This window comes from Mauremys reevesii, linkage group 2 (genome assembly GCF_016161935.1).
Source record: "Mauremys reevesii isolate NIE-2019 linkage group 2, ASM1616193v1, whole genome shotgun sequence".
NCBI classification, from domain to species: domain Eukaryota; kingdom Metazoa; phylum Chordata; order Testudines; family Geoemydidae; genus Mauremys; species Mauremys reevesii.
Window position 1 is genome coordinate 268,422,556 of NC_052624.1, and position 144,179 is coordinate 268,566,734.

The 144,179-nt window shown below is 45.2% G+C and overlaps 1 long non-coding RNA gene across 5 annotated transcripts; it reads left to right on the top strand.

Moving 5' to 3' along the window:
• Positions 1-7,455: 7,455 nt before the first annotated feature.
• Positions 7,456-68,822, top strand: LOC120396486. 5 transcript variants are annotated; one of them, XR_005593174.1, is made up of 4 exons: positions 7,456-7,645; positions 24,856-24,980; positions 64,929-65,113; positions 67,370-68,822. It is a non-coding gene; the product is annotated as an uncharacterized LOC120396486 (long non-coding RNA). The 5 variants fall into 5 exon arrangements; XR_005593173.1 differs by lacking the exon at positions 24,856-24,980; XR_005593176.1 differs by lacking the exon at positions 24,856-24,980 and having other exon boundaries at positions 64,929-65,070.
• The last annotated feature ends 75,357 nt before the right edge of the window (positions 68,823-144,179 follow it).

The window sequence follows — 144,179 nt, forward strand, 5'->3', positions numbered from 1 at the left end:
GCGAGGAAAATGATCTTTGCAGCAGCATTCTGAATTGATCCTTTATTACTTAAATCTGCAACTGGTACAATTATTTTTGCAATGTATTTGTCAGTGGCAGGCCCCTTCTTTCTAAACAGAGTGGTTTAAATATGCACCCACTCAACATGATAGGCCAAGTCACGGTCCACCTTGCATTGCCACCCAAAGAAGTGAGGTGGTATAAGGCTCTTGCCTGTGGGCAACCCATCTCATGGGTAGTTGAGCCAGGAGGAGAGCAACTTCCTCAGAGCTGCTGTGTCCCCACTTGAGGTGTGGGAGAGGGAAGGGGCAAGGAGTGGGCAGCACATTGGCTCCGCCCCCAATGTGTTGGCCAGCATAGTTGCACCTGTGTCCTGGGGACCTTTGGTGCAGGATGCGTAGACTTGGTGCAGGGTATTACCCCACCTACCACCCCCGGAACAAAGCAGAAAGCAGGAGACAAAATTGTGAGAGTTACTATCTACCTCCCACTCTGATACTGGGCCAGCACCACAAGAACCTGCCTTTGCTCGAGGCTTGTGACAAAGCCATGCATTAGCTCAATATCCGCAAACTGTGATGGCAGTTCTAAAGCATATGATATGGTCCCTTGGGATGCATCAGGCAAGGAATTTCCAGTAGAGATAAGGAGGTGTTAGTACCGTAATACAAGGCACTGGTGAGACCTCATCTGGAATAGTATGTGCAGTTCTGGTCTCCCATGTTTAAGAAGGATGAATTCAAACTGGAACAGGTAGAGAAAAGGGCTACTAGGATGATCCAAGGAATGGAAAACCTGTCTTACGAAAGGAGACTCAAAGAGGTTGGCTTGTTTAGCCTAACCAAAAGAAGGCTGAGGGGAGATATGATTGCTGTCTATAAATATATCAGAGGAATAAATATCAGGGAGGGAGAGGAATTATTTAAGCTCAGTACCAATGTGGACACAAGAACAAATGAATATAAACTGGACACTAGGAAGTTTAGACTTGACATTAGATGAAGGTTTCTAACCATCAGAGGAGTGAAGTTCTGGAACAGCCTTCCAAGGAGAGTAGTGGAGGCAAAAGACATATCTGGCTTCAAGACTAAGCTTGATAAGCTTATGGAAGGGATGGTATAATGACAGTGCTAGGAGTCTCGAGCTGACCCAGCTCTCTGGTCACTAACATACTAACTATTCCCCTTCTGGAGTGGACTTAATTGGGAAATGGGTGCTCAATGGCTTAATTAGGCAGTAGGCTGATGAGCTAATGAGAACAATCAGCCCCTCAGCTGGGAGCAGTTAAGGGACTGCTGGGAGAAAGCTGGCAGGGGTTGGGGGATACAGGCTCTCAGGGTGAGGAGATCTTCCCCTTCCTGGAACGTGGGCTAAGGGGGAAGTTTATGTCAATTTGTATGTTGCTGCACAAGGCTGAAGCAGGGGAGGAGACTAACACACTGGTGCTTATAAAGCTGGAAAGCATCCAACCTCCTTGAGGAAGTTCAAGAGAGCCCTGTTACACCCTTCCCTTGAACTGCACCGTGCAACTCTGTCTCTTCATCTCAGTGGTTCCCCTGCCCTGTCTGGCTAATATAATGCTGCTAAAGTTGTCTCCTCACTTAGATAATTTCTTCACTGGCTTCCCATCCTTTGCTATGCCATAGTCAAGCTCTTTATCCTCTTCTTCGAGGCTCTGCATCACTTTGAAGGGGATAGGGCACACCTCCCAGAGCAATTGGGTCAGGCTCTCTGCAGACTCAGGCGGGCACCACTGCAGTGGGGCATGTTTTCAATCTTAACTTCACAAATATGAGGGCTCTATTTTTTCACATGAAGCTGAGATTTTGAAGAATAGCCAATCACAGCTGCTGCAGGAGGCAGGGGCACTCTTTCCCCCTCTCCCCTGAGGAACAGAGGGAGTTTCTGAGCGAGAGCAAGAGGACAGTATTTTCTTAAGAGGAGACGGGAGCAGCAAGAGCCCAGCAGCTCAGGGCCTCTCTGCTCCTCCTTCTCCATCTGTGAAAAATGAATTGTCTCCTCTCTAATGCTGGAACTCAGGCTTGGGAAGGAGGAGACTCAAGCTCCCTTACAGCTGCCCTCTCCCTAGGCTGGGTTGGGGGGCATATGGAGAACCTCTGGAGCTGCTCTCATCCTAAGCCTGGGAGAAATGTGATGATCCCCTGCAGCTGACCTGCTTCTAGGCCTGGGTGTGGGTGAAGAATCTACACAGCTGCAGGCGCAGAGGTGAGCTGTGGGAGGTAAGGGGTGTAGCACTGTTGTGCAGCAGGGTGGGCAGAGTTGATGTGGGGCAGGGGATTGGAGCACAACACATTGGGGATGGGGGTTAAAAGGTCATAAGACAACTCAGAAACATTCCTTTTTTTTTTTTTAACTTGTCATTTCTGGGCCACTCTCATGACTTTTGTGGTTGGCCTGATCTAACGCTGACTCTTACATCTACTTACACATGCTTAGCGATGTTTAATTAACACCATCCTACCCTATTGGTTTCAGTGGAGTTACAGGATTTCATGGAAGTCACTCTGGGAATGAGTCAGTGATTTTGGAGATGATTTTCCCCAATGTCAAATGAGAGCTACTTTCCACAGTGCCTTGCCCCCAAAACACAGGCAAGCCGCAGGGTCTCTCCTGTTAATTGTGTTCTTGATGCCAGCTCAGTGGTTTGAGCATTAGCCTGCTAGATCTGGGGTTATGAGTTCAATCCTTGAGGTAGGCCATTTGAGGCTTGGTCCTGATTTGAGCTGTGGGGGTAGACTAGGTTGACCTCCAGCGGTCTCTTCCAACCCTAATATCCAATGATCTTAGGCAACTCACATATTTAGATATGTGTGCCTCCCCACGTCTCCAGCACTGGGTTTCAGGCTGTTCACTTTTACAAGTCGGTAGCGCTGTGAAAAATTACATTATTTTGGGCTAATGTTTGATGCAGGCTTTTTTTTTTTTTTGTCACAGGGTATTTTTTGCTTCCTCTAAAATGTGGTAAGAAATTAGTAGAGAGAGGGAGGCTATTGAGAGGGAAGGTACTAAAATCCTTTTTTCACTGCATGTTGAGACGTTAGGAACCCAGAGTCTGTTTTTTACTCCAGTTGCCAGGAGTTACAAAGCCAGCCTAACCCACACATGGGGACTCCTCAGGTAGCGCAGAGCTGGTATAATGGTTTTATTCCCTCCCTCTCCAAGCCCATGGATTAGAGACGTTTTTGGGGAAAGGCCTGTGGTTTATTTTCTTTGGCTGCCCAAATGGCCCTTTGGAGTAAAGTTCTGATCAAAGCCCTTTGAATTCAATGGGAGCCTTTCTACGGACTTCAGTAGGGTTTGAATAAGGCCCTAAGGCCATTTACCAGTGAACTGTAATGGATTTAAAATCTTCAAGTCTCCAGCCAGCACCAGAATCTGGGTTCATAGCTACCTCTCCCTCACTCCACCATCCCCAATCCTCTGACAAGTGCAGCTTGGCCGGATCTGAGAATCTCATCCTAGACCTTTAGATCTTCTTGAGCAGGAAAATAAAGGCGCTGACACATCCAGCTGTGAAAGCAGTGCCAAACCCTAGTGAAGCTGCAGTAGCCCAGATCTGACACTTTGGAAAAAAAAATAGATGTAAAGAGAGAGTTAGTTTTAGTTTAGTTTGACAGGTTTACAAATCCTAGCCATGTAAATATCAGAGACAATACAACAACCATTAAAATCAGCTTTTTGTTTAGGGAAATATTATACAGTAAGATAATGATCAGATCTCTCTATTTAATATGGTGTTACCACATTACAGAGTGAGCATCTTTACATTGCCCAGGACATGCCATTTCTACCAATTTTATTAAATTGAGTGAAATCTCTGATTACACATATGCAACAAACCAGTGTCAACGGACACTTTGATCTTTCCAGATGCAGCCAAATTTCATACCATAGCATTGAATTTTTGCAGTAGAACTGATCTAGCACATGCAGATAATCACACAATAGGTGATTTTGGCACATCAGTTCTTGACTGAGATGTTAAAGCAGTCTAGGGGACTTGGACACACACCTTCCATTATTTTAAACAAATTTTAATGGAAGACTGATGTCTAAATCTCCAAGACTGCTTTGAAGAACTCAGTGCACTGGATACTGATTCAGAAGGATGGCTACATTTGCTGTCTATCTAGAAGGTAACACTTTGCAGAGCTAAATGAAAAAAATGGATGAGATCTTGCAAGATCCAGGTCCATATCTGGATTCTTCAATTGTTCATGTGCAAAGATGTATCCGAGACCAGATTTTCATAGTGGGCTCGGGGCAGCTACATTTGGTCTCCATTTATGCTGTAGAAATTAGAGGTGTTTGGTCACAATTTTTCTGGATCCAGCGAGACCCACATAGCAAGTATTTGTTTTTTTCATTGCTCTTTCCAGAGGTGGTTTGGGGGGTAGGTATCAAGTTTTGGATTCTTCTGGTCAAGTAGGAGTGACAATATGGCTTGTCTATATTGAAAGTACAAATTGAGGTTTGAGACCAAAAAATAGTGGAATCCAGCAAGCTCCAGGTGTAGGACATATGTCTTCACAATGCTTTTGAGCCAAAATGCATTGGGATCAAGATTTTCATAGTGGAGCTGGAACAGCTCCACTTCTCCTCTAGTTAGATGGTAGAATTTTGCGGTTGGCATAATAAAACTAGTTGGGATCCAAGTTCTGGATAGATGTTTTTGCTGCGTTGCGGCATCAGTTAGCAGCATGCTCTGAATTTTTGGTGTGCTAATGGCCTACTACGTTACTTTCTCTACTTAGACAGTAGGATTTGGGGTAGGGTGACCAGACAGCAAGTGCGAAAAATCAGGACAGGTAGTGGGGGTTATAGGTGCCTACATAAGACAAAGCCCTGAATATGTTATTGGGAATGTCCCTATAAAATCGGGCATCTGACCACCCTAATTGTGGGCTGGGGTTAGAAATTTCTGATTGGCCGTCTTTGTAATGTAATTGCAAGTCTTGCTATATTATTTTTCATTCAGCGCCAGCTTTTAGGTTCCTGAGACTCTTAACTTTCACTTTAAAAAAAAGAAGAAAGGCTTGTAAATGTGACCTAAATCGGCTCTTAAGAATCAAAAACCATAAGGCAAATAAAAAGCATACACTTGTTTTTAATTCAATGATTTTTAAGCCAATTTTGTGATTTTCGGGGGGGGGACTCATGATTTTTGAATGTGTGGGGTTTTCAATGCTGAAATTGACAGGATTCTGCAGGATGTAGGTACTTTTTTCAGAGGCAGTGGAACCGAGAGGGCTGGGGGTGCTAGTGCCCTTGCAATGGAAATATTGTGGGCGAATCCCTATGGGCAGGGGTGGGGAGGTAAGTGCAGAACCCAGAGGGGTGGAATGGGCCTGGGAACAAGTAGAAACCTGCAGGACTCTCCTTCCTTGCTCCCCCCACTGAGTCTTAGTATGTCTCCTCACTCCCCTTTTTCTCCCCTTCACAAGGAACTTATACCCTTATCTGTTTTGTTTCCCCCTCCCCCCCAGTGCTATGTATGTCAGGATGCCCCAAAATCCAGATTATACCATGAAAGTAAGAGTGGCTACACTTCTTTTCTATTTCCACATTTGCGGGAATAAACTAAACTTTTATAACCACTTTATACTGGTACAAGTACATCCACATATGGGGAGGGGGGATTAACAACTGGTTTCTAAACCAATATATCAGAGGGGTAGCCGTGTTAGTCTGGATCTGCAAAAGCAGCAAAGAGTCTTGTAGCACCTTATAGACTAACAGACGTTTTGGAGCATGAGCTTTCGTGGGTGAATACCCACTTCGTTGGATGCACCCATGAAAGCTCATGCTCCAAAACGTCTGTTAGTCTATAAGGTGCCACAAGACTCTTTGCTGCTTAAACCAATATAGTTGGTACAAAAACTGAATCTAAGAGCTGATCTACAATTTGGGGCCCAAAATTATTAAGATCCAGATACAGGATTTGGGTTTTTGCAACATTTGAGCACAAGGGTACATCAGGGACCAGGATTTTTTGCTGCAGTAAGAAGAAGACCTAAACTTGTTCTCTGTTCATGCCAGGGGATTTGGGACGTGAAGGTCCAAAACTGGAGGGATGTATCAGACTCCAAATGCAGGGTCTGTTACTATGGTGCTCATGCCCAGCGGTGTCAGGGTGCAGAGTTTTGCTGGTGTAGTAAGAGGGTCCCTGGCTAGCGTCCAACCCAGGCCAGGACTGCAGCAGCTGAATGGGCATAGTGTGTGCAGCTATGAAGAGTTTCATGGGGGAGTGGAGTGCACTTGTTCAGGAAGGCCATGCACAGTTTCTCAGAACAGCTGGGCGATGGGATGTAGAGCTGCTTTATGGGGAAAGGGTGGGAGTCCTCCAGGGGTGACTCCTGTTCTGCCATTTAATGTGCACAGGAAAGACCTCTGGCTGCTAGTTCTGTGGCTGACTGGTTCATTCTAAAATGACATTATCTCTGCTGAGTTTCTTGCCAACACTGTAAGGGGACTATCAGCTTGTGTCCAGCAAAAACACAGATTTCCTTTCAATCCAGGGCCGGTGCAAGGATGTTTCGCATCCTAGGCGAAACTTCCACCTTGTGCCCTCCCCCTTCCCGCACCTCCGCCCTGAGGCGCCCCCCTTGCAGCAGCTCCCCCATTCCGCCCTGAGGCGCCCCCCTTGTGGCAGCTCCCCACCTCCCACCCTCCGCCCTGAGGCACCCCCCCGCCCCAGCTCAACCCCCTGCTCTGCGCACGAGCACCCCGAGCACGCCGTGGCTGCTTCACTTCTCCCGCCTCCCACGCTTGCGGCGCCAATCAGCTTAGGCGCCGCAAGCCTGGGAGGTAGGAGAAGTGAATCAGCCACGGCGTGCTCAGGGAGGAGGCAGGGCAGGGGTGAGCTGGGGCGGGGAGTTCCCCTGCGTGCCACCCCCCCTCCCTTACTTGCTGCAGGCGGCCCTCCCCGCACTCCCTTGCCCCAGCTCCCGCCGCCTAAATGCTGGTGGCGACCGGGGGGCCGAAGATCTGGCTGCCGCAGTCATTGCCGAAGAAAATGGCGCCCCCCCAAATGCCAGTGCCCTAGGCGACAGCCTAGGTTGCCTAAATGGTTGCACTAGCCCTGTTTAAATCTCATACTTTCGCATATTTTTAATGTGTCAATAAAACTCCCATTTTGAAGAAGAAAAAGAACAGCTAGATCTACTGACTATTCAGGCATTAGACTTTGGGAATCTGGGGCCAAAATGTGGGTTTTCCTGGCACTCCTGCTCTGGGATGCTCCAGGATGCAGTGAGAGCAGCTGGGTCTGTTCTCTGCTTTCACAGTACAGCTTTGGGGTCCCGAATTGGCAGGATCCGCCAGCTCCAGCGATGGCCTTTCCCTCCTGTTCCTTTGCACGTCCCCGGTGCTGGAGGCGGAGGCAGTAATCAGTCCGCTCCGCCTAAGGCTGCAGCCTGCGGAGCAGGATCAGCTGCGGGGGGCAGTGACGTCACAGAGCCTCTTGCCAGCGCAACGTTCTATTGAGGCGAGCGCGGAGCGCGTGCTCCTGCGAGCACATGGACAGCAGGCTGAGCTTCTTGCTGCAAAGCGGCCGCGTTCAGAAGCCCCTTTTTGCACCGGTCTGGAATGGATTTTATGGGGGGAAACAGCCTGAAATTGCCAGTAAGTTTGCACTAGTTAAGATTTCGTTGGAACTCCTTCTCGCAATCCAGGGAGAGATGCGCAGTGAGTTGCTAAGGTTGAAATAAATGGGGGGAGGGGAGGATGTTTGTTTTGTTTTGAATATATACCTAAACTAATCGCACTTCTAAGTTGCCAGGGTGTTTGCAGGTTTCGTGGGGTCATCGCATTCTTTGTGCCAAGAGATAATTTCTAGGTTTTAAAGCGCTTGGTGAAAGATGGACTAAAATAGAAATTTGGAAACAGAAAGTGCAGATGCAGCAAGAAACGATCAGGATTGTTTTAAAACATACAAAATTGCCATAATATGATCGGTAATGTTTGGGGTGTAGATTGCATTGAAATGACAAGGCTTGATTTGCCCATCCCCCATCTCCCTGCCCCCCCCCCCGCGCCGTGTTCAGATTACAGTATTTTCCAAATACATGATAGCTAGAGAGAGAAATCAATGCACGCAAACTCCCTCTTTTTCTTTTGTAGCTGTGCAACTTTTACATTTTGTTTTACATTTGAGTCAGGGGAGTGGTGTGTCTGAGTTTAAAGTGTGCATGTTTTAGTAGATTGTTGATTTGCTTTCTCCATCAGTTACATTTATGCAGGCTGTCGTTCGGTCAAAGTGCAGATTTGTATTAGGAGCGATTTTAGTATTGCTTCTATACGTTTTATATTAAGTATTCAGATTCTAGCCTGTAGATCTGGAATGTTGGTGCTCATACCATCTTTAATATGAGCAACTGATTTTTGCTGGATGGTGCTTTTTCAAGGCCCCGTAACTAAATGGACAGGGAAAATACTTTATAGCCTGTTAAAGGACATTTTTCAAAGGTGCTCATTTCTCTAGGGCCATGGCAATGCATGTTTTTATAAGGCCGCCTATTAAATGTGTGTGCATGCATATTTAGAGATCTTTGTAGATATGACATATAAAGTGTTTAAACTATTGTGTAATTGGTAAATTAAATAACATCTTAGAAGAGCAGCATGGTGAAGAATCACAGAATGAGATTTGAGAGTCTTAGTAAAGCCTTTTTTTTTAAAAAATTATTTTAATCATGCTCATATCAACAAGTTCAGACATGTTCACTTGTTCACATCCCCATTTTAAAATTTTTTTTAAAAGCCATAGCTCATTTGAATTATATGTCTTTTGGGGGTATATATTACAGTAAATTAGCCACCACTATCTGTATGTTTAATGTAATATGCAAAATGTGCATATCCTATGGTTTCTAGTATGTGAGGATATTGTTTTCCTCCTATAATGTCCCGTCTAGCTGACATCACCATGCACTGCATTTCTGCTTGGTGATGAAAGTTACAAATATTTTGTAATATTTTATATATTTTTAGAAAAGCCTCGCTTAAAAATATTTGTGACCTGTAGAAATTGATGCAGTCGATGTTTATTATTCAGGGTACTGTTATAAAGCATCATGTGCAGTGTTGTTTTCTCCCGTGCATGGTTTATATTATTTTATTAAACATTTAAATGAGGCCAAGCATGTATATACAGTGCTTAGCACAATGTGGCCTTAACATCTAGTAGATGATTGCTCCTGCCCCAAAGAGCTTCAGAGGATTTTGTTTTGCATTTGTCCTTATACCACAATAGTACTCCAGCACATACGGCGCACAGTCATTGAAACAAAAGCAATGTGCATAATTTAAAACAAAATGTTCTGTTTGTATTTATTTCTCAGCCCTTTTCTGTATTTCTCCCGTGGGCGTGTCCCCCCCTGCTCCCCCAGTGTTTGCAAGTGTAAAACCAGTGTAGAGACCAGGCCATATACTGGTATAATATCAGTTATGGATGCAGTTTTTTATTTTTTTATTTTATTACTAATAAAGTTGTAAAAGTACAACCCGGAGCCTATATGTGTGCTTATAGTGGTATGGCGTGATTCCTTTGCCGGAATAAAATGTGCTGAGACATGTCTGTAGTAGAGTGGCTGTATTTCTTTGACTAGGACAGGATAGTTAAAGTGGTACAACGTTTTGGTGTGTTAGACCAGGCTTAAATTGTTTGCCATAACTCTGTCAAATCCACATGCTGATGTCTTTATGATGCCTGGGGAAACAGTAGCAGAGAAACTCGGTTCTCCTCCTGTTGAAGTCAATGGCCAACCTCCTTTGATTTCAGTGACATAGGCTCCTGAATCCGCTCCTACTTAACGGAAGCAGTTTCTACTTTAAAATAAAAGACTACTTTTGTAAGAACTTGTCTTACTTGCATATGTGTTAACCGCTTTATAAAATGGCTGTGGATGGTGTCTCCTACGATGCAGTTGAATCATGGGGTTCTGTTATAATTCAGTCTCTTTCTTTTTGTAACCTAGGCATAGCCCTCAGTCAAATTTAGGCCCTGAGATTGCACATTTAAACACATTTAAATCTTTCCAGGATTAGGGTCATATCTCTTTGGAAGGGCACTCCCTTCACACCCATCGTAGAGGTGCTGTGTACACAGGTCTGGGTGGTGTATTGCAGTAATTTTATTGGTGGAATTCCTAGAAGGAAGGCCACAAACAACGTGAACCAAGGTTAGCAATATTCTCTGCGTTTCTAAAGCACCGTCCAGACAAATATGTCAGATGGTTTACACCACTATTTGTTTACAATGACCTTTTTCTTAAAACTTCTCAAGTTGTTCTAGCACCAGTGTAGCTTCACTGGAAAGAGCAAGAGTGGGAGTTGTCGTGTAGCTGAATTGCGGTATCCGCCAGGGTTTTTACCACTGGATGTGTAGATCTTCTCTGAATAGAATTAGACAACACAGTAGTAAACATGCTGGCTTGCTTTCATGGGATGCCGTGTCTGGAACCTGGAGCAATTCTGGGAGTTTGACTTCTGCTCCCACAATCCCTCTGGGTGCGTGGGAGTCATCCTAGAGGATTATTCAATCACCCACAATACACCACAGTTTGGAGTGGTGCCAGGAATTCTGGGATTCGTTACCATAGGTCGCTGTTGCTAATGTGATTGAATGCAGCACTAGTGTGGATGAGATGCTGAACAGCAAGTCCACTAAACACAAATAGGAATACCACATGAAGATGAACTGAATCGTGTTTGCATGAGTTGATTCAAGTAACACAAGTTATATATAATTGAATTAAGTGTAGGATAGATATACCTCTTATTCCAGTAGTGTTCCCACTGTTAGCACTGTGGGACTGTGTGGGTAGTCGTGCATCAGTGAGAAATATTGAGAAAGCACAGTGAAGATCTTGATGTTTTTTGCACTGGGTAAGGGATAATAGCATGTTACAAGATTATTCTTTGTGAAATAAGCAGAGCACAATATAAAATAGAAGCGAGGAAAATGCATTTCCTGATTGGGAAGCTATTGAACACTTAGAGCAACGGGCTAGAGATTTGATTTTGGAGCGGAAGTGTTTGTTCCAGTCCCTGGAAGAAAAATGGAGCAGGTCCTCAAGGAATCAATTCTGATGCACTTAGAGGAGAGGAAAGTGATCAGGAACAGTCAGCATGGATTCACCAAGGGCAAGTCATGCCTGGTTGACCTAATTGCCTTCTATTATGAGATAACTGGTTCTGTGGATGAGGAGAAAGCAGTGGACGTGTTATTCCTTGACTTTAGCAAAGATTTTGATACGGTCTCCCACAGTATTCTTACCGGCAAGTTAAATAAATGTGGATTGGATGAATGGCCTATAAGGTGGATAGAAAGCTGGCTAGATTGTAGGGCTCAATGGATAGTGATCAATGGCTCCATGTCTAGTTGGCAGCCGGTATCAAGCGGAGTGCCCCAAGGGTCGGTCCTTCGGCCGGTTTTGTTCAGTATCTTCATTAATGATCTGAGGATGGCATGGATTGCACCCTCAGCAAGTTTGGAGATTACCACTCCTCCCAGTTTAGTGTTGATGCGCTGGAGGGTAGAGACAGGATACAGAGGGACCTAGACAAATTAGAGGATTGGGCCAAAAGAAATCTGATGAGGTTCAACAAAGACAAGTGCAGAGTCCTGCACTTAGGATGGAAGAATCCCATGCACTGCTACAGAGTAAGGACCGAATGGCTAGGCAGCAGTTCTGCAGAAAAGGACCTGGGGGTTACAGTGGATGAGAAACTGGATATGAGTCAACAGTCTGCCCTTGTTACCAAGAAGGCTAATGGCATTTTGGGCTGTATAAGTAGGGACATTGCCAGCAGATGGAGGGATGTGATCATTCCCTTCTATTCGGCATTGGTGAGGCCTCATCTGGAGTACTGTGTCCAGTTTTGGGCCCAACACTACAAGAAGGATGTGGAAAAATTGAAGAGTGTCTAGCGGAGGGCAACAAAAATGATTAGGGGGCTGGAGCACATGACTTATGAGGAGAGGCTGAGGGAACTGGGATTATTTAGTCTGCGGAAGAGAAGAATGAGGGGGGGATTTGATAGCTGCTTTCAACTACCTGAAAGGAGGTTCCATAGAGGATGGATCGACTGTTCTCAGTGGTAGCAGATGACAGAACAAGGAATAATGGTCTCAAGTTGCAGTGGGGGAGGTTTAGGTTGGATAGTAGGAAAATCTTTTTCACTAGGAGGGTGGTGAAGCACTGGAATGGGTTACCTAGGGAGGTGGTGGAATCTCCTTCCTTAGAGGTTTTTAAGGTCAGGCTTGACAAAGCCCTGGCTGTGATGATTTAGTTGGGATTGGTCCTGCTTTGAGCAGGGGGTTGGACTAGGTGACCTCCTGAGGTCTCTTCGAACCCTGAGATTCTGTGATTCTATGATTTTATTGTGTCTCCTCCCTTGCCTCCTCCATGCCTTACAAAGAAATAACTGTTGTCGTTTAGCGACAAAGAGTCCTGTGGCACCTTATAGACTAACAAACGTATTGGAGCATAAGCTTTCGTGGGTGAATACCCACTTCATCAGATGTCAAACTAACTGTTGTAGTTAGTTTGTGTACTTATGTATAGAACTGTATTAGTGCAGTGCCTACGGATATGGTTTTAGATGTGCAGCTATACTTGATTGATTTCTGCATGCAGCTCAAGTGCCTGCAATGTACTTGTTGTTTACCCAGTTCAGTGGAGAAAATGATTTTTTTGGCTTTATCACTACTGTAAGGTCAATGCAGCCTTCTTGGGGAAATCTTAAATTCTTTCGCTTTGCAAATGCTGGTAGTCAATTAGGAGAGAACTTGCTGGGATCTGATTTTTTTTCCTCCATTGTTGACAAGGTAACAGATGGAAAGAAAGCAGTTGAGTTGTTACATGCCGTATGGCATCTCTGAGGTGGAGGATTTTCTGATGGTGCAAAGATTTGCAGAGTGGTAAATAACAATGAAGCGAGGGCAGTCATACAGAGTAATCTGAAGCATTTGGCAAGCTGGGCCCATTTGAGGAAAAAATGCATTTTAATACAGCCAAATGCAAGGTCTTACATCTAGGAACAGAGATTGCAGACAGTACCTACAGAATTAGGAGACTGTATCCTGGAAAGCAGTGACTCTGGAAAGGATTCAGGAGTCATAGGGACAAGCAGCTCAACATGTGCTCCTAGTGCAATGTGGCAAAAAGGGGTGGTGGTAGGGCTGCCTATGGCCTCATGCTCCAGCTGCTGGGACCCTGCGAGTCCCTGCTTGCATGGATGCCTCCCCGTGTTGGCAGCCTGTAGGCATAAGATAATTTGGCGTGGGGAGCAGCTCCATACTTAACTGCTGCCTCCTGGATTGCAAATCTGTGAGGATGTGGCAACACCTCCCAGCTCCACCCGGCACCACTACAAGGGGTAGCACACTGCCTGTGTGGATGGAATGTGCAACAGTGCTGAGCACAGCTCAGCAGTGCTGCCAGTGTGGACTGGCCCCAGTTGTGCCCGCTGCAGAGAGCTACGTGTGTACAGCCTCCACATAGGGGAAGTGGTCTGGATGCACCTAGCTTTGCCACGCGTTGCTCAGAGAACCCAGCAGTTCAGGCTCAGAGATGAAGGCTGCAAGGTGTTGAATATGCATGAAACGGTGCTGAGCTCCTGTTGAAGTCAGTGGGAGTGGAGTGAGTTCAGGGCTAATCTTATGTCCTCTAAATGAGCCTGCATATATTTAAGCTTTTGTAAATTGGCTATAGCACAGCTGGTGTGTATTATTGCTTCCCCACTAAAGGTTCAATCAGTATGAACGAGGCTCTTACCGACCAGTTCTTGGTTGCTCTCCAGAAAACCTGCAACATCTTTAATGTAGTCCTTAAAAAAACACAACAAAACAACCTAGGTCTTTGGAGCTTTTCCTGTGCACAAAGCCTGCTTTGTCTGTTATGGAAGTTCTGTAGTGAGAGGGAAGGAGGTGTGCAGGGTCTGGCTGGAATGGGTCAGTGCTGGAGTGAGTCAGCTGCTTCACACATCTTATTTATTTACATTATCATAGTGCCTGGCCATCCAGTTCCATTCCAGGACCGGGGCTTCATTGTGCTAGGCACGGTACAAACAGAGAACAGAAGATGGTCCCAGCCCCAAAGATCTTAGTCTGACAGCGGAGAGAGTCTGACATGGGCATATGATGGATAGGGGTGAGATCCTCATAATCAAAAGAGTAGGGGTGAGATCCTCAGCCCTGCTCTGGCTCCTTTATGACAGGTAATGGGCAGAGCAGCTAAAAGGCGCCTGAAAGCCCCATATCTGGTTGGGAGGGGATTTTCCTAGCACAGGCATTGTGGACAATTGCCTTCCAAGGACTCCTGTCACAAACCTCTGCCTGGAGGCCTGGGGGTGGGAAGGGTGTGGCCACATCAGCACCGTGCTGATTCCAGGCAGTGCTGTGGCTGTAGGCAGGCTGTCATGATTAGGCCCCCAGGACTATCTAACTTATGCTGGGTGACGCCAGGATTGAGAGGGTGCAAAGGTGTCTCAAAGCTACCATAGCCGCCTTTTCCCTATGGGCTGCAGGTTTGAGACCCAGAACTTGTAAATTTCAATTGCTTCCGAGTTCTGGCACATAAAATTATACCCACTGTCCAAGTGCTACAGTCAAACACGTTTAACCTGGTAGGTTCATCCCCATAGCTCCCTTCCACCTAATCCTGCCCTACAGGAATACAGTCAGCTTTATGCTTGGTCAACCGTCGTTGATAAGGGGTAATGAACCCCCTCCCCCCCCACATGGTTACTCTAAGTCAGAGGTGGGCAAACTACGGGCCACATCCGGCCCGTGGGACCGTCATGCCCGGCCCGTGAACTCTCGGCCGGGGAGCTGTCCCCTGGCCTCTCCCCTGCTATTCCCCCTCCCCTGCAGTCATGCTGCCGCGTGGGCAGCGCTCTGGGTGGTGGGGTTGCGCACTCCTGCCGAGCAGAGTGGCAGCGTGTCTAGCTCCATTCGGGCGATGCGGCTGCCAGACATGCTGTTCTGCCCGGCATGGTAAGGGGGCCGGGGGGTTGGATAAGGGGTGAGAGGGTCCGGGAGGCAGTCAAGGGACAGGGAGCATGGGGCGGAGGTTCTGGGGTGTGGGGGTGGGGATTGGATAAGTGGGGGAGTCCCGGGGGGCCTGTCAGGGGCTGGGGGTATGGATGGGGTATGGGGATGGGGAACGGGGGGGTTGGATAGGCGTGGGGTCCCGGGGGGGCCTGTCAAGGGGCAGGGGTGTGGATAGGGGTCAGAGCAGACAGGGGACTTGGAGCAGGGGGGTTGGATAGGGGACGGAGTCCCGGGGGTGGTTAGGGGACAAGGAGCAGGGGAGTGTTGGATGGGTCGGGGGTTCTGAGGAGGGCAGTCGGGGTGGGAAGTGGGAGGGGTTGGATGGGGGCAGGGGCCAGGCTGTTTGGGGAGGCACAGCCTTCCCTACCTGGCCCTCCATACAGTTTTGCAACCCCAGTGTGGCCATCCAGCCAAAAAGTTTGCCCGCCCCTGCTTTAGGTAAAGCCCTAGTATAGAGGCAGTTATACCGGTATCGCTTATGCTGGTTGGGGGAACCAGTATAAGCTGTACTGTAGTAAGCACTTTGATACCAATGTAACTGCTTCCACGCTAGAAGGCTCTGGTGGGATAACTGTATCTGTATAGGTTTCAGAGTTGCTGTACTGGCAAACCCTTTCTAGCATCGAGAGAACCTCAGTCTGTGAGAGGGGGGGAAACCCCTTCCCTTCCCATCCTCTCTGTGGGTGTGCGCCTGGGAAACATGAGTGTCTCTGGGCTGAAGTAACCCTGCTGCTTCTGCCTGGAATGAGGGCAGCATCCTGCTGTCCTTCACTGTCTTCCCACCCGGTTACCGTGATTGGCTACTTGGATTTCCCACAAAGGGTATTTTGGGAGATGAAGGTCTGAAGAGAGGTTTTTCCACGCTTCGAACGACTCTGGTTTATGATGCCGATGCACTCTTCAGGCCTGGTAGCCATAAGTACTTGGGATCAAGGCCTTCTTGGATCCTAATTCTGTAGTCGAAGTGTGGGCCAGCCATAGTGTTGCTAACTAAGTTTTATCAGGGTCCCTATTTGGTGTCTTTCTGGAAGCCCCTAGATGCTGGGATCAGGAGATAACTGAAAGCTGAGATTCTGAAGCTTTTAAAAACAAAGTTTCTAGGCCTCATTTTTGTGAAGAAAAGCTTGAAAAGAGTGAGTGCTCGTTAGAGGCTCAGAAACCAGAAAGCAAAAATGAAAACAAAACACAAAACCACACCAATCAAAACCCACCAAACCCTACGTTGATTTTTTTTTTAACATGTCAGGATTTTAAAAAAATCTTATGATTTTTTTGGGGCCTGACTCATTCTTTTAATGCTTAGAAGGGGCAATGCTGCAGCTGACTCTCTGGAAGCAACAACAACAAAACACTATTGTGCACACACAGTTCTCCCTCAGGGAGAGAGAATGGACCAGGTGTGACATGTCACTTAATGCAGAAGGCCCTCAGATACTACAGTGATGAGAGGAATATAAGAACTTCTATAGAATAGAACAGACTGTCTCTCCAGGCATTTAGACGCTTCTGAGTGGCTGCTATGAACGTCTCACAATCTGTACCTGCTGCTGTTGAACTTCCAGGTTCCTTAGGGTTTGCTTCAAACTTTAAACTCCAGAGGGATCCACACTTACATTTTGGTGGTTCATAGATTCATTGTTTAGAATACATTAACTCTTGTATTAATCAACAGTTCCTAATCTTAATTGTATTGTAATCTTAATATTTACTACATAAATAACCATACTGTAGCAAAATCCTGGGTAATTCATAGACAAATCTTTGAGTTAGAGTTGCTGTTGTAAATAGCCAATATTTTACTTGATTAAAAACATTCGTCATGTAAAAAAAAACAAAAAAAAACAAACTCTCTGTAAATGTCACAGGAAAGAGCTAAGTTTCCAACACCAGCTTCCACTTGTGGGGAATAAGAGTTTCTAGCCCTCACAGTTATGGTGAAAAGCTTGAAAACATGAACCCTAATGGCTCAAAAACCAGGAAGCACATAAAGAGAACCTAAAATACATTATTATTATTTATTATCCATTGAAGTCTTGTGGTTTTTAAACCAGTCTCATAATTTTTGGGAGGGCTCGGCCCATGAATTTTCAACGCTTTGGGTAGATCTACTGGCAGTATTAAGTAAATAACAAAAAGGCTTCTAAAGTGAGAGATGTGTTGAGGGGAAGAACATTTATCACTTTATATGAATAAACATCCTGGCCTTGTCTTCGCTAGGACAAACGTTGCATTTTTAACACATTAACTAATCTGTTTAAAACCCTAGTGTAGGCAAGCTGCCTTGTTTACACTAGGAGTGAAATCTTGGCTCCACTGAAGTACAAAACTCCCATTGACATCAGTGGGGCAGGATTTTAACATGTTAGTTAACCTGCTAATACATGGCCTGTAACACAGGTTGGCTTTAACGCACTCCGTGGGTATTGTCGTTAACTCTGTTTGTACAGCGCTGATGGTACTTTGCACTTGTATTGTATTTTCCAAACCTGGCTGTCAAAGTACTCTACTAATTCTAATTAATTAAGCTTCTCTGTACTTCTGTGTGATAGACCGACATTATTATCCCTAATTTACAGTCAAGAAAGCTGAAGAATTGATCAATTACAGACAATTTTTTCAGATGTTCTGTGTCTTGGGTACCCAGCTTGAGACAACAAATATCTGCCTTTCAGAAGCAGGTGTGAGGGGGCAGTATGGTTAAGTGGGTAGGGCACTAAGATGGGAATTGGGAGACTTCGGGCTTATTCCTGGCTCTGCTACTGACCTAGTGTGTGACCTTGGGCAAGTCACTTCACCTGTTTGTGCCTCTTTTTCGCATGTTGGTTGTTTTGTGTATTAAGACTGTAAACACTTCATGGAAGGAACCATCTCCTGCTGTATATTTGTACAGTGCCTAGCATACTGGAGCCTCCAGGCACCACTAGAATACAGACAATTACAGTAAAAAGTGTTGAGTGCCTGTAACTCCGGATGAAGTCAGAGTGCTGAGTTAGCACCGCTGAACATAGAGTTGTAGGTGTCTCAAGTTGAACACCCAGTAACTGACATGTCAGGAATTAGCGGATGCTTTTGGAAGTTTTTTGATCCAAAAGTGACCAGCCAATATCAAACCAGTCTGTAAAAAACCCAGAAATAAAATGTTGTCCTCAGTTCCTGTCCTCTGTTCAAGTGGAACTTCCTCTAGATTTATGCTAAAGATTTGGATTTGATTTGTGTCCTCCATAGCACGAGGTACTAACTCTCCCCATAAAGGTAATATTAGTTTTTTGGGTGAGGTGGGGTTGAGAGGTAGGTTTGCTTGAATTTTTTACCTTTTTCGTTACAGAGACAAATTTATTCAGTAAAACTCATTGATTTGTTTACGCTGAACATAGGTTATGAACCGCTCTGAAAAAATGGCTATCGTACATTAGCATGTCAGAGCATAGTACTGTAGATTTAGTCTGGGATTTTCAATAAGTTGGGTGCCTAACTCCCTTGGTGGTCTTTGGCAATCCCACCCTGAATAGCTTAAGGGTTTGTGTTTGGGGACTTTATTTTGCCCTCAAGTTACCTGGGATAAATATTTCCTCCGATGAATCTGGAAGCAGGATAATAATACATAGGTAGCACTTCATATCCAATTACGCCTCAACACTACCTTGCGAGGTAAGCAGGTATTATCTCCATTTTTACAGAAGGGGGAGGGGAGTAAAGTGCAGCCCTACCATGTAACCTGTCAAAGGTCCCGCAGGCTATATCTGTGCTGAGCTCTGTCTTTAAAATTCTCCCTGCTACAGCTCCCCTGATGGGAGCCACTTTAGGAGCCCTAGTGTAGACAAGACGCTGACATTTTTACTTGTCCCTGCTCAGACAGCAACTCTAGGCAACATGCAGGGCGACATGCCCCCGCTACGCTTGTGCTCCCACTATTGCGACAGTGGGGGAATGTTAAGAAAAAGTAGAGACGGTTAATACGAGATCGCATTAGAGACAAGTTTAGAATCCAGAAATTCTGTCTCCCAGGGCTATGATCCATCCATTATTCCATACTTTGCATGGTACAAGGTCTAGACTAGGTCTATTTTAGGCATCTCTAAGGTGTGACAAAGCATGAAAGCCCGTGCAGAGCTCCTCTTACCACTAATGTCTTCAAATAGAATTTTAGAGGATTCTGGTGCCCATAAATATTTGACATGCTTCAGGGATGAACTCATGCAGCTGCTCTATTATTGAAGAACTTGAGAGGCTGAGCAGGCCAACACAGAGACAGTTCCTGACCACTCTCTGCTGCAGCAGGACTGTTCCCTAGTTTACTGATAACCAGCTATTTGCTGGGCATGGCAAAAAATGCCAGAATTTTAGTTGAAGGAGGAAGGGAAGTCACGACCCACACACTATCTTTGTGAATTGCTTGTCCTGGGGAATTAAGAGGAGTTAAGTCTTTATTTAAAAATAAAAATGGTTTTAAACCTTTGAACAACAATAGTCTCAAATAATGTAAACCTTGTCCTCCGTTGCGCTGGACTTACAGGCCAAGATTTTCAAAAATGATGAGTGCTCTTGGGGTTCCTAGTTTGAGACCCCTGACAGGGGAACTGATTTTCGGAAAGTGCTGAGCCCCTGAGCTCGGAAACCCGGGTCCCTTTAGGGTATCTCCAGTTGAGCACCCAAAGTTGGTAGCCACTTTTGAAAATCTCAGCCTGAGGGATTGGGTCTTGTGCCATTGAAGTTAGCGGCGTACAGCTCTTGTCTCGACTAAGGTAAGAGGTGTAATTTAAAAAATGTGTTAGCTAAGGCAGGTTGGATCCTAACACATTAGCTGGTTTAGGTGAGCCCTAATGGGGAGCTCATCTCAGCCAGCTAATGTGTTAAAAGCTCAACTTGCCTAATCTGTTCTACAGCTATAAACATGTTATATCTTCTCCTCCTGGGGACAAGCCAGCGGATCCAAATGTGTAACAATTCATGTCATATTCTTCAGTCTCTAGCTCAGGGGTGGCCAACCTGTGGCTCCGGAGCCACATGCGGCTGCTTGTATAGGCACCGACTCCGGGGCTGGAGCTACAGGCACCAACTTTCCAATGTGCCGGGGGTGCTCACTGCTCAACCCTTGGCTCTGCCACAGGCCCTGCTGCCACTCCAACCCATCCCGTCCCCTCCCCTGAACCTGCCATGCCCTCTCTCCTCTTCCCTCCCACCCCCCAACAGCCTCTTGCATGCCATGAAACAGCTGATCAGGAGGTGTAGGGAAGGAGGGGGGGCGCTGAGCAGTGGGGCTGCCGGAGGGTGGGAGGTGCGTGGTGGGGGGGAGAGCTGATTGGGGGCTACTGATGTATTACTGTGGCTCTTTGGCAATGTACATTGGTAAATTTTGGCTCCTTCTCAGGCTCAGGCTCACCCCTGATCTAGCTGGTCTGGGTGTTAAGGAGAAAGATATGCTATAAAAAAATAAAACTGAAGTCAAGACTGTGGTGAAGATAATAGCCTGGCTAGTTAAGGGTTGTTTGGGGGAGCCGGCATGTGTGTGGTGCTTCTGATGTGGGTTACTGCTTATTTTTTGTTATTTCAGAAACAAATCTTTATACCATCCCATCAAAGCAGGAAAGCTGAGAATAGGGAATTTGTGGGTCTTGTGTCTGTGTTGGGCAGATCACTCCCTTCCCTTTGAAGCCAGGTTTTAAGAGGTGGCCCACAGGGTGGATTTGATTTAAATAACTAGTCAGGAAGACTCGATTTAATCATGAATTTCTACATAAAAGTGCATTCTTGTTGGTTGGTATAACCTTAATACATATTCTTCACAACTCAGAGATAGATGCAGGTTTCATTTTTAGAAGGTACGCACTATACATTTTTAAAGTGATTTGTTTTGAAAACTTTTCAGATTAGTTTTACAGCTATATCAGAAAATGAATGATTGGTTGGTTATTTCATTTACCAAAGGTAATTGAGGCAGATATTTATGAAGTCATTGGGAGGTGAACTATCTCCAATTCAACAGGCTAATCATTAATATTTGGAGGATTTTCTTGCCATGCTGTATTAGGAGGAGAACATCACCAGACAGACATTTACATTGTTTTATTTAACTAAAACAACAACATTATGTATTCTGGATTTTTTTCTTCAACAGCAAACGTATAATATTTTAACAAAAAAAGCATATGAATTTTTAATTTACTTATAAACATTCAAGTTTTTTAAATTCAGGCTTGTTTTTTGTTAATTGTTTTTAACTAAAATAGTTAAATGAAATATTAAAAGAACAAACAAATTACATTGACTGTGTCAGCTAGGTCAACATGAGAAACCTAAAATATTGTCTTCTGCAGCTAAATCAGTCGTCTTCATCTTAATTTTCCTGATTGTTCGTAATCTGGAAAATAAAAACAAGCTTTCCTGCTTTTTCAAGTCCCAAATGATTTTTCAGTTTGGAATGAATTAGTCCAAAGGAAGAAAATATTCTTTCTACTCCGGCAGAAGAAGCTATTGCTGTTAAAAATGAGATTATCACTTCAACAGTCTCTGAATCCAAGTGCTTAAGTGATTTCCACCAGTTCACTGGTGTGACTTTTTTTTAAAACATCATCAGCAAACATATATTTCTTGAATAGTTCACCCTTAGCTCTGAAGTTTATAGTTGGCATTATGGAGGGATGATTGCTGGATGTCCATGTCATAGCCAACTCCTCTTCTTCAGCAGTTAAGGTTTGACCCTGGTACTGAGTATGGAGAATATTTGCAAGAAAATGAGCTGGAGATAGTGCTTGTCCCACTTTTTTTTTTTTTTTTAATGCTTGTAGTTTAACTTTGCCATTGCATATTTCTCTTTTTAAGATCTCACTCAGTTGCTTCCAAATTTCAGCAGCATCAGCAATAAAATAACTATTTCCCTGCAGTTTGTTCAAGGCTACAGAAATAGGCTTCAGGGTACTCAGCATGTGTCCAACATTTCTCTTAAGCCCAATGTTGAGAACTTCGGCTGTGCCATCTGTTTTTTTTTACAGTTTTGTTCACAAACTGTCATCAGATTAGGCCAGTTCTTCATACAGTGCTCAAAACAGTCCACTGCTGAGTTCCATCACACGTCTTGTGCCAGAGTTAGCTTGGTTCCTCCCACTTTTTTTCAGAGTAGCTGCTGCAAAGTGGTTATTATGGAAGTATTTTGCAATTTCAACATTAGCCTTTATTTGTGGAACACTGAAGTCTTTGGCTAGGACAGGGGTCGGCAGCCTTTCAGAAGTGGTGTGCCGAGTCTTCATTTGTTCACTTTGATTTAAGGTTTTGGGTGTCAGTAATACATTAACGTTTTTAGAAGGTCTCTTTCTATAAGTCTATAATATATAACTAAACTGTTGTTGTATGTAAAGTAAATAAGGTTTTAAAAATGTTTAAGAGGCTTCATTTAAAATGAAATTAAAATGCAGAGCTTCCCGGACCAGTAGCCAGGACCCAGGCAGTGTGAGTGTCGCTGAAAATCAGGTTGCGTGCCGAAGGCAGCACGCGTGCCATAGGTTGCCTACCCCGTACTATGGTAACAATAATAATTCTTAGTATTATCATCAATAACAATCTCCCTGGATCACAAAGACAGCATAGCCCTCTGGCTAAGTCCTCACAGAGCCACACACCATCTCCACCCTTTCAGGGCAGTAGTTCTTCTGCATTTGTGTAGGGCCAGGAGAGGAGGACTTGCTCCTGCCTTGCTGGAAATCCCAGCCTGGACTCCAGAATGAGTGCCAGGTCCCTTCTGCATTCCGCCGCACTGTCCTGTCCATGCTAGGGATGGAAAATGTGAACCAGTTAACCAATAAGTATTAGTCTTGCCATTGATATGTTGTAGTTAACGTTAAAAATCGATTGGTAAAATAATTTAGTGACATTGTAATACCTAATGTGCACATTTAAAAATGCCTCAGCAATACCGGGGGAGGGAGGGAGGGAGGGAGGGAGTGCTGGAGCTTGCAGCGCTCTCGCAGCTCGGGGCACCATTTTCCCCCCCCCACCCCCGCTCTGCTTTTCTTGCAGCTGGCTGCAGGGGTGGGTCCGTCAGGGAACTAGCCAAACTAGCTGCACTGGGTAGTGCCTAATAACTGGGAGAGCGAAGGGTGGGGGTGGGGGGGGAGATCAGAGCAAGATGTGCAGCTCCACCAGCCATACACAGGCAAATGATCCCCCAGCCCACTGTACTCCACCTCTAAGGAGAGACAGCCGGGTGTCATTTCCCCCCCCCCCCCCCCCAAGCCAGGGGTAGACTGTGAACTTGTTAACGATTAAATGGTTAACTGATATCATTTGAACGGGTACTTCTTACAACGATCTTTACACCCCTAGTCCATGCTGTCTTGCTGGCAGTATTTCTCCATCCTGTCCCTTTGGCTGACCCAGGCCTTTACTGGCTCTGTTTCACCAGCCTGGATGGCTGTTTTCCAGGCCTGCTACTGTGGAGAGACCAACCCTTGGTCATATCTCCATTCCACTTCTCTCACCAAGCCATAGGTCCCTTCCTTTGCTAAGCAAATTCAGTCACATGCCCCCAACAAATCCCTCCTGAATACAACATTGACTGGGGTTCCCCACTGTTAAAAGCCAACCCCTCAGAGGCCTAGGCTCACAGCACTCACTTAAAGGGCCCTGCACAACCCCTTTTGGTATTTTTTAGTAGTATTTGTACTACAGTAACACCACAGAGCCAACTGAAATTGTGGCTGCATTGTGCTAGGAGCTGTACCTACACATTATAAGAGATGGTCCCTGACCAGAAGAGTTTAGTCTCTCCAGAGAGTAGAAATATCATCTCTGTTTTGCAGAGGGGGGAAACTGAGGCATGGAGAGACTAAGCAACTGCCTAGTATTGCATAGGAAGCCTTTGGCAAAGTTGGGAACTGAACTCAGGGTCTCTTGTGTCCCAGGCTAGCACCTTAACCACAAAGCCATCCTTCCTAACTTTTTTTAAACTAAAAAGCCAGTCTTTGCACTATGACAAAGGGAGGAAACAAATGAGTGCTATTTCCCCCCTGGTCTCTTCTATTCCTTCTTCCTTACTATGTATCTTCTTTTTCCATGCATCCAAATAAAGTCGGGAAGGTCCTTGTGCCCAACAGTCCTACACTGATTCAGCACCTGTTCATGCAGGCAAGTCCCAGATCACTTTAGAAACTGATACACAAAGCGTGGGGATTACCTAACTGGCATGCAGCTTTCTCTGGGGTGGAATGTGGTGGTAGTTTAATAGGGAACAGCGTTGCTGCACAAGTCTGTAGTAGAGGAAATTAAGTAATGTTGGAACCTATTTAAACTATAGCAGGGAGAATTTATGCAGGCAGAATGTAATGTTTGCATTGATTTAACTACATAAGTTTTTTTTTTTTTTTTTTTTTTTTTTTTTTTTTGTAGGGGGAATGTAGTTGAGTCAGTGCAACCTTCCCAATGCGAACACTCTCTGCTGCATGGTCCCATTCACCTGCTGCATATTAGAGCTCACCCTGGTTGAGTGGGTTTTGCAAGCTCTGATTATCAGAGTTGAAATGTGGTCCAGGAGGCCAGGGTTAATAGCATAGTGTTTATATGCCAAGCCATGAGCTCTTTGGGGTTAGTAAATGGGGTAGGCCCTTATTTCAGATACCTCCTCTACTCCCAGGTGGCTTTTCCTGTAGCCTGTGCTCCAAGGATATGTTCCTGCAGCACAGGGTCTCGGCCATCAGCTTTTCTGCAGCTGGCTTTGATGGCAGTGCAGGTTGGCGAAAGCCTGTGTCTTCTGGCTCAGTTTTGAGGCTGATTCTCATTTCCAAAGGGGTTTGGCTGTGGCATTGGTGCCCATGTGAGACTGAGCAGAACTCAATCATTCCAGCATGGCGTGGATTTCGACTGTGCTTAGCAAGTGATTTCGGAGGGGAATTTTTCACGCTTGTTTATTTGGTAAGTAAACCAGTTCCTTTGTGTTTTAATAACAGTCAGAACCATGTGAGCAATTGCAATACCTGTAAGAATGAGCCCTGGGTACTGCAAATAGTTAGTTAGTTCTGGCACTGCTCTTCCCGTCTGTTCCTGGCTGTGTCAGGCTTGGGAGAGTGAGTGAGCCTCTTGGACGGCTTCGTCTGAGCAACCTTTTTCCAAGAACCCCCAGTGCAGCAGTTTCCATTCCAGGCCCCTGTTCGCAGACTAGGCAGCTGTTTCCAGAATGTTTGCCGTGTGCAAGTCCCAGCGCTGCTGCCTCAGTCCACGGATTTCAGAGGTCATTTAAGTTGAGCTCTGAACAAATGCAGATGCATCCGCACAGTGTGAATTTTCATTTTGGATAGTAATTTCTTCTTGGCTGGTGTATTCTGGTCACTATTTAAAGAGATACCATCAAAGTAAAAAACACTTCCCTGTGCTACTAGGAATATGTGAAATTCCTTGCAGGGAAATTAAATATTAGGGTTGCTGGAAACAAATTTGTATGGGGGGGGGGTGCTGAAGTGTAAACCCTGTGTCTAATGGAAACCACTTCAAGCCAGTGGGTACGGCAGCACCCCTAGTTCCACCACCTCTGAATGTAAGCATCCAATATGCTTTTCACCCACTGTTCTGTTTCTGAGCGTTACAAGCATTCCTCACATTGGCCACTTTCTGGGCAGTGTTCTGTGAAGGGGATTTTTTGATCTCCAGGGCTGTTCAGTCTTTGGTTTTTGTATTGCCTCTGTCATTAGCTGTTAGTGCCAATTGCTTTGGGAGTTTTCTGTTTCCTCAGAGGAAAGTGAAACTCCCCAGAATCTTTACTAATCTGACCCAGGGAGGGGGAGGGATTTATTTCCTGACCCCAAATATGGTGATCAGTTAGACCCTGTGCATGTGGGTGAAACCCACCAAGCCAGACATCTGGGAAATAATTCTGTAGTAACTTGGAGCCCTCCCCAACTAGGGTCCCATCCCCAGCCATTGGAGATGTTTGCCATTAGCAATTGCAGATCGGCCACATGCCATTGCAGGCAGTTTCCTCATAAACTTAGCAAGCTCAGTCTTGAAACAAGTTAGGTGTTTTGTCCCCACTGCTCCCCTGGGAAGGCTATTCCAGAACTTCACTCCTCTGATGGTTAGAACCCTCCACCTAATTTCAAGCCTAAACTTGTCCATGGCTAGTTTATTTCCATTTGTTCTTGTGTCTACATTGCCACTTAGCTTAAATAAATCCTCTCCCTCCCTGGTATTTATTCATCTGATGTATTTATAGAGAGTAATCGTATCTCCCCATAGCCTTCTTTTGGTTAGGCTAAACAAGCCAAGCTCTTTGAGTCTCTTCTCTTTTTATTCCTCGGATCATCCTAGAAGCCCGTTTCTGCTCCTATTCTGGTTTGAATTCGTCTTAGTTAAACATGGGAGACCAGAATTGCACACAGTATTCCAGATGGGGTCTCACCAGTGCCTTGTACAATGGTGTTAACGCTTTCCTATCTCTGCTGGAAATACCTCGCCTGATGCCTGCTAGGACTGCATTAGCCTTTTTCATGGCCATGTCACATTGGCGACTTATAGTCATCCTGTGATCAACCAATACACCCAGGTCTATCTCCTCCTCTGTCATTACAAACTGATCAGTCACTGTAAGAATTGTCAGACTGGATCACACCCTTGGTCCATCTTGTCCAGTATCCTGTCTTTGACAGTGGCCAGAACCGGATGCTTCAGGGGAAGATGCAGGAAACCCTGAAGTCAATAGTTAAAGAATAACCTGTTCATAGAGTCATTTTCTTGTGGACCACCTCAGTCAGAGGTGGGCTTTTGGCCTGAAGCCCAGCTGCGGAGATTGAGATCTGCTGCCTACTGTTTCTAAACACTCAATTAACTTAAAGCTTTTTTTAAATTGTATTTATTTTTGCCATATCTAAATGTGTGACCTGAACTAAGGGTGTCCCCTTTAAGCAGCAAAATAGTTTTAAGTTAAATTTGTTTTTATGTTACAGTTGAGTGATAAATATAACTCTAAGCGGGTGAGTTGAAAGAAGGGCACAGTATGCCTTTTGTTGCCTTGTTCAACTTTTTTTCTTTTTGTGGTGATTTTGTTCTAGCATAAAATGGAAAATCTAGCAAGAGATGTTTTTTTCCCCCCTCTGTTAAAAGTAATTACACGCTAGAATGCCATTCACTGGCTTATGCCACAACCAGTAAAGGATTTGGTTTTCTTCATCTCTTGCCTAGCACACTGTGCTTGGAAGGGAGATTCCTTTGCAGCTGAGCCAAGTATAATAATAATAATTCAGGTCGAGAAGCACAGAGCACCCTGTGATTAGCAGAATTAATTATTGCATAGTGCATCAGTTGAGAGAGATGTTTTGAGATAGCAACAGAAATGTACATTGCTGCTGCCTTTTAGAGAGGCAGTCAGCTAATGTCCCTCTGAGGTGTCTGTTTAAAACTTGGCGCAGGAACCAGTGGTTGGTTTAAAATCACATTTTGCCCCTAGCAGTCACTTCTGCGCTTTCTAGTATTGGCCACTGACCTAAGAGCAGCCAGAGGACCTGCATGCAAGAGCTCAGTGTCCACTTTGCTCAAAATTTGCTCCCTTTGAACTAGGTCGGTGTGCAGGCTGTCGCCTAATTAGGAGAATAAACATGGCGAGGGTGCTGATGGCTCAGGTATTGGTAATAGGAGAACAGAACCTCCACAGCCTCTTGCTTTGAGGGGCTGCCAACTCAGCTCCAGCCCAGGTTGAGAGTGACAGGCTCTCAGACACCAGTGACTTCTATGTGAAATGAGTGCGCAGAATGATAGCTTAAGGCTGCACTATGATCATTTCATCCACCCCCCTGTATACCACAGGCCATGGAACTTCAACCAGGGATTTCTGCCGTGTTTCATTAGCAACAAACGAGGCAGCAGGCAGAATAGTAGGAAAGAGATTTTTATTCAGCTGGGAGGCCCGTGTTTACATGCTGAGTTTGTGCAGTAGCAGCCTGGCCCTTGGCCTGTTCCTGAGCCCCTGGTGTTGAACCAAATTAAGTTCCTTCTTGGAGCTGAAGCCCTCTCCATGAGCCAGGTACAACTTGAGGCAGTGGCAGTGCAAGCTGCCCTACCCCTGCACCTCAACCGTAACCTCCTGGGACCAGCACTGCAGATGAGAGGACACTTCGGTGTCCATGGCTCCTAGGTTCCTGCCCTCTGCAGACAACCCTAAGAAAAGGGTGCTCATGGTGTCACCCTGAATGGGACTGAACCAGCTGTACATTTGAGAGCCGTCCCACTTGAGTCTGTAAGGCAGCCCCAGTGTGGATGCAAGGACAAATCTTTCAATGACTGAAGCTGGCTAGTGAAGATGTGCCTGATCATTTGTGCACCACTTGATTGTTTTGCACTGATTAGAGCAGAAACGATTTGAGTACCCTAGCGTAGATGAGGCCTCGCATGGGGATGTTATTGGATACTGGCAGAAGCTTAGCATGAGTCTTGGGTTTAATAGCACCTAGTTATTTGTATACTCTTTATTTAGAAAACATTAAACATATTCTTTAAAGAGGCGGTGTTGTCCAGTGGATGGGACTCCGGAGACCTGGGCTCTCTTCCTGCTTGTGCCACTGACCCCTTGAGTGACCTTGGGTGTGCCACTTCACTTCCGTTGTCTTGTTTTCTTTCCCATTGTTTGTCTGTCTTTCCTACCAGAGAAAATTGTACCAATATAATTAAATTGATTTTTGAAATGTATAAGGAATTGACTTAAACTAAATCAACAGAAAGCACTCTTAATCCAAAATAAGTGTTTTACAAAGGGATTGTACCCATTTTAACTAAGTTGCAATTTTCTCATGGAGACAATGTTTGAGACACTTAATCCTTTCAGGAAGGGGATGTCTCGCTATGTGTTTTGGACAGAGTCTAGCATGATGGGGCTGTAATTCCTCAAAAGGGACCTCAGGCGCTACGATGATAGAAAAATAATAATAAAGATCCCCTTAATTTGGTTTGTTTCACTGAAATCCTTTGCTATTTCTTTTTATTGTGCTCCAAGCAAGCAATAGAATTTTTGTTATTTATAAATGAGTTATCCCTGATTGTCTGCATGCCACTAATGAGTTGTCAGATTTATACCACCCCTTATGAAGTACAGGAAAGAAAAATGAACATGTATCTAATAAGAGGATATTCTGGTCCTCTAGATAATCAACCCCCCATTGTGAAGTCATTTTGAGTCACAGTTTTAAATCTTTGTTCCAGTGGAAAAGTTTTTATAGGCATGCCAAACAAACATGAAATCCTGTTTTTTAACATGGAGTTGCTTAAAATAGCACAAGATTCTGGAATTGAATTGTAAGAGAGTCTCCAAAGGGAAGGAGAAATGTTGAAACAATACAATTTACGGGATTTGGTGGCACAAACCTTTTGTCCCAACCCACCCCAAGCCCTGATAGAAATTTGGCTTATGCAGAGGGCTGGATTTCCTTGCAGTGAAACATTGCAGGCTTTAGTTTTCTCGGTGGGCTTGGAGTTGAATCTTCCAGGCCAGTGGTCAGTTGTGTGGTGTATTATTATTATTATTTTTTTAAAAAGCGTCCAGTCAATTAGTTTAAAAAAACAACAGAGACCATACAAGTTTTTCGCTGCCCATTTCTTTTCTTGTTTGTCGAGAAAGTGCTACTTGAAAATATGATCACCTTTTGGAAATTTAATGTCTCATTTAGGATTGTGACCTTTCTCCCTCTCCCTTCCCCCACACTCCGTAGACAATTCTAGCTTGCTTCACGTTGGCTCTGCAGCTCTTCAGAGAAATCCCACACAATTTGTCATTTGTACTTACTCCTTCTGTTACAGTAGGATCTGACTGGGGATTAGGGCTCCGTTGTGGTAGGAGAGAATACAAAGATAGTCCCCATCTGCGAGAGCTTGTGATCTGTACATAGGATAAGACAACAGGTGGATAAAACAAATCAGTGTGTGGGAGAAAGGTAAACAGGGAAGCAGTCCAGATTTATTCAGTGAGCAGAAGTGACAGCACACCTGCTACCCTAGCCTTTATTGAGTGATTTTTATAGGCGTCATTGCAGAGGTGAGTCTTAAGCATCTTTAAGGCCATTTACCAATCTCGCTGTCTGACAAATCCAGTGCACAGAATGCTGAATAGATCATTTTTTTTAATGCTGCTCCCAGCACTAAAACTGCAGCTCTGATCCTATCTGTATCCTCCTTACCTTGTCCACATTTTAAGTCCCTCTTAAAACCCCATTTCTGCTGTGCTGCCTGTAATGAATCAAGCTGACTTGTAAATAAATTGCCTGTTGTGTAATTCCCCATCCCCTGACCCTGGTCCTTAGATTGGGACCTCCTTGGAGCAAACATCCTCCTGCTTAAGTATTTGGAAAGCACCCACCTCAAATAAATAATAAAGATTGGCCTGCCCTAGAGCATTCTGACATGTAGTTGTCAGTACCATCAGTCCATACTTAATTTATTCTCATACCTCCTGTCATTCCTTTCCCCATCCAGTACATGAATAGTGAGCTAAGTGTAAGCTTCATGTTTCAGTACTGCATTTATCCTCTTGTGCTCTCTTTGCTCGCTTTCCACTTAATTGCTTATAGGAGAATGAGCAATAAAAGGATTGGATGCATCGGTTTGCGTTTTGCCGAATATCCTCTAAGGGCTGGTATACATGTAAGCTACACCAATATAATTATGCCAGTTAGGGGTGTGAGGATTTTTATTTTTTTTTAAGCCAATATGGTTATACTGGTACAATCCCATATAGGTACACAGTTATACTGGTAAAAAGGTGACTTATACTGGCATAGTTGTTCCCCTTCCTGAAAGTGAAAAGCTATTCTGGCCTAAAGTACCTTTTTATAGCAGTATAACTGTAGTAATAAAGGCATTTCACTACTTGAATCATAGTGGTAGAGCTAGAGATACTACTTTCTAGTGTAGACCAGGCCTAACTTTTAAGCTCTGTGCATGGATTTTCTCTTAAATCTAGGCTAAGGAAAAAGTCTCTGGTTTGGCTTGGTTCCCCCTCCTCCCTCCATTACCTTAAAAAATAAATCCTATTCCTAAAGTCAAACTCCATCCTCACCAGCCTGAATCCATAGAAATCTCCCTTCCCCTTGACAGCACGTGAGGGTGACATGCTTCCGTTACAAGACATGCATGCTGATTTCAGTGGCAGCTAATGAAGCATGCAATGTCCTTTCTAGGTCTCTAGGTCTTCTAGGTCTCTGTCTGTCCAGTCCTCATCACTGTAGTATCTCAGTACCTCTCATAAATTAAAAAGTTGGCAGTGTTTTCTCCTTTCCTTTCCTTTCCTTAAAATGATCCTGGAGTACGAGAAGCAATGGCGATGCTAGTTTATGGGCGAGAGGATGTATTATTGATGGTGCCTTTCAGTGATTAATTTTTTTTCTGTATTATTTAAGGAAATTACAACATTCATAATTAATGGAGAGATGCCTGTCTAGACTCAAGTAATCCTTAATTTATGCTCATAAATAGCCCTGAAATGGTGAAAGGAGAGAGAAGCTATCCTTCTCCTCTCCTAATCCTTATGGAGTTAGTGTTTGATCCCTCTGTATTCATCTTCCACTACTTCTCATATTAATATAGTTTACTCTGGTATGGCAGGAGAGAAAACAATTTTTCTGAATTAATCTGCAGCATTATTAGCATGTGTACAAGGGAGATGCTTAAATCTGGGCGGGTGGAGGGGGATACGTTTAGAAAATCTTTCTTCCGAGACTTGGAGCCCTCTTCAGCCAACACTATTAGGTGTCGTGGTTAGCTGTATCAGTCATGGGGTCAGTGGGACTGCTGCTATTAGCAAGCACTACCCTGGCAGTAGGTATATCTGCCCTGCACTGGAGGTGCAGTTCTTAATGTGGGTAGATGTACATGTCATGCGCTAGCTCCGTTTGCGCTAAGGGCCTGCTAAAAATAGAAGTCTGGCCACGGTGGTGGCCTGGGCTAGCTGCCAAGTACACTCCTGCCTGGACCACCGGATATGTATCTGGTGTAGCTAGCTCGACTTGCCATGTGTGCTGCTACAGCCATGCTGCTCTTTCTAGTGCGCTGGCTTGAGCAGAGTTAGCGTGTGTGTGTCTACCTGAGCTGGACATCACACCTTACAGCTGCAGTGTTGACATACTGTGTGTTGATAGGCTTGGGATCTTGGGTTCCATCATTTTACTTCAGGGTGTTTGGGAGTGGATGTGTATGGCTAATAGCTGAGGCGATGGGGATTTGCAGTCCTGTCCTTCAACAGGGAAAAAAGGCTTTTCCAGTCCCCAAAATAGCTTCCTGAAGTGACGTTAACTTTAGCATCTAGAATGGAAATGTTTTGTCCAGCCTTTGCTTTGATCTAGGAAGAGCGAGAACAGTTGGCATGTTAGGGGGTTCGTGATGTTATGGAACTGGGTCAAAATCTCACTTCCCATTTGGGCAATAAAGAAGTTAATTTAAATAGCAACAGACCATGTGGTCGGAGATGGTATAATTTTCTCCCCTTCTCATATTGTTTCCTCCCTCAAACAGGATTTCTGTATAGATTTGGGCAATACTTGTGGCAAAAAGGAGCAGAAAATCAAAGTGGATAACTTTTGTTTTGCTTGGTATCATGAGTTGTCGTATCATAGTTCAGTCCCTTTTCTGGATGTTATAGTGATGGGCTTGAACCACAGCTAGCTTGGAATTCTTCCTCATGTGACTCAGATTTTTTTTTTGCTACAGGCTCTCAAAACCTGCTGGAAGGAGGTAAACATGCTCGAGGGTTGTCTCTGCCAAAAGGACAAAGGTGTTTTCTTAGGCTAATAGATTGGAGGCAATTATCATCTCCCATTGAGCAGAGGTCTCAGGATGTAGTAGCTGTGAATGAATTCTCTTCTGTTTCACCAACCTGCCCTAACCCGTTGTGCCTGAGTTGAGCCAAATGTTTGTCTGTGGGAGTTAGGCTGGGGTCTTCCCTGTAGGTTGGGTGAGTGTGAACTTGGAATCAGAATGCTCAAAGGGTGAAAACTGCACTTGGATGATTAATTTTCTGTAGGTTCCTGATACCTGCACAGTGGGAACATTCTCAAGCCACAGAAAACAATATAGGTAACATTCTTCTCCTCCTGACCCCTTCGAATCACAGACGCCAACTTTCTTCTCCACCCCTGCTCAGCCTGGGTCCCTGCCCCCACTCTGCCCTGTTCCCCCAATGCCACACCCCGTTCCACCCCCTTGTGAGGCCACGCCCCACCTGTTCCCGCCCCATCCCTGAGTGCCCCACCCTTGCTAGGCCTCTTCCTGCCAGCACTCCATCCCCCCCGCCCCCCCCCCCCCCTCCAGTGCTGCCTCCTCCCTGCTGCTGAACAACTGATTGGCAGGTGGCTGCTGGGCACCCACTATTTTTTGTTTTTTTCCAGTGAGTGCTTCCAGCCTTTCCCAGCTTCCTTAAGGTGGAAAATCATCTGACATCTCTGAATTAAAATCTCTGGTAGAAGCTGAGCGAGAGGCTTACTCCTTGTAGCCAGCCGGGCCACCTTTTTTTACACTGTTCTCTCTTTACAGCAGACTGATTGTTCATGTACCTCGTACCTGAAGTCTCTTGATTCCCCTTGGAGCTCAGAGCTATCCCTTCTTTCCTTCCCCAGTCCTCATTCTTTAATCCTCCCCCTTTTCTGAAAGCCCCATAGCGACCCTCCTGTTAAAGAGGTGGCTGGATAGAGGTGCTTCCTCAGGTCTGTTCAACTTGCCGCTTGCATGTGCATGGCCTTACCAGGGGCTTTTGCAAAACGCTGAAGGCAGCTGGAAAAGCATAACCTTGACTCTCCTGCTAACATCCTAAATCGCTTCCCTTCCACTGCTGAACTGCAGGGCTTGAAGGCATTTGTAACATTTCCTGTCAACTTGCACTTACTCCCAGCTTTCCTCCTCCTTCTGCCTGCTCCTTACAAACCATGAAATAGTTTGCACCCCTCCCTCGTGTTATTAATAATCTGCCTTCTAATGTGATCTCATTCACTGCAGGGCTTTGACTTTGTTCTGTGCTTGAGTTTATGAAGGAGCTGTGAAAGGTCAGTCACATGGATCCCACGAGTTTTCTAATAGTTTGTGGACGACTGACGTCTGATGGGCACATGACCATGAACCAGTTCAGATCTGCGTGCAGTGTACCCCAGCTACCTGATGGAGAGGGGAAAGAGCTTAATTCTTAATAGTTGACTTAAAGGAGGAAGAACTTGTGTAATGGCAGAATGCGCTTCTGTTTCTATTTCTGGAGAGAACGTGAAAAGATTAGGATGTATTCTGAATCAGTACCGTGGCTGCTTCAGCTTCTAAGCCTGTCCTACAGTAGATCACGGGGAAAAAAGTCTGAGTCATAATCCTTGATAGTATAGAACGTTTGTTTGCTCCTTTATGCTCCCTGCTGAGTCATGCTGACTGAAGAGGAAGCTCTTTGTGCTGTTTCATCAATGAAAAATGTAACTTTCTCTCTCCCTTTCTCCCTTGCCATCCTATAACTTGAGTGAGGCATCATCAGAGAGTAGAGTTACCCACCTACAGAGTGCATTTGACTGAATCTGATCCTCCCACTGCAAATCCTTTTGGTCAGAAGGGATCTTTCTCTCTTTAAACAAGTGCAAAGGAGCCAAAATACTTACATGCAATGAGACCCCTACTGGTCCCTTGCCAAGAGCCGGAGAGCCACAAGTCCTTGGTATGTGCGTTCCATAGCTTTAAAGCTAACTATACATGGCCATAATGCTTGCTTGCAATTTACATGCATCCTCCTCGGCAGATTAATGTAAATTGTTGGAGATGGAGTTTACGTACTGCAGAAAACCCTTGCCTGTACCTGTTCGGCTTTGTCCTCACCGTGCAGCTATGGGGATACATGATAATAGTACAAAGTTTGTGTTTTCATAGCACTTTTTTTTCGGTGAGCTCTCAAAATGCTTTACAAAGGAAGGTGAGCATTATTAGGCCTATGTTGCAGATGATGAAACCAAGGGCCAGATCATCAACTGGTGTAAATCAGCATTGCTCCGTTGACTTCAGTCAAGCCAAGCCGGTGTACACCATCTAAGAGGCTCTCAGTTTGGGCACTCAAAGGAGGCGGCACCCACAGCCAGTGCCTGTTTAAACAAAGCAAAACTGCCCATAGTTTTGTCCACAGGTACACCAGGGTGGCGGGTAGAATCCAGGTCTCCTGATTCCCAGCTACTGTGCTGAAGCTGCTGGACCCCAAGCATCCCCAGAAGCTGCAGTTCTAAGACTCAGCTGCTTGCCTTTTGTCACGCAGAGGTATCACTTTGGGTAAGGTTGGAGCTACTAGAGGGTTAAACCTGCTGTAGCGTGTGGCAGAGCTGATTTGTTTGGAAATGCCACTTTCTCTCTTTGGAGTCAAGTTTTGACTATTCTGGTTTGGGTTTTTTAAGCTGTTTTGGATTAATTTCTTGAGCAATGTAACCCAGTGACATTGATTATCTTATGGTACCAATCTGAGCTGCTGTTGGAGGGACTGTATGTAAAATCTTTTTCTTCCAGGGCATTTCTGTTGCTTAAAGGAGATTATAAAACACTAAAAATGTATACATTTAGCTCACACACGCATCTTGACATGTGCTTGAGAGGAAATCCGATGCTGGTCACTTAAATGTCACTGAAAGAGTTATGTCAAAATATTCAGATGTTCTTAATGCCTTGTCATGTCCTTAATTCGTTTTTACTATTGTAGATATTTGTGGTTGAATAAGAACGTTCTCCCCAGAGAGAGAGCACATATGGTCTAAATACAGAGCTGGGAACCAGGAACTCCTGAGGGTTTTTTTATTCCTAGCTTTTCAGCTAATGACACTGGCCAACTTTTCTGTGTCTTCCCCGCCTGTGAGATAGTTACAGTCCCCCCGCCCCCACGAATGTAGGTAAGGATTGGTTAATATTTGTAAATCACTGTGTATTATTACAACCAGGCGATTTAAAGATGGGAGTGGAAGCCAGTTTAAACTAGTGCAAATCCCCGTGTGAATTTTCTTCTTTTGATTTGAGTGGTTTATTTCAGTGTTAGCATAAACCAGTGGACTTAATTTGGTTTAGTTTAAGTCACTCTTAAATCATCATAAAGGCTCATCTACACTGGGAAGTCAATGTATATTTGGGTAAGGTGTGAATTTAAAACCCAATAGCTGTTCCTGAGCAACTCCATGTATGGGTGCTCCTACTCTGGAACAAGAATGTCTTCATCCTGTTTAGGGTCACCCTTAGTGGCTTATGCTACCCTGGAACAAAGCACTCTATCTCTTGAATAAGTGTGTCCACACATGGAGTTGCCCAGAGACAGCTGATCAGGAAGAAATCCGTGTAAAGTGACCATATTTCCGAAAGGGAAAACGGTACCTCGCGTGAGGCTAGCCTGAGGGCCCTTGCCCCCTGCCTGAGCCTTGCTTGCCCCCTATCTGAGCCCTGTCTCACCCCCTACCCTGCACGTTCCTCTGCACCCCACTTCTTTGATTAAAAGTGGGCATTTGTCCTGTTTGCTCTTGCCAACTGATCAAGAGCAAGCGGGACAAATGCCCACTTTTGCCAAAAAAGTCAGGATGGCTGGGACAGGGCCTGAAAAAGGAACTGTCCTGGCCAAAATGGGACATAGTGTGCACACAGTCTCATGCGCTGGTTTTACTAAATCAACTTAAAAGCAGATTCACATTAAACTGGTGCAAATCCTGTGTCTAGACAAGATCTTACAGTAGTTTAACAAAGTCAGTGATGCGATTTTGGCAGCTCTATTGGAGACCTGCAATCTCAGGGCTGGTCTACACTGAAAAGTTACATCAGCATAGCATAGCTACATCTCTCAGGGGTGTGAAAAATCCACACTCTGTAGGCACGTCTACACGTACAGCGCTGCAGCGGCACAGCTATACCAGTGCAGCTGCGGTACTACAGTGTGTCTGGCGAAGACGCTCTATGCTGATGGGAGAGAGCTCTCCCGTTGGTATCATAAAACCACCGCCACAAACAACAGAAGCTACGTCGGCAGGAGAAGCTCTCCCGCTGACATAGCACTATGCAAACCGGCACTTACGTTGGTGTAACTTACGTCACTCGGGGGTGGTTTATTTACACCCTGGAGTGACATAAATTATGCCAACATAAACTGTAGTGTAAATATAGCCTAGTTAATCTGACCTAATCCCCGGCGTAGACAAGAATTCTTCTGTCAGTCTAGTCGCTACCTCTCATGCTGGTAGCTAGATTAACCCTGATTACCTATGGTGAAGTGCTGCAGCATTGCAGCCGTAGCATTTTAAGCGTAGATGTAGCCTCACTACGAGCGCATGCAAAATTTTGCTTAGAGTGAAAATAAACTTCTGCCAGCATTGCATAAGGTCCCAGCACTTTCTGTACTCGCCATTATTTGTATAATACTTAGCACTTGCATAGTGCTCTTCATTTCAAAGAGTTGTTCAAACATTAACTAACTAAAAGGTCAAAAAAGGTAACCGTATTCACCAGACTGGTTAGCCAAAGTTCGGAGTCTTGCAGGTCGTTTCCCTTAGGAGGAGAAATTGATGCAACCCTCTTTATTTACAAAGAACATACAAAGTTCTGTTCCTCTGAAGACAGGAGGAATCGAACATCAAGAGAGAGTTTCTTTGCTTACCAGTTGCAAGCCCCTTTCATCAGCACCTGGCCTGGAATCTTGCTTTCTAGGCTTTTCTGATGGCCATGCTCTCTGTGCTTGTTCACTCCTGCTTCTGGCTTGCTGCTCCGTTTTTATGGTGGTTCTCCCGCTTCTCTGTCTCATCCGGTACGTCTGCACCGCAGCTGGAGGTATAGTGGCCGGCTCAGGTAGATGTACACACGCTAGCTTTGCTTGAGATAGTGTGCTTAAAAAATAGCACGGTGACCGTGAGGGCAGGAGCGGTTGCTTGGACTATCCGTCCGAGTGCGATCCTGTCCGAGATCCTTGGTATGTACGTGCTCAGTGAGCCCAGCCTGCTGGTTGTGCTGCTTTGGCTGTGTTTAGCTTGCCAGCTCAATCAAAGCTAGCTCATGTACCTCTGCCGGAGCTGGAAACAGCACCTTCAGCTGTAGTGTAGACATACCCCTTCCCCCCACATCTCTACTAAAACAATACGTAGGCAAGCCCATCCCCCGCCTAGTTCAGATTTCTGAGTGGCCTTGTGTGCCCTTTTGTAACTATGACACGTGCCTGTGTCTGGAGTGGAGGCTGCTACTGTTTCTTACAGCCAGGAGTGGCAGAAGCTCCCTGAAAATGTGTGGGGGGCCACTGGCGCCTGAACCATGGCTCCTTCCCACGAGGCCCTGCGCCCTAGCCACCTTTCCCCCCCAGACCCTGCCCACTGCTTGCTGCTCCCCCCCCAATCGCTCACCCTTACAGCCGGTAAAAAGTGGGAGGGTGGGTACCAAAAAACAGACTGACCATTTATGAAGATACACATTCAAAGCTATTTTAGGTCACATTAGTTTGTCTTATTTAACTGCATTGTTTGGCAGGCCAAGGGTCTGATACGTACATTTACTATGATGATCTATAACTTGCTGATATTGGCGATGTATTTTATAGTTGCGCTCTCTCTAACCGCCGGGATCTTCTTGCCAGTGACATGGTTTTGCTGTGTGTAGGAGTGGAATTTACTCTTCTGATTTACTGCAGGCCCGCAGATTCTTCGTTCATGTTTGCTAAAGTCTTTCCATCCGTTTTGATGGGAATAACAGAAGTTCAGGAGAGAATTTAATGGAAACGCTGATACTCTTTAGACAGCAGCATTGTTCACCTGGATTGCAGGTGGCTGCTGCGGATTTGTCCTAACTCCAGCCATCTGTGTCAGTGGTCCCTAGCCTTTTTGTGGCCAGTAGCACATTGATGTTTTCAGAAGTGTGGCGGGTGCCAACAATTTTGGAGATGGATGGCAGGAGAAAGATCACTTGATCATTGCCTGTTAGGTTCACTCCCTCTGGGGCACCTGGCATTGGCCACTGTCGGTAGACAGGATACTGGGCTAGATGGACCTTTGGTCTGACCCGGTACAGCCGTTCTTATGTTCTTAAACAGTTTTCATCTTATTTATTTTAAAAAAGTAAAACATTGTTGAACTGCTGGTCCAAATATATTTATTATTCTTACTTTAACATACAATGAAGCCTGCAGACCCAGAGTTCTCTTTCCCTGGCAGGCGCGGGGCCGCGGCTTCTCTCCGGCTTTAGTCCCGGCCCCACACTTGCCGGGGACCGAGAACACCAGCGCCTGCAGCCCCAGAGTTCTCTGTCCCCGGCGCCCGCAGCCTGCAGCCCTGGAGAAGCCAGAGAGAAACCACAGCCCCGTGCCTGCCAGGGACAGAGAACGCTGGCGCCTGCAGCCCTGGAGAAGCTGGAGGAAAGCCGCAGAGAACACCGGCGTCCGCAGCCTGCAGCCCCGGAGTTCTCTGTCCCCGGCATGCGTGGGACCGTGGCTTCTCTCCGGCTTAAACCGCAGCCCCGCGCCTGCCGGGGACCGAGAACACCGGCGCCCGCAGCCTGCAGCCCCAGAGAAGCCGGAGAGAAGCTGCAGCCCTGCGCCTGCCGGGGACAGAGAACAGCAGCACCCGCAGCTGGGCACTAGGCGGGTGCACATAAATGCCCCGGCGGGCGCCATGGCGCCCGCAGGCACCGCATTGGGACCACTGATCTATGTCATGGAACCAATGGAAACCCGTAGTGTAGGCAGACAAAGATGCTGGGCTTGTCTACGCTACCGAGGTTTTGACACAGCCTTGTCACTAAAAGCGAGTGGGAACGCTCTTTTGCGGTATTTTGTTGGCACTTTTGCTGACAAAATACTTGCAGCCCCGCAAGTGGCATAAGCTTTGTCGGCAGGAGAGTGCTCCTGCCGACAAAGCTGCGTTCACACTGCTGCTTGCATCGGCAAAACTTTTTTGTCTTTTGTGGGGGGCTTTTTTAAGTACCCGCGAAAGACAAAAGTTTTGGCAACAACTGCACACTGTAGACATATTGTAAGGTGTTACTCCTGCTTGAAAGACGGCTGAACTCCATTGATGTAAATAGTAGCTTTGCCTGTTCACACTGTTGGGCTGTAATGGGGGTAGATCCCCAGGGTGAGACAAGGCCTTAGAAAAGCAAAATACATTCAGAATAGTCACAGAGAAGTATTTCTTTCCTCTCTCCAAATTTGAAGAATAAACCGTGGCAAGGCCAGTGAGGTGAGGGTACTAAGTAAAATCGCTTCTGTGGCTATTTTAAATAATAAATACAGTAACAAAGGTTCAGTTCAGTTCTGCAGGATGTGAAAAGATGAGTGTTCATTACTCCCCATAAAAAGCTCATCTCAAATAGCAGCTTTTATTCTTTGCCACACCTAGCAAATGACAAAGACCATTGTCAAGACGTAGTACCTTGCTAAGGGTCACGTGACTGTGACTTGAAAAACTCTCTGTAGGCTATTGGAGCCAGAAGCGTGTTTCTGTTAACAAGGATGCAGAATCCTTTTGGCTCGGCACAGAAGTCTGAAAGTTCCCCCTGAGAAAAGCATTTGTTGACAAAATCCCAGGGTGCTGTGGGAAATAGTTTTGAGGAGTGGCGTTCTTCCCTTTTGAATTTGTTGTAGACCTTGTGCCCCCGGCACAGTGCTAAGGCACACTCTGCTGTTGGTGGTGCTGATTGCTGGGTGAGTTGTAAAGCCAGGATCCTTGCAGCTAGTGAGCTGTATTGTCTGTTTTGAGCTCTTTCTTAGATTTTCCTGCCACTTCCTTGCCACAGTATCATCTCATGCTGCTCAGAGCAGCAAATCTGAGTGTTGCAATAGTACGAACGTAATTGCTGTTAGTAACTTGCCTGTATGTTGGACCTGCAAAGACTGAAGGAACAACCGTGACATTTTGAGAAAATGGCCCTGTCTAAATGGAGCATTAACAGATCCTTTAGTGTTCTTAGCAACTGTTGGGCTTTTGACCTCCGTGTCCTAGCCAAATTTCAGTCTGTTATTACAGTTTGCCCCTCCTGAAATAACAAGGTTATTTTTTGTGGTGGTGGTAGCACAGAGAGGCTGCTGCGCTCCAGCCATAGGTGGCCAAATGACCTGTAGTATATACCTGGCCTTCACCATTGTAGTATCTGAGAGCCTCACAATCATTGATGGAGTCCATCCTCTTGACATATCTTTGGGGTAGGCGAGTGTTATCCTCACTTTACACGTGGGACTCCAAGGCCCAGGGTGAATTAAGTGACTTGCCCAGGATCACAGAACCAGGTGTAGAAGCAATGTCCTCTCCACTAGACTAGTTCAAGTCCAGTGTCCTCTCATTAAACTGCAGATCATAATGTGGGGCAGGAAAGACAGAGCCCTTTTTATTTTTAATTAACAAAATATTTTCCCCCAACGAACTGGTCACCTTGGGGAAAACGGCCCAAACTTCTTTTTCTTTTCTTAAGACTCATCTGCAAAGATTATGCATGGGCCTTTGGCCCTCTCCTTTCTTGTTACAGGCAGTAAAACTTTTCAGTATTCTGTATGCTCCCAGGTGTAGTAATTTTTCTTGTCTGAAGAGGTAGAGATGATGTTTTTATGAGAATCTGTGGCAGTCTTTGAGTCTCAGCATCTTTATAAAAACTCAGATAGGCAGTGGGAAAAATCAGCTTCCTACTGGGGATAGGATTACTTTGTAATTCTCTTCACTGCAGCTGCTCTTGTTAGATTAATCATGCTAATATATTAATCAGGAGTCAAACGGGGGGGTGGGGGGCGAGGGAGAGAAGGAAGGTGGTGGTACTCTTCCAGGCTCTCCCCACAGAATAAGCTCCATTCGCGCAAATCATCAAAATGAGATGCTACTCAGTAGATGGTGCAGGTGTTCAAAGCATAAACATGCAGCTCTCTGAGCTCTGCTTAGCTCCTTCTTGGTGTAGCTGGAGTATGCCCATGGGTTCTGCTTGGCTCCTTCTCCACTGGGGGTATTGCTCAGATGCCACCTATTTGTGATACCAAAACGAAACCTCGCTGTAAATTGTGCAGCTTTCTTACGTGAGCCATGAAATAATTAACAGTGTTGACGTTGTCACCCTCAGTGATGATGATTTCAATGAGGGTAGAAGAATGTAAGAATATGGCGATAGTGGGTCAGACCGATGGTCCATCTAGCCCAGTATCCTGTTTCTAACAGAACCGGGCAATTTTGAGTGATCCATCTCCTGTCTTCTAGTCCCAACGTTTGGCATTGGGAGGTTTAGGGACACCTGGTGCATGGGGTATGTCGGCACTGCAGCTGTGCTGCTGTCGCTTCCTACGTTGACAGAAGGGGGTTTTCCATCAGTGTAGTTAATCCACTCCTCCAAGAGGCAGTAGAGAAATCGATGGAAGAATCCTAAATTGTTGGTGTAGACCAGCCTGAAATGAAGGATGCAGTTCACACCTCCCAGAGCTATTGTAGGCTGTCTGTGGACTACCACAGACCTCTTGGCATCAGTTAAACTCATTTCACATTTTTGAGGTGTTCTTCACAACCATATCAAATAGAAACTGACTTTTGTTTTAATTTCAGCAGAGGTTCTAGAAAATAAGATAGCAGTATCAGAAAGGTGCTGATACAACGTACCACCGGATACTGGCTGATTCTGAGACTTGTTGTTCATTGTACAAATGTAAGGTCTGTATTGGAGCATGTTGAAACAGGGAAAGATAGTTAACTCCTTACATTCCTGTATTCACCTTCCAGCTGGCTATGGGCTGCTCCACAGGTCACTGGGTGGCTCTGTTCCTGCTGGACTTTGAGCATGTATCAGTACAAGACAGTCCTGCAACTCACAGGAGCTAATCCAAGAAGTAGCAATACCCGAGCCAGTAAGTAATAATGACCACGGTATAATTAGGTTCCACATCATAGGGGGAAATAGGGTATCGCAAAGTGGCATTTATACTGGCACTGAACATGTAGTTGGGCCATGGAATTTGGCAAGATCCAAAAAGGGTTGTTCTCTCATACATATTCCTTCTCTCTGCCTCTCTGATACATATCAAGACTATACAGAGTTGTTATAGTTAATAACAGTGTTTGGAAGGGATATTAATCCCCATACTTCAGGGCTTAAGTCGATGTTTTGATATTAGAGACCGGGATGAGGCCTTATATGGATTGCACAGATTATCCCATGTCTGCCTACTGCCAGATCTTACGCATTCTTCTGAAGCATCAGAGACAGGATATTGGGCTAGAATGGGCCTCAGGTCTGATACAGTATGGCAATTCCTGCGTTATGATGTTTAGAAACAGTCCCACTGTTCTTTCATTGGAGACTCATCACATGTTCTCTGGAGGGTTTGAATTCTACAGAGTTAGTCCTGGTTACTTCAGATATGCCAGGCTCTGATTATTAGATACTACTCTCTAATGTGCCTCAAGACATCCTATGAATAGGACTTCATTAATATAGCTGAACAAATGACAGTAGCATACAGGAAACTTATTCCAGGCTTCTGAAGTCTGTGTTGTCATGGGATGCTTCAGGATCTGGATTTGGAGGACTATTTCACCCTCGAGGAGGAACGGTTTCTGTAGAGGCATAATGAGCAATATAGTGGCAGGAAATCATGATTTTAAGATAATTAAGGATCACAAGATTTCTAATTCTGTAATGTACCACAGACAGCACAGTGTGACATCTGTGCAGCCATGTTCTATTGCATTACCTCTGTAAATCATAATGGAGTCCTCTGTGTTCCACTGAGTGCATATTACAGAAGCATGTACTGAGTGGCAGGAATGCTAGCTCCTTCACTTTATTGAATGATGGGTAAAAAGGAATAAGGAGAATAAACTATACCAGGATAAGGCATCTTTCTACTGTTGTAACTGCATCCACATTAGGGGTTGTACCAGTATTACTATTTTGGGGGAGGGAATTACACCCCTAACGGACAGCTACTCTGGGGGCGGAAAAATGGTGTGTAGGCCAGGCCAGAGTTACTCTTGCAAAATATGGATGTAGGTGAACAGAGAAATTAAATATGCATTTGCAGGGGGAAAGGAATTTGCATGCCCAGATGACAGGTGTTGTAAGTACTCATGTGACGGTACCAGGAAATTACAGGCACCCATACTTGAATAGTCAGCACTGGTAAGTAAGGCAACAATATGTGAACCTGTAGCCCTGGGGCCAAATTTTGTTTGTAGGCATGCATGCTCAACTCCCATCCATTTCAGCTAGAATAATATCAAGCAGCAGGATTGGGCTGTATATGCCCAAGGTCAGAAACCCCTTTGTATGTGGAAAGGGCAGGCTGGCTTTGGTATGACTGGATATAGCAAGTGCGTTACATATTCTAGGTATTGGGAAAGACAACATCTGCTATAGATTGAATACCTTTTTTCTTGGAAAGGGACCCACTGGAAAATTGTCTGTTGGCAAGTCTACAATAAATGTGACTTTTTCCAGGAGGCTGAAGATGTCCCTGAAGTTTCGTGGATTTTTTTTTTATTTTTTTTATTGGGGATAGGGTAGTGGGGAAACCTGGACCTACAGGATATTTAATGTGTAAACCTTGACACAGTCCCTTTAACTGATGTTTAGTAGGTTCAAGGTGTAATGCATCTTAAAAATACATTTTAAAAAACAATTTTCTTCTTGATCTTGAAATATCTCAGCCCCTCCTCAAACCCAAGGCATAGAGTGTTAGCCATCCCCAAGGCTTTCCATTGACTTCCTCCATATGCACTATTTTTGCAAGCCAGAAGGGAGGGATAGCTCAGTGGTTTGAGCATTGGCCTGCTAAACCAAGCGTTGTGAGTTCAATCTTTGAGGGAGCCACTTAGGGATCTGGTGCAAAATCAGTACTTGGTCCTGCTAGTGAAAGCTAGTGGACTCAATGACCTTTCAGGGTCCCTTCCAGTTCTGTGAGATAGATAGGTGTTGACATATGCAAGGATCCAGCTCTCTTCCAAGCTGTATGTTCTAGGGAGCTGGAGTCAGGGTTCCTGGATTCTGATTCTGAGCCTGCCACTGCTTTTGAGGTGTGATCTCTTCTCTTCTGTACATCAATGTGCCCATCTGGGAAAACAAAACAAAAAAACCAAAATCCTGACGCCTGTCTGTCTTTCAGGAGGATTGTGAGGCTTAATTGGTTACAGAGCACTTAACCTTCAGAGAAAGGTGCCTGCATAAGAAAAGGTAGTATTTGGATGATGTGATATGTATGTTGGACATCTCTGTGCCTTGCTGTTGGTGGGTCTTCCAGTGTAGAAGTTGGCATTATAGTAATGATGCCGGCTTAAGTTTATAAGAGCAGGGAGGCAGCAGCCCAGCAAAGGCGGTGGCACCGCTAGTGGGGAGCAGCTGCACCCCCCCATCCCTCCTGCCCGGCAGTGGCCTGGCGCCCCCCTCCCCCCTGCGGGGCTCCTGCAAGCTGCAGCAGATGCATGCGGGCGCTGGCCCCCCATGTGCCCTCCGGCTGCCCCCTCGCTGCACTCGGGCTCTGCGGCTCCCGGGAGCATGAGCCACCACCGCTGCTGCCCCTCCCAGAGCAGGCTCAGGGCCCTGCGCCCCGGTGGCTCACGTGCCCGGAAGCCGCAAAGCCCAAGCATGGCGAGGTGGGAGCCGGGGGTCGCACGGAGGCCGCTGACCGCATGCATCTGCAGGAGCTGCCCCCCGGGGGGGGTGCATACTAGGCTGCAGGAGGGGCAGGGGGCGTGGCTGCTCCCTGCTAGTGGTGCCACCGCCTTTGCAGGGCTGCTGCCCTCCTGTGCCACGCCGGCTCCTCCGTGGCTGGGGCTCGCTGACCCTGCAAGCCGACGCTCTGGCTCTCTGGTGCCTCCGGAAGGCAGCTCCTCCCTGCCGAGCCAGGGCACCGCTTTTTTTTAGGGTTTACCATATTTAAACAATCAAAAACGAGGATGGGGGGAGAGCCCCACCTGAGCCCCGCCCCATCCACTCCCTCCCACTTTCCACCCCCCTCAGAACTCCCAACCTCCCCTGCTCCTTGTCCCGTGACTGCCCCCTCCTGAGACTCCCCACACCCTAACTGCCCCCCTAGGGAACAGGTAGGGGGTAAGGTCCTGACTGCCCCAACCCTTATCCACTCCCACGCCCCATCCAACCACTCCCGCCCGGCAGCTGCCCCGAACTCCCAACCCATCCAACCCTCCTCCTGCTCCCTGACTGCCCCGTGGGACTCCCCTTACCACCACGCCACTCCAGCCACTAGCTCCATGTGGAGCCAACCAGACAAGCTGCCGAGCACACAGTCCCTCCCCCGCAGAGTGCTGCGACGTGATGCTGAGGCAGGGGGCGGGACTCTGCCTGCTGGAGGCCAATGGGAGCAGCTAAATCAGGCCCAGGCAGCCAATCAGCTGCGCTGCACTCTGTGTGAGTGGGAGGGAGGAAAAATCCCGGACGGTTGCACCGGCCCTGGGCGAACCAGACAGCCCCACCCCGCCGCTTGCCTGTGGGCCGCACAGTGAGCCCATGTGGGCCGCATGTTGTGCAGGCCTGTGATAGATGGTCCCTTACACCAAAAATCCCAAAGGACCAGTCACTTACCCCAGGTCAGTTGAACCTTAGATCTCACACCAAAGACAGCTCTTGTAGCCAATCCTATAATACTCTATATACATGTTTATTAAAAGGGAAATTAGTTATTTACAAGGTTAAAGCAGGTAAATGTACAAACACAAATGTTACAATCTTAAGTTTAAAAAGGTAATAGAAGCTTCTTTAATAAGAAAGCTCTAAATGTCCTTTGCAGCTAACCCAGGCTAAGTGGCTGGGGATCCCTTGCTTATGCTTCGGAAACCTTTCCCCCAAAGTCCATGCAGCACAGGTATACAATTTCTTCTTGTTAGGAGTATTTATTCCCTTCCCCCCACCATCTGCAAACTCAGCTGATGGGAGGAATCCACTTGCATGACTCATCTTCATGAGAGGTGGCGGGGGGGAGAGCGGAACAACAAACTTATTTTGTTCTCTTTAGTGTTCCACAATAGACCGTCTGGTGTCAGTGGACCTCCCCTGTTGTTCAGGACATAGCACCTTCTGTTGGAGGCCAACACTTCACGCTAGTTAATGTCTCTCTCCTGCCTGGTGATTTACACAGTCACAGAGGCTTGCAATACAAATGTTTTAAATATTACCTTGCAGTAGGGGATACAGATGCTATAGGTGAGATGAATGCATGGCAACTCACAAGCATTCAATAAAGACTAAACACATTCTTATATAATCCTATTTTAACAACAGTAACACACAGGTTAGCCAGACTGGATCCAGCTCTGTATTTCTGTGCTCAGTTGAGACATGGGACCTTGGCATGAACTGGCACCTGGTCTGCCAGCATCACAAACATGTACAGTTTGTACTGAGCGCTTTGACTGGCCAGCTTGAGGTTAGCAAATAAGCAATTAAAATCACGCTGCTTCTTAGGTCCCCTCAAGGCTTGCTGCCTGCCTCCAGCCCTGTGATGCCTCACAATGCATCGTTCTGTGCTGGCACAGCTAAAAATGAGCAAATCAGCTGAGCTTAAAAGGGAAAGATTTGCATATCTAACCATGAAGAAGGGCCTGTGCTACCCATGGTGGCACAGAATGGTGCACTCTGTCAGTGCTGGGGCTGGACAGGATGGGCCTTGTGGGAGACTAAAAGGAGAAATAAGTTGGTAATGGTGGTTTGTTTTGTGCTAAGGGCTTGATCCGGTGCTCACTCAAGTCCATGAGAGTGTCTCCATTGAATGGGCATTAGATCAGGCTCTAAAACCCTTCTTAAGCCTGGCGGGGAGCATTTGACACACACTGCAGGAGTTTATGTAACTTTCCTATTTCCACTGCAATTCATCTGTCAAATCTTTCAAAACTGTTGCTTACTTTCAAGCTTTGCCTGTTGGAACTCCTGCCTTTTCTTTAATACACTCACTGCCAGGGCTGCTGGGAAGAGAATTGTGTCTCAAAGCGCCAGCCCGTGAGGCTGTCCATATGCCAGTCAGTGAGGCTCTGAAATGTCCCTAACTGCCACAGTCCATGTGCTGTTTCTCATGATGGCTGGCTGAGGGTTCGTGCACCAGTTTGCCACGTTCATTTCATAGCATGGTAATAACGTAGCTCTCTGAGGCAGCCGTCCCTTTGGCACCTGGGCCTTTTACGTAAATTTTGATGAGTCCAGTTCCCAGTTCTCCCATTACTCTCTCCCACAGGTTAAAGCCTCTTATTTAATGGGAATCGCATCTGTTTTTTTGCCCCTTGAGCACCCACTAATGTTGATTTGCAATAAGTCTTGGAGCACTGTGGAAGTTTCAGGAGACTGGAAGAAAGCCAATGTGCCAATTATTAAAAAGGGTAGAGGGTAATCCAGGTAATCAAAGGCCTATCCGCTTGAAATCGATCCCAGGCAAGATAATGAAGCAGCTGATACAAGACCTGATTAATGAAGAATTAAAGGAGGGTAATAGAATTACTGCAAATCAACCATGGGGTTATGGAAAATAGATCCTGTCAAACTAACTTGATATCTTTTTTGTGATGAGATTACAAGTTTTTTGAAGATAAAGGTAATAGTGGTGACATAAAATACTTAGACTTCTGTAGGTTTGACTTAGTACTGCATGACTTTTTGATTTTAAAAAAAATCTAGAATGATATAAAATTAACATGGTGGACTCTGGGAAGCTCAGTTGCTCAGGCTTCAGCCCCCGGGTGGCGGGGCTTGGGGCCCTGGGCTTCAGCCCCATGCAGGGGGTTTTGGCTTTCTGCCTTGGGCCCCAGCAAGTCTAATGCCAGCCCTGCTTGGAGAACTTCCTGAAACCTGCTCACGGCACCCCCAGGGGGCCCTGGAACACTGCTGTAGTGGACAGTCAACTGAACATGAACTCCCAGTGTCATGCAATGGCCAAAATAACTAATGTGACCCTGGGATGCAGAACAGGGGAATCTTTAGTTGGCGTAGAGAGGTTATTTTACCTCTGTTTGACACTGCTGCTGGAATACTGAATCCGATTCTGGTGCCCTCAATTAAAAAAGGAGGTTGATAAATTGGAGAGGTTCAGGGGAAGACCCAGGAAAACGATTTAAAGTACAAGAAAACATGCTTTACAGTAATTGAGCTCTTCCAGTCTGTCTACTTAGTTTAACAAAGAGAAGGCTAAGGGGTGTCTTGATTATAATCTAAAAGTATCTACACGGAGAACAAATATTTAAGAATGGGTTCTTCGGTCTAGCAGAGAAAGGTATAACATGATCCACTGGCTGGAAGTTGAAGGTAGACAAGACTGGAAATAAGGTATAAATTTTTGATAGTGAGGGTAGTGCCTGCTAACCACATTCAGTGATGGCTGTGAGAGCTGCACTTGGACACTAAGAATGCCATTGCTTGGCTTGGCAAATATGCAGGCGCTAAGTAAAATAAATAAATTACCTGCTGGAACTATTTACCAAAAGGGTGTGGTGGATTCTCCATCAATGACAATTTTGAAATCCAGATTGGATGCTTTTCTAAAAAATCTGCACTAGGGGTTATTTTGGGGAAGGGCTGTGGCCTGTGTTATACAGGTGGTCAGACTAGATAATTACAGTGGTGCTTCTTGACCTTGTCATCTGTGAACCAAACGAAGGGCTATTTTGAAATTTATTTCTGGAGAGGAGGCATGCTGAAGTGATGAGGTTTTTGCATTGCATCATACGGCCTTGCCTGTGCTATATCTTTTTCTTCAAATTTCCCACCATTCCTATGACTGATGCAGCTCCACTAGTGGCAGCTACAGTGGTGTGTAGACAAGCTGCCAGTGCTTGCCTCTGTGTTAACTGCTGTAGCAATGAGATGACTCTGTGGTTGAAACACTGGGGCTGCACACACTAGTACAGAAATTCTGTTGGGGGCTACAGCAGTGATGGGGGTTGGAGTGGGAAAGCATGTAACGTATGAACAGCCTGCAAGTGGCAAAATGGTCTAAGCTTGATCTCTAGCAGGACTGAATCGCATCATCGAGAACACACTGACTGCGTGAGCAACCCCCGCCCTTTGGCTCAGGCAAGTTCAAACCTTAGCCTCTCCATCAAATGCAGTTGCCATAGTAGAAGGTGGAGTCTCAGTGCTGTGATTCTTTGATTCCTGCTGCTCATCCCCTGCCATCATGGGCTGGGGGGAAATGGGATATCCTGCATTTTGCCTTCAATATGCTCATCATAGTTGCAGGGTGACTATAAGAAGTAATGACTGTAACATTATCAAATCTCATGCTTCCGGGCTTCAGCTGGTCACCTCTAGAGATCAGGAAGGGATTTTCGTCCCGCAATGCACAATTGGCTAGATGAGTTCTGTTGTGGGTTTGAGGTTTTTTTGTTTTGTTTTGATGTTTCACTTTCCTCTGAAGCATCAGATTTCACTACAGCTGGAGATGGGACACAAGAAAGAACAGACCAGTGCTCTGAGGTGGTTCAGAGCATCCTCTTTCTTGGATGCTTAGCTGGTGGGTCATGCTCTTGTGCCAAGGGTCAAACTGATCATCAGATTTGGAGTCACAAAGGAATTTCTCTCTCAGGTCAGATAGGCTGGGACCTTCGGGTTTTTTCGCCTTCCTCTAGTATGAGTCTCCTGATGGGATCATCTGGGCATATCTCACATAATTCCCTGCCATTGTAGGGGCCTCGGCATTGGTGGTGCCCTTGGCACCCAGCTTAGTCAGCTGACAACTGAATTGCTTTTTAGCTAATTAAAGGTCTTTAGGCTTAATATAGGACTTAATATAGTCCGGGTGAAGGTTAATGTCTGGCGATATACGGGAGATCAGACTAGATGATCTAATTATTTCTTCTGGCGTGAAACAATGAAAGGCCATGGAAGCAGGAGAAACTTGTCCAGAGGAGAAGCACTTCCTCCTGGCAACCTGTTCTGATCATGCTTGGCCCAGGCAAGGTGCGTGCAGTGTGGTGCCCCACATTGCCTTGGTCTTCATTTAGCTTGTTCTGCACTGTGCTGGCACGTTCTGGGCCCCAGAAGCAAGCCTGGGCTGCTGTGACAGAGCTTGTTTTTCCAGTTGTTTTTTTTTTATTGGTAGATGTAGGTGAAAGGTTGGTGCTGTGTCCCAGGTTAGTGAGCGCAGTCTGGCGCAGCAGCTCCTGCCTCCCTTTTCCCCACATGTGCTGCATGCTCTGTTCTTTTAATAGGGCTGCTTCATCATTCAGGCAGCTGCCATCAGTCTCTCTAGGGCCAGTGAGGAGGACTGGCCATTCTAGCCCTCTGAATGGCATGAATTCAGAAATCTGTTTTATACCCACCATGGCTCTCTGGAAGAATGATACACAGACCTTTATTGTCACATGTTGTCCTTCCTATGACGTTTAATACCCTCTCTCTAAGGTACTATAGTAACCGAGTGCCTCACGATCTTTAATGTATTTATCCTCACAATGTTCCTGGGAGGTCGAGCAGTGCTCTTATCCCCATCTTTACAGAGAAGGAACTGGGTCACACAGGGGCTAAGGGACTTGCCCAAGGTGATACAGGAAGTGTGTAAGTGGAGCAGGGAAAGGCTAACACTGGACATTCTGTCCTGGGAATCCTGTATGGACCTAATCCTGAAGTCCCCTATTTTGTCCTGGTGGAATTAAGGGGCCATTGAGTCAGAACTGAGGTTGTAGTGATTTGATATGCATCATGAGCCCAGCTATATCATTTTATATATGTTGTAGATATGTATGTGGTTAAATTAACACACACTGATGTGAGCCTTAGCCACACATGAAGTTTTTCTACCCAATTTCACTGCCAGTAATGTTTCTCTTTCTTCTCTAAAGCGTTCGGATACCACAGCAGGTTAATTAACTTTGCTTTATATCAGTAGAGCCCAGAAACCAACACACACACAGAGTCCTGGTACTACTGCACGTTTCTGTGGTTAGTAGTTTAGGCTTCTACTCCATGCTTTCAATAATAGTTTCCTGTGCTGGGTTCCTTTACTTACTCTCCGTGCATGTTAAACCACAATTGAACTTGGCCTGCTCCAGGATTGCGAGACTAGGGCTTGGAGCCTCTCAGGTGGCAATGTAGTCTAGAGCAGGAACTGGTTAGTAACACGCTTAATCTGCTACAGAGGAATGTTGGAATTACCTCACTGGATCAGAAGTCTGTCTAGTCCAGTATCCTGTCTCTGACGGTGGCCAGTAGGCAGATATAGCTATGGGATAATCTGCCCCTTGTATTTGGTGTCCTCCTGTCCTCTGATTGCTGGAGATTGACTTAGACCCTGGAGCATGAGGATTAATACCCCTTCCAAAATCTGTTGTCATTCATTATAACAACTCTGGATAGTTTTGATATGAATATAAATGTCCAATCCCTTTTGGAATCTCGCTAAGCTCTTGGCCTGGATGATTCCATGTGGCAGTGAGTCTAATTACGGGGTATGTAATTTTGTCAATTTTGAATTTGGCACCGGTGTGAGAATTGGAGAGCTGTCTGGGAGTTTGGCTACTAAGAGAGCAGATCAGGGGCGTGCATTCAAACCATCAGGGACATGAGATTGGTAAGTGGCACAAGTGATTCTTGAGTGAGTGACATTTAGTAGGAAGTCATCCTTGATATTTTAACCTCATTTCCCATGTATCTCTGGGGCTGAATTGCAACCCCCTGGATGGAATATCTCTTGGGGCCACCAAGGCCTTGTCCTGGAAAACTTTAGGCAATATTTTATCTAGAATATTCTGCTGACACTTGCAATTGTTCCTCTCTGTTCTTTGTCACAAAGGAATGGTATTTGCATGAAAACAAGATACTCCATTCACCACGTCCATATCCCAAGAGAAGATCATGACCGGCAGAATGAAATCTGGCTCCATTGAAGTCAGTGGCAAAGCCCCATTGACTACAATGGTTAGGATTTCACTCCTAGTGAAGATGAGCAGCAGGAATAAGAGTAATGCTTAAGAAAGGAGACTCCCCTTCTCATGCAGATCTGGAAAAGAAGGGGAGAGAAATACAGAACCTACAGGACATGAAGCTGAATTGTTTCTGCTTTTCAAGTGCTCCATGAGCTGTTAGATAGTGTCTGAAGGTAACTCCTGTGCTTAAGAGCCATTGCCAGCGAGCTAATTATTTAAGTATCTCCACAGGGTAGCGATAAGTGGCACCCCCTTTTGATGTTAATGTATTTGCTTAGCAGGTAAGAAACACCTGTGACTTACCTGGATATGTTTCGGTTGACACAGCCTGTTGCTCCCACTCTCCCCTTGTCCTTGTCTAGCCTTTACTTACCTGAGATAGGAGCATGGGAATTTCTGAGGGGGATGTTCTCTGTGCACCCAAGTTAAAGTGCAGCCGAAGGGCTGTAGAACTCCTCCTGCTGCCCCGAGTCCTAGGGTCTCAGGCATTCACTGAAAGCTATTGTTTGTGCTCATGTGCATCTAGATCTCCAATTTAAAGCCATGCTTTATTATGGTCAACTGAATGGAAAACAGAAAGGTGAAGAATGAAGTGTCTGGATGGAATTAGCATTTTAAGATTTATATCAAAGGTCTCACACTTGGGGCGTGGCTAGACTAGTGTGGGGGAAAGGAGCATTTCTGTACCCTCCAGTATGTTACCTAACATTTTAAAACCCTCGTGTACATGGGGCAAGTTGTAATTATTCACGGCTCAAGGTGAACCCAAGATTACAGCCTCCTAGGGTTGTTAACGTGTGTTTTTAAAAAATGTACCAGAACCAAATCAAACCTAACTCTAGATGAGGCTGGTGACTCAAAATAGGGCGACCAGGTTTTGGTCTCTCTGGCATGAAGTTAATAAATCTCAAACAACCACTGTGCCCTGCCCCAAACGAAGGGCTAAGCCGCACGCACATCTCTGGTCAGCGAAGAGGTGCCCAAGGACAAGCAAATGGACTCAAACTGTGAAATACCCACCCAGTCGCCCCAAAGTAGACCCTGGCGGGTGTGGTTAAGGCACTGGGCTGGGAGATCTGGGTTTCAGTCCTGTCTCTGTCACTGACTCCCTGTGTGAGCATGGACAAGTCAGGTAGCCCTGGTCTGCACTTAAATTTTATGTCGACACCACTATGAGGAATGCTTCCATCAGCCTAGCTATAGCCACGTGAAGTGGTGGATTCAAGGGCTGTGGAAGCTTCCGAACAGTGGGGGTGCCTGAACTATGGCCCTGCCCCTTCCCCTCCCTTCCCTCTGAGGCCCCTCTCCATTCCTTGTCCTTACAGCTGATAAAAAGTGTCGAGGGGGATGGTATGGCCCCTCCTTTTCCAGCACCTCTGGCTAGATTGCTGATATTGATGGGAGGACCCCTTCCATCACTCTAGGCTGCATCTATATCGCAGGGTTAGTGCAGCAAAGCTACGGTACCACGGTTATGATGCTGTAGGTCCCTATAGTGTGGACAAGCCCTTATTCTCTCCATGCTTCAGTTCTGTGCTGGTAGAAATGGGGACAGCATTACTCATGTCGTCTGGGTTGTAAGCTCTTTGGGGCAGGGACTCTCTTACTATATGCAGTGTGCGCTAAGCTCAGCTGTGGCCTCTTATTGCTAATGTAACAATATGATCTTACCAGTTTTTATGTATTCCGTCTTTGGGAACACCCAGACATGGAAACGGTGTAAGGAACAGACTGCAGACACTTAACAGATTTCCCAGCAAGGACTCTGTGAAGTTCTGCGTACGGTGAGATGGAAATAAGAATGAATACTGCTTTCTAGGACGCTAACATTTTTTTAAACAAGTCCCCACATCAGACAGCAGCCCATTTGAGCTTATTTGAATGAGCGGACTGTGCGGGGAACTGATGGAAATCTTCATCTCTAGGCCTGTCAGGAACAGGACGGATAAAGGGGAGCCCTGCTGTTGGGAAATCACTCAGAGCAAGCAGCAGAGTGGAGCTCGCTCCATTGTTTACTGGTAGTGTAAAATTGATGGGAGCTGGTTCTAAGGATGAAAATCAATCGGCGGATTCCTGTGGTCTGCCCTGCTAATATTAGAATGTATGTTTATCCAGCAGGCGTGGTGAGGGATGTTGAGGAGGCTGAGAGAGGAGATGGCTGCAGGGTTTATTTCCCCCCCCTCCCGCCCTTCAGACGTGACTCTAATAATCTTGACAAAGGACAGATGTGAGGTGGGAGAGGATGGAGCAGGGACTTGCTTGGACTGATTTGTGTGGCACGCGAACTGGGAGAGGGCAATCTACTTGGTACGTGTGGCTGTCAGAAAGGGAGCGATTTTGCCGGGTTGTGAGCCAAAGGGAAAAGCTGCTTCGCAATGGCAAAGTGGACAAAATCCCCTTGCAAAGATGCATTGAACGGGGAGGGTGGGGATGTGGCTACAGGAGTGGGGTGATGTTCCACTGTATCAGCCACAGGGGAGGAAGATTCATGGGGATCTCTGCTTCCCCATGCTAAGGAGAGCGGGGACAGCTCTCCCTCTGATCTTAGCAGCGAGGTGGGAGCCATGCTCTTAATTTAACCCCTTGTGAGGGAGAAACAGTCCCCCACAGCAGAAGAGCAGGCTATGAGGCTGCAGTGAGGCCTCTCTGCACTAGTGCCTGTGGGCTGGAAGAACAGCCTCATCCTTTCCCTGCTTACGTGCATTCACAGCTGCTGGAACAGTGTGATCACCGACCCCTTAATCCTTGCTCGGCCCATTCCCGATCCCCAATATTATGGCAAACCTTTAGAGCAGCCACAGAGCTGCCCTCTGTCCCAGGCAGGGGAAGCAGAGACCTCCTGGCAGTGCTGGATTTCCAGGTAGGCATGTGCCTAGGGATGCCAGCGTTCTAGGGGTGCCTAAAAGTTAAAAGTGGGTTAAAATTTAATTTTTATAGAAAACACAAAGATCAGGGGTGTGTGTGTTCTGAAGATGCTGTGCCTAGGGGCACGTACAGTGTAAATCTGGCCCTGCCTCCTGGGTGGCCACCGCAACTCATAAAGCCTTCCTCCCCAGCACAGCCCTATCAGGGGGGCTTAAAATGTCTTGCGCTTAAGTGAATTGCATTCTGAGCACACTTCTGTAACTGCTGTATAACTCGGTTGCATCAGAACTGTACCTCCATTGCCTTCTGCTGGATTAGAGTGAGACATTTAAATCCTCCAGGTGAATGAGGTCCCAGCCAGAGGTGACTTTCTTGCTGCCACATACTTACTGCACTCTGGTTTGCAGTACAGGTCTGTCTCATCTTACGCGGGGGTTCTGTTCTGCGGTTAGCGCGTAAAGCGAAAACCGCGTATAGTCAAAATTACACTGAGTTGAATGGCGGGTGGAATCGCCCGCACTACAGAAACAGTATTTAAATTGTTGTTTTTCTCTATTTTTTGTTTTTGCCAACAAGGTAAAGCTGAAATCGCGCATGTTAAATGCGCATAAGATGCAACAAACCTGTATTACTGCCAACCATAAGCATTCAAAAATCCTAGTTCGGGCCCAAAAAATCACTAGTCTTTTAATATTATACATTTTGGGTTCTTTATGTTTGCCTTCTGGTTTTTCATAGAATCTAGGTCTAGAAGAGGGCCATTGTGATTGTCTAGTCTGATCTCTTGTATAACACAGACCATAGAACGTCCCCAAAATAATTCCTAGAGCAGATCTTAAAAAAAACAAAAAACAAAAAAACCCCCAATCTTGATTTCAAAATTGTGAGTGATGGAGAATCCACCACAACCCTTGGTAAATTGTTCCAGTGGATAATTACTCTGTCTGTAGCGAGGTGGGACTCACCCCTGCGGTGCCTCCTGCTGGTTGTCTCTGGGAATTAGCTCCTCCAGTCTCTGGAGCACCCTCTGCAGGCTGGTGTCCCGCTGCTGCTTGACCCCTTTGTCCCTCCTGGACCTGGTGCCCCGTTCTCTGGGGTGCTGCCCCCTGGCTGTACACCCCATAATCTCAGGGTTTCCTCTCCCCGGGGAACCCCCACCCCCTATCCTCACCTCGCCTCAGTATAAGGCTACTGCCAGTCATCGTCTAGCTCCCGTGCCCTGGGGCGACTGCAGTATCAGCCTACTCATCACTGGCAAGGTTGGGTTTGGACCTGCTGCCTTGGCCTACCCCTGGGCTGCCCTCTGTAACCCCCAGTACCTGTTAGCCTTATGCTAGTCCGCAGCCTGGGGCTTTCCAGGCTGGAGCTCCCTGGCTCCTCTGCCTTTCCCCAGCCCTGCGCCACTCAGGTACCCTGTCTCTAGCTCCCTGCAGCCAGGCCTGTCTCCCTCTACAGCTAGAGAGAGACTGCTGAGTTCCTGGCTCCCAGCCTCTTTTATAGGGCCAGTTTGTAACTCTGGTGTTCATAACTGGCATGCTGGGATGAGAAGCGCTTTCTAGGTACACGGTCTCTGGTCCAGCAGTGCACTTCCACGCATGCTTCATTGTAAACGTGTCTGACTAATGCCATTGATATCAATGAGGCCACACACTCAAAAGTTAGGCATGTGCTTAATTGTGGCATGCGCTCCTTGCTGAGTTGGGGATACAGGGTGGGCTGTATAAGAGACAGGAAATATTTTTTGTGGATGCCTGAATAAGGTGCAGGAGTCTGTGCTTAAGTGACCAGAAATCAAAACCCTAAAACAACCCCAAGCAAAACCCCCTCAAAACCCACATAACTGCTGTCCCCCGACACGGTAGGGAGGATTTTAGTAATTTTTTTTAATCCGTTCAGACTTCCACTTGCGTGGATGATAGAGTTCATGCTTTAATAGTTGGCGGCTTTGAAGCTTAATTCTTGGTGGTTGGCTCACTGGAGACCTGGATTTAAATTCAGTGATAATTACTTGCTTTGTGTCCTGTCACACTTGGCTTGAAGTGCAAGTAGTAAGTAATCTTACTAGTACATCACCCCCCTCCCCCTACCCCCAGTGGAATACAAGAGAAGTCCCACATGGTTCTAATTGGCACATGATTCGTCAAAGCCAGCTGAGATGAAGATTTCAGAATGCCTCTTGGAATTTCAGTGTGTTGGCAGTTTGTGCTATCATTGTTCTTTTTTTATTCCTATGTATTAAGAGCATGTTATCAGTGCTTAATAATAATAATAGGATCTCTTTCCAATAACATTATTTTTTGGGGAGGGGAGGGTTGGTTTAACATATGGCGGGATGTGCTTTGTCAGGGCTGCATGCAGTGCCATGTGATAAAGATATATGTGCCTATATATACACGGAGATAAAGCTTGCTTCCATATATTTCATAGCTTTATTAAGTACAAATTCTGGCAAACCCAAATGGATGCTAACCCGCTGCTACACACAGGCCTGAAGCTTGCTTTCTCTCTCCATTACCTGCTCAGTCAATAAATGATGACTATTAGGAAAGGTTTTGTAACTGAAATTGTTGGCCTAGTTTAAACACAGAAGTTGCCCTGGATTAACCCAAGAATTGTCTACATTTGAAAGTTTTACCAGTTGTACTGGTAAAATCCCTCATGTGGATCCTTTCTCCCCTGCCCCTGCTGTAAGAATAGCTTCCCCCCCCCACCCCACCACTTTAGCTTACGCCCCTTTCTAAGGCGATGTCTGCACTGCCCACGTGTTAGCGTGGCCATGGCAGCACTGCTGCAGACATGGATAGTGTAGACACGCTTTATTGCTGGGTTGTCCCCAATAAAACTTTGAAGTGTAGACTGGGGCTAAGTGACAGTAACAAGGGTAAATTGTTAAGTAACAAGAAAGTGAAACTGAGCTGTGCTTCCTGTTTCAGCCGTGGTGGTTGTAATGGGTCACAAGCACTGCCCCCTTTAAATGGCCACGAGCAGCACAAGGCTCAGTTAGTTCTGGTCTACACTGAGGGGGGATCGATCTAAGTGACGCAACTTCAGCTACGTTGTACTTAGATCGACTTACCGAGGTGTCTTCACCGTGGTGAGTCAATGGCTGCTGGTCCCCCGTCGACTCTGCCTGTGCCTCTCACGGCGCTGGAGTACAGGAGTCGATGGGAGAGCGCTTGAGGGGGGGGTGTCAATTTATCGCATCTAGACTAGACACGATAAATCGATCCCCGCTGGATCGATCGCTGCCTGCCATTCTGGCGGGTAGTGTAGACATACCTTGAGTGTCCACGGAGGCTGTCTCTGCATTCATGCCTAACTCTTTTACTGGCGCATCCTGGGAAATGTGCGGCTACCCTATCCTGCCTCAGCTAGCGATGAGTCTGAGGGGCAGTGCGAACTGCTGGACTGAGAGGTGGGAGGGAGTTGAGCTGACCAAATGGATTACACAAACCTGGTGAGGGGGTCCTGTCCACACGGCCAAGAGCACACGCAGTGTGCTGAACTGGTTTCAGAGAGACAACCAGGAGCTGACGTCAACTTCTGGCAGAGGCTAAACATTTAGTGGACCAGGGCTGGTGAGTTTTAACCATCATATGTGCAGGCAAAAAAACCCCAACCTGTTGAGAGCCATCCATGCTACTAGCGGTTACAAACTGGGTGGAAAGTTGTAGTGTAGACAGGGCCTTCAAGGTCCGATTGTCATGTTTCTACAGCACCTGGCACACTGGGGTCCTGCTCCATGATTAGGGCTCTGAGGTGCTAAAGTAATAAAAATCACTGTGTAAAATAAATCTGAAGAGCTGAAAGAAATGCAGGCTGGTGTAGGTCTCTCATAAGCTGTAATGGAGGATAAAAATGGACAGATTAACTGCTGCCCTCCTTGTCTCCGCGTATCCTGCAGCTAGCACTGCACTTGTTGGCTTGCTTTCAGTGGTGTCACGGTAAGCTTTTGCTGACTCTTACTGGTGCTAAAATAAACAACAAGATTGATTTGCTTCTGAGACACAGACACCAGTCAGACTTGCATTAAGGCTTTTCATTTACACCACCCTATTGCATTGTAGAAACTGGTACAGACTCTTGGCCCATTCATTGCTCTTGTCTCAGGGCCAGATAGTGCTGCCCTTGCAAGGGGCATAGAAGGCACCAGAAGCAGCTGGAACCTGTGTGGTTTTGCTTTGTGTGGGGGAGTGTGAATGGGCAGAATGGTTTGTCCTGTTGGGATCCTGGAAGTGGGCAGACGGAAGCCTTAGGGGAGGATCCACAAAGTCCGGGATCTCAGTTAATGACGGGGGACAACTAAAGATATAACAGGGACAGGAGTGAGGTCACAGGGCTAAATGAAGGGAACCTGACAGGGACACCGAGCAAAGAGCCCCGGACAGCACCCACTGCTCCTCGAAGGTGTCAAGGGAGCCAGCAGACGCCACCCAGAGAAACTCTGCCCGGATGCGTGAATGGATGGAGGATCGGAAATAGGCCCCGCAGTTGCAGGAAACCCTGTCAGCCAACCTTGTTCCGGGCATCTGTATCCTCCTCCATATACTGCAGAGCACAACCCCCTGGGGGCCCACTGTGTCTTGGCATGGAGGGTAATTTGGGGGAGTGGCGGTGCCACTGACTTCATGGCTGTGAAACTCCCATCCAGTGTTCCCTGTTCAGGGTGCAGTGGTCATGGAGTGACTCCAGTGCTGCTTTGTGACCTGTAGGACAGCCTGGCAGCTGATTTCCTTGGGTTGTGCACTGGTTTAGTGCTTAAAGATATTGCCAGGAGGTGGAAGCTCCTCTTGAGAATGTCTGTTAGAACCCATTCCTCCCGGATCATTCACAGAGGTTTCCAAACAGCTGGCTGGCACTGGCTCTTTGGATGAAGTCCTGGGCCCAGTGAAGTCAGTGGCAAAACTCTCAGGGTCAGGATTGCATCCTTTGTTTCCAATGAAGAGAAACAGAAGGGAAGGGGGCAAAGAAGTGACTAGCAAAAGTGTAAAATGCGTCTCAAGCTAAAGAGAGCTACAAACCTAAGGTTACTTTCCTATGCTGGCTAAGGCTGCAGTTTTCCCCGGGATGCTGTGCCACTGTGCGTGGGTGAGGAGGTGTCCATAAGGCAGGGGTAGACAATTATTTTATTTTTTTTTCAAGGTATAGTCAAGGTCCTGATTCTGGAGGAAATAATTAAAAAGAAAAGTAATGATTAAATAAATAAAAAGATTTCAGGGTCTGTTCAAAAGCATCTGGTTTTGAATACCTCTTCCATAAGGCAATCACTGTCTTCAGGTGCTTTTTGCATAAAGAATGTGTCAAGGAACTTCCTCACCATAGAGACTGGATGAGCCCATCGTTCTGATGTATAGATCTGAAATTGCTTTTAGTAGCTGAAGTGAACGGGCAGAGGTTACTTTTCCCGAGTGCATTACTGATTTAAGTGGGAGATGCTTTAAAACATTTGTTTTCCTCTACTTAAAGGAGCACTGCTTATCTTTTCAGGCTTGATCCTGGTGTGTTTCCCTGAATCAGCTTTTCAGCCACGATGCACAGCCTTGCAGAAGCAGAGTGGAAGGCATGAATTGCTAGCCACTGCTTTATGTAGGCTCAGGGCCAGCTCCAGGCACCAGCCCAGCAAGCAGGTGCTTGGGGCGGTGAAGGGGAAGGGGCGGCACGTCGGGGTCTTCGGCAGCAATTCGGTGGCGGGTCCCTCACTCCCTCTTGGAGCAAAGGACCTGCCGCTGAAGACTGAAGCGGCGGTGGTAGAGCTGATCGCAGTCGGGTGTGGGTGTTTTTTGTTTTGTTTTTTTTTTGCTGCTTGGGGCGGCAAAAACCGTGGAGCCGGCCCTGTGTAGGCTCCACAAGTTACATCTCTGTGCATCAGGAATGCAAGTCCTTAATCCCGTCCCAGTGTCTAGGCTCAGCAGCCCTATTTGCACTAGAGTATTTTGGGATTGCATTGCATTCTCTAGCATGCCTGTGAAATAGGCCCTGCTTAGGTGCAGCGGAAAGGGGAGACTGTCAGGTTGCAATTCCCTTCTTACCCACCATCCATCCCCAGCACAAGTTCAAGCTGCAGGGGGCAATGGTGTTCGGTCTCGCAGGAGCTTTGCATGAGTGATCTGGGATACTTGACGGTTTTTAAGCTTAACCTTTGCCTGCATACACCAATTATTTATCAAGCGCCCATCATTGCTCTTGACATTTTGCTAACCAGTCAGATGTTTTGCTAACCCAGACCTGTGTAGGCATACTGGATCTTGCCTCAGCACAGGGGGCTGGACTAGATGACTTCTTGAGGTAGGATCCTGTCCTACATTTCTGTGATTCTACTGCTCCCTGCCACAAAGAGTGTACAGGCTAGTTCAGATACGCACACTGCCTAGTAGGTCTGTCGGAATTGGAAGTGGCGCAAGAAACTAGCGGTGGTCTCTCTTGAAAGGTTTGTATTGGTGCCTTTGGTCTTCCTCAATCAGGAAGCCAGCTCAGTATCTCTTCAGGATGGTGCGCTCTAATTAATTACCTAGCATGGGTATATATGTGTGTGTGTGTGCGCGCGCAAAAATTCTCTTTTGTGAGTCATACAACATTTTGATCACATAAAATCATCCCCCTCCCTCTGTTGTACACACACTTCCAAGGCATAGCAGCACTCCTGTCCTGGCTAGCATCCAAAGACAGATAATGTTTACTATAGAATACTTTCCTTTAGCTCCATCAATGCTACAGTTTTATCCCGTATTAGGAAACGGTTTCTGCTAACACAGCTATGCCAGCCGGTGCCGATGGGGCATAGCCTTGTTAAAATTTCCTTGAAAACCTGTCCGAGACTAGGTTAATGCTTAGAATTTTATACTGCTTAGCACTTACATAGCACTGCTTTTTGGGTTTTTTTATTTGAATCTCTTCAAGGTTAAGAGAGTACTAGTTGTAAATCATATTTTTAAATAACAAATTTCCCTTACTTGGGTTACTAATTTCATCTTTCCAGGTTAAAACAAAAATAATTTTAGAAATCTGTCTTGCTCTGCTAATGCTGATGGTCGTCTCTTACGTTGCAGCTTGGGCAATAAAAATAGACTAGTCAGTTTTGCTCTTTGGTTCTCCTGTACTAACACAATATTGGCCTAATAATAGGCGCGTATTCTCTGCGTGGTGTGTGAGGTGGGCAATGGGGGAAGGGCTCTTACAGGAGTAAAAAAATCAAATGTTTTTCTGTTGTGCTCATGTTCTCCTTCAGTTTTTACAAAATGTAAATCTGAGGCCTAAATCTTCTGGCTGACCCTTTCAGACTTGCTGATCTCTGCCCTTTCCTGGCCTCAATTCAGAGAACAGCAGCTGAGCATGATAACTGTGCAGAATACTACACTGTGGGTTTGTCGTAGGGTGACCAGATGTCCCGATTTTAGAGGGACAGTCCCAATATTTGGGAATTTTTCTTATATACACAATACTGTATCTGAGGCCTGGTCTACATTAGGAAATGAGGTCGGTAGAACTGTGTTGCTCAGGGATGCGAAAAATTCACACCCCGGAGTGACACAGTTAAACCGACCTAACCCCTGCTGTAGATGGTGCTAGGCAACAGGAGAATTCTCCTGTAGCTACGGCCCCTTGGGGAGGTGGAGTACCTACGGTGACAGGAGAACCCCTCCCATCGGTGTAGGTCGTGTTTTAATGGAAGTGCTACAGCTGTGCTGCTGCAGCATTTTAAGTGTAGAGAAGCCAATAGTTTCATTATTTTGGGGGGGGGCAGTGGAAATAAAACCTTTCTTTGCATTGTCTGTAATAAAATGGACTGCAGAATATGGCTACAGTGGATAGTGAAATTCTGTAGATGCCTTTAATAATCCTGACGCACGTGGTTGAGTTGTAGTTTGCATGCTGAAATAGAAAAACAAGCCTTTGCTTTAGAAACAACCCTGTACTTTAAAACTAATCGCTGCACTTGGGACTCTAACAGTAAATATTTAACAGGTGAAACTCCCTTTCTCTTCTGTCCTCTCATTGAATTCCTTAACTAATTAGTAATGACTATTTTAACTTTGGTCCATGCAGTCGTTAATCACCTGGACTCCCCTAGCCACTCAGAATTATGTGGCACTCTTAACTTTCCATTATCTTGTTTGTTGTGTGACTCACTTGTATGTTGCCGTTGAAGGTTAGTTGTTGCTGTTCAAAGGCTGATACCTTCTTTCCTACAGAGCTGTTGTGTTTACCATCCACTGCATTTAGGGGGGAGGGATAGCTCAGTGGTTTGAGCATTGGCCTGCTAAACCCAGGGTTGTGAGTTCAATCCTTGAGGGGGCCATTTAGGGATTTGGGGATTGGTCCTGCTTTGAGCAGTGGATTGGACTAGATGATCTCCTGAAGTCCCTTCCAGCCCTGATATTCTATGATTCCCTCATGTAATTTTACACTTCACTGGTCCTTGCCATATGCAAGTATTTGATGGCCTTAATCAGCAAGAGGGAAAATGGTCTTGTGGTTAAGGCACTGGATAGCACTTGGGAAATTTCCTGGCTTTGCTGTACAAATGCCCTAAATGCCCATCATTTAGGGCATTTGTACACTGCAGCTGGGAGTGAGGCTCCCCGCCCCGGTAGACAGATTCTGCTAGCTCGCCTTGAGCTAGCATGCATTGTGGCTCTGGTGGAAACTCAGATTGGACCCAGAGCGTTGGGTGGGCTTGAAAGCCTGAGCTGTCCCCTGATTCCTATTTCTAACATGCTACCTCGAGCCAAGGTAGCACAGGTCTGTCTGCCTGAGCTGGGCGGCTCTCTCTCTCTCAGCTATAGACACACCCAGGCTCAGTGCAGCAAGGTGATGAGCATGACCCCGCTCCAGTTTCAAATTAAGAATGTGAATAATTCCAGTGGCTTCAGTCCAAGTGTTCATTGACTTAAATATGCTCTTAAGTGCTTTGCTGGAGCAGGGTCAGAGTGGTCAGGATTGGGTAGGATGGAGTCCTTCCTCTCTCTCTATCTCAGATGATGCTTCCTACATCTCACCCTTAGTCCCAAAGTTTACAACCAAACTAGATAAAACAGACAATCACTCTGTGTGCATGTACAGCACCTAGCACAATGAAGCTCTGATCTCATTTGGGGTCCCTGGGTGCTACTGTAATATAGATAATTGTAGAGGAAGAAGAAAAATAATACAGGCTGGTCTAAGTGTGTGTGGCGGTGTTTGTTTTTCTTTTTGCTAGGAGTTAAGGGATGAAAATGAGCAAAAGAAAATTAATCTGGACAGTAAGAACTGTTAAGTTAGTCTCTCAAAAGAAATGGGGAAAGCGATTTATTGAGAAATCTAAAATTGGACTTGAAGAACCACTGGAAAACTACTGCAAGGTACAGTACTGTACTGGGTGGAGACATAGAATGGATGCAAAATGTAAGTCTTTTCATGTCTAATTTCTATGGTGACATAGAGATTAGTATTTTTCCTGTGTCCGCACGTTTTGCAGATACTTAGATGGATAGCAAAAACTCTCAGCTAAAGGCTTTTAGACCATAATTACCTTTTTTTGGTAGAAGTTTAATTCTACAGGCCTTTTCAGGCCTTGTATAGCTGTCAAGGTCAATGAAGTTTGCTGTGTGTGTATGAAAAGGAATTTCATAGGATTCAAGACCGTTCTGAAGCTCCTTGAAGTAAATGAAAGATTCTCACTGATTTCCCTGGGCTTTGGATCAGGATCTCTGAGGCCTTGTCTTCATTGGGAGGAAAAAAGTGTGTGTTTAGCTCGAGTTAGCTAATGCAAGGTAAAATCCTAGAGACACCAAGGCAGTTTATAGTCTTCACTTGAGTTAGCCGGTCCAGTTAGACTATGGTGGAGCCGTTTAACTCGACCTGAAACTCATGTGAAGACTACAAATTGCCTTGTCTGCACTGTACAGTGTTGTTGTAGCCATGTTTGTCCCAGGACATTAGACAGATATGAGAGATATTACCTCACCCACCTTGTCTTTACTAACCTTTTATCTTCTGTAAGTTAGCTCAAGTTAAGAATACATCTTTTTTTTCTTTCATTGAGGACATAGCATAAATGTGGTTCAATACAATCAAGGGAGCTTCTCTGTTCGGGACAGTGCTTACGCCTCATCAAAGTCAATGGGATTTAAGCACGTGCTTAATTTTAAGCATGCACTTTCCCTTACTCCAAGCCTTTAAAGAGAAGGCCTGGGAAGGATTATGTCATGGGTTTGTTTTTTGTACTTTCAGTTGACACTATTAACAAAACAAATGATTATCCCACTTTTTATTTGACCCTGTGATATTGAGGCTGTTTGTTTGAGCTTTCATTGCTCACTCGCTTGAACATGTAAAAGGGAGCCACCTTCCCATGCTGTTTAAGGGAGAAAAAAAATCCTAGTGCTGTCAGATGACCTTTGCTGCCTTTAATAAAGGGGGATAAAAAAGCACCCCTGTACAAGGAGTTGTTTGGGTTTTCTTTCACAACTCGCTCTGCAGTAGCTCTCTATTTTCAGCATCTGGATAGGCACCTGTGTAGCAATTTTAAAATCTTTTATCCACCCTAAGGCTATGTCTACACTAGAGACCTTACTGCAGCATAGCTGTACCACTGCAGCTGAGCCGCTGTAAGATCTCCCATGTAGCTGCTGTCTGCTGAGGGGGGAGAGCTCTCCTGCCGGCATAATTAAACCACTTCCAACGAGTGGCGGTCTAAACCAGTGCTTCTGTCGGTGCAACTTCTATCGGTCAAGGGTATGTTTTTTTTTTCCACTAAGTTTTACTGACAAAAATGCTAGTGTAGACATAGCTTTTTCGTCAAATTGCTGAGGTTTGACAGGAATAGAAGCCCAGATTCTGAGACCTGTGCCCGAACTGAATAGTACCTTACTCAATGAATAGTCCCATGGACATCAATGGAACCACTTGTGCAGTAGGGTGTGACGCCATAGGAGCAAAGGTATGGGATTCTGGCCTGAAATACGCTTCTCTTAGCCAAGGATTGAGAGGAGAAAGAGGGGCATAACCAAGATACAGTTGATGTGGGTAAGCTATGTTTGAGTGAATTTATTTTCGTAACTGTTCCACTTCTCTGCAGTTCCTTTGCCAAAACTTTCCCTCCGTGTACTGGTGTGTAAACTGTGTTTAGACATTTTCTCCTGAAGTGTGAAGGCATGTAAGCCCAATTAACTATCTACTTCCAAGCATCGATGTCCTCCCCCTTCCTTGTCACTCCGATGCCTTTCCCAGGGCAGGCAAACTTTTTCTTTTTCTTTTTAAAAGGAAGGAGGCAAAAAAAACAACAACCCCAGAGCTCTTTAAAGGATCTGACAGGTAGATGGAAAGTTGTTTCAGACCATGGCCCTTTAATTACTTTATCATTCATATCACCTCCATCGGGTAAAGCATCTTGAACTGTTGGCTCTTCAGAGCAAATTGTGGTGATCTTGTTAAGCTTTGTGAATCTAGTAATTCTTTCTTGGCATACAAGCGTTTAGATTATACAGTATTTATAAAAGACTCTTAGTAGCAATGAAAGGTCAACTGAAAGATACAAACTGGTGTGGCTATAAGTTTTTATTTGGAATGTGTAGTCAATCCAGTGTGGAAGGAATGATTGCTTTTCCCTCCTCTGTCTCTCTATCCCATGTAACAGTCTGTTTCTTTCTTTCTCGCAAGGTCCCAAGCCCGATCTCTTGACCATTTTGGAATAAGCAATGGAGCAGTCCAGCAACATGTTCCCTCCAAAACATTCAAGGATTTCCAGGACCACAGGATTTACAGAACCACCAAAATCTCTGGAGAATGTCAACAGTGGATGAAGCTGATGGTGAAAAATAAGTGTAGCAATTCTGCCGGCCCCTGGCATCCCTGGTTTTTCTTTTGTTACTGAAAGTGAATTGGGAAGGAAACGCCTCTGTTCTCTGAGGATATTTCATCAGTTGTTTGCCATCTTTACTGGAATTGCTTCAGTTATTAGTTTCACAAAGAGGAGAAACAATGCCTGTTACACTCAGTGGAGATGTATTTATTTTTCACAGCAGTTCAAGAGCAGCATGTGTGTGTTGAGCAGGTATGTGTGTGGTTTCCTAATTCATACGCCAGTTATGTTTCCTGATGTTTGAGGAGTAAATAATTTGCCTTTTCTCCCACCCCTTAAAGGTGTAAGACCCTTTCTAGTTGCTTGGCACCATGTTTGAAGATTGGGTTACCTTTTTAAAGGGGGTAGCAAATATCCTGAAACGGATATGTATGAGACTGTCTGTCTTTTTTTTATTTTGCTTCAGATAACACATGTTGACAATAATAATCTGGCATTCATGAAAGGTTTCTTTGGAACCCTTCAGGATACAAGTTATTTGCACGGAATTTCCATTATCCATCACTGAAGTGCAGACACCTCCGAGGTGGAACACGGCAGCCCTAAGAGCAAGTTACTGCCAAAAGTCTTCTGTAGTCTCCTTTTTCTCATAATTGTCAGCCCATTCCTAAATTGCCAAAGGCCACCGCACTTGGCTTAATGGGAACAGTCCTGCAAGCTCATCTAACAGCTGATGCTTATGGCAGAGCCTTTGGGAATCCGTGGAATTTTAGCATCCCCAAAGTTGTTGTTTAAAACCTCCCCCCACTCCCCCACCATAAATTCTGCAGAAAACATTTCCCACTGTTCTCCTTGCAAGAATATCCTCTTCACTATAACAGATGTGAGGCTGGTTACTGTGCATATAGACAAACGGAAGCAGGAGCTCCGAGGCGTGCAACCTTCCCCCATTCTTCTCCATGGAATGATAACCCTAAAGCGTGCTGCCATTTTTGTTAGGAAGTTGCAGCAAATCCAGTGTCTTGCCCTGCTTCCCACCCAGGCTCTAATTGCGAGTTCCAGAAATCCTCTGTAGTCACAGTCGTAAGTCGGGAAATGGGTGAATCTCAAAAGGTTTAAAGGGAAGTAATGGAGATGTTCAATCTAGTGTGTGTATATACATTGTATACAATGTGTATGTAAAATGGATGCATTTGTGTATATGCACAAAATATTTTACGGCAGGTGTGTGATGTACTGTGAAGTGTGTTTGTGCATGCGTGTACTCGTAGCTAGAGTTCAGAAGTTTAATTAAACACTGAGAAGTTTGGATGCTTATCCTGATCCTTGAGTCTGAGAAACGACTGATGCAATTCCCATTCACCACCAATTAATTCCTCCTTGTGAATCCAAGTCATCCTATTATTCAATATATTTAAAACACGGAATAAACGCGCACACTGTCTGAATCCGTGTATTGAACTTGTTCATTTAATTTCAAAGGGGATGATTTGAGTATTTAATCCAATCTGTCTCCTCTTAATTTAAACACATTTTAAGAGAAGAATACCATAGTCTAGAACCCTACTTATCTATAAAAATGGGCTAATTTTAAATTTTTAAATAATTTTTTTCCCATTAAAATACAGAAGTAGATGAATCAATAGTTCTAGCGATAAAAATTTCCATTTTTATAGATAACTGCATTGAACTTTTGATACTTTTATTTTAAATGAAAGTTTTTTTGTCAGACTGGATTATGCTGTTGGTCCCTGCAAGTGATGTTTTTCTATGAATATCAGTGTTTTGTTAATTGCCATTGGAATTTATTTTTTAAATGTATCTCTTCAGCATATTTTAATGAATAGGAATATTTTGGTAAGGATCTGGAAAAAAAAAACCACACCAACACATTAGCATTTGATTAATCTGGCCTCTGGACTATTCATTTAATAACAGGAGGCATTAATAGAATAACACTGAAAATGTGTAGTTAGAAGTTTATTCCGCATTCCCACAGGCATTTTGTGAAGCATTAAAGAAGTCTAAGGTTTCATCTTCTTGCTTGGCAAGCGCAATTACATCAGATTAAAAGCAGGGAGTTCGGGGAACTGTGTGTGTTTGTGTATGAACCTATCAATCAACTAATCCCTGAATTTAAATGTGTTCTGTAGCTCAAATCATAAAAGGTGAACAAGGATCTGGAATAGAAGATCGTATTAATTAAAAGAAAATAAAACCAAGTGCTTGGTACCAGCTGAGTGCTTTGTGTGTAATAAATGCAATGCAGCAATAAATAGCAGTTGGGTTTTTCACTGCTTATATAAAAAATGGCCACTTTGTAGGTCATTTTTGTAGATTTAATGAAGGTCAGGAGCCCATCTCAAGGAGAGAGATTGTGCATAAGGTTGATGTTATAGTCACAGGTTCCTCTGAAAAGGAACATCTGTCACATAGCAGAGAAGACGAGGTTAGCTGCGCAACAAAGACTGATTGATTGAGATCCAAAAGGAGATAATGCCAAGGACGGGCAAAGTGCGTAGGATGCATAGGCAGTCGTCAGAAGATTTGATGTCACCAGGAAAAGGTCAGTGCTGGAGCAGAAACTGTACACAGTGCTTGCTTACCCCTAGCACTCCTCTAAGGGGCAGTGAAGTGGCAGCTGAAAGGATGATTGACTCATTAGACCGCTGTACACCTGGCCACTTAGCATTTGGCTCAAGCCTGATGAAGTGGGTTACCGTGTATTCCCACATGGTGGTATGCTGTCTAGGTCAGATAACTAACATAGTTGCGATGCCACCTTTTGTGTATTTTAAGGCAGCATTGCTGATTTAAAAGAAGACTGGGACTCAGGAAATCTAGGGTCTATCGCTGAATCTGCCACTGACTCCTTGTATGACACTGGTTAGGTCACTTAATCTTCCTCGACTGTACTTGTCTCCATTTGCAGAATGAAGGTGATGTTTTATTATTAATGTATGTAAGCCCCTTCCCCCCCTGCCTCCCTTCAGCCTTTTTATTCTTCTTCAGCACCAGAGCTGGGTGAAACCAAGTAGAAACTTCCCAGATTCTCCTAATTTCACCATGGAGAACTCTGACTCTCACTTAGGTTTGACTTGAAACTGTAATTTGGCTCAGAAAGTTTGTAAACTTGTTCAGTGGACCTGGGGGCATGTTCTCAGCCCCAGTCCACTTTGTGCCACTTAGGCTGTGATGCAAAAGGAGCAGAGACTGTCTGCCTTCTCCCCCTTTCGGAAGGGATTCTTCATCGTGAGGGAGCCTTCAGCGGGTATAGAGCTGGCATAGCCAGAGCCTGCACTACCCTCCTGAATTCGCTGATTGTGGGGGGGTCAGGAACAGGGAGGAGAATTGGCCAGAATGTGCTGGGCTCCTGTTATGCTCCTTAAGCTGGCGAACTGAATCGCTTGGGAATCACTTACGTCAGAGCCAGAGGCTGAGCTAAAGGATGGCTCCTCAGTGACCCCTCCTTTTCATAATTTTCTCTGGTTCCTGGTGCCAAGTGCTGAATGAGTACCCAAATCCAAGTGGGTTCTGTTGCGAATATTTTGCTCTGGCCTGGGTGCCAGCGCCTCATGAGCTTCTGCCCCGTTTCAACTGCTGAGAGTGTAAATTTGTCAGAAGTATTGGTGCTTGGTTCTTCTCTCTCATGAAAAGAGAACACAACCCTCCCCCAGGTAACAGTGTTTCATTAACAGAATTCATAAAAGCCTGAGAAGTTGCTATGAATGAAAGTGCACACCGGTGGTGTGAGCTTTTTTCCCCACCTAAATGGTTTAAACACTTTATTACTGATATCTGAAATCTTTCCTTTTTAGCCGTGAGGTGTTTGATAAAGAGATTCCAAAACAATTCTGTACTCCTCATTGTACAGCATCAGAGGTAAGAAAGTCCTGTGTTAACAATATATAGCAGTGGAATTGGACAAGCGATTTTCCCAGCTTCCTCTCTGATTAGCAAGGAGGAGCTGTTCTGATGGAGGAATAAGATTGCCTACAGTGCAACCAAGGAAGGACCTAATTAGAACCCTGGTTACTCGCCTCTGGAAAGTTTAAGTTACAAGTGGAAATATACTTCATTGGGTTAATCCTCTCCCCTACAGTATAACATCATAAAACACACCTGCGTAATTGAATGTGTTGGGAAATGTATTGAGCTTCTTTTCTCGTTTAGAGAGTCAAACTAGGTTTAATTATTGGTTGCATATATATGTGTCTGTCTATCTTTGATGTACTATGGCGGTGTCGGTGATGGCTCCACTGTTAAAGTTGTGTTGAGTTTTGCGTTTACTGGGCCTGATTGTCAGTTACTCTGTTTCTGCAGTTGGGGCCACTTTTGTACTGCCATCATTCCAATGCTGAGCAGGGATTGCCTGTCCACTGTTAGGTTAGAGCACACTCAGTCTTCAGGCAGAGGAGATGAATGAGACTTTTATTAAACTAACAAAATCACCCAAAGCACAGGACCTGGTGGACTTGAACTATCCAGACATCTGTTGGGAAATAACACAGTGGGGCACAGATTATCCAACAAGTTCTTGGAATGTATTGGAGACACTTTTTGGTTTCAGAAGATGGAGAATTGATTTTGACAAATAGGGAAGAACTGGTTGAGAATTTGAAAGCGGAATGCAGCTTAGGTGAAAGTGATCATGAAATGGTAGGGGAGGAAAACACCTCGCACGTAGAAGATAATGGATTTCAAGAAGGCAGACTTTAGCAGACTCAGGGAGTTGGTAGGTAATGTTCCATGGGAAGCAAGTCCAAGGGGAAAACCGTTCAAGAGAGTTGGCAGTTTTTCAAACATATGTTAAGGGCAAAAGAGCAAAGAAAAAAAAATGGAGATATACCTATCTCCTAGAACTGGAAAGGACCCCCGAAGGATCATCGAGTCCACCCCCTGCCTTCACTAGCAGGACCAAGTACTGATTTTGCCCCAGGTCCCTAAGTGGCCCCCTCAGGGACTGAACTCACAACCCTGGGTTTAGCAGGCCAATGCTCAAACCACTGAGTTATCCCTCTCCCCTTGGGAAGTATAACAAGAGACCACTCTGGCTTAAGCAGGAGATCTTCAATTATGTGAAACTTAAAGAAGAGTCCTACAAAAAAGTGGAAACCTAGATCCAATTACAAAGGATGAATATAAACAAATAACACAAGTATGTGGGGACAAGGCACAAAATGAGATTAAACTAGCTAGAGACGTAAAGGGTAACAAGAAAACATTTTACAAATACATTAGAAACAAGAGGAAGATCAAGGACAGGGTAGGCCCGTTACTCAGTGAAGGGGGGAAAACAATAACAGAAAATGTGGAAATGGCAGAAGTACTAAATTACTCCCCTCCTCCCCCCAAAAAGGTTGTTAGCGATTGGACATCTAACAGTAAATACCCATGAAAATGAGGCAGGATCAGAGGCTAATATAGGGAAAGAACAAGTTAAAAATTACTTACACAAGTTAGATGTCATCAAGTTACCAGGGCCTGCTGAAATACATCCTAGATTACTCAAGGAGCTGACTCAGGAAATATCTGAGCCATTAGCGATTATCTTAGAAAACTCATGGAAGATGGATGAGATTCCCGAGGACTGGAAAAGGGCAGATATAGTTCCAATCTATAAAAAGGGAAATAAGGACAATCCGGAGAATTACAGAGTAGTCAGTAGAACTTCAATACCTGGAAAGATAATAGAGCAAATAGTTAAGCAATCAGTTTGCAAACACCTAGAAGATAATGTGACAAATGACTGTCAGCATGGATTTGTCCAGAACAAATTGTGTCAAACAAACCAGATAGCTTTCTTTGACAGGGTAACAAGCCTTGTGGATGGGGGGAAGTGGTAGATGTGGTATATCTTGACATTAGTAAGGCTTTTGATATTGTCTCGCATGACCTTCTTATAAACAAACTAGGGAAATACAACCTAGATGGGGCTACTTTAAGGTGGATGCATAACTGTTTGGAAAACCATTCCCAGAAAGTAATCATCAGTCGTTAACAGTCAATCTGGAAGGGCATATTGAGTGGGGTCCAACAGGGATCAATATTGGGTCTGGTTCTGTTCAACATCTTCAGTGATTTAGATAATGGCATAGAGCAGCGATGGCCAAACTTATTGAACCTCTGAGATGCTTACGACAATCTTCAGAAGTTCAAGAGCTGAGGTGTGCCTGCCCCCCGTGGCTTCAGCCCCGCTCCCACTGAGACCCCAAGCCCCAGCAGGCACCTCTCATGGGGTGAAGCCCCAAGATCCCCCTCCCTGCTGGGCAGAAGCTCCTAGGTTTCCCCTCCCAGCTGCAGGGCAGAAGCCCCGAGCTCCCCCAACAGTCCGGTAGGCGAAGAGTGGTGGGGTATTGGAGGGCTGCACTTTAACGGTAAAAAAGCTGCATGTGGCTCACAAGCCATGCTTTGGCCACCCCTGGCATAGAGAGAACACTTATAAAGTTTGCAGATGATACCAAGCTGGGAGGGGTTACAAGTGCTTTGGAGGATAGGATTAAAATTCAAAATGATCTGGACAAACTGAAGAAATGGTCTGAAGAAAATAGGATGAAGTTCAATAAGGACAAATGCGAAGTACTCCACTTAGGAAAGAACAGACAATTGCAGACATACAAAATGGGAAATGACTGCCTAGGAAGGAATACCGCAGAAAGGGGTCTGAGGGTCATAGTGGATTACAAACTAAGTATGAGTCAACAGTGTAACATTGCTGCAAAAAAGGTGAACATCATTTTAGGATGTATTAGCAAGACGTGAGCGGAAGAATTGTGTCTCTACTCCACTCTGATTAGACCTCAACTGGAGTATTGTGCCCAGTTCTGGGCACCACATTTCAGGATAGATGTGGACAAATTGGAGAAAGTCCAGAGAAGAGCAACAAAAATGATTAAAGGTCTAGAAAACATGGCCTATGAGGGAAGATTGAACACATTGGGTTTGTTTAGTCTGGAGAAGAGAAGACTGAGAGGGGACATAAAAAGTTTTCAAGTACATAAAAGGTTGTTACAAGGAGGAGGGAAAAAACAGGTTTTTGTTAACCTGTGAGGATAGGACAAGAAGCAGTGGTCTTTAAATCACAGCAAGGGAGGTTAAGTTGGACATTAGGAACAAATTGCTCAGGGAGGTTGTGGAATCCCCATCATTGGCAATTTTTAAGAGCAGATTAGAAAATGTCAGGGATGGTCTAGAGAATATAGTCCTGCCATGAGTGCAGGAGACTGGACTAGATGACCTCTCGTATGATTCTATGCCCCCCTCCCACTAGGCTCTGGGAAGTAGAGAATAGCTATAGCACAATGTTCTCTGGCCACACCTCTGATCTGATCCCAGTGTCGGGTTGGGAACAGGGGGTGACCTAGACCTCTTTTACCAGCTGTACACTGGCCTGGGATGCCCTGAGCGCAGTGTCAGTGCTCTCTCTTTAAGGGTCTTTCATGCTCTGAGAGCAGCATAAAGGGACCTTAGTGCATCTGAGAATCAAGCGGGGTGTGTGTGTGTGTGTGTGTGTGAGAGAGTTAACATTAGAGCCTAACCAAAAAAACCCACATTTAAAAAAAATATTTAATGAAAACTTGTTTTGTCGTATAACCCCCCCTCCAAATTTCAGAAAACTTTGATCAGCTGTAATAAGTATGTGCTTTTAATAGTGATTGAGTCATATTCTAGTGCAGTGATTCTTAGACTTCAGTGATTCAGGAGCCAAATTAGTGATCAGCATTACCCAAAAGAGCTGTGGTAGTGTGAATTCATTGTTTCGTTGACTACAGTGCTATATATTCAGTCATACTATGTGTTAATAGCACGTGCTGCAAAGAGCCACAGGAAACACATTAAAGAGCCACTTGAAGGTCATGAGCCTCAGTCTGAGTATGGCTGTCCTAGCATGTAAGTAATGACTGTCTCCTTGGTCAGCCCTGGGGATTGAAGCGGGGACCTCCAAGTATGAAAAGATGAGTAAGCTTGAGCAAAAAGACTAAGCCTTGTCTATATTTAAAATAGTATATAGCTATAATAGCAAACTTTCGTAGTGTAGACACAATGTATACTGGAAAAAAGTCGTTTTGCTGGTATAGCTTGTGTCTGTTCCTTGAACAAAATGTGCTACACCAAACTTTGTCAGTGCAACTGTGTCTACACTAGGGTTTTTGCCAACATAACTGTCAGTAAAAAACAAAACAAAAAACAAAGCACCAAAAAACATCCCCCCTGCCCCTCCCCCCCAACCCTTTATCAACTTTACTGGCAAAGCTTGTTTAGTTGTAGACCAAGCCTAAACCCAGGTATACACTAAAAAGTTAGGTTGAATGAGCTGTGCTGCTCAGTGGCATGACAAATCCACATCTGAGTGACAGAGAGCTAAGCTGACCTAACCCCGGGGTAAACAGCACTAGATCAGAGGAAGAATTCTTCTGTTGAGCTAGCTATTGCCTCTAAGGGTATGTCTACACTACCCGCCGGATCGGCGGGCTGTGATCGATCCAGCGGGGATTGATTTATCCTGTCTAGTGTAGACAGGATAAATTGACTCCCAAGCCTTCTCCCATTGACTCCTGTACTCCAGCGTCATGAGAGGCGCAGGCAGCCATCGACTCACTGCGGTGAAGATACCATGGTAAGTCGATCTAAGTACGTCAAACGGTGTAGGCCGGGGCTAAGGGAAGTAGATTAACTGCAGAGACAGGAGAACCCCTCCCGTCATTGCAATGTCTGCTCTGAAGCCCTACAGCAGTGCTGCAACCGTGGTGCTGCAGGGTTTCTAGTGAACACATCAGCCTCTGTCTCTTAGCTGAGAGATGTAGCAGAGCCATATCCTCTGTAGATTGGGCACAGAGGGGGGAAGCATTACAAACACCGAGCAGTGGGTTATGTGTGTGTGCTTTTCCTGTTTTAAATCTTTCTTTCTTCCTACAGATCACGCTGTATCACTGCTCCATACTCCTATTGATCTGTTACAAGTTATTAATGAAAACAGATTCAGTTAGGGTGTGAGTGTTGTCCTCCTCTGGCCCCTTGGCTTCAAAAGCACATCATTGATTTTTGGGATTAGGGCAACAATATAAAAAGCCATGTGTGTGCTTTGTCAATATTACACACCATTACATTAAAGTGAAAAACAACATTGGCACATTGCAGAAATGCTCCTGTGATGACTAACCGCTTTAGCTTAAAGTAGAGAAGAATCCTTTCGTACCCAGCACAGACAAACACCAACACTGCAGGTTTGCTGAAGTTTTCAAATCTATGTTCAGCTGGCAACAAATAAAGGGAATAAACCATAAAATAAAATTGAAAATGATATTTTTTTATGGAGTCTTTTATTATGTATGGTTTTGTAAATTGGATCTATTGAAGCGTGGCAGAAGAAGAGAATTTAATCTAGAGATACTGTCTCTTGCTAGACTGGGTTTCCCACTGAAAACTTCCCAAAAATACTCAGAAATCAGGTCTGAAAGTTGTCAAAAGCCAGATAGATCTTGGGCAACTCCATATCTGGGTTTCCAACTCAGTGGGGACTAATTTTCAGAGAGCGCCAAGAACCTGCCCTCGATAAACAAGGCTCCTCTAAGGAGTCTCAGGTTGGGCACCTAAAATCACTGCTTGCTTCTGAAAAAGTTAGGTCTAAATCTTTGATTTGCGTATTGAATATTGTATGTTTTAAACCCCTCCTCACACCCGTTCCTCCCCTCTCACCGCAGTTCCAGACACATTTAGTCATCAGCTAAGAAGTTATTTTATTTTATTGAAGTCAGAGTGAGTTTCACTGTCCTTCTCTGGATTAATAGTTGTTAGTTTTCTCCTGTGGCCTAGTCTTTAGAGATGGCAGTGACAAATGAGGAATTAGTTTGTGTACACTTACTTCAGTTTGGGGGAGAGAGGTTCCTATCTTCTCTCAAACTTGATAGACAGCAGCAAGTCAGTCCTTGCAATCTGAAGTGAATTGGGTGCTGCTTTCTCTCGTTATCACTTCCTTTTCATGCATGATGGATACTTTCTCAATACCTACTGTTTTCAGTATATCCAGTCCATTGCCCTGGATATAAAACAGCTAATGCAAGTGCAAAATCAGGTTTTCAATAGCAGAGCGGGTGTGAGACTGTTGTCTCATGAACAGTATAACATGGGGCAGTGGCTCTCAATCTTTCCAGACTACTGTACCCCTTCCAGGAGTCTGATGTGTCTTGCCTATTCCCAAGTTTCACCTCACTTAAAAACTACTTGCTTACAAATTCAGACATAAAAATACAAGTGTCACAGCACACTGTTACTGAAAAAATGGCTTACTTTCTCATTTTTACCATATAATTATAAAATAAATCAATTGGTATATAAATATTGTATTTATATAGAACAGGATAAATATTTCATTGTATGAAATTTTATTTTGTACTGACTTCGCTAGTGCTTTTTTTGTAGTCTGTTGTAAAACCAGGCAAATCTCTGTATGAGTCGATGTACCCCATGGAAGACCTCTGCATACCCCCAGGGGTACATGTACCCATGGTTAAGAACCACTGACCTGGGGTAACCTGGAAAACTTCGTTGGCTTGGTTCAGATAGGAAACCTTCACTATCTTAATAGCTCTGGTGCAGTTCTTTGCATTAAAACAACAAGAGCTCATACTTTTTCTGATCTGCCCCCTGCAGTCCAGAATCTCACTTCTGAAATGGCAGATGCCTTTGGTCTTTGCAGCACCCCCTTTCTCCCCCCATCCCCTCCTGTGCACAGCAGTAAAAGGTGCTGCTCAGAGATTCCCCACCACTGCCTTTGCCGCTGTCTCTTGTGGAGGGGTGATGGTTCTCAAGCTTCACGCTCTCTTTGCAGTACTGCCAAGGAAGTCCCAGAACACTCAAGACTAGCTGGCCCTGTTGGATCTTTCCACAAACTGCTGAGACCATGAGAGACATTTCAGCCAGGATGGGAGGGATGTGGTGCATCTCAGACGGAGACAACATTGAATTTTTCTATCCCTAGAAATAGTTATTTTTTCCCCCAAAACTCTTTCGTTCATCACGTTTCCCCCTCCACCACACACTTGCTAGTATTACAGTTCCCAAATGATACCAGTCATCGCTACGCTTTGCCTGCTCTTTTGCAGCAGAAGAGCACGTTGCCCTGTACTAGTGGATACGCAGGATTGTATTTCTGATCTAGCAAGAGTGACTTACTTTAAAAAAAAAAAAAAAAGCCTTTAATAATAGCATGTGCAGGATGTTTCACTACTTATTGCTTCAAGATGTTCCTTTCTTGACTGGTGCACCTTTGTAGCTACTTTCAAAGTATGTATTTTTTTTAAAATGTATATTTGCTTTTGTTATGAACAGCTGCACCTGCTGCTGTTTAGCTGTGTCTGCTGTAATGGGCACTCCTGTCTTTTGGATTGTCTTTAAAATACGCCCCCCCTCCAATTTAGAATTAATAAAATACTCCAAACAAGATATATTATTGCAGAACCTAGCAACCTAAAATCATCTACCGAATTATTGAACTGCTGTATTAATTGAAAGGACTCCACGGAGTTTGAATTGTTTTGATATTCTTGTGCTCATCTGCTGAGCGAACTAAGGTGGGTTAATATATAGGAATTTGTAGTGAAGTTGCCTTATGGCATTAAAATGTAAAAACTCTGTAACTGGCTGACATCCCAAGACCACAAGAGGCCTTCAGAGGGGTCTTTTTACAGAGGTGTGAGAATTTGAAATATACTAAAGCCTCATCTGTGCGAACTGGACACTATATGAAGAGTTTGCGATCAGTCCTCCATACAGTTTAGTAGCTGATTTCAGGTGGCAAATAAAAACAGTCACAGAGGAACACCTGTCCCATGGTAACAATTGGTAATACTATTTTGGTGTAATTTACAAGCGGATATTCTTTCCTAATGCTTTAGGACAGGGATAGGCAACCTATGGCACGCGTGCCGAAGGTGGCACGTGAGCTGATTTTCAGTGGCACTCACACTGCCTGGGTCCTGGCCACCTGTCCAGGGGGCTCTGCATTTTAATTTAATTTTAAATGAAGCTTCTTAAACATTTTAAAAACCTTATTTACTTTACATACAACAATAGTTTAGTTATATATTATCGACTTGTAGAAAGAGACCTTCTAAAAACGTTAAAATGTATTACTGGCACGCAAAACCTTAAATTAGAGTGAATAAATGAATACTCGGCACACCACTTCTGAAAGGTTGCCGACCCCTGCTTTAGGAAGTGGCCTCCACGCTGTGTTGCCTTCTGAGTTTCAACCTTACAATCTAAATAGACAAGATAGAGAAAGGGAGTAGTGTTATCCTCATCTTACAAATTGGGAACTGAGGCACAGAGAGATCACAGCCCCAATTTTGCAAGTGTATCCAAGAGGACAGACCCTGGAGCCCCACTGACTTCTGACTTCAGTGGGGCTTTCTGCAGGATAGGGGTCTAATAACTTGCCTGTGGTTACACACTGAGGGCTTCCGTCAGAATTGAACCCAGATCTGTTGAGTCCTAGTCCAGACTGTTAACCATAAGAACATTCTTCAATGTATTTGTAGGTATGCCACCATTTTATGCTGTCAGTACAGAAATAATTTTTCAGTACCAGTAAGGGTATTGGCTTCCTAATGTCCTCTGTCCATTTAATCTGGCTCCCCCAGCAGAGGTTCCATTTCCTCTTCCTCTTCTCTTTGCCAGCCTAGCAAAGGATTGGGAGGTTTCCCAAATCCTGGAGTTCTGCATTCTTACTCTTTCTGATCCAGCTCCTAGTTACCTTTTTCAGATGCTAGAGAGTGTATTCTGCTTGTCGGTATGAAACCTTTTTGGCTCACTCTCGCACTGTGGGGAAAAAAGACAAGGTGCTTGGGAAAGAAATCCCACAGATAAGCAATTTTTTTTCTCTACTCTGCTGTAACTTCATGTAGAAGTTGGGTTATTCTGCCTTTGAATGACTAAGAAGGAAATTCCTTTCTGGTTAGAATGGTACTGTACATTCATTAGATTTTATTTTTTTTTAAATCCTCGTAGGTTTGTCACTCTTTCTTTTTTTTGGAATTTGTAGTTTGAATAGTACTAGCAGAAAAAAATAAAAGTGACTATCTGGGCCCGGGAGAGCCCTCCGGCCCAGGCCCTGCCCCCTCCTGCCTCCCATTCCATCTCTTTCCCCCAAGCCCTTGCTCTGCCTCTTTCCAGCTTCCACCCCCTCCCCTGAGTGACGCCAGGAGGCGGCGGAGCGGAGTGGGGCAGGCTGGGGCCGGTGCCAGGCCCCCCGCTAACCCTCCAGGCCGCCCTGGACCCCACGTCCTGAAGCGTGGGGCCCAGGGCAGTTGCCCTAGTCTGTCCTATGGACGGGACGGCTCTGGTGACTCCCACTTATAGAATTTTGCCCTTAAGAAAAGCTGTTGAATCTTGAATTGGCTGTGGCTTTCAAATCTGCCATGTGTTACTTTATAGAGCTAGTTCTGTACCTAGTTCATTTGTGAATATCCATTCTAGTACTTACCATCTTCAGAGTGTTTCATGCTTTAAACTAGTTGATCATCATAACAGCCCTGCAGCGTAGGTCAGTGGTGTTACCTTTTGTACACGTAGGGCAGAAGTTTTGTTCACGGCCTCAGAGGGGTGGTTGGAATCAAAGCCAGGCTTAGATTAAGGAGTTGCTGATTACCAGCCCTGTGCTCAGCCCACTAGACCACACAACCTCTTGTTTTATCCCTGGGGCCTGACTTTTCCCACTGGAGAAGCTGAGCTGGTTTGGGGAGTGCTCCTCGCAAATCTGCCATGGAAGCCGTTGCACTATTGCAGTTGCCTGCTGCACGTGCCTAGGAAGTGAAGGAGCCTTAAAAGTGGAAGATGCAGCAAAGGACATCCAGGTGCTACCCAGCATTGTTTGATTTCTCAGGTCAGATTAAACTCTCAGCGTTGTGCCCGTCATCATGGTGGGACATAGTGATGCATGTATCTTTCCATTTGGGTTTTCTTGGAGAGGGAAGCACATTGCCTGTTTTCAACAGAGATGAGGCATATAAAGAATGCTAGTTTTCTCCAGGCCAAAACAGCAGATCTGGCCAATCCAGATTAAAAGCCAGTTTATGGAGGGTTCATGTCTCTTATGACCAAGCACCAAGTGTGTATAAAACTCAAGTTCGCATGCTACCATCATCAGGTTTCTCAGTATCTGAAATGAAAGCCCTAACATGGATGAATAAACCACTCATTCAAATAAAACCATGTCATTACAGTGTGTGCATGTGACTACACACCTTTCTTCTCTTAGATATTTTTATCTGTACATGTGCGTGCATACATACATACCCAAGATTCAAGGTAGCTTTCTTCAGTCAAGGCACTACATATGAATGCAAGCAATACAAATATAAAAGATTAAAGAGAGCACTAAAACATGTAGGAGGCTGGAAATAATGACAACAGCTTTCATCAGTAAAACCAAATTACCCACTGCACGCAGAGCCTCTCATCTCCTACAGAATAAGCAAAACTATTTATTCCAGAGATGCTTTTACCGTAATCTGACTTTCACAGAAACGAGAAGCCAGCACTGCTTTCAAATGTTTTATTTTTCTAGCTCTCGGAGATAGATCAGTTGTCAGAAATATGCCTTGCTGTACAGAAGAAGGAAAAAAACCCCAAAACATAATTGAGCACAATGACCATCTGCCGGAGAATGCTGAGTAATAGGATATAATGAAAATTCTGCCCTGGCCTACCAATCTGACTGTTGCTTTTCATGTTGGCCACTGTCTGGAACGCAGCGCTCCCAAAAGACTGCTTTAACCAGAAGTATAACTGCACAATCCTATGACCAATAAGCCCTCAAAACCACAGCTGATCTTTAACATTATCGACACAGTTAACTCTCTAGGGATCTGTCTCTCACTAACACGCTCCAGGAAAGAAATTTACGTTTTACTGGAACACAGAAGATGAACCCTTCCCAGTTTATGTAATAAATGTGGATTGCTTTTTTTTTCTTTTTTTTTAATGAGTTGGAAGATATGAAGCAATGTCACTATTTAGTACTGTTATAGCATCATATCAAAACACTTAATGAACATTAATCAGACCTCTCAACACTCTTGCAACATACTTTTCTGACATCATTCCCATTTAATAAATGGTACACTGAGACAGAGTGTAAGTGACTTCCCAGCACAGTAGTCATTGAATGTCTGAGGATGGAAACAGTCTGCTTCTGGTCCTCTGCTCTAACCGCTAGACCTCTGTGATACAATTAATAGCAGTTTTCACACAGTGAAAGAACAATGTATAATAATTATTGAAAATCATTTAAATGTGAGAGTATTATATTTTGATCTTCAGAGTGGTTTACAAGCATTAACCTTCAAATCTCCATACCACCCATGACATAAAATTACTATAATGATGACACACATGTAGATAGCGATTGCCTTCCAGAAGGATTCTAAAGCCTGTAATTTCCCCAACATAACAGTAACAAACACTCTGGTTTTGCTGTGCAAGATTATTGGAGTATTCTTGCAGTTCTTTGCACCGCTTGCCCGCCTTCATGGTTTTACTGGTGAGTTGAAGATTCTACTCCACTTTTAAGCTGTGCTATTTCTACTGAATTCAGGAGATATGCTTATTTGAAATTAGATGAGAAGCAGTCTGATGATGAGGTGGTTTGCGGCTGTGGTATAATAATCTACATTGGGAGCCCAGAGGGTAGCCACACTGTTGACCCTGCCTTGTAACTTGTGTGCGCGGATAGAATTTAACGGAACAGCAGCAGGTTTTCTATTAACTGTTCGGGTCTTGCATAATTTTTCATCCTGAAGATGCTTGGCAGCAGCTTTCCAGCATACTGTACAACCAGCGGGGGTGGGGATACTTTTGCCAAAGACATCACAGCAGATGTAGACCTTGCATGGTCATTAAAGTCATAACAGGCAGTTCTCTTAGTTTATATGATCTTATGTAAAAATCCACCGCATGGGAAACTGAATGGAACTCAACTTACCTGGTTGAAATGGATGAAGCGTTGAGACAACCCTGCTGGAGTCTAGATATTTCAAACCTGTGACTTGATTTTTTTAAACCATCCCCTTCTGGTGATACCAAACTGTTGAAGTGCTCAAAACAGCAAGCAATTTCTGTTCATCCACCAGGAAGCTATAAGTGCTAGCAAATCTATACATGCAAATGAAATGTCTCTCTTGGGCTCCTGGCAAACTGGCCAGTTTGGATGGCACAATTCATTGGGGAGGGTTTTTTGGGCTCTGTTGTACTCATCACAGGCATGAGAGAGAACACTGAAGTAAATGAAGAAAGATGTTAAAGGCAGAGAGGAAAGAAGGTTCCAGAGGTTCAGGCCCTAGCCTTGGCTTTGGGAGACCTAGACTCAAGTCCATGGACTGCCTGTGCGACCTTTGGCAAGTCACTCAGGACTAGGTGTTGCCCAGGATAGAGGCTCTTTTGGAAATGGGATTTAGCCATCTGAGTTATTTAGGTCGAGTGGCGCAACATGTAGCTTTAAAAATCTGTCCCTTAGCTGCTCTGTGCTTCAGTTCCTCTCCTGTAAAATGGGGGTTAATTGCACAGGAGTGTTGTGAGAATAAATGCCACAAAGATTGTGAGGCACCTGGGTGCTAGGGTGAAGGGGGGGCCGTATAAGTACCATAGAGTGTTACTGAGGGCCCCAGTCCTGCAATGTGATGCACGCAGAAGCATAGGTGTTGTAACTAGGGGTGAGGAGGGTGCTGCCGCACCTCCTGGCTAGAAGTAGTAATAACAACCCAAATACATGGTTTCTGCCTTCAGCAGTCCCACTGTAAAGATTGTTCCAGCACCACTGCGCTGGGGCAATGGGGCATCTCCACACATCACACTGCAGGATCAAACCCTCGATCTATAGATGGAATGAAACGACTTCATGTCGTACAGACTGAGGCAGCACAGTAGCCTGAAATGAAGCTGTCCAAGGTTTGTTAGCAAGTTACCCTCAGAGTGCATCCCACAATTACAGGAACTGTTTACAAGCTGCTTTCTTCAAACCAGACTCTGAGGCTTTAGCTGCCTTTGGTAAATAGGCACTTTTGTCTTGCTGTACTTGAGTGGGGTTTGGAAGACTAAACATAGCAGGGTTCCTTAGCAGAAGGAACATTTAACAATTACGAAGGACAACACAAAACAACAACAACATAAAGTGTATGCATGTAAGGCCTGGTAATTGTCAGGGTCTCCGATCCTTCATGTTCATACTATGTTCTGTAATCAGCTGTCATTTCAGGATCTCTGGATATTGGGCTTCACAAGTGCAGATTGAAAATTAAAACAAACAGGGATTGTTCTATAAATATTTAGCTCCCATTGTTTAGGAAGTGTTCAGAGCAGGAGACAAAATAAATTTAAAGTTTACGACTGTCTGAGCAAGCTATTGTAGGATGGAATTGTCTCTTTGGACCAGCTGCTGTGGGTGGGCTGTACACAGGTTTTCTGCAGTGATGTATGCTTTATTTGTTTTAAAAGGGGTGGTGGCAGTATGTAAACATCCTTTGCAGAGAATTAAGATTACACTGTTCCAAGGTTCATGGTTTATTGTATTGTGTGTCCAAAACCACACTGATCGATGGAGTAGTGATCCTCTACGTTGCTAACCGTGGCCGCTAACCATGTGCACCGTATGCCAGCCCTAGAAGCTACTTAAAGACACTACACACCGCAGGCAGTAGCTTTATTTTGAAGGGCGACTAAAATTTCTTCATTGGCATGGTAACAGTCAGGTGAGAATGTTTTGTGCCTGAGCGGCTAAATGTATGCATGCATTTTGAAAGGTTAACCTAGATCACTTCGGAGCTGTGTTTCTGTGGTTTTCCAGTGGTATCAATGTAGGGTAACCATATTTCCCAAAGAGAAAATGGGCCGTGCATGGGGCTGGCCGTGCCCTGTTCTCCCCACCCCCCCAAACACCCTGAATGGGGCTGGCCGTGCCCTGTTCTCCCCACCCCCCCCCCCAACACCCTGCATGGGGCTGGCCGTGCCCTGTTCTCCCCACCCCCCCTCCAACACCCTGCATGGGGCTGGCCCGTGCCCTGCCCAGTCCCACATCCCTCCCTGCGCATGGGGCTGGCCCGAGTCGCTGGCCCAAGCCCTGTCTCCCCACGTCGGGCTGGCATTGCTCCTTGCCCAAGCCCTGCTCCAGTGGTAGAGTGCAGGTTAAGAGGCACGACGGGCCAGTGGTGAGGGGGCTTGGCTGGGGTTTCAGAGAATGTGGTTTCTCTGCCCTGCTGTGCATCCGGTTTCCCGTGTGACCTTGGGGAAGTCACGTCGCCTCTCTTTGCCCCTGTAGCATGGGGATAAGGGCACTTCCGTACCTCACAGGGCTCTTGGGAGGATAAATGTGTGGAGGATTGTGAAGCGCTCAGGTACTGTGGCAGTAAGGGTCATAGAAGTACCTAAGATCGATCCAAATGCTTTATCTGAGCAGTGTGATCTTTTCTGCACACTGGTCCTGGGCCACTGATTCAAGAGAACGAGGAGTACCGGTGGCACCTTAGAGACTAACAAATTTATTTGAGCATAAGCTTTCATGGGCTAAAACCCACTGCATCGGATTCATGCAGTGGAAAATACTGTATTTTCTGATGAAGTGGGTTTTAGCCCATGAAAGCTTATGCTCAAATGAATGTGTTAGTCTCTGCAGTGCCACAAGTACTCCTCTATCTTTTAGCTGATACAAACCAACACAGCTACCACTCTGAAACCTGATTAAAGAGAGACTGTTTGACCCTTGCTGTATAGCAGTGGTTCCCAAACTGGGGTTTGTAAAATGTTACAGGGGAGTCTCAGGAAAAAATTCCCTAACGGCAGACGGAGCTGTTCCTAGGAACCTCGGGCAGCAGAGGGCCAGCAGCCCAGAGCCCCTGGACTTCCATGAGCTAAGCAGATCAAAGCAAGCATATCTATCACACTGAGGAGATTTAAACTTCAAGACTCCTTATAAAAAATGGAAAGGGAGGTGGATATTTTTTGCTGTTTTTAAAATGAAATAGGCAGCTAGTATTGGTTTTAAAATTATTATGAAGAACAAGTTTAAGCTTTGTTGTAACGTGCGTTGTTTGCCTGGACTGCTCAAGACCCGAATGCTTGTGTAGGAGGAACTCTCTGAGTTGGCTTCTTAAATACCTTCATGCTGTTTCACATCTGATACTCCTTGATAAAACGTAGGAGCCTTGTCTTATAACAGGCTTATTCAACGTGATAGAAGCTACGAAAGTGAGATCTTGGAAGAGTGTTGCTGTTTTAATAATGTAATAAAAATACTGTAATGATAAATAATTAATAAATAGTGTGTAATAAGCATGTCATAAAAACCAACCGTTTTATATTTCCAAGATCACTGCTTTTTTAATTTATACTCCAGTAAAGCAGAAAATCCCTGGAAAGGAGGGGTTTCGCAAGACTTGACATTTTTAGTGAAAGGGGTTCACAGGTTGTTGAAGTTTGGGAACCACTGCTGTATAGTAAGGTCCTGTTCACCTTTCTTCCTGCCTCCTTTTGAAAACAATACAGTAAATACCATTTCTTGCCCACCGTCTGTCAGGCTGCCTCACTCAGGAGAGTCTCTACTTCCCACGCCGTCTCCCCCGCCCCGCCCCTTGCGGCTTTGCACCCTGGGTGGCTGCCCCGCTCCCCCCGCCCTGGGAGCAGCTCTGTCCTTGGTTGAACGCTTTGGCCATCAGCCTCTAGCCTGAAACGTGTGATTTGATTACTCTTTATCTTAACCTGCATAACTTAAAAAAAAAAAAATTGTTTTGATCCTGATTAGTTGCTAGAGAAGAGACTGTGTAACCAAATATTTCGAATGCCTTGGAAAGCATTTTCTGACAGCTTGTATCTTTTTGCTCAGGGCTGTCTCAACCTGTAGAATTCTCCACTGTGTTCTGGGTCTATCCAGCCGAACAGCAAACACTGCTTGAAGTGCAGTGTGTTTCCTAGTGTTCCACTGATTTGAGGGAAAGATTGATTATTGGATGGTGGCAGAAAAGCAAATATGGTGGAATAACCAGTAAGAAAAGGATAAATTCCTTGGTTGCCCACTGAATGAAATCACTCCTGGAACTCAAAAGAGCGTTTTCTTGTTTGATTTTTGGGCACAGTGGCAGGTTTGAATTTTTACCCTTTATTAGGATGATGCCTAGCTTTTACAGCGCTTTTCATCAATAGACCTCAAAGCACTTTACAAAGGAGGTCAGTATCATTATCCCTGTTTTGCAGATGGCAAAACTGAGGCACAGAGAGAGGACGCGCAAGGTCACCCAACAGACCTGCAGCAGAACTGGGAATAGAACACTGAATCCCATTCCAGTGCGCTGTATATTTCACCTTTTATGTGGTACCTTTCAACTGAAGTATTTCATAAATGGGCTTTGCAAATCACTGTTAAAAATGCAGCTATCTCTGGTGTGCAGCATACACAACTTTGTCTTTAACAGAGGGCACTCTCCCTATTCACCATAAAGAACAGAAACTACAAGGAGAAATTTAGGAAGAGAGTAATTGTCCAAAATAGCATTTGGCCTGAATATTTAAATCAGTGCTATGACTATGTAGTGAACACAGCTGTTTGGGACTTCAGTTTTTCTCTCATTGTTGCTGGAGCAGCTGTCTGTACAATGTGGACCCTTGGCACTAGCTAGTGAAGTGTTTTAATACTGATTCAGTACCACTTGCTGAATCATCGTCCCCGCCACTTCCTGCAGCGTCCAGAGAAGTGGGAAAAGATGACCTGTGCCAAAGATTAAATGTGTTCCTTTACAAAAACTAGAGCTAGAATTGGATTTAGATCTAAAGCCAACATGAGTTTTGCGATGTAGTCACAAACTAAATCTCTCCATTCATTTTGTTTTTTTTGTTTTGATTTTGTATCAGATCTTGTTCTTGGTCCTTGAAGTGATCCACAGACAACCATGAAGAATAAAGTATTATAACTTGGGTCTGAGGCAGCTGTCCAAAGGATATATTTTGGGATACGCTTGGCCTTTGAAAAGAAGGGCTTCAGTCTCCAGTGTTGTCAGTCCTTCTGGCTCCTGGAAGTTTTCCTTCCGAATGGTTATTTTAAACCTCAGAGGAGGTGTTTGTGTTGTTCAAAGCCATGATGAATACCGTTTTTACACTTCATTGTGTAATGCCACACAATAAGTGAGACCAGTGTGTTATAATGAGAATCATCAAACACTGTTATATAACAGTAACATAACGTACGTGTGTGTGTGTGCGTGTGTTTTATATAGAATCCTTTGCAGAGCTGTGAGATTTCTTCTCTCTAAAATAATCTTGAGTGCGAAGATTGCGGGAGACAGATGAGCAATTAGCTAATAGTTGTTTTACATCAGCTCAGTGAAAGCTAAGTTAAGGTGCTGAATTGCAATGTAATAAGTCACTGAAATGAGGCACAATGGGTTGTACGAACACTTGGTCTCATGTACTTTAAACTGAAGGTGCTGCTTGGGTCAATTATCCACTTTTGGTTTCCTGCCAACTACTAATCTAGTTAAAGTTTGTATGTGGGGAAGGGTAGAACTATAAGTGTGTGTACGCACATGTGCACACACACATTAATGAGAGGTCTGTAGATTAGCAGTTAATAAAGATAGGCCCAGAGTAAAACCCTGGTTCTGAACGCCCTCAAGCTTTTAGGGGAGTTTGGTTCTGTAGCTAAACTTGGTGGCTTTGGCTCCTCTCTGATACTTAGGTGCTGGCTGTATTTCAAAATCTGTCCTGTTTGGCATAAGATGTCATAAATGACTCTCCCTTAGCCCCCTCTGCCGTGGTTGAGAGCGGGTTGTCCGGCTAGTGCAGACCCATCTAAAAGGGTCCTTGACACCCATTTGGTCATCCCCAGGAAATGGGAAGAAACAGACCCAGCAAATAGAAGATGAATACAGATTTATTTGTGCTAGAATTGGAAATATCCCCCTTTTTGCTCCTCTCCCCTGCACATTGCCCACAATCAGGAAGGCCCCTGAGCTGTGCATTTTGTGCAGTGGCTCGCATCCCACATTCCTGTGTTTGGAGGCTTGGAAGTATGCAGAGATGATCTGCCCTGCCCTTGCCCATTTATCCCAAGAATGCTTTTGGAGGCAGATTTGTCCTTTTCCTGGTTCACTTAGTGCTGCTGGATTGGTCTGCACTGCAGAGCTGCACCCAGATGAGTGAGATGTTCTCAGGCTGAGTAGCCTCAGTGGAAAAGGGGAGCTTTTTGTAATGGCAAATGACCTTGTGGCTGTGGCTGCATTATCTGGAGCCTGTGAATTTCGCTTTCCTCCCTCTTTTGCCCCTGCCAGCCCTGCGTTTCTACGCACCTGCCTGCTGCTCATTGCAAAGGCTTGAGTTGCTTTGCCGTACGAATCCTAGCCTAGTAATTTCTCAAAATAAAAGGGGATTAACCTCACCTTTGAAGAGCTCTGCTGCAGATTCGCCAGCCTGCCGTAGAGCCGCTATACAAAGTGACAGCATGGTATCCTTGGGCTACTTTAGAAAACTCTTCCTTTCTGATGGCCACAGGGAAGGGAGGCAGAGAGAATTTGTTTGTGTGAGAGAGAGAGACAGACACATGTAGGAGGTAGGTATCCTAGTTGCATTGTGCAGTGGTGCACAGTGAACTGCCTGGGGCTGCATGCAGAAGTCATGCTTCTCCATATCCTTTTCAGATGATTGTTATTGTCGTGGATTTGCCATGAGGGCCACTGATGATGATGCCTGGACAAACACATCAGGCTGGAAAGCTACTGGCAAGCCCACACATTGCCTTGCATTAAAAAGAAACAACAAAACCAACAGCAAAACAAACCCTACAGTAACATGTTAATTCTCATCCTCTTTGGGTCTCTAGCACACTCTTTTGATCTTTTTCTCTGCAAAGCCATCTCATCGGAACCTTCATCTATCTCATTGGAATGTTCAGTCCCTATGCCAGACCTGAGTGCCAGCAACTTGGATGTTTTCTAATTAAAAATAGATCACGGACAATGCCACTTCCTAAACTCTGTGACTTAACACTTAATAACAAATGGTTACTCACTTCCTTTGGAACGCACATTGGAAGTGTTCTGTTTTCTCCCCATGCTTCCTTTATTTTAAGTTCCTTCAAATTCCTTTGGTAGTTTTTGTGATTTGTGACTCCTTAAAATTACAACCATCTCAAATGGCAATCATGTTTTGGCTTTAGGGCTTATAAAACTTTGTTAAAATGTTAACACTTTAGCTAATATAGAAAATCTACATCCCAATGTATAGTGCAGCATGGGATAGCTCAGTGGTTTTAGCATTGGCCTGCTAAACCCACAGTTGTGAGTTCAATCCTTGAGGGGGTCGTTTAGGGATCTGGGCCAAAAATCTGTCTGGGGGTTGGTCCTGTTTTGAGCAGGGGGTTGGACTAGATGATCTCCTGAGGTCCCTTCCAACCCTGATATTCTATGATTCTAAAGTCACTGTCCAGCAAAGCAAAATATCAAAGGAATCTGTGCATTGGCTTGAGTGTTTTGCTGCATTGAAGGCTAGTTGTAGACGCTAATTGGCAAGAATATGTGGAAGGATGTAAAATTTGAGAAAGACAATGGCCATGGGTTTGATTTCTACATGCTGTGTACATGGCTTTGTAAAATAGTTTGCTCACAAATGTATCTTGTCTTGAGCACAAACTAGATGAGGAATTTTTCAGCTCCATCACATCCTGTGATGTACCAATCATTTTTTTTTTTTCAATTCAAGTGAGGTCCTTTTCAAATCAAGCAGCAGTAGAGGTGTAGGGTTTTTTGGGTGTCCTATCACCTCTTACAGCTGACCCAGCATGCAGCCTGGATCAGAATTAATGGTCTGATTGTTTTCAGATGTGCTCAGTACCTCCAACTTCTGTTTTGCTGGGGTTTGTGGGTATTCAGCACTTAAGAAAATTGGGCCCTTTAGCAGCAAACTAGTTGTTGCAAAAAGATCCATGGAGGTTTGCCAGGTTCCTCTGCTTTACTGGGTTTCTTCCATCCCCATGTGCTAACTTTCTCAGATAAGTATTAGCCAGCATTCTTTCTTCTTACAAGTTCCTAAGAATTATATTTCTGGATCTTTATCTTAGGGCTGGTCTACACTGGCAACTTTAATCAGCATAGCTATGTCTCTTGTGATATGATAAATCCACAGCCCTGAGAGAGACAGCTGTGCCAGCCTAACCCTGGGGTAGACAGCGCTAGGTCAATGGAATTCTATTGACCTAGCTACCACCTCTTATGGAGGTGGATTAACTACAGCGATAGGGAGAACCCCTGCTGTCTCTGTAGTGTGTGTTGCTGCAGTGGTGCCACTGTAGCGATTTCAGTGTAGACATCCCTTAGTCACTGTAGATTCTGATGTTTCCTTCTAAAGAAGAAGGTTTTTGCTCCTTGGGCCATATAGGGAAAAATGCCAGGAAATTTCTGTGAAGGGGAGCAGATCTTTTTCTCTTACAACTTTGTTTTTCACATCCAATTCAAAAGAAGTAAAATAGCATATTTGTGTGTGTTTTCTCCTTCACCCCCCCCCCCCCCATTTTCTTGTTAGGTGACTGGATGCCAAATCAGCTTTTCATTCATTCACCTATTAATTTTCCACCCTTGACCTTAAGTTGGTAGGTTGCTGGCCTCCAGACTGAACTCCTCTCTTTGCAACTCACAAGTGCAAACTTCCTTTCATTATCTCACCCCTTTGTCTTCATCCTGGCTACTTCTAGCATGGCAGGTCAGGTCTGTCTCCATGGCCCATTCAATCATTGCCCTGTTTTGTGAAGATTACCAGCAAGTTTGGTGATGCTGCCAATCCTCAGGTGGTGACTTTTTAGAGATGCGGACTCTTGTCCACTGGGAACTAGATGGAAACCACTAACTCATTTCTCTTGTGGTACTAACAACCTTCAAATCCTGCAAACTTTTCATTACTACCAACCTGGGCTGGATTTGAAATGGTAATTTAGAAGTTGACCTGTCTAATGAGAGGGCATTATTGTGCAGATTCTCCCTTCTGTCATTCTCTCTGGTTTAGATCTTCTCAGAAGCATCCTTTGCCTTCTGGAAAGGGACATAAGCCATGGAGTAAGCCTGTGAGCAATTCCCTTAGAGAGGTGCTGTAATGTACATGTAAGGCTTACATGGCAATGGAAAAGTGTTGGGGAGGTTACCTACGTAGTATGTGGGCTGTTGGGGTTTGTTGTCTGTATTGAGAGGCTGGAGTGAGGGTTGGTTTCTGTTATATATTAGGAGGGTTGTTGGGGTTTGGATATAGTTGGGTTTGGATAAAGTTAGGGTTCCAACCTTAACTGAGAATTTCATGGCTTCACATTTTAACTCTGGTGCCTTCAGGCTGCAGCGTGTTCTACATAGGGCTACCCTGGAGATCTACTTGGGAAATTTTAGCTAGTGCAGAATGTTTATATAGTGGCATTACCCAAAAACACTGACAGCTACTGAGTAGCCAGATTTTTGGCTGCCGCCCTGCTCTGTCAGACTGAAGCTGAATTTTCAAACCCTCTGGGTCCAGTCTAGTCATTCAGAGTGTCTAGATTTCCAACATACCAAATTGTACTGAATGTGCTGGGATTTGGGAGTAGATCAGCTGACCACAGATTGTGTATATCTTGCTGTGATACAGGCAGACCATTTCCTCATCTCTCTCTGAACATTTAACTGTTAGCCCCACCCAGCAGTTCTATCTCTGCTGGAAGGCAGATCTTGGAGCAAACTCTTCATTGGGCTTGGTGGGAATCTTCACTAGCTGTGAAAGCCTTGATGATTCAAGCTGATACTTAGCAGCATTTAATCAAAAGCATAAGGTGTAGGTGCCTAGCTGGTTCTGCCCTTTGGCTGCTAGTAGCTGGATCCCTCGGGGGAGGGGAAAGCAGAGCTTTAACATAAGAAGAAAGGATCAAAGTTATGACAGCATATTCTGTTTTTTAAAATCATAGGAAGTAAATGATGAAGATTAGATAGAAAGATCTACTGGGTTCGCGTGATCATACTTTTCCAATACAAAATTTCCCCTACAGTATATTAGGATTTTATTGTTTAATACTATAGGTGTGCATGGTGCTTTACAGAGTGAATGCAGATGTGGTCTCTGCCCAGAGGATCTTGCAAACTGGGGGTTTACTTCATCTTAAAATCCCTTTATTTTAAAGAGGATTTGACATGTGGCAAAATAGCATTGAATCTAACTTGTGCCGATCTAGGTTGGATTTAAAGAATGAAGACAGAAGTGACATTGCTTGTTTGTTTTAAGCAAATGAGAACAAATTGCCATTCGTTCCCTTGAAACCCCGCCCCTCAAGCTCAAAATGGAATTAAGTAAAATACAACCACAAAACCATGCTGCAGAGTGCTGAACAGCTGGCAAGGGAATTGGACTGACTGCAAGGAATTCTTGCTCTGTGTACATAAATCTCCGAGAGGTCTGAGTGCAGTAGGGGGAAGTGCGCAGAGTTTGTAGCCGAGAGTATCCTGGAGCCAGGAGGCAGGCAGCATTGTGCCATATGTGAGATCCAGCCTGGGTAAACTTGATAAACAAGGGAGGAAATTTTTATGTAGCAGAAAAAACAGTGGGAGCACTCAAAGCTTACCAGGTTTTTCCGGTAAATATACCAAGCAATTCCCAGATTGCTCATTGTGCATTTTGGCTGAAAAGGCCGCAAATGAGCCAGCTGCTTGTGGATGTACTGGAGTGGCCTGAGGTCTTGGAATTTGAGTTCTAGAGAACTTTGCCTAGGGCGCATCACTAGATGTGATCAACAGAGCAGCTGGGTGAGTAGTAAGAGGAGGTGGAATCATGGGGGTTTCCTTTGGGCAGAGTGGAGACCATTTGTTGCAAAGGGGAGAGAGTAAATTGAGCAATTCCAGAGGCCATCCCACAAACACTCTCTTCTTCCTTAAGTGTGTGGCAAGGGCATGGAGACCCACAACTTGCACCTTTATGGTTGGGATTTTTCTGAATTTTAATGGGTCTTGTGCTTCAAAAGCTCCCTTATGTGATTTTGAAATTCCCACTCTCGGTTGATAAAAGGAATCTTAATGTCTTCCTCTTCTTTCGATGAACCCTGCAGTCTCCCTAGTACTAGCTAGTTTGTAAATAGGCAAGTAAAACATAATGTGTCTCAAGTTCTGGCTATCGTTAGCGCTCTGGCAATGTGAAATTGACTACTTATCCTGGTGTCTGACTTCCATGAAAATGTGTAATTCTTGATAACTTGACCATTACTTCAGTAAAAGCTGTACGCATCCATGCAAGGTCAGAGAGTACCTCTCTCCCCACATGTGCTAGGTAATGTCTCCTCTAGTGCTTTGCTTTTAAAAGTGTAAAATAAGTCTGTAGGATTCACTTTGCCACTTCATAAGATCAGCTATATTGTGTTTCTCTTTAGTCCATTATTTCCCCCAAACATCCAGTCAGCTTTGATTTATGATTGGCTCCTGCTACTCTTACATGTTTTACCTTCCACAACATGCCACTCACTCTAAAAAAATAAATTACAGCTGTGAAAATTAGCTCCACTATTAAAGCAGACATTTAAAAAAGAAATGATTCTCTCAGCACAAATAATATCCTTAGCTAACTAACTGAAAAGCTCCGTGTGTGTGTGTGTGTGTGTGTGTGTGAGAGAGAGAGAGAGAGAGAGAGAAATAAATTGGGAAGACAGTGGCTTGCCACCTAGGTGGAGGAGATTGTAAGTCTTGACACATGGTTTATTTACAACTTGCGCTATTATCGTGGGTAGTATTTATCCCATCTGTTGCTCACTCAGATGCATGCCATTTGTTGTTGTCATCCATATCCTGCTTTCTCAAGGTGTTTCTCTGCACAGTAGTGTGCGCATCACATAGAACTGATAGGACTCATGATACATCACGGTCAAGTTTAAATAAGACTGCATCATTGACAGCTCAGACCAGCATGGAAAGAGGAAATTCAAGAGACTCAGGCAACCGTAGAGTTCCTCCACTAATAGCACCTGCTTCTTTCAGCCCCACTAGGAGACTGCAGCAAATCCTAAAGGGACACTGATGCTACGTTTCCAGAGCCTTCTCCATAGAATTTCATGGTAAGGCCATGAGAGCTTGAAAGATCTGTGGGAGGTTGGAGTTAGACATTAAGGAATTCTAGGAATCCCTTTGGGTAAGAAGGTTTCCACCTTCTTGACAAAGCTCCACCCAGAGGATCTTGCAAACTGGGGGTTTACTTCATCTTAAAATCCCTTTATTTTAAAGAGGATTTGACATGTGGCAAAATAGCATTGAATCTAACTTGTGCCGATCTAGGTTGGATTTAAAGAATGAAGACAGAAGTGACATTGCTTGTTTGTTTTAAGCAAATGCTGCATCAGTTAGTTATTGTAGAAAAACCGAGTCCGGTTTTGGTATTGACAACTCTCTTGGAATTGACACCTCATTAGTTATTGGGAGTAGAGCACATCCAACCTGACTGAATTGGCCCTGTCAACACTGGTTCTCCACTTGTGAGGTAACTCCCTTCTCTTCATGTGTCAGTTTAATAATGCCTGCATCTGCAATTTTCACTCCATGCATTTGAAGAAGTGGGTTTTTTTTACGCACAAAAGCTTATGCCCAAATAAATTTGTTAGTCTTTAAGGTGCCACCGGACTCCTCATAGTCTGTATCCACAAAAACAAACACGGCTACCCCTCTGATACTTAGTTATTGTAGGTCATCCAAATGGCCGTAGCCACCACAGGGCTTTTCCCACATGCTGTACTTTCTTCTAGCTCTCACAGTTGTCTCGTTCATTGGCCTTCATCAAAGGAGGTTTTATCTTTTATGTGGTGGTGTCTCTGTTTGGGTTGTATTCTTCTGTGTCTTCTCATCCCCCAGACCTGTGTAGTCTTATACCATTTCCGCTTCTCTCTCTCTTTGGTGTTAATCCAAAGCCCATGGAAAGACTCCTATTGGCGGCTCCATTTCGGTTTGGATCAGGCCCTCTGTGTTTAACTGAGTTTCTCCTCACCCTTACCCGATGCCCACCATTTTTGCCAGGACAGCCTCATGAAAGCCTGTGTGGAGTTATGTAGAGAACCAGAGGTCTTCATACTGAAGGAAGACAATCTATGATTTAGTTTTGTGCTAGGGTTGCATTTAGAGAGGCGTGTGGAGGACTAGCCTCATTGCATGGGTTTTCCCCTCTTTCCCCCTCCACTCCCCCGTTTATGTTGTTGAGGGGAAGATCCTTTAACGCATTGCTACCAGCTGTCTCCCCAGATGAACAGCAAGTTTGGTAATCCTGGACATCAGTGCTGAGTAATAACTTTTGTGACCAAATTGATACCTGGGTTAAGTGCAACAGTTACCCACGACCTTGAGTTCGTAGTTATTTGCAACAATGGAGGAGACTTCTGTTGTAGACTTGGCTCAGACTTACTCTCTGAGGCCCAAATCCAGAGACAATGGAGAAACTCCTTTTGACTTCAGGGAACTTGAGATCTGGTCCTCCTTAAGCAACTAGTAAGAAGTATCTCTTTTTATACGCGTGAAAAAATATTTCTCAGCAGAACCAGCCAGTTTTGTACTATGGCTTATATACTGCCACAGTTATAAACTGGCTAGTGGAAAATATTGCTAGTATAAGAAAGGATTTAATATTGGGGCAAGAGGGGATATTGTGGTAACAGATTAGAGAACCTTGTTAGTGTGCAAGAATTAGAAAGTGAAGCTGACCAGTCACTCACTGTCCAAGCTGAGAAAAGTTCACCATGTAAACAAACTATATAAACTGGTGCCTGGCAGATCAAAACATTACTGTTCTTAGTTTTAGCAATCTGCAACATCATTGGTAATAATTATACTTCGGTAGTAAACCAGGTGAGGATTTCAAACAATCTTTTACTTTACTGTCCCTTTATAATTGAATTTCACAAAACCTGCAAATTGAACTGTTTGATTCTGGTTAGTACAAAAGTCTGTACCACAGCACCTGGGAGCTTGCACAATGGATACCTTCCCAAGAGAAGAAGGGGTCGTAACAGTAGAATATTTGTAAGATATGTCTGATGCAAACTGATCGGTTGTGGGTAGAACATGATTAATATCTCCGTTAACATCACAGAGAGAAGAGCTCGTATCTCATAGCGCACAGGTGCAACTTTTTGCTTTAGTGCCCACATCTTAAACCCCCAGAACTGCTGAAAGATGGTGATGAGCTGGAAGAGCAGGGTGGGCATTGATATGCTCTCTGAGCATTCCACTTTGTTTTGCAATTGCCACAGCATGTGTATCATTTTAAGCTGCTGCACAGTTTACCTGGGGCAAGTATATGACATGTTGCAAATGACAACTTGTCTAAAGTCACTTTTAAAATCCCCATATTTCTGTAACTCACTTTCACTGGTGCAGACTCTGGTGTATTCATCCGCTGCTTACCATTGAAAATGTGAATGCCAACTACATGGATGTTTTCAACTTCAGGTTTGGATCCCTTCCTGTTTGCTTCCCGCTACTCAGGTAGCTTCTGGCAATGTCAGCTCATCAGCTTCCTCTCAATCAGAAATTTTGAGCCTGGGGAGGGAAGAGGGTAGAGAATGGGATGTATGCAGCAGGATCATTTTCTTCTTTGGGTGAATGGTCACCTCATCTCACCTCCAGGAAGGGAATTTTTCCAGGAGTTACTGGACAAAGGGCTGGCCCAGTGTTCAAGATACAGTCCCCCCCCTAAAGGAACTATAGTTTTTTACTTAGTACAGTGGACTGGGAGCTATTCAGGACTCCTGGCTTTTAATCATGGTGCTTTACTGACTTACCATGTGACTCTTACCCTCTTTGTAGTTCAGTTTACACATCTGTAAAATAGGTACAAAAATGCAGTGTACTTACCACACCCACTGTAAGTGCAGTGAAATAGGAATAGTTAGGGAACAATTTTTCTAAATGGTACCTTCACCTGGTCAGACACCTCTCTTCCCTGCATTCTGTCCAGTTATCCTAGGTGAGTTTCTTCATTCCTGGGTTTTAGGCTGTTGCTGTACAGAACCTCACAGTCGTCTCCCCCAGAGGCATCGCTCTTGTAGGAAAGGATTTTGTGTTTGCATATGTTCTGTTCTTTCCTTTAGCTGTTTGTTTCTGTTCTGTGACCTGGTTGCAGAAATGCATGCAGTGTTGTTTTATTGAGCTTATTGAGGGAGTATAATCTGCAAACAAGGAAGGTAGCTGGGATACAGTTAAATTAGCTTTCTCATATGAAAGGATTTGTCTGGGAAAAGAGAGGCAAACTCTGGAATAGGTGGAAAATTTGCCAAGTGATTTGATCTCACCCGCCTCTCTGATTTCAGGGAGAAGGAACGCCCCCAACAGGATGTGCCACTGTAACCAAGCTACAGAAAACAATCCAGCAGAGGCAGGGGTGGGTGGGTATGTTGATTTACCGGCATCGCTGCCTAGCATCAGTTTGGAAGGTTCACAAGAACACCTGAGGCAAATACGGATGAGTCATAGGACGTCACCCAAAATCCAAGAGCTGACAGATGGTGATTGTGGTGACAGAGCTTATACATTTACAGCTATCGCCACTTCGTGTTTTCCACCTGCTTATTTGCCTTCTGAGAGAAATGGTGCACTGCCGGTGCTCACTGAGGAGAGAGCAGGGTAACAACACAGAGGCGCAAAAGCCGTTGCCATAAATGTCTAAGAAGCCTACTTCAGTGCTTGTACTCTGCCCTGATTTCTAAATAACTGCCAAAGCGGCCTAGCTGTCCTTGTATTAGAGAGACCCTCTGTTCAATATCTTCCTCTCCAGCTCCGTTCCACTTGACTCCCATCAGCTGTGCCAGTTGGAGCTGCAGATTAGCCCTTATTCTTGGCTGTCGAGACTGCATGTGATCCCTTCGTTGTGAATCGTTGCCCACTCGCCTCTCTTCTCTCCCCCTCCCCCCCCGCAGTTGCTTAATTGACTTTGGCTGGTGTCCCAGAACAGCCTCTGAACACACACAAACCTGGAAGGCTAAAATAACACTTTTAAATTGTTAAATAAATAGTGATCAGTCTCTTCAATGGGAAACACACGTGAATTCATTATAATTTTTTTCCCTTTGGGTGCAAGGTTCTGGTTTTTCTTTTATTCTCGTGTGTGTGTGTGTGTGTGTTCGCGCCTGAACCATTTGTTATAGTTAGTAATTTGTGTGCCATGTTCCCAAGTGGGATCAGGAGGGCTGTGCGAATTCTAGAGTTACTAAACACTTACAGTAAAAATGCAGTCATCCTGAATCTATTCCAGAGATTTTAGCCCTTTTCCCCTCCAGGATGCTACTGCTGCGTCACTCACATTCTTCTCTCTCACCACATTGTTGAAGAAGCAATCACTTCATGAATCCAGTAACTCTTTCAGTGCTAATAATAATACTCCGCTCTTATGCAGCCTTCCTCCTCTGGAGATATCAAAGAACTTTGCAAAGGAGGGTGAACATCTTTATACTCAGCAGGTTCATGTCGGAGCTGGGAATACAACCCAGCACCCACAACTGCCGGTCCAGGGCTTTATGCAGTGTTGGAGCCAGGGGACTGACAAGACGGGTGAAGTAAAATTTTTATTGGACCAACTTTGGTTGGTGAGTGAGGTCTGAGGAAGAGCTCTGTAGCTCAGAAGCGTGTCTCTCTCACCAACAAAAGTTGGTCCAATAAAATATTACTTCACCCATCTCGTCAGTCTCATGCTTTATCTACTGAATGACACTGCCTCCTTAGATCATGTACTGGCCGTATTCACTGCAGGGCACTGGTTGTCTTGCAACTAGTGACTTCTGTGCTGCTGGTGGACCACTACCATTGTCATTGCTAGGGCTGGGTCATACTTGGGGGTCCGAGGGGCTTGCAGTGCTGATGCTGCGGGGGGGAGGGGGAGGGGCTTCTTGGATTTCTGCTGTTTCTTTAGCATTGTTAAACGGGAGGATGTGCCTGTTTTCACAGCACCCCTTGCCCCTGGCAGCCGTCCAGAAAGGATGCGTTCCTCCCTGGCATATTTTTGTACTGCAGACAAAAATAGAATATCAATTCTTGTACTGTAAGAGAACAGGGATTCCAGTGGTGAGCTTTTAATGGGCATTTGGAAAATGTTCTGGAAAACGGCTGCCTGCAAACCCGTGATTGACTAGAAGTGGTGACTAATTTAGATGCCTGCCTGCCAGGATGTGGGGAAGCTTTAGTGCAAGACAGTTATTCTTACGTTTGAACCCTGAGCAAAACATGCTAGTAGTTGCCCGTATCTCAGCCTCTTGTAAGGAATGGAAGCGTTTCCTTGGGTTGTTTTGATGCTTCCCTGTGTAAGAAGGTACAGAAGCATTGAGCATGGTCTTTAACCTGTTGTGCACCCACCTTATAATAATTTCACTTAGATCAACGGTTCCCAACCTTTCTCTTTGAGGCCCCGCCCAAAACTCCAGGGCCCGGTGGGAGGGGCACTCAGGGTTTGGGCTCTGGCTGCTGGACCGGGGGGGGGGAGGGGCTTGGGCATACATGTAGTTTGACTTCTGAATACGAGTCGTGTGTGTGATGCAGCTGCAAAAAAGGGAAGGCTAATATGATTCTGGAGTGTATGAACAGGAATGTTGTGTGTAAGACACAGGAGGCAGTTGTCCTGCTCTACTTGGCAGAGGTGAGGTCCCAGCTGGTATACTGTGTCCACATCTGGGCACCACAATTTGGAAAGAGTCTAGAGGAGAGCAACAAAAATGATAAAAGGTTTAGAAAACCTGATCTCTGAGGAAAGGTTGAAAAAACTGAGCAAGTTTAGTCTTGAGAAAAAAAGACTGAGGAATGACCTGATAAGTCTTCCAAAATATTAAGGGTTGGTATAAAAAGGACAGTGATCAACTGGTCTTCATGTCCACTGAAGGTAGGTCAAGAAGTACTGGGCTTAATCTGCAGCCTGGGAGATTTAGGGTAGATATTAGGAAAAACTTTCTAACTATAAGGGTAGTAAAGCTCTGGAACAGGCTTCCAAGGGAGGTCATGGAAGCATCATTGGAAGCTTTTAAAACAAGTTGTCAGGGATGATCTGGATTTCACTTGGTTCTGCCACAGCACAGAGGGGTGGACTTGATGGCTTCTCGAGGTCCCTTCCAGCCATACATTTCTATGATTCTGGGGTTGTTTTGACAGAATTTGCTGATTCAGTTCAATTGAAATATTTTATAAGATCAAAAGAATGGCTCTACTGGATCAGACCAAAGATCCATCTAGCCCAGTATCCTGTTCTGCGATAGTGGCCAGTGCCAGGTCCCCCAGAGGGAATGAACAGAACAGGGGATCACCAAGTGATCCATCCCCTGTCACTCATTCCCAGCTTCTGGCAAACAGAGGCTAGAGACACCATTCCTGTCCATCCTGGCTAATAGCTATTGATGGACCTATCCTACATGAATGTATCTAGTTCTTTTTTGAACCCTGTTATGGTCTTGGCCTTCACAACATCCTCTGGCAAGGAGTTCCACAGGTTGACTGTGCATTGTGTGAAGAAATCCTTTTATTTTAAACCTGCTGCCTATTAATTTAATTTGGTGACCCCCTAGTTCTTGTGTTATGACAAATATTAAACAACACTTCATCTACTTTCTCTACGCCAGTCAAAATTTTATAGACCTCAATCATATCTTCCCTTAGTCTTCTCTTTTCCAAGCTGAAAAGTCCCAGTCTTATTAATCTCTCCTCGTACGGAAGCTGTTCCATACCCCCTAATCATTTTTGTTGCCCTTTTCTGACCCTTTTCCAATTCCAATATATCTTTTTTGAGATGGGGCGACCACATCTGCACACAATATTCAATATGTGGGCGTACCATAGATTTATATAGAGGCAACATATTTTCTGTCCTATTTTCTATTCCCTTCTTAATTATTCCCAGCATTCTGTTTGCTTTTTGGACTGCCACTGCACATTGAGTGGATGTTTTCAGAGAACTATCCACAATGATGCCAAGATCTTTCTTGAGTGGTATCAGCTAATTTAGACCCCATCATTTTATATGTATAGTTGGGATTATGTTTTCCAGTGTGCATTACTTTGCATTTATCAACATTAAATTTCATCTGCCATTTTGTTGCCCAGTCACCCAGTTTTGAGAGATTCTTTTGTAGCTCTTTGCACTCTGCTTGGGTCTTAACTATCTTGAGTAGTTTTGTATCATCTGCAGATTTTGCCACCTCACTGTTTACCCCTTTTTCCAGATCATTTATGAATACGTTGAATAGGACTGGTCCCAGAACAGATCCCTGGGAGACACCACTCTTTACCTCTCTCAATTCTGAAAACTGACCATTTATACCTACCCTTTTTTTCTATCTTTTAACCAGTTACCAATCTGTTTCCTGGAGATGGTTCAGTTTTGCCAGAGTTCTTACAGAACTGGGACAGGTTTGTTTTGGAAACCTGCCGCCTTTCCTGCCTGCCCACTCATCCAGATGCTCAGCAGACCTCTTGGGGAGCTTGGGCTTCTAGAGTCCATAGCTGTGGGGTCGTCCTGCGAGTTCGACTGCCCTGGCACTATGGCTCTGTTCCCTTTTGTGGTGAATTTCTAAATGTATGGGCTTTGATCCGAACTGGAACTAAACTGCATTTTGAAATCTCAAAATCTTCCGCAAAAGGGCATTACTTTCCTCCTCCTAGCTCTACTTTCAACCCCAAAAGAAATGGAGGTATGGAATCATAACACAGGGAGGGAGTTGTGTGGTGAGGTAGGGTTCCATTGCTGGCCATGCTGTTGACAGTGTTGTCATTGTTACTCGCTTTTGACTTGCAATGACTGACTCGCATATTGTCCATAAACTATAGTCTATATATGAACTATAGCTGGTAAAATACTGCCCCTTGATTTTCTACTGGGGCTATTTCAGTTGTCTGTGGTGCGAGGAGCTACTGGAGGACACTTGGTGCTAATAGATGGAAACCTTGTTACCATACCATGAGAATTCGTGGTGTCAAATTTAGATTCCATTAGCCAGCTGAGGAAGGGAAGAGAGGCAGTGAACTGGGAGGATGGAGGCAGGTGGATTGCACACAGGTGGTAGGGAAAAGCTTGGGAAGTTTATTTAATCCAGCTCCCTGGGCTGAGGCAGGACAAAGTATATCTAGACCATCTCTGACAGATGTTCGTCTGAGCTGTTCTTAAAAACCTCTGACAAGAGCAATCAGTCCCATTGACTTCAGCGGGACCCTGTATAAGCTTAGAGTTACATGTGCTCAAGTGATCTGCTGTATCGGGCCCTGAGTACATGTACATAAGCTGTTCTGATACTAAGGCAACGGACATATAGTAAAACCTAGATACCTCAGAAAGGCACTCAATGAGCAGAACTGATGTCCTTTCCTTAGGACAAGTGCAGCATGGACAGTGATGGTTCAAATACCCCTAAAGGCACACTTCAAATTTAGCCTAGCAGGCCCAGCTGCTGAGATGGGAATTCCATCTTTGAGACCATTTGATCCTTGGCTTCTTTGGGTCAGTTGTGGTGATGTGAACAGCGGGAACTGCACGAAGGCTACTAACCTACACACATTGGATAACTTCCTGCGACTGCTGATGTCTGTTGGACATGAACTGGTGATGTGGAAGTAGAAGTCTTTAATCTCCCTTTGCCAGTCTTTTGAGCCATCTAATCTGCAGGGTTTACAGAGAATGCACAATCCTATGAACTAACTGCACCATAGTAATCCCTCACTGTTTAACAGACAGAACAGTAAATTCCACTTTCTCCATAATTAAGAAGGGAAATAAATGTTTCAATCACTTGAATACTCAGAAGACCATTGAATGGCAGGTCTGGTGAGTCTGGGGTAGATTCTCAAAGGCACTAAAGGGTCGTTAGGTGTCCAACTCAAGGATCCAAACTCCTTGTGGGTTTGTGTAAAGTCTCCCCCTCTGGGACGACTGACATCAGCTGTCTCATGGTTTACCAGGCAGAAAATGTATTTTATTTATTTAATCTTTTATCAATAAAAGGTCTCTGACGTCTGGTGACCAGATTGTCTGTTGTTGATATAATAGTAAATATGAGATAGAAGCTGGTCTTAATAGTTTTGTGGATTTACTTACCAGCAACATATTCAAAGATATCAAGTTCACTCCAAAACCGTGAAGAATTTACCATTGCACGTTCCTTAGTGAAACGACATGGCTGCTCAAATTCCATTCTTAGAAAGTACCCAATTTTCCACAGGAATATACTAGCTGGGCTATCAGGTGGTAGTGGACAATATCAGTGGAACCATCTAGTTATTGTGGTTGTCTTGATTTAATTTATCAGACACATGATACATCACTAACATACGATTACTCTTGTATTCAGTAAATAATGCCCAACTGCCATAACGTTATTGTTCTCCTTAAAAAAGTGCTTCCCTGTTCATTCTGTAAGGAGATGCTCAAGAGAAGTCTGCAAGACCTGGACTTAATGGCCTCTTATCGGACATTTTAGGATGCGGAGGGTGTTATAGGTGTAAATGTGCAAAATCCACTGTTTTGGGGTTGTGATGGGTTTTGTTTTTTTGGCAGACCTAAACCAATGGGTTTAGTTATTTCATTAAGCTTGCTTGGAGTTTTGGTTCACCCCTAACCTTGCGGCGCTTGCCTAATTCATTACAAAACCTTCAAGTTTTATGCACTACTTCCCATCCAACAGACTCAGTCATCTTTTCTTAGCACACCCAGATATTTATTTTCCAAGATGGAGGTTTGGTGAACTTACCCCCTTACTTACCCCTCATTGGGTCAGATGGTTGCTGGCGTAACTCCATTGACTTTAGTTAAATCACAGCAACAGAGACTTGGCTCACTGTCTTAGGAGCAGTTGGTGTTCACCTTCTTGGGTTTCAGGTTCTGGCTGGGCTGCTTTTCTCAGGGCCCAGCTGCTTCTTGCAGAGCAGATCCCATTAAGAGAACTGAGATGACCTGTTTATCCCTTGTTCAACAGCCACTATGCTAGGTCTTGCTGCTGCTTCTGTAGTAGCTGTTTATTGTTGGTGCTAAATGGTGTCCAGAGTCTATGTTGGTACTGGGGAAGCCAGTAGACCACTTAGAAAGAGACTCCACAGACCCACTTGTTTCAGTTGATGCTGGGATGGTCTGGTTGCTGTCGTCTCTCTTCCTTAGCAAAGGCATACTGGACTGGGCGTGCTGAAGGAGAATGGGGTTGAAGGCAGGGGAAACCTATGAATGCCAGTGACTGCTGGAGCCTGACTGACCATTGGGTTCAGCAATGGCTTGAGTTATTCCAGGGAATGGTGAAAACCGCTTTCCTAAAATTGGGGGTTGGTTTCTGTTGCACGTGGAAAAAAGAACTATCATTACTTGAAGCAAGTATAAGCAAATGCTTTCAAACAGTTGTCATCAGCTTGCATGAGTCTCTCACCTGTTTGCCTGTAGTATTATAGAACAATATTAGTTAGAGATGAAATAGTCCAATCCATATTCCCTTCCGGGCAATGTGGGATTATACCAGAGAGTGCATGTCCTAGCAGCTAGTTTTGAATGGCTCAAAATATAAAATAAAATGAAGAGGCTTGCACAATTTCTCTTGGGAGACATTAATAGAGCTCATTCTCAGCAACGTTGCTGTTTGTTAATTCAGGGCTGTGCCCTTCATCCAGAGGCCTACGGATTTTTATCGAGTCTCCCCTTGTCATTGCTTAGCCAAGTTATACAAATGTAATTCTTCTAAACTTTCCTTATGTCAGTACCTTCAGCCCTTTAATCAGAGTCTTTGGTACCCACTTTGGCTGAAAACAAGCTGGCGTGGGTGGGGAGTGTTTTGAGTTGTCTGGTGGGAAATGCTCCTGAGAGCAATATCAGTTTATATGCTAGTGCACTGCAGTTGGCTATATGGCCTCACTCCATGTTTCCTCAAAAGCTCTTTTGACTACATTGGTGTGTGCGCCACTGAGGATTTCTGGCTCACGTTCATGTTCTCAGACTTGGCATCATTTGTATTTAATTAATACATTATTTGTGGTGTTGGGCAGCACCATAAGACATTAAATGGCCTGATTAAATGGCCATGGGGGCAGGTGTTTGAGAATCAGGCCCAGAAAGGGTGCACTAAACCTTCCATTCCTCTCCACTCATCTTCAGCATTGACTGCAATATGACAGCTTCATTTTAATCCCTTGATTTTAACAGAGGAAGATTGGTCCTCTGTCTGCTTTTTTGATGACTCTCAGTGCAGGGCAACGTATCAAGTCCATTGCATAGATAATGCCATCTGTGCAATGGACTACCAGTCCATTCAAACCATGCCAGATATTAGGGATTCCCTTTTCTGACTAGCCCATTTGGGCCTGCACTATAAAATTGTCATTGACAATTTCTCAAATTATTTTGAGTGAGGTGAGTGAGCTAAGCAGCATGTAAACTTAAGGACAAAATTTTCAAACTTAGGTTCCTAAAGTTAAGCACTTGATTCCCTATCGAAGCACAAATGTCCTGATTTTTCCAAATCCCCATCGATTGCAGTGGGAGCTGCAGGATCTCTGAAACCCAGGGCAAGCACCTGGATAGCAGTAGTAACAATAATCAAAAATACCTGTGTAACCCCCAAGGAGCTTCCCTACGTCCCTGGGACCCTTTGTGTGGGTAGCTCAGGTTGAGAAACACTGTCCCTGGGAGGAAGGGCAAACTCAGAGTCTGTTGGGCAACCCAGAGGGAGAGAGGAGGGACACTGTGTAGAACGCCAGGGGCCCTATTGGCTTGGGGGGAGGATTGCAGGTGTGCCTGCTCATTGGAGGGGCGGAGTCACACGATTGACATGAAGAAGAGCTAGCCTGACCAATAGGGAGTGAGATGCCCTCCCCTGGGAGCCCAGGAGAGGGGAGAAGCCCCATTTTGGAGCATCCTGGAGCCAGCCAGGGAAAGGGCAGGACCAGCTGTGGGGGCTGCTGCCTGCTGGGAATGCCTCAGAGCACTGGGGTGGGAGACTAAACTTAGGTGTTCAGTATATTTTTGTAACCTGAAACTTGAGCCCTACACCATTGTGGTGAGGGGAAATCCTGGGGCTAGAAGAAGTCTGTGATAGGGTTGTACCAGGTCAAGAGGCCCCCTGCCAGAGGTCTTATGGTCCTACCACACCCTGTCCCAGAAAGGAACAATAGAGAAGTCCTCCAAATGGCCTAGAGAGGCTGCACGGGAAGTAGCCAATCATGGCCCAGCAGGGCCGTATAAAAGGAGCTGCAGGATGACAGCGCAGGAGTCAGTTGCTGCGTGGAGCTGGAGGAGCAAGGATGGTGTTCCTGGCTCGCTGAAGCAACGGCAGAAAGCAGTTGCTGGCAGGCACTGGGGGAGCAAGAAGGAGCTCCTGGCTGGCTGCTGGGACTCAGTACAAGAGTGAAGGCTGGTGAAGAGAATGAAATGCAAGCCAGAGACCTGAGCAACCAGGAGAGCTGGAGGTGATAATGGTCATTGCACTGGGTTGGTAGCTAAATGTTTCTACTCCAGCTGAGCAAGGACTCTGTTACGGCTGGTCCATGTTCCATCTGCACTTTTTAAAAGAGAAAATTGGGGTTCAGACTAGATGAAAACTTTCTGTGGAAAGTGTCGATTTTTTTGTGTGGAAGAGTCTGACTTCATCAAACCGAAAACTTTGTTTTTTGGGTTTTTGACTAAAATTTCGACTTTGAAATTACCCGGGGGGAGGGGTGGGGAATGGAGGAAGGGAGAAATCCTGTTTTCCAGCCGGCTCTACTAAATGTAGCTTCTTTCTAGACTTTGCTGCTCTGCAAAATAAGGAGCATGATGGACTGTCATTAAGCATTTTAATCTCAAAACTGAAGAAACGAGTGTTGATAAGGGTATGTCTGCACTACGGAGACTATGCTGGCACAGCTATGCAGGCATAGCTCTGTGGTGTAGACACAGCCTACTGTGGCAAAGGGTTTCTCTGTCGGTGTATGAGACCACCACCACCCTGGAACGATGTTAGTTACGTTGACATAGCGACAGAAGGTATAGTGACGGATACAAAGAGTAGCCATCTCAAGAACAGCCAAGTATTCTCTCTCACTTGTAGATACAGGTACATTTATATATGAATTAAAGGAGTCCTTCACGCTTTTGGCAAGTTGGCTTCCTTGTCAAGTGTCACAAAGTTTAGGCAATTTTGAGTGACGGCAGTATTACTAACCCCTAGAGTGCTAAAACCATGAGTCATCCCCCCCCAAAATCACGAGACTGACTTAAAAATCATTAGATTTTTTTTTTTAAATAAAGGGATCTTTTTGGTGAGAGAGACTCAAGGGTTCATGTCTACAGGCTTTTCTCCACAATCATGAGGGACAGAAACTTAATAAATGAATCTAAGTGAGATTCTTGCATAATCACTTGGTTCCAGGAGTTGAGGCTTTAAAAATAATCACCACATATCCTGATAAACACATGAGTTGGCAACACTGCAGAGAGGTGTCATGTTTTCCTTGACAGCGGAATAGAAATTGAGGCTTGAGTTCCCCACCAGGAAATGCCCTTGTCCTCGCTGCGCTTTTACTGGGAAACTGGAGGTCAGTTTCTTTACACAAGTTGCAGCAGGCCATCCTGAGAGGCAGCTGTGCTGCAGATGCTGGTTTGCACTCTCAGTATTGCAGCCGTCCTGTACCACAGACTTTACCTACCCAGATGCTATTTCCTGGTTTTTTAAAAAAAAAAAGTGGATCTTTGATCTTCATTAACTGTCTCTGTTTTTCCGGGGCTTTATCGGGAGGGGGAGGGGAGGAGGCAGTTCTGCTCCGTACATGCCTGTGCAACTCTGACTTCAGTGGGGCTAGCACAGGTGTAGCGGAAGGCACAACTGGGTCTTATTGTTTTAGCATGCTGCATGCAGTCCTTGCATTTATCATACGTAATAGCTTGTTACCCCCACTCTGCTTATAAAGGCCTGTTCAGCTACAGGAATGTTTGATGGGTTCCTGTGTAGCGAATGGTAAACATCTCAGGGATATCTCATCAGCTGTGTGATTCATTTTGCTCCCCTGTTGCTGGATTATTAAGTGCATTTGTCACTGGGGAGGTCATAGCAATGAGAAGGACTCAGAGAGACTGAACTGTCTAGTCTGTGAACAGATGGCTCCGTTTTCTAGAATCTAGCAGGGGTGTTTCCTCCCTCTGTGCCTCCCTCCACTCCCACCCCTCCTCGCCATGACAGATAATGCCATCTGTGCAATTAAATTAATTTAGCTGGGGGATTTCCACTGACTGCCTCTTTGCTCTGAGCTGGCTAACTGCGATTGGAATGGCACTGCCTAGGGCCTGGAGAAATCACTTTCTATAATTACTTTACATGGCAGTGCTGTTCTGAAGTGTCATGGAAATAAGTTTTGATTTATCAACAGCTCTGTTTAAACCCTACTGGGACAACATGGGGTTTCTCTGCTAATTGTGAAATGGGGGAAGGAGGGAAACCCAAACCTGACACGGGTTGTACTGGCAAATGGGACGTGTGATGAGCTTCAGCACTGCTAGCTCAGTGGTATAAATCCACTGTGCATGCATGCCTGCACTGATTTTGGTGGATCCTTTTTGTTGAATAATTCGTTGTCTGAATATTGATTGCTAGTGTGTACCCTTTTAACCACATGCATTTCAAGGGTCTTGGAGCCATCTGAATGAGGGGGCATCCGTGCTGTGGAAAGTGCAGTGGGAGGTGTGGCTTAATGCTCTGCAGATATCAGCTTCCTTTTGTGAATCTACAGTCCTGCATCTCAATGCCCTGGATTGGCTTCTCCTACCAGGGTCTCTGTGCCTTCTTAAATGCCACGTCTGGGCAGGGATTTCCCCCCCAGTTTGTGGTCCATCAAACCGCTCTGCTTCCTCATTCAGATCCCTTCTCACTTGGCCCACAGGGGAGTTGATAATAGGCCGTACTAGTATTGTAAGCTCTCTTCGGGGCAGGGACCATCTTAGTGTGTGTTTTTGTACAGTGCCTGGCCCAGGAAAGTCCTGATTCATGTTTGGGATCCCTAGACCCTAATTGCAGAACAAATTAATAATAGAGAAATCACAGTGATCCAAATAACAAGTCCCAGTCCCTGTCCCTGTCTCTGCTGATTAAAATGAGAAGTCCAGTACCTGGGCTAGAAAGGCACGTGCACTAACCCTATAGCCTTGCCCTTGCCCTGTAGGAACGTGAGATGAGGACAGTGTGGCTCCTGAATACAGCAATGCATAAAATTAGTAATATTGTCATAGGAATTTAAATGTGAACGTTTTAGGTTTCACTTTGGTTTTACAAAGAGATGAATTTTTGGATCTTAAAGCCCTGGCCGTTAAGGTCAGCATTGAGTTTCTAGGAGAAAAGACCTGGCTCCACCCTCCAAGTCTTTTTTGCTGCAGTGTCTGTACTAGAGTAGTGGCAGGTGAGAACTAGGCCTATGAAGAGCTCGTGCAAAGCTCCTGAAGGGGGATTTTTTGTTTGTAAAATTTGAGAATTACGGAACCAAAAGTCTGTGCACCTGCTGCTGTCTAATAGCAAAATGGCAGGGGCACCCGATAGAAAATCACTGAAAATCTTTCAGTTTCTGACACTGGCCTGGGAGCCACTGGGGATGTGACCCGTAGTTCTTTGTGCGTCAAGGGTTTGATGATGATGATGATGATCCGCCTTTTTGGTTGTCACTTGGTTTGGTGAACGTGCCCGTGGGCATGTGTGATCGCTGACACATGTTGATCACCAAAGCGGTATACTAGCCCAGATACAAGATCTACTTATCTATGTTAAGTATAATGATGATTATTAAAATGAATTGCTTTCCTCAAAACTTCAGGACCAGACTTCAAAGAGAAACTGCTGAGCTTCAGTTCATCTGCAAATTTGACACCATCAGCTCAGGATTAAACACAGACTGTGAATGGCTTGCCAACTACAAAAGCAGTTTTTCCTCCCTGGGTGTTCACACCTCAACTGCTAGAACAGGGCCTCATCCTCCCTGATTGAACTAACCTCGTTATCTCCAGCCTGATTCTTGCTTGCATATTTATACCTGCCTCTGGAAATTTCCACTACATGCATCCGACAAAGTGGGTATTCACCCTCGAAAGCTCATGCTCCAATACATCTGTTAGTCTATAAGGTGACACAGGACTCTTTGCTGCTTTTACAGATCCAGACTAACACGGCTACCCCTCTGATACTTAAAAGTTGGAAGTGGCCTGTGGGTTGTGATGGGTGGGGCAGGAGGTTTATTTGTTTCCAGCAGCTGAGCAGTTGCCCTTTTGAATGGGAGTCACCCCGAAGGCAGAGAATAAGTATGCAAAACTACCTAATGAGGCACAAAACAAACTGTCTGAATACTCTTTTCTGCCGTTTAATAAATTTACCTCCCACCCAATAGTAATTTGCATCTTGTAAATTGCTCATTCTGTAACTTCTGAGAAAAGATGGTTGAGTCTGATATAAAAAGCAACCTCTTTCAAGCCAGAAGATTTCATGTGGAGGCAAAAAGGGCTAAACCCAGAAGGCAAAACCAGTTGCAAATAGGCGTGAGTTTTCAAGGGATGCATGCCTGGTGTTTCCTAAACAAATAAAAAGGGAGGAGGACCGGAATCTGGGCCCTATGTTGACAAAGGACTGGGATTGCTATGAAAATTGGGACACAGACCCTCAGGGTTGGGCAGCATTGTAAGTCTGAGTGGAACCTAACTACCTGACACCTGGTGATGTCATTGCTTAGGAATCTCTTTTTTTTTTTAAGCCAATTAAGTTAAATCCCTGCAGACAATGTAGACAAGCCTTTACACTGGCTTAAAATTGTTGATCTCAGTGCAAATTAAACTGATGTATAAACAGTTTTAACCTAGTATTCATGTGCCCACATTAAGGTGGGTGGGCGTGTATGTGAACCCCAGGTTTGGAAAGACCTGCCAGACAGCTCTGTTTTGGCTGGAAGGAAGATTTCTATGAAGTGAGGACTATGGGAAGGGTAAATGAAGGAGGATGAAAACAAGTGTTCTCAGCCATCCTCAAAATCAGTGAGCGAATGTAGCTGAAATGCAAATGGTGCTAGGTCAAGTGGAATGAGGGATTGAGACTAGCCGAGCTTGAATTCCTCACGTGCTCCCTTGATTCTGCTGCAGCCTAATTTTACAGCTATGCATACCAATCATTGCCTGTGTGCTAAATGAAGTTAATTTTTAACTGTGGTTTACGCATGCACACGTCCCTTGCAAAGCAGATAAGTCTAGCACTTGGACCACAAATGATGTACTCACCCGCCTGCTGCTTTTTTTTTTTATGACCACACTTCCATGATTGCCCTAAACCCTGTGTTGTTTCATTGATGTTTGTTAGCTTTAGGTGGCGATTGAAGTTGTTGGTTTGTGACAAAGAATGTTTCTGCAGCGATCCCTGTAGGAAAATGGTCTCCTTGTTGAGTGGGTTTGATTTTTATTTCAATTGTTTTATAGACAAGCAGTTTTATCCTTCTAATTTTATTTTATACACACACAAGCATGCAGTGTGTAATGATAAAAGTTCTTTGAAGTGCCTACTATTTCATATATGCATCCCATTATTAAGCAGAGTTCTGGTTTTGTGTTTGTAAAATACAAACCTGCATATGTGTGTACATATACACACGATGTGAATACACACATTAAACACGTGTGTGAATGCACAAACACATTCATATAGAGATTCATGGCTCTGATGGCCTCAAGGGACCATTAGATTGTGTTTTGATCCCTCGCATATCACAGGCGATAGATGTCTGTCCAATGTATATGGGGGTAGGGGTCGGGGTGGGGTGGTTTCCTGCACTAAAAGGCTTCAACTTCAGAGCTAAGGTTGCTAGGTGTCCTATCCCATCAACACAAACCCCCAAAAGCAAGGAAATAAATGGCCAAGTCATTCAGCTCCCCCATCTACACTCCCACTCTTGGTTCCTCTCCTCAGTCTCAGTTACCTTCCATCTATCACCCACAGTCTCCATTTCTCCGCTCTTCTTGGGAACAGCCAACAACCAGCCATGTTTATCGGTTAAATGTTCACGTGGTCTGCTGACTAATGTAGGGTAGTGTGACGTTTGTAAGTTACACGGTATGTAGCGCCGTATGGGGTTTTTGAATTGGGGCATGTGAGGCTTGTGGGCAGATTGTGAGCTGTAGCTGTGAGAGATTTTTCTGTTACGTGACTTGAGTGACCAGTGCTTTTAGCTGGAAGTCGTCTTTAGGTAGAAGGTAGAGAATTGGAATCTTTGGTCTTGGCTACACTGGCGCTTTACCACGCTGCAAGTTTCTCGCTCAGGGGTGTGAAAAAACACCCCCCTGAGCGCCGCAAGATACAGCGCTGTAAAGCGCCAGTGTAAACAGTGCCACAGCGCTGGGAGCGCGGCTCCCAGCACTGTAAGCTAATCCCCACGGGGAGGTGGAGTACGTGCAGCACTGGGAGAGCTCTCCCCCGGCGCTGGTGCTGCGGCCACACTCACACTTCAAAGCACTGCCGCGGCAGCGCTCCTGCAGCAGCGCTTTGAAGTTTCGAGTGTAGCCAAGCCCTTTGTGTGTTGGTGGGTTTTGTTTATGGTCAGAGTTAAGGCTTATTATGGTCATCTGGTTTTTCAGGAGGAGGGTGAAGATGTGCGGGCGGTCGGTAAAGGAAGAGGAAAGTAGCTGAGGTTGAAAAGGGAAAGTGATGTATGAGTATTCAATAACTGAGCCATTTATCTCCTTGCTTTTTAGGATTTGCGTAAGTGGGACATGCAGGCCACCCACCTTATCTCAAAGTTAACAAAGATTTTGAGTGTGGTAATTTCCCAGCTTTTTTAATCAAATGTCTATTAATATTGATGATTATTTACATGGATGGCTGTTGGCGGTGATTATGTGTTATCTCCTATATGTTCTCCTACAGAGCCCTCATATCTCCTGGACATCCACAGTGCTGTATTTCTACCCCATATCTCCCTGTAGGAGCCTACTCATGCCCAGGCCTGGATTGCCCCAATGCTTCTCACAACTCTTCAACATTATCCCCCCATCCTTGCCATGCCCTCGCTTCCCTACAGAATACGTTGAATGATGAATAAAAGCAGAATGCAGGGGATGGGTGATTGTAGGCTTCAAGGTGGTGGGTGGGGACAAAAGAGGTCTGGGTGGGAATCGGAGAGGAGCAAGGTTGGGACAGAGCATGGGGCTGTAGGTGCAGGAGAGTGGGGGTAGAGGGAGCATGGTGGTGGTTGGGGGAGCATAGGGAAAATGTGTGGCCTCAGCCGGGAGGGTCTTGGGGGAATGAAACAGGGAGAGGACATTTGTTCTGACATATCACCTATGGGGGGAACAAGCAGGGGAGAGAGTGGATCTCCAGTATGTCACATGGAGATATCATCCTCCAAACCCTCAGAAATACTAGCTGGTCTGTTACACCTTGGATAGGGTAACATCACCGAACCTTCTTACACACTTCTCATAGGGTATGTTTACACTGCACCTGTAAGAGTACCTCCCAGACATACCATAGAGGTCCAAGTCTGTCCTTTTGCTGAACTAAAATGAAGGTGAGATTAGAGAGGTGTTGAATGGTAAAACTGGGTATATTCTGTTTGTTATAGGAGTGGGTTGGGGATAATATGACTTAATCAGAACCCTGTGTAATAACTGCCCATGGTGTCGCGGGCGGATCATTACCACCGAGGAAAGTGACACGCTCGTTTTAAGCAGGAGATGTGAGGATTCCATGTGAAGAGTCTCGCACGTGGGTATCTAATATCAAAGCCACTGAAGCACAATATCTCTTGGTGGGAGGGAGGGTAAAAATAGAGAGAGAGAGAGATGGGAAAGTACGTTAATCAGAAGCAGTGTCAAGTGGCCCAGCATTTTCTCTTCTATTCAAGTGTGTCTGCATCTCAGCCTCTGTCAGTTCTCTCCCCAAAGACCACAAGGACCTATCAGCTCTTTTGTTTTACTGGGTAGCCAGACATCGATGGGGTTCAGCTATGAAGGAAGGGAGGCAATCGGTGTCATTTGCTGCTCTTTCAGCATGTGGTTTATTGCTCCAAGCAGGCACAAAGGAATTGTTGAACTGAAGCTAAATAAATTAAAGATGAATTCCTGTCTTGTCTTTTCTGTTGACCTGCTGAGGTTGCTGCAGTGTTATATCGTTGTCATTAACAATACACCAATAATTAGTATTTAATGGAGTGTTGCCCTGCTGAAGAAAGGCATTGAATTTACCCTTTGGGTAATTATGATGATGATTAATAATTCACTGAGCACCTACAATGGGGCTGATGCTTTACAATTGGCCTTTGCCCCAAGGAGGTCATATCCAAAATCACCTGTTCAGTTGCACGTAGCGCATCAGATGATGGCTCAAGTTTGAGATTTATTACAAGTTGTTATTCCCAAGTGCCTGAAAGTGTGTTAGGCTTTGGCTACACTTGCATTTCAAAGCGCTGCCGCGGCAGCGCTTTGAAGCGCTAAGTGTAGTCAAAGCGCCAGCGCTGGGAGAAAACTCTCCCAGCGCTGTCCGTACTCCACCTCCCTGTGGGGAATAACGGACAGTGCTGGGAGCGCGGCTCCCAGCGCTGGGGCTTTGACTACACTGGCGCTTTGTAGCGCCGCAATTTGCAGCGCTGCAGAGGGTGTGTTTTCACACCCTGCTGCAGCGCTGCAAATTTGTAAGTGTAGCCAAGCCCTAAGACTAAAAATACAAGCCTTTTCCCAAAGATCTTGCCCTTTGTGTATGTTCCTCCTACTGAATTCCTCAGCACTGAAAGAGCAGGCTAATGGCTGAGTATAACACTACAGGGATTATGGCAAAATAAGATTCTGCTCAGATTCCACGCCCTAGAAATTGCTCGCCTCCTCAGGTAGCCTGTAAAGATCCTCTTTCACACATAGAGATGAGAGAGAGAGAGCGAGGAAAATGTGTCAAGATTGTCTTGTTGATCTTTGATATTTCTGTTGTAATCGCTCTCAAAGATCCTGATCAAAGTCTGGGTTTGTGGAGCTGAGTGCCATAAAAATAGTTGAGAAGAAATAGGCCAAGGTTGTCAAGAGTGACTAGTGATTTTTTGCATACCTTGATCTCTGCGAGTGCAACTTAGGACACCTAAAAGGGGACTGATTTTTAAGGAAACAGTGAGCAACACCCAATCTCTGGAATTCAAGACCCTTTAAGGTGTGTCAAGTTGGACACCCAAGAGGGAGGCATGCAAAATCACTAATCACTCCTGACAATCGTGTCCATCGTCCCTGCTCCAAAGATCTTAAAACTTCACTTACACTAACTTGTTGCATCTTGTTTCTGTCAAGCAAACAGTAGGTGGGAAGGGATCCAAATTATATTGGAAACTCATGGAATACTTTTAATGGTGACATGAAAAGGATATTTTAAAAAATGAGTTTCTGCCCTTTGTTGTTTCTTTATATATAAAAAAGATGGAAAGTGGCTCCCTCCCCCTCCAAAATAAGGTGGATTATTTTTGTTTTTGTGTTTTCCTACTTGGGTTAATTCAAACTCCAAATTTTGTTAGGTGGGAGTCCACTTGGATCAAAGCTGAGAGAGGTTTGCACACAATCCTGTGAGCTTTACAAGCATCTAGTGCTCAGAGAGGGTATCTCAGAGAGATCTCCGTGGTTAGGGCATCCACCTAGGGCTTGAGAGCCATGGGTTTACATCCCAGCTCTGCTGCAAACTTCCTGTGTGACCGTAGGCACGCAGAGTGAAATTTTCAGAAGCATTTGAGTGACTTAGGAACCCTAGGGCTGGTTTGTTCCTAAAATGTTGTTGTGGCATAATTTTGTCAGTAAGGGTGACTTTAATTGGAGTTGGGGCCCCTAAATCACTTAAATGCTTTTGAAAATTTGACTGTCTCTGAGCCTCATTTCCCCACCCGTGCAATGAGGATTGTAGCATTTTCTTTACAACACTCCTGTGAGGTAAGATACAGATGTCAGACTGCGAGGCACTCAGATAGTACAGTTATGGGGACCACATAGTGCAGTACATAGGACATAGCAGGTACATAGTACACAGCCAGATGCTGGGACTGGATGACAGGAGATGAATCACTCGATAATTGCCCTGTTCAGTCCCCATGATGCATCTGATACTGGCCGCTCTCAGAAGGCAGGATACAAGGCTTGATGGACCTAGTATGGCCATTCTTCTGTTTCTTAGGTATTGCTGATCCTTGCTTTGGCTGCACTATGGGAAATGCTAGTTTTCCAAGGGTTAATGCATTCATGATGAGCCACTGATACAGGCTTTGAAACCAGTTTTACTGCCATGCTCCACTGCAAACCTTTTTATTTAAGATCTTCCTTTCATGGAGCTTCAAATAGCACCCACGTAGGATTGAAATGGAAATCTCTAGGAGAGATTAGGCCAATTTCACTTGAGGTTTTTGTTGTGGTTTCTTTTTTGGGGAATCAAGGGGCTAAAATTACAAAGGTCAGCACCTGGCTTGGAGCTACCAGTTAAGCTCCTCTTGGGGATAGTGGTGTTGAGTTACATTTTGTGTGTAATTCATCCATTGTGACGGTTACTAAATAATCCAGTAAAAGGAGAGCAAAAGGGATGGGAAAGTTATGAAAACTTTGTGCTGTAATCCAAGCGGAGAAGATTGCTCTTGGAGCTCCTTTTACATTTCAGGGTTATCTGTTCTCTTCAGAAAACATTGGTTAGAACAGATAATTGTTATCCAAAATCTTGAATAATAATAATAAAAAATTATTTTTTTAGCACTGATAAAGAGTACACTAATCTTCACTGTTCAAACGGACCACTTTCCCTCCCTGCATACCCCCATCTTGTCATTGTAAATTATAAGCTTTTGGGTGCAGTGATCCTGTCTGTAAAGTGCCTAGTATACTGTTGGCCATATAGAAATAATAAATATTGTCTAGTATTTTAGTACTGTTTTCCCAGAAGGCTCCTGAAGTGCTTTACAGCTTTTGTATATACAGTGTGTGTGTGTGTATGTTTTCTCTGGGGAACACCACCGTTCCATGCCAACAGTGTTTTCATGTAGGTAAAGAGGAATTGTCCCTGTAAGAATTTGACCAAGATCCTGGGACTGCAGCCTTACCTCTTGCTAAATGGATCGAGGCTCTTTAAGGATTTTGATACCAGGGCCATAGCTTACATTTTATCTGAAAGATAGTTCCTCCAGCGGAACAGTGCCCCGTAACAGCATGCTGGGACAGGGCTACAGTAGTGATGCAAGGGGAGGAATACCCCCTACTGAACCCTAATATCTCTAGCCCCTGTGTTTTCCTTGAAGGTCTGCCATGAAAGTACCGACAAGGCCTGACCTTAGCTTACGGATCTGACTAGATCACTGACCAAGTGGAATGTGTGGCTTCAGGCCAAGCACATCCACATTTTGAAATATGATAGTTACAACTGGAAATAACTTTCCATGATCTCAAAGTAGATTTGGTAACCTTCTCTAATTTCCTTTTTATCCTCCCCTGCCCCCTCTTTAGCCCCCCCGACCCTTCCCCTTATTTTTATCTATATAAAACACCACCAATTCTTGTTTATGCTGTCGCTTTGGACCTTGCTGTCATTTGGATTGTGAGGATGACTCTTGGCCAAAGTCTAAGAATGTAAGTCATACCCAACCAGGCTACTGCCAGATGCTTCAGAGGCAAGTAGAAGCTCCTTTGTAGGGCACCTGCTTGTGCAGCATGAGACCATGGTGAAGTGTTAGAGGGTTTACTTCCACCTTTTTCGGTCAGGAAGGATAAGAGGGAACTGTAGTGGTGGCTCAGGGAGAGAGATTTAGGTGGAGGTGGGGGGACTCCTGGCTGTGGAATTGGATGGGACTGAGTGAAGGCTAGGAGAGAAGGATGGTACGGCTCGGGGAGAGTAAGTTGATATGAGGTTTAGGAAAAGGCAGGATGGAAACAACTCAATGGAAACCCAAGAGGGAAACTTTGAATTGGAAATGGGGGTGGACCCTGTTCTGTAATTTTTCTGCAAGAAAACAACACATCTCATTATTCATTTGTATTATGGTAATGCCTAAGGACCCCAAACAAAGCCAGCCCCCGTTGTGCTAGGCACTGTACAGTGAGAGTCCCTGCCCCAAGGAGCTTACAGTTTAGATCAGTGGTGGGCAGCCTGCAGGCCGCACGCATCCCGTCAGGGTAATCCGCTGGTGGGCCGCGAGACAGTGTTTACATTGACCGTCCGCAGACACAGCCGCCCACAGCTCCCAGTGGCCGCGGTTTGCCGTTCCCAGCCAATGGGAGCTGCGGGTGGCCATGCCTGCAGATGGTCAGTGTAAACCCTGTCCCATGGCCCGCCAGCGGAGCTGCAGGTTGACCACCACTGAGCTAGATAGACAGGACAGAAGTTGGGGGGGGAGGGGGACATAACACACAAGTAGTGTGAACAGTGGGAGGGTTCAGAAATGTCATGTTGGTTCTATGACATTTTTGTTGGTTTCTTGACTTGGTTGGGGTTGGGTTTAGTTGAGAGGGAATTGGGATAAATGGAAAGACGGGAGTGGTCAGAGGGCTTGGGGGGGGCAGGGAAGGGGAGAGCATGGAGTGAGGCTGAAGTGAAGATAGTGTGAGTCAGGGTGGGAGGGATTTGGTGCAGGTAGCCAAGAGAGAATGTCCAGGGTATATCATGAAAAAAGCCGTTGGGCACAAGTGCCCCTATCAGTGTCTGATGGTCACTGCTGGAGCTGCTTGTTGCTGCTCTTACAGGCTGGACTCTTGGCTCTGTGCTGATGGGGAGAGAGTTCTCCCATTGGCATAATGACTCCACCTCCCTGAGTGTTGGCAGCTGTGTTGATAGGAGAGCTTCTCCCACTGACATAGGGCTCTCCACACCAGCATGTAGGTCAGTGTAACTCTCATCACCTGGGGGGGGGAGTGGTAAAGGGGGGGCGGAGGTGGCTTTTCCACATCCCTGACTTTATACCAAACTAAGTGTTGGTTCAGTGGTTCTCAACCTAAGGCCCAATCAGCTGCAGCCCATGTGACGTCCTCAGAGCCATACAGCTAGTGTCGGATGTGGACCACATAACACATTGTGGGCTGCATATGTGGCCCACAGTGGTAAATAGGTTGAGAACCACTGCCTTAGAGCACTCTTCCTCAAACCCACAGAGAAGATGTACAGACTCCTCTGAGGCAGAAGTCATTGTCATTGTATAAATCATTGAGAAGGTTTGTGTGTAACCGACATGCTAAAGTCCCAGAGTGTCACATCTACCATGCACCTAAGATCCAGTAGCTGGGCTGTGAGAGCAGAAGACCAGCAGTCATTCCCAAAGCTGGCTTTCCCGCACTACAGGGCACAGGGATGTTGCCAGCCCAGTCCAAGTTGAGTGTAAAGGTGCTGTTCTGTACAAGCATCTGCTCTGGAGTCGGCTGTCAACCTGGTGATTACCCCTCCTCAGAGACGACTTTGAAAATGGTGGCTTAAAAACCTGAGATGTACCTTTGTTCTCAAGCCAAAATCAAATACTTAAAGATGGCTTTAATTCAGCCACCCTCCTGCGTCATAAGGAGGGTACTGGGACCTCCTCTAGGTATGGAGCATGTGCCGTCACCGCGCCCCCTCCCCCCCATCAGCTTTGGCTGATTCTGTTTGCTGTGGTGCAATGGGTTGAATGGCTGGGAGTGGAAGTTTTGCACTTGCATCAATGGCTCTTCTGATTAAACTCAATTTTGTTAACCTTTCTCCTCCTCTGAAATTCCTCAGTAGTTCAGTAAAAGCAACAAAGCCCAACAGCCAGACATCTTTCTCCTGTTGCTAAGGCTGCTTTCCTTCTCGGGGTAACTGTGTTGAGTCTTGCTGTGAAAATTGCCCAGTTTATTTTTCATTCTGAAGGTTGTTTTCCCCCCATACCCAGTTCACGTGACTCTCTAATTAGGAATAACCATTTCCAAGGCCAATACTGGAGATTGCCTTTTCTTTTTCTTTTCTAAGCAATATTACTCAAGAGCCTAGCAGCATGGGAGCCTAGTACCAGAGACTAAACTGGATTCCAGCCTCATCCAGCACTGGCTTAACATTCAGTAGAAAACAAAGGCCTGGCTTAAATCTGTGCTGAGCACATGCAGTGCCCAGTGATTTTAATGGGTGCGGTGGGTGCTCAGACCCTCTACGTGTATCGTATTATTGATTTTGTTGTACACACATTACATTCCTCCCATAGAAAGGCAGACCTTCTCTTTACTCTCGTACACCGGTTGGTGGATTAAAACGTTAAAACTAGTGCTGTCGATTTAATCAATTAACTCACGCCATTAACTAAAAAAAAAATTTAATTGTGATTAAAAAAGTGAATCGTGATTAATCACATTGTTAAACAATAGAAGATCAATTGAAATTTATTAAATATTTTTGGATATTTTTCTACATTTTCAAATACATTGATTTCAATTACAACACAGATTATGAAGTGTACAGTGCTCACTTGTTTTTATTACCAATATTTGCACTGTACAAATGATAAACCAAAGAAATTGTGTTTTTCAATTCACCTCGTACAAGTACTGTAGTGAAATCTCCTTATCGTGAAAGAAAACTTACAAATGCAGATTTTTTTGTTTGTTACATAACTGCACTCAAAAACAAAAGAATGTAAGGGCTTGTCTACACTGGCAACTAACAGCACTGCAACTTTCTCGCTCAGGGGTGTGAACCCCCCCCCCCCAAGCGCAGCAAGTTGCAGCGCTGTAAAGCGCCAGTGTAAACAGTGCCCCAGCACTGGGAGCTACGCCCCTCATTGAGCTGGGTCGCTGTGCTGCAACCACATAAGGTACGTTAAAGCGCTGCCACGGCAGCACTTCAGCATTGCCAATGTAGACTAGCCCTAAAACTTTAGCGCCTACAAGTCCACTAAGTCCTACTTCTTGTTCAGCCAATCACTAAGAGAAACAAGTTTGTTTACCGTTAAGATGCCCGCTTCTTAATTACAATGTCACCTGAAAGTGACGAACAGACATTTGCATGGCACTTTTGTACCCAGCATTGCAAGGTATTTGTCAGATATGCTAAACATTCGTATGCCTCTTCGTGCTTCAGCTACCATTCCAGAGGACATGCTTCCATACTGCTGACGCTTGTTAAAAAATAATGCGTTAATTAAATTTGTGACTGAATTCCTTGGGGGAGAATTGTATGTCTCCTACTCTGTGTTTTACCTGCATTCTGCCATATATTTCATGTTATAGTAGTCTTGGATGATGACCTAGCATGTTGTTCGTTTTAAGAACACTTTCACTGCAGATTTGACAAAACACAAAAGAGGTACCAATGTGAGTTTTCTAAAGATAGCTATAGCACTCGACGCAAGAATTAAGAATCTGAAGTGCCTTCCAAAATCTGAGGGGGACGGGGTGTGGAGCATGCTTTCATAAGTCTTAAAAGAGCAACGCTCTGATGCGGAAACTACAGAACCTGAGCCTCCAAAAAAGAAAATCAACCTTCTGCTGGTGGCATCTGACTCATGATGATGAAAATGAATGTGTGTTGGTCTGCACTGCTTTGCATCGTTATCGAGCAGACCCCATCATCAGCATGAACACATGTCCTCTGGAATGGTGGTGACATATGAATGTTTAGCATATCTGGCATGTAAATATCTTGCAATGCCAGCTACAACAGTGCCGTGCGAACGTCTGTTCTTGCTTTCAGCTGAAATTGTAAACAAACTTGTTTGTCTGAGCGATTGTCTGAACAAGAAGTAGGACTGAGTGGACTTGCAGGATCTAAAATTTTACATTGTTTTATTTTTTGAATGCAGGTTTTATTTTTGTACATCTACATTTGTAAGTTCAACTTCCATGATAGAGATTGCAGTACAGTACTTTCATTAAGTGAATTGAAAAATACTATTTATTTGATTTTTTTTTACAGTGCAAATATTTGTAATAAAAAATAAATATAAAGCAAACACTGTACACTTTTTGTATTCTGTGTTGTAATTGAAATCAATATATTTGAAATGTGGAAAATATCCAAAAATATTTAAATAAATAACTATTCTAGTGTTTAGCAGCACGATTAATCGTGATTAATTTTTTTAATCGCTTGACAGCCCTAGTTAAAACGTCTCTCACTTACACCATTATAATTTGGGCATACTCCACTGAAGTCAGAGGGGTTGCACCAGTGTAAAATTGGTGTGAGTGAGATGAGAATCAGGCTTGTGTGTTTAACAGTCACTTGGGCCAGGTCTACATTTGAAAGGGTTTCCAGTGTATCTATACAAGCAAACCCATGTAGTGTAGAGACAGCTTGTACTGGCAAAAAAAATAAATGCTTTTTCTGGTGTAGTGTATACCGGTTTCCTGCACTAAATAAGCTACACTGTTAAAAACACTTTTATGTCAGTATAACCACATGTACATTAGGACTTCTGCAAAAACTCTCACCTCTCACCAACGTTGCTGTCCCAGCAAAAGTTTTTGGTTGTAGGTCTAGCCTTAGAAAATCCTACAAATAAAGAAGATCAGCTTCACTTTAAAATGCGTCATTTATTGCTTTGTGCGCTCTCTTCTTAATTTTGTTTCTGTCTCCAGGTTCATGCATTTCAGGGTCTTTCTGCAAAAGATTTCAGCCAAAGAGAAACAAAAGAAAATGAAAGTTGCTGAGCTACTGTGTTGGATTCCTTCCTGGGCTGTTTCACAGTTAGCCAGGTACACTGACCCTGGATCAGCTTTCCATCAGGTAAGAGATTTTGCTCCTGAAAGAATTCAACAAAGGTGAAAATGTTCTTAACCCCTGATTTTCTTATGGCAGGATGTTTGTCTTTGTCCACTGCTAATTTGAGGAATGCCCAAATAAAGATTTCTGAAAGGGACATTTTGCAACTTCCCTTTTATGTTGGTTAGGGTGTGATTTTATTTTTTGTTAGTTATGTTGGTACATCCCAGATGCCATATACTGCATAGTTTATTCCCCATCCCGTACAGGAATAAGCTATACTGGTGTAATTGCACCTACACTAGCTGGGGTCGGGGGTCTGTGTTTGAAGTGGGGGAGAGGAGGTTATACTGCTCTACTTAAAGTGGTACAATTTTTGATTGTAGACAAGTCCCTGGCTTGCCAAATCTCCTTTGAAGTTGGTTCATGCTTCACTCTTTCTAGTGGCCACCCTTTGCATTTTGCGGTTTTCTGGTTCTCCAGTATCCAGCATGGTTTCCGTTTGGTTGGCTTCTTTTTCTGCGTAATTGCGTCATGATATGAGCAAGAAGCATCCACAGTTCTGGGGCCAGGGTTTCATTAGGTGCTGCTACGGTGTGACAAGAGGGACTTTACACACTGTATTATCATGAGTCACACTATAATGGATTAACAGTTTTTGGTGGCGTTTCTGTACACTTCTTGATTAGTTGGGTGGTGGCATGTAAAAAGAACGGCAGTATTTTAGAATCTGGAGGATCTTCATCACCAGACTATGATAATTTAAAACCAAAGTCAGTTTGCAAATTTCTCTGCACACAGTGAACACCGTTTCAGTGGAACTGCTTGAAGAGAAGAACTTTTTTTCCCCTTGGAATATATGTGAGGCAATATATTCCTCGAATTCAGGACAACTTTTATTAGTAACGTTGGCTGTTCCCATTGAATTAGCCCTCCAGAAACATGTAGCAAACTGAATGCTGGTTGGCAAAATGTCCCACTTTTCTGATAGTGTGAATTTCTGCATTGAAAATCATTGTGTAACTTTTCCCCAATCAGTGGGTAAAGTAGATCGAAATAGGCGTGGCAGTTTTTGGCAGTTTGGTGGCTGTTGTCACAAGATTCTAGGTTAGTGATGATAGGATACAGGAAGGGGAAGGACATGGGGACCCGGTATGGTTTCTATAACACTGCTATCACTGAGCATTTGGACGAACAGGAGGAGAATGGTGTCCAAAAGAAACTTGTGTCCCTAAGCAGTAGGCTCAGTGTGGTCAACATATACGGGTGTGCAGCATATATAAACAATGGTGTTTAGACTTGATCAGGGTGGAGAACCTATAAGCAAAAATAGAAGCTCTGGGGATTTTTACCCCCAGATGTTGAAATGCCTGATGCAATTTCCTACCCTTTAGAAGATTTAAAGACATTTCAAAAGAGGGATTTTATGCACTGTTTTAATGTTTTATGCCTTTATTTATCTGTCTGGAAGCAAAAGGTGGGGGACAGCTGTTCCTTTAGAGGAGGTGGTTGTAGGATTCCCAGCAGGAGATCTTCTCCCATCAGATGCTGCTGCGCCACCTCCTGATTGCAAAGCTGGGAGCCCCACTAGCTGCCCAGTCCATCTCCAGCTCCTTTTGCTAGCCACACTTCAGATCCCCCTGCCTGATGAGCTCTCCCTTTATCAGGGATGTGGGGGGAGCTGAGTTCACCCAGTTGCTCAGCAGAGGGAGGAGCACATGCTCTCTGTGCCCTTAGCAGGGAAGGGGAGATGTGCTTCCTCATGGCTCCCGAGGCTAGCTCCAGCCCCGCCCCTTTCATACCCCCCACCAGAGCCCAGACTAGAGGTCCCCCCACTGCGGCCACTGGCCCCTGTCCCAGGCTAGCCCCCCCAACCCCTGAGCACTGGGAGGGTAGGTGGCATGGCTCCAGCCCGAGGGTACTGGAATCACACCGCAGAGCAGGAAGTGTGGGGGAGGATTGGGGTGGAGCATGGTCAGGGCCATGACTGGCTGTTTGGGGAGGCACAGCCTCCCCCAGTCTATGGTACCTGCCACCCATGTGCTTCCCCTTCCTTGAACTCTGATCATAGCCCTTGGCAGATTTTGATTACTAAACAGAGACAGCTATTTTGTCATCTATCTATCTGAAATAATCCTGCTCCTATTTACTGAGAGATTGAGAGGGGTGTGTGTGTGTGAGGGGGTGGGGAACGCTTCCCCACAGTTGTTAGCCCAGCCCTGTGCAGTTTCCACAGATAAGCTCCTCTCAGCATGAGCAAACTCCAGAAGCAGGATTTTGATACCTTGGCGTTAGTAGTTGGGCATTTCAGACATCTGGGATGAGCAGCAAAGTGGGTACGGTTTGGTTTTAACTTCTTTGTGAAGGCAGGAGAGGGTCCAGGACCACAACACCCTTATGCTGGGAGGAAATGTTGGTTCTGGAGCCCAACTGAGCTGTGCAGACCAGGACCCAAACCCTGGATCTGAAAATCCCTTTGAATCTGAACTGTGTGAAAGTTTGGATGCAATTCCTGCTCTGAACTCTGCAGCTTGGGTCTGTCTCCATGGTGTATGAACCAGAGCATCGCATCAAAACTGCCATACTCTGGGAAAGTTCTAATCTGGCATCTGCCAGCCCTAGCTCAGGCTTCTCTCTCCGGAGTACAGAATGCAAACCGCCTGTCCAAAATGTCTGGGTGCATGGACCCTGCATGGATTGTCAGTGACGTCGCATGCCTGCCTTTTGATGACTGCTCCAAGCCACTATTAGCTTATGGCATGGTGCTGCCTTGGTAACATGTCGCAGCTGAAAAGCACACAATGGTGTTAACAGGGTAGCTGGGGCAGGATTTATCTGGTCAATTATCTACAAAGGGCTGAAATTACCAGGTTCATGTTACAATGTTATCTCAACACCTTCTGCATGATGGACCTGGGATTTCAACACTTTCTAAATGAGTAGTCTGCTTCATCCCTCCCAGAGCTCTTCTTTGGTCAGCATCATATTTGTCTGGTTTATTTTTAAAAGGAATTTCCCCTTCAATTTTGGCATACTCATCATAACATAAAGAAGCTGGTATTGTGTACTGCTGAGTGTGTGTTACTTCTCTCTCTCTGTGAAGCTTATCCAAAGAGGACGCTCGTCTACTACAACCACTAGCCAGGGGATTTAAGACTCTAAGTTCAGGCTGTGTAGAGGCTCGTGTTCTTAGCATAGGTCCTGGGTTTCATTGCTGATGGTGACCAAGATCATGGTGATTACAGTTGTGCTTTTCGAAAAGTTCAATAGATATGGTGCTGATGTTGAATGTATTTCCAGACTTGTTGGATTTATTCTCCTGTGGTGAGCGGAACTTTGCAAGACGTCTGCAAAGATATATATGAAAGTTGTACCAAGGGTTTACATTTCCTTCTGTAGAAGCTTTTTATTAAAATATCCTATTTGCAAAAGATGGAAGATTACTAAGCCTATCTCGAAACCTCGAACACAACTTCCATTTGTGGGATCCAGGGCTGTCTATTGGCTAGACAGGACTTGGGGCAGGAGATCTGGGTCGTCTTCACTCACCCTTGCTGTTTGACACTGGGCAAGCCGCTGCTTGCTGCAGTTAACTTGGGTGATTGACACCGGGGTCTGAGTCACTGGGACTAGCCTAGTTTGGGAAAAAGCAGACACGCTGCAAAGCCCTGCCTGGGTTAGTGTCTCTTCACTGATTGCACTCCTGTGTAGGACTTGTGAGGGCACATCCCATGGTTCCCTGTGCTGTAGTAAGTTGAGCCACTCTGATTCTTTCCCAGTGAATGTGTCTGTCCTGCTGGGCACACGGGGGGAGTTATGGAAAAGCACTGCAGGACTGTCAGCACTCAGATGGTTTAGCCACATCCTCGCTGCAAAGTGGGAGAGTTACCAGCCCAAGTGAAATCCTATAGGGTAGGATGGCCAGCTAGCTCAGGTTGAAAGTACCACTAATTTCAGAGGTTTTTGTGTGTGAATGGTGGCTTGGTTGGGACAAGGCCTGGGCGTAACTCTGCAGTGGAGACGTACCCTGAAAATAGCTGCCTGAGTCTCCTGCTTTGCAAAGAGAGGGTAGGTGTAATAATGCTTCCCACCTTCGTTAAAAGTTCTTTGAGCACCTTCCTTAGGAGGTGCCGTTTAAGTCCATTTATGTTCGCATTCAGCCAGGGCACCGAGGTAGTGAATGGGTCAAAACTGGAGCTTTAAATGGAGCATTGGCTTCCCCCCTTCATGGTTAGGGCCATGACAGACGTGAGCTGTGTTCTACCAGCTCCTGCCCCCATGTGTGACTGCAGTGATTGCTGTGATGTTCCGGATGAAATTTCACCCGATTTTGTTTCGTTGCTCGCCCTCAGTAGGAGAGGCTGACAGCTATCTCTGCAGCCAGCCAGAGGGCAGGAATGCAGCCATTTGGAAAAGCCAGGCTGGCTCGCTTTGTATTTTGCCCCAACTTCCAACCTGAGTGACCCATGTAGAAGTCAGTGAGGCTCTGTGCTGATGTGTTGCTGCACCTCCCCCCCCCCCCCCCATTGACTTCCACAAGGATTTGGGGCTTAGTATCTTTCTCCCGCTCTTACCTTGATTTGCCGCCTGTATACTTGGATCTCTTGTATTTAGGTGTGTGTTCTGTGCTCATCGCTGGTGTGTCTGATCATTCTCCCCCGTAATAAGGGCCAAACATTCACACTTCTCTTAATTCAAATCCCTCCTCAAAACAAACCGCTTGGACACAGGTTTTCAAAAATGTACTGCAGCAGGGCCCTGTGTGGGGCCCCAGACCTCTGTGGGGGTAAGGGGGGGGAGCTAGTTCCAGGTCTTGATAGTGAGGCGGGGAGGGCTGGCTTGTGGAACAGGGGGGAACCACCTCACAGCACTCACTGGGGCTGGGCTACTGCACTTCCCGCCACCGGTGAGTGCTGGCCCAGCCTTGCTGCCTTCCTCAGGGGATTGGGGATGGGGGTGGGGGGGAGGGCAGAGGCTTTTGGGAAGGGGTGGAGTGGAGGCGAAGCTGGGGCAGAGCAGGGGCTGGAGCAGCACGCAGCTGCGCAGGGCACCAGGAAATTCCGACGCAGCTGCATACTTTGCGTCTGGGTAAGGACGGCCTTGTACTGCAGGTAGGGAGAAAACAGTGGCTCTCTGCTATAGTATAGCCTGGTATCACAGCCATTATGGAGTGAGCCACTTTTCAGCCTGTCTTGAAGGTGAATTTGCAAATGAAGTTTGGTTGGGACCAGTTAAACGTTTTTTTCGTATACGTGACTTGTCCTGGCTACACTAGATGCAAAGTCTTTTTTTTTTTTCTTTTTTCTTCAAATTGTCTTGGTTTAAAACATGTTGGCTAATAGGTTTTTAAACATGACCTGTTTTCCTAGTCTGCACATGGTTAGGATTACAGTTCCAGCAACATCTTGAGGTAGAGGTATGGTATTAGGCACTGGAACGGACACTAGAGATCTGGGGAGCGGCTCCTCAGCTGGTGTGAATTGTCTAACCTCCACTGAGGTCAGTGGAGTCGAGACAGTTTACACCAGCTGAGGATCCATGCATTGGGTTCTAGTCTCATCTGTTCAATGTGCTTTCTGAGACCCTAGGGCTTCACCTCTCTGTGATTCAGTTTCCTTTATCTATAAAGTTGAAACACTGGCAGCTCCCTACCTCATGGAGAGGTGTGCAAGGCTGAGTCCTTTACTGTTTGCCAAATGCTTTGAGATCTATTGATGGAAGACGCAGTAGGAAGCGCAAAGTGTATTATTATTATTACCACAATACTACGTACTCATGTATCCAATAACTCCAAAGATCAGCCTTTAGCCAGTTGGAAGGTCTGAGGTTCTCTGTCTATCTTAGATATTTATATGGGCCCCATCCCCAGAGTATCTGGGCTCCTCACAGTCATTAATGTAGTTATCCTCCCAGTACCCATATGAGGTAGGGCAGTGCTATTAGCCGCATATTACAGTTGGGAAATTGAGGCACAGAGAGGTTGAGTGACTTGTCCAGGGTCACACCGGGAGTCGGTGGAGGAACAGGGACTTGAACCTTGGGCAATCAGGTCCTAGGCTAGTGCTTGTACCATTGCCTATGCAGGGCCGGCTTTAGGAAATGCGGGGCCTGATTCGAAAAAGCTGCCGCCGAAGATAGCGGCGGCAATTCTGTGGCAGCTCCATTGGTTGCCACTGTTTCCGGCGGCACTTCGGCGGCGGGTGCGGGGCCCTCTTAGGTGCAGGGCCCGATTCCCGGGAATTGGGGGAATCGCCCTAAAGCCGGCTTTGTGCCTATGCATAGAACAGACCGAGCCCATCGAAGGTATCCATGGAGCCTGATAAGTTGCAGGCCATGTTCATTCTCTAGCACCCCCGTGCCCTTTGTCGTGAGTGCAGCACAGGGCTGCCAGGACTGTGTGGTAGAGCTGGCTGAAAACTGGAAACAAATTGCTATGAAAATCTTTTTTTTTTTTTTTTAAATGGTAAATCAAACTCTAGAAATGTTTGGCAATTTCCCAACCAGTTCTGTTATGTACCCCTCCCCCAATCTAGCGGTGAGGTGCCAACCTCAGCGTAATCGCTACCAGGATGCAAGCGGGAAAGAGAGAAAAATGGGGAGGTTTAAAGACCAGTGTCACAGAGTCATTCTTTGGAGAATGGGGTAAAAGAGGAGGAAATACATGATGGAAGGGAGGACAAGATGCAGGTGGAATGGGCCAGGTAAGCAGTTTGGCTCCAGGAGTGTGTGTATGTGTTAGATTGTCATTGCTTAATAATAATCGCACCCAAGTGGCCTCAGCCAGTCTTTGAAGTTAGCATCTTGTTGAATTGTAAAGAGCAAACGGGAGGTGGAGTCAGCATTTTTGCTGCTGAATGCATTTTTCTGCAAGGCTGGGCTAGCAATGAGGCAGTGCATGGGTTATGCTGGGAACAGTCTTTCTCTGGAACAAAAGGTATTAGAAATATCTATATGCAAACCGGGATTATGCAAAAAACAACAGAAAGCCACAGAATTGTAGCCTCTGTAATTCCTTTGCACTCACCATTTCCCTCTGTTCTGGATTGTAAACGAACTGTAATAGCTGCTGTTTTTCTCATTCCTCATTTGAAAGCAAGTTCACATAGAAAGTGGGAATTATTGTGGTGTTCTAGTATTTTCTCTTCCCTTTCCGTCTCAGGTTTTGTGTTTATTCCCTTGCGCAATGATAACTAACCAGTTTATTGTATGCAAAATTACACAAGCTTAAAAAGCAGGATTTTACTGTGTTGTGTACTTAAGAATTTCCATAGCAGTTGAGAACACTGGTCAATGTAGTCCAACCTGCCTTGGTCTGCTCCTTCTCCTTCAGTACTTACCTGCTATTCTTTCTCAGGGCCGGTCTACTAGCAAAAGAGATCAACCCACATCCCCGGAGGGAGAGGCCTAATTAAACTAACCTGAGTTCCTGTGTGGACAGTGCTAGGTTGACTGAAGAATTCTTCTGTCAAGCTAGCTGCTGCCTCCCGGGGAAGTGCATTTACTACAATGATGGGAGAACTGCTCCCATCGCTGTAGTAAGTATCCACCCTGAAGGGCTACAGCAACATGGCTGCAGTTATACTGCTGTAGTATTTTAAGTGTAGACATGGTCTCAGTCCTACTCTGCAACAAGACTCCTCTAGAGAATTCCACATATTTTAATTCTTGTCCGTCTGCTCTAGCTCCATCTTCCAGAACTCGCTGTAGTTGGCCAGCCTTCCATTGCTATCCTCAACCATCCCCAGATATTAAGATTAATTTATTATTTTAAGAAGAGGCACTAACATGATCTGCGTAGAACAAGAAACCACCTCTCATCTTCTCAGACCCTGTCCCTGAATCCTTTATCGTCCCTTGGTCATTATTGGCCATGTCAGAAGGTCCAGGGGACAAGGACCTTTACTCTGTTCCTGCCTCCCAGCTTCCTTTGTGTTGGAGAAGCACCCAGAACTTTTTGGGTACTGCTCCCTGTGACGGGGCAGCACCGCCCCACACCAGCCCCAGTAGCGTCAGGCCGGAAGCACTGATGGCGGAAGTCCCGCCCCGTCCCTACTGGGCATGCTCCAAGTGCTCTGGAAATATAAAAGAAGGGAGCCCGGTTCAGTTTGGGCTGGCGGCTGCAGGGGAAGGACCTGATGGGGAAGCACCTGCGGAGGACCAGCCGCCGACTGCAGAGGCGCCGGGGACTAAAGCCTCTCCAGGCCAGCTCGAAGCCCTACTACAGGAGGAACCCGGAGAGGCGACTGATCCGGAAGCCCGCAGGGAACCTAGGGACTCGTGGGGAGACGTCCATGCTCAAGCTGGTAGGAAGTGACCTGGGGGGGGCGTGATGGACTGGTACCTTGCCCCCGGCAAGCCTCAGCGTGTTTTGGTAGGACCCCCCTTCTGAGCCAGGAGTAAAGTCCTATGCTGTGGTTAAGGCTGGAGGCCGGGACCCAGTGGGAGTGGGAGAGCCTCTGGCCACTAGGCCGTACTACCCTGCAACCAGGGGTGACTCTATGGACTCTGGCCATTAGGCTGTATTGCCCTGTAACCAGGGGCGACCCTATGGACTCTGGCCACTAGGCCGTACTGCCCTGTAACCAGGGGCGACCCTATGGACTCTGGCCACTAGGCCGTACTGCCCTGTAACCACACACTCCCATACAAATAATGACCTCTTTCTATAGCACCAAGCACACCTCTGTAGTACTGTACAGAATTAACATCTCCAGCGTTAGCTTCCATTTTTATGCTTGTGATACTCAGCTGTATGCATCTTCCAGCATCTCCAGTGACTCATCCCTATGCCCACTTTCTCTGTCCATCCTTGCCAAATAAACTTGTCGTCTCTTCTTCAGCTAAATATCACACAGTCAGCAGCACTTCCTTTTGGTCAAGAGGAACTTTCTGAAATGTTGCTTCATCTGCTATGCTGCTCTCCCTGACTTGGACCTCCCGTTTGCCTCCACTATCTGTAAACCTTTGCCTAAACCAGGGGTAGGCAACCTATGGCACATATGCCAAAGGCGGCACATGATTTTCAGTGTCACTCACAGTGCCCGGGTCCTGGCCTCCGGTCTGGGGGGCTCTGCATTTTAATTTAATTTTAAATGAAGCTTCTTAAACATTTTAAAAACTTTATTTACTTTACATACAACAATAGTTTAGTTATATATTATAGACTTATAGAAAGAGACCTTCTAAAAACGTTAAAATGTATTACTGGCACGTGAAACCTTAAATTAGACTGAATAAATGAAGACTCGGCACCCCACTTCTGAAAAGTTGCCGACCCCTGGCCTAAACCTTGACTGTGACCCCTTCTTGTGGCAAAAATCTGAATAAAGCATCTGTAGCATTGCTTGGCTGTGTCTCTGCCTTGATTTATCTCTGCTCAGCTGCCTCTGTACCCTTGCTGTGGCTGTTAATTTCTCGGTACTGATGATTTTGAGCCTGATTCAGTACCCGCTGAAATCAATTGGAGTATTTCTGTTGACTTCAATGGGCTTTGAATCAACCCTGCACTTCACTTTTGTTTTATAGAATCCAGTGCATAGTGTCTTCTCTTCTGTTATTACTTAACTCTCTAAAAGAGGTTGAGATATTCCGCAGACCATCTTTCATTCACATTATGATCCTGCAGCCCTTCCCCTTACTCATGTGAGTACTCCCTCTGTCTTCAGTGGAAGCTGTGATGTCAGTAAGGGTTGCAGGACTCTACAGTAGAACTTAATTGCATTGTATGTGCCTTGCAAGAGTGAGCAGTATTTGATGCTTCAGCAGAAGGCACTCTTGCAGTGTACCTAGCTGATTATGAAATTACTATAATTTAATACTTAGGTGTTATATAGTAGTTTTCATTAGTAGATCTCAAAGTGCTTTGCAAAGGAGGTCATAGTCATTATCCCCATTTTACAGATGGGGAAATTGAGGCACTGAGATGGAAGGGACTTGCCCAAGGTCACCCAGAAGGACATTGTCAGACCTGGGAATGAAAGCGACTAGAAGGGAGAAAAGAGGGTTTTTTTGTTTTTTTTTTCTCTTTCCATTTTGTTTACTTGGTTCATTTTTATAATGTCTTCCGCATTCTTAGTTTTAGATGTTCCCTGGGATATTTAGTCAGTGAGCTTCCCTTGGTCTTTTGTGGGCCTTTCTCTCAGAAAAATGTTTAAAATAAGAAAACGTGTTTGAAAAATGAGAAACGATAGGGGAATTCAGGGGCATTTGTAGTACCAGAGACTAGTTTTAACTTGTCATTTGAAATAGATTAGAGTCCTTAGAGCAATTAAAGTGAATATTTACATTAGGATTGAATGTTAGCAGCCAGTCAAACAAAACCAAAATCATTCTTTTCAACTGTGAACATTTGCATCTGATTTGGGGTTAAAATGATGATCAGTTTTCTGAAAGCGAAACAAGCTTATTATGCAAATGTGTTTTCCCCTATTGTTTTGCTTACCACTTGAGGTGGGTAAAAGTGACAAGGAGTTGATTAGATTTAATCTCTCGTCTTGACTGTTACCACCAATTAATAAATAAGATGAGAAAGCAGTTTCGATTTTTGTGAGGGCCCCTTAAAAACTTCTGCTCCCAGAAAGGGCCGCTGTATCAATAATTACTTTGTTTGAACTCCAAAATACTGTAGTTCTGAAAAGGCAGTGGTTTTCCTCTGTGTGTCTAGTTGGGAGCCTTTTAAACTTACTGGAGCTAATCTAAACTCTTTGTGGCTATGCAGAGTCTAGGGTATACTTTTTGTGCAACAAGAGGAAGAAAGTCCTGTGATGTAATGTAATTCATTCATTCATGCCCGTCACCCCAACCGGGGTATGGGCCGCCAACCACAGATCTCCATAGTCTTCTATCCTGGGCCATTCGCTCTAGCTGGTTCCAGGTATAGCCCATTTTTTTGCTATCAACCTGAAGGTCGCGTCGCCAGGTATTTCTTGGGCATCTCTGCTGCAACCTGCGCCGTCTTTCCTGACTCGTACATGGTCCTCACATTCCATGTGCCGATGGTAATCCTCCTGGTTGTAAGAAGGGTGATCGGCTTAGTGGCTTCCTCGCGGCTTTCACTACCCAGCGTCATGCATCTTCGAGTTGAAGACCCTTCTTTTTCCAGGCTAAAAGTCTCTGTTAACTCTATTGTTGGCGTTTCTGTAGCAAGCTGATTTTTACAGGGTGGAGTTGCTAGCCCCACGCCCAACCCTCCTCCTTTACCCTGACTTGGGACAGGCAGATGGCCCCAAAGGACCTCTCTGGTGGAGTTGATGTAATGTAAGTCCCCTCTTATTTTACTGTACAGAGATTTGTTTGGTTACCTGATTATGCAACATCAACAGACCCTGGTTGCCGGCAGGTAGAATCAAACCTGGGACTTCTGGAGCTTAGAGCATGAACCTCTACCGCATGAGCTAAAAGCCAACTCTCTGTTAGTTCAGGCGTTAGAAAAACTCATTTCTCTCTCTCGTCGCCATAGATGTGCGAGTTACAATTACATATAGAAATATGCTTTCTTCTTTTAGTAAATGGGACAGTTCTACCTGTCTATTTACTAAGCCATTTGGGCAGCATTCTCTGCATTCAGGCTGAGCATGGTTGCTTCTTGGATGGTAGGCACCTCAGGCAATATCATGCACTGTCTTTATGAATGGGTGTTAGTGTTTCACTGGGTTTCTCTTTTTTATAGGCCCTCTTGAGATAAGCATCTCCACTAGTGTGAGGGGAGATTGTGCCATTGGAGTTGCAGTTTCCTTTTGAGGTCCTGAGCCTTTAAGGGTCTCATGCCAATTCTTGCACAAGTCTTGATAATGTCCTAGCCAAGTTTCAGTTCAGTTACCTTCTTCCCTCTGAACAATTTCTGTTAGATAGGTTATTCCTTACGAACTTCTATAGCAAGTCATTTTAAACAGCTATCATCCTATTCCACCCTAGAGATGGCTGTGTTTCATTGGTGATAATCTGTAACACACCTTATACCTATCTCATAGAGCTGGAAGGGACCCTGAAGGGTCATCGAGTCCAGCCCCTTGCCTTCACTAGCAGGACTAAGTACTGATTTTTTTTTGCCCCAGATCCCTAAGCGGCCCCCTCAAGGATTGAACTCTCAACCCTGGGTTTAGCAGGCTGATGCTCAAACCACTTAGCTATCCCTCCCCCACCTAAACCTTGCAGCTGGTTCTTCTAGCAGAAAGACACCATGTAAATGTAAGCTGCAGTCATTTGTTAATTTTCATTAGTTCATATTTTCTAAAAGTTACAATGGTCAGAGAATCCTCTGCACTTTTATGTCTTTCCATGCTTATGCAGCCATTGTACATATGTGCTGGGAGAGTTAGTCAGTAATACCTTTTGGATTCTGATTTCAGTGAGCAGTGTGTGCCCAGCTCTTCTAAATATCCAGGACACTCATTTTTAATGTCATGCAGCTTTTAACTGGAGTCTCAAAGGAGTTATTGTGATATTGGCTTTATCTGCAGGTGGTGTGGATGGTAGTTGTGAATCAACATGATTTTGAACTTGCCTCTGAAGGGTGATATTGTTACTTTAAAATAGAGAGGGTTGTTTGTGTTAAACCAAGCAGAATCAGGCTGTCCTGACAGGATGGTGCTTTCATTCTTGTACTCTTCAGAGAAGGCTTGATTGAAGGGGCCGGAGGAAATTTACCTTAAATTTGCATGATTTTCATGGGATAATCCCTGGCCCTTGCCCAAGAGGTGGTTTGGGAGTGGGGTGGGGTGTAGGGGGAGACTTGGGGAGAATGTTCAGGACTTCTCTCGGCGCTATTGTCAAGTTTCATATCCACTTCTGACTAGGCAGAGTTCTTTCACTTACTGCAGCAAAACCACAGGGCAGCGGGACTCAGCCTGGAACAGATCAATATTGAATCCAGAAATATGGGGGCTGGGCCAGGGGAAGAGGAAAGAGGCTCTAAAAAGACCTACACTTACGTCGGAGGTTTAATTAGAAAACTATGGCTCACGCTTGGTTTCTCTCCAATGCTCCATCAGTTCAGACCAAGTTCAAATGAAGGATGGAGGGGCCGAAGGAAGAATTGCTGTGTATGCCTCTCCTTTGGTGCTGAAACATGCTGGTCTCGTGGGGCTATTGGCTTATCATTCAATGAGACAGCCAAAACGTCCAGAGCTGATACAGGTGGAACTGATGGGGCTGCTTTTATGGGAAGAGAGAAGCAGGGCACAGCCTTGAGCCCTGCCTGCTGCACTGTAGCTGTTTCAGCCTGTTAGTAGAACTCTGAGGGCTGTTGATGGGCTTCAGAAGGACCCCTGCTATTGGCGGGAGGTTGCCACCATGATTTTCCTTTCACGGTTGAACAGAGTGGTGTTTGCATGGCACTAAGGCAGTGTTCACACGAGTCTCAGTGTTATTACCATTAGTAGTAGCAATGGTGTAGGCTGCCCATCGGCATTTTCATGACTGAACTCGGCGAAGGATAAGATGACACTGTGGTTAAAACAGCAGTGGCCACCTGAAGCCCCATCGACATCTGCGCTCCAGGGGTAGCAACAGTGGGAAATCTTAATAAAAGGGCCTAGCTTAGCCACGCTCTCAATGTAACTTATCTAGTGCATCTGCTCTGCAAACAGAACCATGTTAAGTGTAAACAGCTTCTGACACACTTAGCAGAGGTGTTTACAGCTAACACAGCCCATCAAGGTCACTCATATTCCCTCTCTACCTCTGTTTTCTCTGTTTGCCTGTCCTCTCACACTATGCATACATGGCTGACATACAGGCCCCACTGAAATCAGTGACCGTGCTGCCAGGATTTCCAGATTAACAATGCCAGGATTTCACCCCATGTTTGTTTTGGAACCTTAGGAGAACCTGAGCACCTGTTCCATGCTACCTCAGCTACTGGTGCTTAAATGAAGGGATTCTGGATGTTTTTCCTTAGGTCATTGCACTTTGGGATGGCATCTTCCATGGAGCCCTGGTAGGTACCAGGGCTGGCTAAACTGGTTTCACAAATAGTTAGTTGGTCTCTTCTACATAGTAGAAAGAACGGTATTAGAACAGAGCTACCGCCTAACAATTGTTTTATAGCCCTGCTGGCAAGCAAAGCTAAAACACTGTGCACCCATGCAGTTAGGAACCGCATGTTCACCGTGATGGATGCAGATACAAGTTACACATGGAGACAAACATGTATGATCTGACCAGGTGGGTGGAAATGTTTTATTCATACATGCTTTAAGTTTCCAGCTGTGATACCAAAAGATACTTGTTACAACTGTGTCCCTTAATGGGGTAACATTAATCCATTTAGTCTTGGTGTAGACAGATTTTCACCATGGATCTTACAACATGGTAGCCATCTGTAGTGTAGACGGATTCCTAGGTGTAGCATGAACTGTGTTTATACAACTCGTGTTTCAGTGGCAACAGTTCAGTGAGGCATTATCCTGTTGACTGGTTGGTTTGTAGCCATGATAAACTTGAGCTGATACCTAGACATCCACGCAGAGATGTCAGAGAGATTTTTGCTTTGGACAGGACACAGGTCTGGAGTAGCGAGATCCATCTCTGTGCTGATGACTCAGAGATCTAAGTGGGATTTGTTTGTGGATGAGATTACCCAAAGAAGAGGTGTAGACAAAGAAGAGAAAGGGACCCAGGACCGAGCCCAGTGGAGCCATCACAGGAGGGTAATGAGGAGGATCCTTAGATGAAAACACTGAAGGAGCATTTCTAGAGATAGGAGGGGAACCAGGTGAGGACAGAGTCATGGAAGCCAAGGGGGTGACCAGACTTCATAGATTCATAGACTTAAGGTCAGAAGGGACCATTATGGTCATCTAGTCTGACCTCCTGCACACAATGCAGGCAACAGAATCTCACCCACCCACTCCTGTAACAAATCCCTAACCTATGTCTGAGTTATTGAAGTCCTCAAATCATGGTTTAAAGACCTCAAGGTGCAGAGAATCCTCCAGCAAGTGACCCGTGCCTCATGCTGCAGACGAAGGTGAAAAACCTCCAGGGCCTCTGCCAATCTTCCCTGGAGCAAAATTCCTTCCCGACCCCAAATATGGCAATCAGTTAAACCCTGAGCATGTGGGCAAGACTCACCAGTGAGCACCCAGGAAAGAATTCTCTGTAGTAACTCAGATCCCATCCCATCTAACGTCCCATCACAGACCATTGGGCTTATTTACCTGCTAATAATCAAAGATCAATTAATTGCCAAAATTAGGCTATCCCATCATACCATCCCCTCCATAAACTTATCAAGCTTAGTCTTGAAGCCAGATATGTCTTTTGCCCCCACTGCTCCCCTTGGAAGGCTGTTCCAGAACTTCACTCCTCTAATGGTTAGAAACCTTCATCTAATTTCAAGTCTAAACTTCCTAATGTCCAGTTTATATCCATTTGTTCTTGTGTCCACATTGGTACTGAGCTTAAATAATTCCTCTCCCTCTCTGGTATTTATCCCTCTGATATATTTATAAAGAGCAATCATATCTCCCCTCAGCCTTCTTTTGGTTAGGCTAAACAAGCCAAGCTCTTAGAGTCTCCTTTCATAAGACAGGTTTACCATTCCTCGGATCATCCTAGTAGCCCTTCTCTGTACCTGTTCCAGTTTGAATTCATCCTTCTTAAACTGCACACAGAAGAGTGTGGTTGACAATGTCAGAGGTGGCTGACAGGTCAGGGAGGATGAGGATGGGAGTACAGGTTCTGAGCTTTAGGTAGAGAGAGGTCTTCAGAGATTTTGGGAAGAGCAGTTTTCTTGGAGCGCAAGGGGTGGAAGCTGGATTGGAGAAGTTCTAGGATGGAATTAGAGGAGAGACACCCCAGACAGTAGTTGTAAACGGCATGCCAGTGAGCTTAGAAATGCAGGATGGGGAGATAAGGCAATAGCTGTAGAGGAAAATGAGGTCAAGCAAGATGGGAGAGAATAAAGCAAGCTTGTATTGTGAGGGGAAGAAGCCAGAGGAGCGTGAGTTCACACCCAACATCAGCTCTTGTGACCATCTATGGGAGGAATACTGCAACCAAGCCGACTTGCCTCGGCCTGCCTTAATGTTGTGGTTTGAAAAAGAAATAGTTGTGGGCGCTCTAAACTGGTTTAATTGAAATCAGTTTTAGAATGGGTTGTGTAGAGAAGACCTGTGTGTTGACTCCCTCTCCTAGTCTGTCTTGTTCTGTGGAGAAGAAATATCTCATATAAAAATGTTAAATACTCCTGGATAAATACATGGATTTTGGAAGAGAGATTAAAAACTCGTCCTTCAGAGGGTAAACCAAGTACTGTACTAGGGATTAGTAGATTTCGTGCAACTTCCTCTGAAGTAGCTGGTGCTGGCCACTGTCAGACATAGGATACTGGGCTGGAGGGACTGCAGGTCTGTTCCAGTTTTCCAGTGTTTTGGAATGAGTCATGATCCCTGAGCAAGGAACTTTATTAGAATAACGAACACAATATTATCGCTAAAGTTGCTCTGTTACTCTCTTTGCTTTACTGCAGGACTTCTGTCTAGAACCATCCCCAATATCTTGCTATGGTGTTAGAGACAAGCCTTGTCTACACTACGGGCAATGCTGCTGTAGTGCTGTAGCATAGATGCTTCTCACAGCCACAGAAAGGGTTTTCTGTTACTGTGGTTAATCCATCTCTCCGAGCGGCAGTAGCTAGGTCAATGGAAGAAGTCTTCCAGTCTGCGTTCTTGCATCCACACCAGGGGTTAGTTCACCTTAACTTTGGTACTCAGGGGTATGAATTTTTCACACCCGCTAGCGACATAGCTAGGTCAATCTCAGGTTTAAGTGTGGACCCACACAGTGGACCCTCCGCATAGGATCTGTTTGATGGGAGTAATCGGTGCTTGTTTAGCACAGGCAGGTAGAGTAATCTGAAGAAGCTGTTAAGTTGTTTCCTCTTTGAGTGAAGGCGGGGTGGGTGGGTGTAACAGAGGCACATCTGTTCTGAGCTGCACAAGTTTTGGCCAAGCCCAGATTCATAATCAGACCACCACCTCTGTTACCCAGATGCACTAATATGTGAGCCATGCTGATGGCTGAGATACCTGGGGTGCTTCTGTGGACAATCCCTACATATGCCCCCTGGAGGATTGAGATGAAGCAGTCTCAATAGAGAGTTCATGCCTGGGATTTGCTCTACCCAGTGCTTTGTCAGGGTGTGTCTACACTGCAGCTAGAAGCATGCCTCTCAGCCTGGGTGGAAACTTGCATGAGCTCCGCTCGGGTTAGCATGCTAAAAATAGCAGTGTGGCCACCCAGGCACAGGCAGCAGCTTGCACTAGCCACCCAATCTTGGGCCTGGGGCTCGTGGGGGTTGGACTTGGGTGACTAGCTTGTGCCCGTTGCCCAAGCTGCAACATCCACAGTGCTATTTTTAGCACATTAGCTTGAGCAGAGCTAGCGTGTACGTGTGTTTACCTGGGCTGGGAGGCTTGCTCTGAGGCTCAATCTGCAAACCTTCAGAGCATAGTGCAGTGCATATAGTCTTTGGTCAAGCTCTTGTTTGGCACTGATTCTTTGCTGGAAAATTTTTTATTCTTTAAGGTGCCACAAGTACTCCTGTTCTTTTTGCTGGAAAAAGTTTTTCTTATGGCGTATTTGGGTGATACAGAAAAGAAAGCTGCCGTAGAAAGTCCAGGTACATCTGTGCAGGGATAAAAACACCATGGCAGGGCTGCAGCTGGCCCGAGTCAGCTGACTCAGGCTCACGGAGTTTAAAAATTGCTGTATAGATGTTTGGACTGGGGCTGGAGCCTGAACTCTGGGCCCTGCCCCTACTCAGGGTCCCAGAGCTTGAGGCCCGAGCGCCTGAGTCAACTGACCCGGGCCAACTGTGGTTTTTTTCCGTGTGGAGACATACCCTATATGTAAAGAAATGGCTGTGCATGTATATAAATATATATGTCTGGGTATGCATAATAGATATAAACAATATATGCATCTGTATAATTTTAAAAATTGTTTTTCAGTTAACTGCACACACACTTGAGTATGCCTAACTTATACACACAAATCCTGTGTGTGGTGTGTGAGAGAGAGAGAGCGAGAGAGCGCATGTGCGCGCTCTGATCAGATACTGGATCATGTCCTGACCGTGTACGCTTGCATATACATCTTTGCACCCACGTGTTGGGGAGATGTGTGCCCAAACTGGGCAGGCACAAACATCTTTGCACAGTTGCACGTACCTACCTTTGGAAAATATCAACTGCTAGATAACAGACGTTCTGGGGTTCTGTAGTGTGAGGTATGGTTACAAAACACACACTCGACTTAACCCAAACCTTCTCAGTTTTAGCATTTGTCAGGGTTTGTTTGCTGCATGGCAGCGAAGGAATGCAGGAATGTGAGCAGTATTCAGCATATTCATCTCATCACGAGGCATCTCTTCTCTGCCCCTGCTTGAGCCTGCTTATCTTTAATGATAATTACACATCTAGACTTGTTCGCTTGGATCGCAGCCTGCCCTTGCTGTGCAGATGTGTGTGACAGAGGGCTGGGAAGGAAAGCTGGAGCCTGCCATGCAGTGGAAAAAGCTCCTCTTTCTCCATCCTTGCCTTGGAAAGCAACCAACTAAAGCCCCACCTGCAGACACACCCAGGTTCCCAGGCTTTATCTGCCCCTGAGAGTACAGGATGTGCAGCTGTCTCCAAAAACCCTTTAGGTGCTATTCCCAGAACTACCCTTCTGGGGGGGGGGAAGGGGGGAGGGAGAATATCATTGTACCACCTCCCACTCAACCCCTCTCTCCACAAATGCCCTCCTCTCAGAACTCAATACCTCAGCTCAGTTGCATGTTTGTAGGAGTTCCACCTTCTTGGTAGAGACAAGATTTAGAGCTACTGAATTCTCATCTCTTGCCAGGAACCCTCACCGCGGTAGCAATGTCAGTATGATCATGACCAGGGCTATCTGCCACACTGCGTCTGAGGCGGACTGTATATATCCTAGTATTGGTGTGCTCCTTTAGTGGCTGTGATTAACCATCCCGGTCATATGTAACAATATTGCTAGTCCTAAAACTTTAAGTTGATTTTTCAATAGCCTTGTCTCTTTCAAAATAAAAAAGCCAGATTTTGTTGTTGTTGGCTTGTTAAGCATTTGAACGCTGCAATAAAATCAGCTTTTAGGTTGTTCCTACTGTACATTCCCAGGAGGGGAATGTAGTGTTTTATGCCATCAGGCTGCGTGGTTTCCATGACTTAAGTTTTGCATAAAGTGAAAGGGCCTGGGAAGTTGGGGAAGCTGGTATCACAAGGTCTGTAATATGATTGATGAGGATGTTGTGTATTAACTGTGTGTACACAGAGCTGTATGCTAGAGATTGTGCCAATATAAATTAGCTAGTTAGCTACACCTCTTACTCTTAGCACTGTAAATATTTTGAGAAGAAGCTGGTACAGTTGAATATCCTAGCCAGGCAGCTAGTTATGATGCTTCATTTAAGCTGGTCTCATGGTTTCCATTTAAGGATTCTGTTTTTCAGGGTTTATGATCCTGATGTAAAAATATGCTTTATTGTTATGGTCGTGTTTAGTACGGTAATACCTAGGGACCAACAAGATTGGGGCCCTGTTGTGCTAGGTACTGTACAAACACATAGTAGACGATCCTTGCCCCTAAGAGCTTATATTCTGCTAGACAAGACTGACACCGGGTAGGGAAAAGGGTGGAACATTCAGCTTTCTACGGACATTGATCCTGTGATGAACTGATTAATTAAAGCACATCACACAAAACCTTTTCCTTCGACACCCTGAGAAGAACTCCCAGCTTTCACCATTGGCTGCACATAGACCAGGGGTCTCAAACACATGGCCCTGCGGCCTGCAGAGTTATTTCCTGTGGCCTGCCAAGCTCCCCTCACCCACTGCCCCTCCTCCCCCCCAGCACGCCACATCCCCGCTCCTCTGCCTACCTCCAGGCGCTTCCTTAGCTTAGCGCTTTCCGGGAGGGAGGGCAGGAGGAGCGGGGATTTGGGGAAGGGGTTGGAATGGGGATGGGGAAGGTGGGAAGAGGTGGGGCGGGGCCTATGGAAGGGTGGGTAGGGATGGGGGCGGGGGGGA